At 43.2% G+C, this 134,628-nt stretch overlaps 4 protein-coding genes across 5 annotated transcripts in view; 3 read left to right on the forward strand and 1 right to left on the reverse strand.

Moving 5' to 3' along the window:
• The first annotated feature begins 8,814 nt into the window (after positions 1-8,814).
• On the forward strand, positions 8,815-54,064 carry scn1laa (sodium channel, voltage-gated, type I-like, alpha). Its single transcript, XM_063214067.1, has 27 exons — positions 8,815-9,072; positions 10,446-10,564; positions 10,716-10,808; positions 10,992-11,120; positions 13,014-13,105; positions 15,640-15,855; positions 16,266-16,329; positions 16,836-16,977; positions 23,112-23,323; positions 24,116-24,356; positions 25,481-25,804; positions 28,133-28,256; positions 29,734-29,969; positions 30,106-30,276; positions 30,800-30,973; positions 31,362-31,544; positions 31,983-32,486; positions 36,086-36,215; positions 38,181-38,335; positions 40,256-40,429; positions 42,189-42,308; positions 44,509-44,778; positions 45,793-45,846; positions 46,239-46,376; positions 48,755-48,859; positions 49,902-50,172; positions 50,772-54,064. Exons 1-27 carry the CDS (start codon positions 8,815-8,817, stop codon positions 52,031-52,033), a joined length of 5,961 nt encoding a protein of 1,986 aa, XP_063070137.1. The 3' UTR covers positions 52,034-54,064.
• Positions 54,065-61,392: 7,328 nt separating this feature from the next.
• ttc21b (tetratricopeptide repeat domain 21B) lies at positions 61,393-94,603 on the forward strand. Its single transcript, XM_063214068.1, has 29 exons — positions 61,393-61,554; positions 62,006-62,135; positions 62,248-62,358; positions 62,769-62,935; positions 63,326-63,448; positions 63,850-64,007; positions 68,364-68,448; positions 71,515-71,613; positions 72,415-72,607; positions 73,795-73,892; positions 75,259-75,459; positions 75,818-75,947; positions 77,146-77,303; positions 79,120-79,350; positions 79,949-80,187; positions 81,666-81,738; positions 82,024-82,134; positions 82,911-83,049; positions 85,700-85,806; positions 87,725-87,913; positions 88,516-88,626; positions 88,846-88,927; positions 89,116-89,266; positions 90,040-90,201; positions 90,973-91,168; positions 93,130-93,354; positions 93,783-93,903; positions 94,093-94,160; positions 94,271-94,603. The coding sequence occupies exons 1-29, from the start codon at positions 61,522-61,524 to the stop codon at positions 94,346-94,348; spliced, it is 3,969 nt and encodes a 1,322-aa protein (XP_063070138.1). The 5' UTR covers positions 61,393-61,521; the 3' UTR covers positions 94,349-94,603.
• Positions 94,604-95,227: 624 nt separating this feature from the next.
• galnt3 (UDP-N-acetyl-alpha-D-galactosamine:polypeptide N-acetylgalactosaminyltransferase 3 (GalNAc-T3)) lies at positions 95,228-121,604 on the forward strand. 2 transcript variants are annotated; one of them, XM_063214070.1, is made up of 11 exons: positions 95,228-95,615; positions 97,371-97,986; positions 99,351-99,523; positions 103,020-103,169; positions 110,665-110,899; positions 111,368-111,485; positions 113,455-113,655; positions 116,719-116,850; positions 117,569-117,670; positions 118,144-118,296; positions 120,547-121,604. In XM_063214070.1, the coding sequence occupies exons 2-11, from the start codon at positions 97,481-97,483 to the stop codon at positions 120,658-120,660; spliced, it is 1,884 nt and encodes a 627-aa protein (XP_063070140.1). In that variant the 5' UTR covers positions 95,228-95,615; positions 97,371-97,480; the 3' UTR covers positions 120,661-121,604. The 2 variants fall into 2 exon arrangements, with proteins under 2 accessions (XP_063070140.1, XP_063070139.1); XM_063214069.1 differs by lacking the exon at positions 95,228-95,615 and adding an exon at positions 96,533-96,659.
• Positions 121,605-124,818: 3,214 nt separating this feature from the next.
• Positions 124,819-134,628, reverse strand: part of csrnp3 (cysteine-serine-rich nuclear protein 3) — a 61,429-nt gene continuing 51,619 nt past the window's right edge. The window contains exons 4-6 of the mRNA XM_063214071.1: positions 133,592-133,851; positions 129,355-129,651; positions 124,819-126,729 (exon numbers count right to left, since the gene is read on the reverse strand). Coding sequence (XP_063070141.1) covers positions 125,263-126,729; positions 129,355-129,651; positions 133,592-133,851 — 2,024 coding nt within the window. The 3' untranslated portion in view covers positions 124,819-125,262. The remainder of the gene's footprint in view (positions 126,730-129,354; positions 129,652-133,591; positions 133,852-134,628) is intronic.

Below are 134,628 nucleotides of genomic sequence, written 5' to 3' on the forward strand. Positions count from 1 at the left end.
CACATACATTCGGGTTCCCTCCACAGCGGGAAACTCCACCCACTTAAACTTTGGCTCAGCCTGTTCTGCCCTCGACCAGTAGCAAACCAAGGGAGGTGGGTCAACCATGCCGGAATGTTAGTTGTTATGCTCTTGGTCAGACCAAGTCTCGAAGAGATGTGAATGTCATGATAATCAGCACAATATAATTTCCTACATACCATAAATTCAATTAGTATGACAGTATGCAACCAGGCTTGGCTTCCATATCCCCTGCAGAATTTAATGTCCTATGCCAGGGCTATTCAAATGGCGGCCCTGGGGCCAGATGCGGCCCTTGGACAGCAAGGTTTTGGCCCCCCACAAGCCCCTTGAAATACAGAATCGTTTTTCGGAATTTAGAGGTAAAAGTATGGGTTCCGTTATCGTGCTGAAACGGGACACAGGGCGTTATAAAGCAGGAAATTACATCTAAGAAATGGAAAACTTCCTGGGGGAGGACCCCCAGACCCCCCACTTCAATGAAGTCTCCCATATTTTTTTCATTAACAGTCGGCAACCATAATAATACATACGTATAGTTATAGTATAGCCCCTTTCCTGGGAGGAATTTGAAAAACTGGCCCTCATTGACATTTAAAGAAAAAATGTAAGATTTCTTTTTGTCTTTTTTGACTTTATCCAATAGGACAGTGTGAGAGGTGGACAGGAAGCGAATTGGGAAACGGGGAGGGGTCGGCAAATGACCCGGGCTGGGAATCAATCCCAGGTCAGCCACATGGCAGGCGAGTGCCCTACCGGTTGGCCACGGCAGGGCCAATGGGTGCATTCTAATATGCGGACTCGCTTGCTCCCTTGCTCCCTTGCATGCTTGTGGCCTCGTGATGACGTCACTGACAACAGACATGTATTTCAATATCTTGCAAAAGTGCAATTCTAATGTCATTTTCTCATTTGCAATCAGTATGGTGAATGAAGAATAGTCCCCCAAATGTTGTTGTGGATAAACTGACAGCGGGGAAACTTGATTGGAGGCGGGGCGCCAGAGAAAGTCGAGGCCAAAAGCACAGGACGAGGTCGGGAGTCTGCATATTGGAAGGAACTCACAGTAACATAGTAGAGTGAGATATGGACCACTCAGATGAAGTACCACTGGGATAACACAGCATCAAGCCTGTGGAAAAAGGCTTAGCAAGTACTGTAGGAGTAGCTACATCAGGGATCCCCAAACTAAGGCCCGGGGGCCGGATGCGGCCCGCCAGGCCCCTTTGACTGGCCCTCCATGTCTCTGCATATTATTATACCATTTGAACTGGCCCAAAGAAGCAATCCACACAGAAAAAAAGCTAAAATATATATTTTTTAATATTTTATTTTGTTTATCAATGGGCCTTCCTACAGTTTAATTTTCACTAACTTATTGTGAATCACCAGAAGTTTCTTGTCTTGATAGTTTCTCATCTCACTAATATAAACAGGCCTACCATTTCTGTATGTTCTATCGAAAAACATGTGAAGTACTCACTCACTTCTTTTGCAAATCACTTGTAATGATGAACTATTCTGTGCTAGAAATTATGAATGAAGGAAGCGAAGGACAGCACTCTTCAGATTTTTCTCTATTTATTCGCCTACGAACATTTCGGTCAGAGCCCTTCTTCAGCGTGTAATGGCGATTGCCGTGCTAGAAATTATGGCTATAACAGGCAGTGGCCTAGTACACAGCCCACATTATTGATCCCGGCCCCTGATCACAGTCAGGAACAATAATGTGGCCCCCAGAGAAAAAAGTTTGGGGACCCCTGAGCTACATCTATATGAAGTATTTCATGCTTTGTGCTGACCAACAGAGCCAATCAGAGACATCCACCCTGAATTATCACCAAATCAGGAATTTGGTACGATTAAATGAATCCCTCAGTGTTGCCTGTTGCATAGGAACTCACCGCATTATTGTTCTCACAGCCTGGTCCTGTGGGTTTTGGATTTCAGCTCTGACTCTGACTTTGAGAGCACTTCTCTTCCTTACATAGTGTTAAACCACTGTGACGTGTTACTGCTATAGTACACGTAAGTGATGCGGGAAGTGATGAGGGAGAGTATATTTGAGCTTGGGAACTCGTGAAGTGGTGAAGTCAGCATGGAGTGCCATAGTGTTTGGGAGGTGGGATGTTGGGGAGAGGTGTGCCCTCGGTGACCGGTAAGTCCTTCTCATTTGCCCAATATAGTTGCAGAGAGATCAACTCTTTTAACAGTCTTTGGCAGGTTCCTAGACTTCTTGGGATGTCACATGCAAGGCGAACAAGATCATTAAGCTTTGCTCTCTCAAGCTGAATAGTAGTCATTCCTCCTGAATAGGTGTAGCTGTTCACACAGATATTATAGATGAACTTGTCCAAACTCTTACTCCCAGCCCCCGCCTTTGTGTGTGCGTGTGCGTGTGTGTGTGTGTGTGTGTGTGTGTGTGTGTGTGTGTGTGTGTGTGAGAGAGAGAGAGAGAGAGAGAGAGAGAGAGAGAGAGAGAGAGAGAGAGAGAGAGAGAAAGAGAGAGAGAGAGAGAGAGAGAGAGAGAGAGAGAGTGTGTGTGTGTGTGTGTGCGTGTGTGTGTGTGTGTGTGTGTGTGTGTGTGTGTGTGTGTGTGTGTGTGTGTGTGTGTGTGTGTGTGTGTGTGTGTGTGTGTGTGCTAGGCAACTACCTTGTGACATCTGGATGATTTCAGGCTTTCCATGGAGATATATCCTCTCTGCCTCACTACATTTTGTCTCTCGGGCAGAGAGCTTGTTCTAAGCACTGTAAAATCTCCATAACAACATTTTAACATCAACATCAAGCCCAATAAGTACTATTGCAAAGACATATTTCCCCCATAATTTATCCATAATTTATGGCAGGTTTACTTCCTAACTACTTGCAGTCAGAAACACACTTCAGAGCATTCCATTTTCTTTTTCTTTTCACTTTTTTCTTTTTCTTATTTCTTTCTTCCTTTCTTTTTTTCTCTTTCTCCCTTTCCTTCACGCCAATGCCTCCTGCAACCACCAGGTGCCATAAGAGATCCCTGAAAGCAACAAGCAAGTTGACCTTACAGATCAAACTGTCCGGCGCAATGGGCGGGGCGGTCGCTCGGTCATCTTCTAGTTTGTAGGAGGAAGCCTACCTGTGTCATTTTTGAATGGTTGTTCACGGAGTTTTATGAGAAAGCCTTTGTGCCTTTTCTTTAACAACACCACACATCTTTTGAGGTATAATGTGGAAATTAATGAAATAACCCAAAATTGAGCCATTGGTCGAATTTAACAGGTTGCATTGAGGTGGATGCGTTTGACACTTGGACCATCAACAGGTGGACCCCGCCTGGACAACTCCTCAGATAGTGAGATGCTATCTTATTTTTTTGCTTGAGGCATTTTTGGTCAGTCATGTCCATACAAACACCAGGACCTCACGTCTCCCGTCCCTTGGGAATTTGGCGTCATCACAGCTACTCGCTGAAAAACCACCGGAAGCGCTAATAGCTGCGCGTGAAGTGCGTTCCAGCTTGGACCCTCGCGGATTCTGGCCTCTGAATTGTCATTCAGAATCACTGAATATACTTCACTATCAACTGAAACAACTTGAACTGAAGTTTTCTTAAAGAAAAAAATCGGTTTCGCCGGTTTAAAGTAACCTGCTGTGGATGAAGATGGTGAGTAAAAAAACAGCTGGGATGCTGACGTGATTCATCTCTAGAAAAGGCAACCTCATTAGTTAGCCTACCTTTCTTAACAGATACCAACTTGATTGTGAGATACGTTTTTGCGCATATTTAACAGTTTTAGTTAGTTTTACCAAGTTTACGCCATGGGCACATATCAGAAATATTGCGTAGGCTACTTAATGTGTAGTTTGTTATGTCGTTTTAAATTGTGTATTTGTGGTGGTTATTATATGGCTGTTCAATTGAATTGCTGAATTCCCACACACTATAAACGTTTGTCGTCTACAGTCATCTAATAGGCACGTGCTGTGTCTGTGTATTTCAGATACAAATATCTAATGCATTTGAAGCAATATAGCTAGTCTAAAACTTTTACGCACAGAGTATAGACTGGTCATTTATGGTAATAAATAGTTAGAATGTTAATTCATAAAGATATAAAGCCTTTTTAATTGCCTTAGCCGTGAGCCAAGGAGATTTGGTCAACGCCCTTTCCACTTGTGTACGCCTAGTCTGGTCAATCTCATTGTGAGAAAATTGACTGGTTGTCTTGTATAACATAATGTAGTCCAGTCAGTGGTCAGGGATGCAGTGCTATGTTGTTTTGCTCTGATCACATCATCATTTGATAGATATAAAGAGAGTACTGTACTGAAGAGTGAATAGAATGGTGAATAGTCCTACTGTAACTCCACTGGTGCATAGATATATCAAATAAAAAAATAAGTTCAGAGTAGTTACATAGCCCACTAAAAACAAACAAAACACAAAAGAAAATCTGTGCTCAGATCATCAAAATCTCAATTTTAAGTCTCAGTCATCTGGTTTAAATTTATTGTACTGTATAGGGGACACGTTGTAATTTCAGCTCTCATAGACATTGTATTGATATCTTCATATCCATTATGGCAGAAACCCAAAGATGAATGGCCCAACAGGTGAATCATCACAGTCATTTCTCAAATTTAGAATTGGCACGAGGATCAAATCAAAATGGCAGCTCTTCCTCTTGCATTGCATACAGTACAGTACAACCCAGCACTTTATCTACATGTACAGTATGTTTGATTGTCTATCCACTGTTTCACATTTGCGTGAGTAAGCAGTTGTCAACACCCATTTTAAATTGGTGTTTACAGAGGCTGCTTGTTGTCAGGACACACAAATGCTGGCTGGTGCCTCAACCCATTAGCACTACAACAGAGAGGAGGGGAGTGTGGCTGCGGAGGTCCTCTGGAAAGTGCTCTCTATTAAGGCTTCTCACTTTCACTTAAACGTCCTCCCCCAACAGGATGCTCTGCTACAGCGCAGTATTAGGACCTTCCCTCTTCCCAGTCCTTTTATAGATGCTGTTGAAACGTCAAAACACAATCGTAGTGTCTGACACTTCAGAACCATGGACAGCAACAGCAAGGAGGGCTCAGACAACTTTATAATCACATGATTAAAGAATCTACTGTATATCGGTCATCTGTATCTCGAATACAATGCTAGACTTTTTGTTTGAAATACAGTACATTAGTGTTGGCTTGGTATGGACACAGCTGTAGTACTAGGCAGATGGCATGTTAGTGCAGGCAGGCTCGCTGTATTGCCACAGTTGACAGCCCAAGGTTTTTGGCCATTGTCAAAACTAGAGGGGATGGCTGCGGTTCCGGATATGCTTTTTCTTGGCGTTATACATACATTTTATACAGACATTATGTAGACATTTTTAAATTCCAAGAGGCCATCTGTTTGTGGGTCAATGGTGTTTTAATAGTATTACCCGTCAGGGTGGTGCAACCATGGCTAATGTCACTATTATAGCGATTCAGTTATTTATTTATTTTTTATGTTTTAGTGGATTATCTAAGATGCAGTGCATTTATGACCAATTGCTAATTAACGTCTGAGCCTAAAAACAATATCATTGACCCTTCTACACACAGACATGCAAACAGCTACATAGGTTTGGTTGTGGCTGTAGAACACCATTGTAAATAAGGGGAAAATACATTTTAAACATATTTATCATCATAATTCAGCAAGTATGTATTACCAGAATACTCCAGTAGACTCACTGGAAAACAGGATTAGTGGCTTTTCTTTTGAAATGGACTTGAATGTGGCATTTAAGTGTTTTTTCAATTGTGTCATTTAGTTTAAGGAAGTAGGAAGTATTGTTTGTACTGTATTATTGCATTAAATGCGATAAAGAGAGATGGAACAGATTAGCTCACTGGCATTCTGTTGAGAGCAGAATGATGTGTGTTTTGGCCTGTTCCATTGGATTTTTTTGTCCCATTTACTCCCAGGAGAATCATTACAAACTACTGGAGGCATTTGACCCATAGAGAGCAGAGTCATCAGGGTGGGAAAGCATTGCATACGCTGTAGATTTTGCTCTCAACTCCACCCTAACAGGAATTTCAGTAACCAGTGTTCTGATTTTTTTTCCTTTTTTGGGGTGCAAAAGCTCTCAGGGAATTGGAGAATGTGGTTGGGTAGTTACTTTCTGTCGTGGCACTAGATTTGTCATTGTGCTAGTGTGTTGTGAGACTGTGTTATATGAGCTTTGTTTGTTTTTTGTTGCCACCATGAAAAGCAGAGAGGGGGGTGGGGTTATGTCCTGTTGCTGGTTGATGATGTAACAACAGCGGATGGAATCCTCATGACTTATGCCCCCACCACAGCTCAGCCCAGCCCAGCCCAACCCAGCCTTGCCCAGCCCAGTCCAGCCCAGCGCCCCCTCCACCCCCATTACCCTACATCCCTTCCAACGCCACCTACCCTCCTGCCCAACACCCTTCCCTATCCTCTCCCTCTCCATTAACCCTCATGCACATGCCGTGCTAGCCTCCAACCAGCTCTCTGCAACCACACATCCCCATGACATGATGACGCAAAACCACATGGCTTCCCAGCTAGCACGAAGCAGCACGGACTAGCAGGAAAAGTGTAAAATTACAGTGAGGCCCCCAGACTGGAACTGTAGGCGCCTAATTGCATAGTAGTGACCCATGTATGAAATATGAAAGTGCATTAGAGCCACGGGGTCGTTTGAGGTGGCCAATGATCATCCCTGCCTATTACAGATTAGGCATTATCACTAATTGCCGAACATAATGATGAGGATGAGGAGAGGAGTGCAATTGCAATGCCATGCCATAGAGGAAAGAAGTTCTTCTCTGGCCATACCGAGGTGCTGGTTACACATATGCGGATATTTTTAAATGCGGATATTTTTTTATCCGTTTACGCTTAGGCACAACATGTGAATGCACATTCTAAAACTCTGTTTGCGCGTAAACGAGAGGCCAAATGCATTTTCAAAAATATCCATAGACGTGTATTACACAGCTTCTGAGTATCAGAATGCTCATGGGGAACAAGGGGCTTATACGTGAATATAGAAAACAATGGGATCTGACTAGTTGTTGTGATGCACACACACTGCACCTTGAAGAACATACTGTGCTCTTTCACTGTAGGCTAGCATAAATCTGATTTAGACAGTGTTTGTCAGTTGTTGTCAGCTGTGTGGCACCGTTAATGTGTGTCAGCTGTGTCCCCCATTAATGCACACTGTATTTGGAACCAGAGATTTGAAAAAACTGTGTACTTTCAATAAGTGTAGGTCTGTCTATTTTTCATTTAACTTGTTGCATGTAAAACAATCCCTCAATGCAAATACAGTGCATTTTTTTCTCCCTCAAAACTCGCTTGAAGTTGAATCTCAAACTCGTTACTTGTTACTTGTGTGGTAGTAAGAATAGCTCCCTTATTCTGTGTGTGACATTAGTTGTGATGGAACAAGACAAATACATGTTTTGGGTGTAAACAACTCATACAACTTGTAAAAGTCATATGAAATGTACAAGTAAGAAGCCATTAAGGCTAGTTCACTTGTAGTACTCATGTTTTTGTACAGGTATAGCTGTTGTACTCCTCCTCCTCCTAACAGTGACAATAGTGTATGTTTGAGGTCAAATGTCACTTGTATGAAATCTGCTTTTCGGTCTATGATGGGGTGACTTTCAAGTTTTTGTTTCCTCTCAGTGATTTGTCTCCTCCAGTCTAATGTGTGTGGCTGCCTTTCAAATATGATCCCATTATGAATAGTTGGCAAGATCTTACTTCAAAGACAAAGTTCATAAGAGTACGAGTTACCTCCCCTACTTTCATACAGGTATCACAAGGATGATCCTGACTGAAACTATAGGGATTCAGCTCAACATCCCATGGACAGTCCATGGATTTTCCCATAGCTATTTGTAGACACTCATGCCAAATAGCCTATGTAACAGAAAACTCAGATGTTTTTTTTTTTCATATGAAAAACATATTTTCCCTCAATTTTCATAAAATAGCTCAGAACAGACAGCTCTGTACACTGTAGTAGAACATGTGGAAAGATGATTGGCTCAGCTGAACGTGGTTCTTGAGAATGCTGTCAGTGGAGAAATGAAATCCGTAGAGATTGTCCGTAAGTGTTTCGGTAAACCCATTTGTCGGGTGATGTGATTACAGCTGAACATCTCTGTCTCCCCTACTGCTGCAATGGCCTGGCCTGTGGTCAGAAATGATGGCTGAAATATCTCAGACTGTATAATACAGAATAATACTGCATGGACCTAAAACTGCTAGGACTCCATGCTGTCCTTTTGATCGGCCAATGCATTCCTTTTAAATGTGTAGGCAGTTGTGGACTACACTTTTTTTTTCTTTGCTTGAAAAATTTGAAGGCCCACATCATGCAGTTTGTTTTCTTTAGAAATCTTTGTCACTTGCGGTGTCATGTTCATTTTTCAGCGCCTATTGATATCGCCCCTACACACACCCACACATGCACACACCCAACCACCACCACCTCTTCAACACTCTACTCCATTTAACGTTTATTGCTCTCACTTCCCCTGTCTCTTTTTCCCCTCTCTTCCTCTCTCTTTCTCTCTCCTCACCTCCCCTGGGACCCTCTCTCTCTCTCTCTCTCTCTCTCTCTCTCTGTCTCTCTCTCTCTCTCTCTCTCTCTCTCTCTCTCTCTCTCTCTCTCTCTCTCTCTCTCTGTCTCTCATAATACAAACACTCAGTGCTCTCTGGTGCGGGAGGAGGTCTAGTAGCTGGACTTGCTGAACTTGGTGGTGCATGATGACAAGATGGCGCAGCTGCTTCTGCCACCGGGACCAGACAGTTTCCGTCGGTTCACCCGCGAATCCCTGCGCGCCATCGAGAAGCGCATCAGCGAAGAGGGCCCCAAGAAGCCCAAGGAGAAGCGCAAAGATGACGAGAACAGGCCCAGGCCCAACCGGGACCTGGAGGCGGGCAAGATCCTGCCCTTCATCTACGGGGATGTGCCCGCCGGCCTGGTGTCCACACCACTGGAGGACATGGACCCCTTTTACAACAAACAGAAAGTGAGTCTCGTGTCGTTTTGGGGGCCCAAAAGGATTGAGTTGTAAGCAACTGGACTTCCTCTTTGACCTGGAAGGTAGAGTACGTATGTAGGATTGTGGCCAGAGTAGGCATTGCAACTGTGCTGCCCATTCCCAAACTTGATCCTTTCATGAATACCAATGAAATAATAAACAAATATTTATTGGCCTGACCAAAGTGCAGTAAGTTTTGTAAGTAAAGAATGTCTGTTACTGGAAATTCAAAATGGTCAAAATGATCTTTTTATGTATAAAAGTGTAATTTTCCCAGTTCTAAGGAATACCGTACTTAAACATGGATGTTGCTGCTAAATACACATGAAAGAGACAACACTTGTGAATGGGCAGCATACATTCTGAATATGAACTACTAAAAAAATGACATACTCTACCTTTAAATGCTGTATGTCCTCATCCATGGAACTTCATGAGTTCTGATTGTTCTCCAGAACACATGACCAGGCCAGAACTGATGAAGTTCAATGGATGAAGAACAAAATGTCTTCAAGCTCCAAGAAGAAATCCTATTGCTGACAACTCTACCCCTTTTGGATAACATAATGAGAATTTTCACAGACGATGGTGGTGGCGGTGGTGTTGAGTTGTTTTTTGTGGTGTTCAAGTGCTGATATTGAATTTATTCATCTTTTTTCCTGATGGAAAATTGGTGACTGATGTGATGATTATGGTCTTGCCACAGACAGATTAATTGCCTCATTATTCAACCCAATTACTTGCTGTGTTTTTCGTGCTTTTCCTGCCTGTGTGTGTGCCCATTACTGTTGTAATTGTCATTTGATTCAGGATGTTGATTACTGGTACTTCCTGTCTGGCATAGAGACTCACAGGAAATGCTTGTCAGCAAGGTCTCTGCACACTTGGTCTCAAGAGACTTTTTTGATGCCCTAGGTTTCTCTCACCTGAATTTGATTTGTTGTGGCTGGTTTTATTGGTTAAGTCAGAGGATAGTGTCAGCAGTCTAACAGTATCAGTTGATGTTATCCATTTTATGTATCATTTTTGCGTTCAATATTTTTATGACAGCGTAGATTTTCAGGCAGGCATGTCAGCAGCCACCCTGACAACATTCAGTGCTAAGTTTAAACTGTATGTATGCAAACTTATAGGATCCTCAAATGTTCTTATACCAGCATTCAGTCTTGCCGTGATTCGCTGCTGTATTGCTGTACTGTCACCATATCGCTGTGCAATGTGTCTGTCTATTGGCTGTCCTCTCTGTGATTCTGTTGATTTACTGGATGTGACGTTGGCTGGCTCGGATGTGTGGGCCTGTGAAGGTGATGGGCCCAAATCGTCATATCTTCATTATGATACCTCTGTTCTTTCTTTTGTAGACCTTTATAGTATTGAACAAAGGAAAGGCAATCTTCCGCTTCAATGCCACCCGGGCCTTGTACATTTTAAGCCCCTTCAACCCCATCAGGAAATTAGCTATTAAAATTTTGGTGCATCGATATCCTTTTCCAAATACTGCTGACATGGAGCAGTGTGTTGATAAATTCACTGTTTCAATTTCATCCGATGCCATGAAACACTTCTGTGCCATTATGTGTTTGAAATTGTTCATCTTTTGTATGTTTTTCCCTTAACCGTGACTCATTTACGTGGTTTAGCATGTTGATCATGTGTACCATTATAACCAACTGTGGATTTATGACACAATCAAGTCCAACTCCAGATTGGGCAAAGAACGTAGAGTGAGTATCGACAAACAGACTGCATGTGCATAGTGTGTGATAATATCTTATCACTGATAATAATAATTGTTAGTCATCATCATTATTGATGATGATAAGCAAGTTAATAACATTTTTTGGCAATGAATAGATTTTGTATTTACTGAGCTGCAGTAGTCATCCGTGCTTTGTGCATTGTTACAGGTACACTTTCACAGGGATATACACGTTTGAGTCGCTAATTAAGATTCTAGCGCGTGGCTTCTGTGTGGGCAAGTTTACCTTCCTCAGAGACCCATGGAACTGGCTCGACTTCTGTGTCATTGTCATGGCGTAAGTACAGAATGTAGCATGCTCAAGCTCACTTGCACTTAGCAGTATGTCGGTTGATTGTACAGATGCAATGAACACTGAGAACAGGGTGTGTTCCTTATTTATTTTCACTACTAACATTCATGTTTGAGTTGAGCTAAAATTCACAAATGCTGAAGCTGATTTGCACTGACCAGTAGCCGTGTTTCCATAGGCACTTTTCATCTGATTAAACGAATAAACCGATTAAATATGCACCATGTAAATGGTCAAATCATCTCCTTAAATATTTCACGGTTTAAATATTTGAATGAATTACATTCAGTGGTTTAGAATGTCCTTATGAACCGATTAAATGAGGAAACTGCCTTGATTACATTTAATTGGTTAATTTGAAAAGTGCTGGGGCATTGTAAACACAGCATTCTGTCAGTTTATTATTATAAAGATGCTGCAAGCACTGAGCAAAAGGGACTGTTTTATGTTTACTTTTACGACTGATATTCATTCATGTTTGGGTTGAGCTAAAATTCACAAACATGATTTGACAGTCTGCATGTTGTCTGCCATGTGATTTTGTCATGTTTCTGTTCAAACTGCTCATCGAAGTCCTGTCCTCTTGGTCCAATATTGAAAACAAAATATCTTATTAGTGACACTTGGCTCACCATTCAAGGAATGCTTTTTTTTGAGTGACACTGCTCCATTTCTGGAAATAAGATCATTTTACAATAACAAATAACGAAAAAAAATGTACAACAACAAATAATTTGTTGGAGTTTTTCCTTTTATCTTTTCTACCAGTCGTTCTCTCAGTCTTTTGATGTTACCTCTAGTTCCAAGCTAGCAATTATTATTGAATCTTATGGGCCCAGCTATCTATTAGCTGGTGCCATACAATTCAATTATATAAGCTAGCTGGATGGAAGAATTTGTGTTGCGAGTCTCAGGGAACAAATGGGAGTACAGGAGAAAGGTGAAACTCAATTATTTAATTCAAGGGGAGGTGTGAAGTATAATGAGCTTCTTTTCAGAAATAGTGCGGTATCGCTTTAAAAGCTAAAAGAAAGTTTGTCTATTAGGGTTAGTTGTTAAGGCTTTAGTAGAATTAGTGTGACAGAGAAGGGCGTGACATTTCCAATGTCAGATTTATAAGCAGGTGAGGGACTTGAAATGTCTGAAAAGTGCTGTACAGCGATTGCCCTCTGTTGTTTGCACACAGGACATCCCATCTGCAGTCTGCACTCACTCTGAGTAGCACAGCACTGTACATGAAACATGACAGTCAAAGAAACACAGAGGACCATAATGAGGACCATAATTTCACAATTGAATGAGGCTGTTGTCCATGCATTTTTTCTGTTAATGCTTCAATATTTCATATTCATAAACTTGTCATTATGTACAACATAGTTATCATAGTTGAGCCATTTTTAAAAAGTTAGAAGCAAATATTTCTTTCCATCACGCGGCATACCAAAAGTACAGGCTGATGTGTTTAGTAGCTGCATGGAAGGTGATGTTGCCAAACCAATGGCTTGCTAAAAGCTTATTATCACTGGATGCTTGTCAAATATATGTATGCATGCATCATATTGGGATTTCAGTCTGCCATCATTTCATTTTTTTTGACAGAGGGAAGTAACAGTCCCTTTGTGTTTGGCAGTGCTCATTTCATCAAACTGGGTTTGCCACCAGCCCTGTATGAACCTAAAATCTGTACTGACAGCCAGCCCACAGACAGTCTTTAGAGGAATGGGCAATAGAAGAATAGTCTTAGTGCCACTGATTCAGTACCAACAAAAATGAAGAGGTCTCATCTAAAATAATGCTTTGGAATAGGAAGTGCATGTTCTTTCTAGAGTCTCTGACTGTTCTGTCAATGTTGTGTAACTGTGCAATTTGACCCTGCAGGTATGTAACAGAGTTTGTAAACCTAGGCAATGTTTCAGCTCTCCGCACGTTCAGAGTACTGAGGGCTTTGAAAACTATTTCAGTGATCCCAGGTAAGCAGTAGCCGCGGGGCACCAGGGTGTGTTGCTGCCAGCCTGCGGTGTGTGTAGTCTGCTCTCCTCTTGTCCTCCTGGTCTCTTCCTCTGACTGCTCCCTCTCCTTCACTCCACTGCATCTGTGCCTTCCTCACGAATCCCCTCCCCCTCCCTCCTCCCCCCTCCCACTCTCACAGATATGTGGAGCAACTTTCCCGCAAGTATGTGGGCAAACTGGCTGCACTAAGAACGTTCAGGGTGCTCCGAGCGCTCAAAACTATATCTGTCATTCCAGGTGAGAACCAGGTCCAAGGGTGAAGTTGACAGACTAGCCAGCTGGCTTTTATGTCCCCTCCCCTACCCCCCGGTAGCCACTCACCAAACATCCGTTCTGTAGCGGAGGCAAACAAAGCCACAAGATTGATTTTTTTTTTATTTTTTTTTTAAAGAGACGTTTTTTTTTTCCTTCAAATTAAGACACTTTTATCCACAATTTTCTTACATTTTTATTTCGCAACTAACACATTAGAAACCTTGGGAATTGCATTTGTTGTTTATTTGCATGAGGTACTTCAAAACCAGACAGGATAATTGCATGGGTAGCAGTCTGTCCTTTTCCTTTTGTTCTCTCACTTTGCTTGGTGGTTATGTGTCTTGTCATTTGTCCTGCTGGTTTCGAGCTACATTTCACCGCATGGTGCAGTTATTGAATTGTTACTACTGTTATAGTCTTGTGCACGGTGGTTGCACCTTGTAATGTACACTGAGGATTACTGCATAATGTACATACAGTGCCCTCCATAATTATTGGCACCCCTGGTTGAGATGTGTTAAAAGCCTTAAAATAAATTCAGTGTTTATTGCAGAAGAATACTGTCACACTGAAAATTGTAGGAAAATGTAGCCTTCAACTCAAATGAATTGTAAGAAAATAAAAAAATCCCTGACTAAAAAATAATTATTTTTCATTAAATCACCTGTTCCACAATTATTGGCACCCTTAACAATTCCCAGGAAATAAATATAATTGAAGCATTTCTGTCATTTCTACAGTAGTTTACAAAGTTTACCAGAGTATGTAGGAACATTTAATTAGTAATTCATCACTTCCTGTTTCCCTGGGGTATAAATATGACGTGACACCGAGGCCATTTCTCTTATCCACTCTTAAACATGGGAAAGACAAAGGAACACAGCATACAAGTGAGGCAGATGTGCGTCGACCTTCACAGGTCAGGCAGAGGCTACAAGAAGATTGCCACTCAACTGCAGCTGCCCATATCCACTGTGAGAGGAATAATTAAGAAGTTCAAAACAACTGGAACAGTGGTAAACAAGCCTGGACGAGGACCCAAGTTTATTTTGCCACCACGCACAGTGAGGAGGATGGTAAGAGAAATCAAAAGATCTCCAAAGCTCACTGTTACAGAATTACAACAAATGGTAGCATCCTGGGGTCACAAAGTCTCCAAATCAACCATCAGGCGCTGTCTACACGCCAACAAGCTGTTTGGGAGGCATGCACGGAGAAAACCTTTCCTCACTCACAATCATAAACGCAAGCGTCTGGAGTTCGCCAAGCGGTATTGGGGCTTCAACTGGGACCGTGTGCTTTGGTCAGATGAGACCAAGATTGAGCTTTTTTGGCAACAAACACTCTAAGTGGGTCTGGCGTACCACGAAAGATGCGCATGCTGAAAAGCACCTCATACCCACTGTGAAGTATGGGGGTGGGTCAGTGATGCTGTGGGGCTGTTTCGCTTCCAAAGGCCCTGGGAACCTTGTTAGGGTGCATGGCATCATGAATGCTTTGAAATACCAGGACATTTTAAATCAAAATCTGTTGCCCTCTGCCCGAAAGCTGAAGCTGGGTCGTCACTGGGTCTTTCAGCAAGACAATGACCCTAAACATATGGCCAAATCTACACAGAAATGGTTCACCAGACACAAAATCAAGCTCCTCCCATGGCCATCTCAGTCCCCTGACCTCAACCCCATTGAGAACCTGTGGGGTGAGCTGAAGAGGAGAGTACAGAGGAGAGGACCCAGGTCTCTGGATGATTTAGAGAGATTCTGCAAAGAGGAATGGCTGAAGATCCCTCTTTCTGTCTTTTCCCATCTTGTGAAACATTATAGGAGAAGATTAGGTGCTGTTTTGTTGGCAAAAGGGAGTTGTACAAAATATTAACACCAGGGGTGCTAATAATTGTGACACACATTATTTGATGTCAAATAATTATTTCTTTATGTGGGATTTTTTCCCCACTGAATAAATGCACTTGTATTGAAGGTTGGATTTTTCTCTTTTTTTCCATTAAGGTCCCATATTATTTAGAAAAAAAATAAAATAATTGGAAGCTAAAAAACACATCTCAACCAAGGGTGCCAATAATTATGGAGGGCACTGTATTTAAAACATTTCAGAGTATGATTTGTAAAAGTATGTTTTGAATTAATACCTACTTCCATGGTCCAGAATCCACAAGTCAACAGCTCTTCGAGTGAAATGTGGTTTTATCATTCGTCATTCCTTCTTTTCTTACGATGTACAGGTCTGAAGACCATTGTAGGTGCACTCATACAATCGGTGAAGAAGTTGGGAGATGTCATGATCCTCACTGTGTTTTGCTTAAGTGTCTTTGCTCTCATCGGCCTTCAGCTCTTCATGGGCAATCTAAAGCACAAATGTGTGAGAATGCCAAACCCTTTAAACAGAACAGAATCAAAAGACTTCATTAAAAGTAATATTACTTATCGTGACGACAAAGGTGAGTTAAGACAGCTGACCACTTTTGTTTCACATTTGTTTTTTCTCACGTTTCATGACCACTTAGCTAAATAAGACATGTTTCTAGGCATACAGAATTATTTGAACAAGAAAGAAACATACTGAACAAACATGTACTGTGCAGCACTGCACGTTCACTGTACATGAGATGTAGATTAGTCATGGGGAACTATGGATAAAGAATTTGCTTGTATGATAATAATTGTAAGCTTAAGGCTTGCTTAAAACAGAAATGCAATGCAAGAAAAAGCATGTACCGGTATTCACAGTCCTGATTGCTAAGAATGAACTCAAAAGTAGTATTCTGCATTCATTCTGTTTTACTGTGCAAAGTCTGACTGCTCGCTGAGATGCACATTTGATATTGCTTTCTGTGTATTTACTCTTTAGAAAACCACTACTTCCTGAAGGATCAGATTGATGCCTTGCTATGTGGCCTCAGTAGTGATGCCGGGTAAGCATACACACTTTCAGTTGCTGCTAAAGGTCATTCAAACAAACACTCTTTTTAACCGCCAGAGAGCATTGGTCAGTTCTCCAAAATCTAAGTGGTATAATTTAGTGGAGACAGTGCTGTCCATATTGACAAGCCATGTATATTTACATTTCTCCCAATTGATGTTCCATTGATGCTAAGCTGTGACTGTGAGCAAGATGTTGGTTTGTAATGATCCACTGTTAAGAACACAAACCCATCTTGGAATTTCAAAACTTAACTCACAATGGTAAAAATAGTTCTTTGCCATACTCTTCCCATGGGACATAATCCAATTTGAATGAATGACTGTGAAAAAAAGCATGTTCTTGTGAACACCCCCTTTGTTGAATCATTGTGCCCATTTCCTCTGTTCTACTATACCATGCACCTAATTACTTACTGGTTTACCTGTACAAACATTTGAACATTGAATATTGAACATTGAACAGAGGAAACAAATGGGAATGTAATGTGTTTTCCAGGCAGTGCCCGGAGGGATATCTATGCTATAAAGCAGGAGAGAATCCAGACTATGGGTACACCAGCTTCGACACGTTTGGCTGGGCCTTCCTGTCCCTGTTCAGGCTGATGACCCAGGACTACTGGGAACGTCTCTATCAGCAGGTGTGTGTCTCAGACAACATCATTTAGAAGCTTTCTTGCACACTTCCTATGGTCGAGTGCATTGGATATTCACAGGATCAGTCTTACAAAAGAAATAGGAAGAGGAAGAGGCACGCTCGATACCAAAACATTTTGGACAATTTCATGCTCCCAATATTGTGGCAACAGTTTGGAGCGCGCCCCTTCCTCTTCCAACATTACTGTTCGCCAGTGCACATAGCAAGGTCCTTAAAGATATGGATGACAGAGTATGGTATGGATGAACTTGAGTCCTAAGCTGAAACTGGATAGAGCACTTTTGGGATGAATTTGAGCAGAGACTGGCTTCTCAACCAACATCAGTGTGACCTCAACAATGCGCTTTTGGAAGAATGTTCAAAAACTCCTATCTAAGACTGTGTGGTCCACTTCTCGATTCTGATTGGCTGATAGTCGTGGTCAATTGAGCCTAAACCTACACCTTTCAACTGAAGATTCTATGTGCGTCTAAGTTACACCAAGCACATCTACGTCGGTAATGAGAATATGTTGCAGTTGGGGTAGGGAGTCTGCAAGAAGAGCACATCTTTGCACCATCTGTGGTTGGGGTATCAGTGTGATTGCAAAGACATTTAATTCCTGCGATGTTTATCGCCCCTTGCTGAGTTTTTGTAGCAAAGTGTGTGTCTGGCAGCGCGACGACGCACGCACGCTGAGTAACGTTGCCGGGGTAACGACAATTATTTCTTCAACTTGTTGCGGATCAAATTAATTGTTATTAAAGCGTTTTAAAAGAAATTTGGTCAGCGATTAAAGGGACACTCCACCCATTTGCATTAGGCTTGCCATTGCTAGACACCCAGTCATACTTTTGAATGGTCGTGCAACATTCTCTCTGAGAGAGGAGAAATCTGTATTCACCTCTTAACACTTCCTCCTACAATGATGTGAAAATCGTAATTTTGCGTCATTGTAGGAGGAAGTGTAAGAGAGGTGGATTTCTGTTGAGACTACAAGCCTTTTTCCCACCCTTTCAACCCGCCCATAGGGAGTTGGACCTAATGCGCTAACAGACCTATCACAGATCAGTGTGCCAGTGCTTTTAAAATCACTGGCATTGAGGCTCCAGTAAGTCACTGGCACAGCTGCCTGGGTGTGGCCTGTGGAACTTGAGCATTGCAATGCATTATGGAGATTGTTGTCACAAATCCACAAGCACTAAAAAAGTCGTTTTCTGCCTTTTCTCGGCCAAGAAGGCACCAAATTAGAAATTTATGCTACTATTCTACTAGATATATGACCCACTTTCAATACATATTCACCGGTGGAATGCCCCTTTAAGTGTAACAGTGTTAGATAAGCAGTAAGCCACTTGAGTCCGTGGGTTATGCTCTATTGATAACGGGCAAGGGGACGTTTGCGCGTCGTGCCCAACTCCCCTTGGCCGTTATCAATCGAGCATAACCCATGGCCTCTCATGGCTTATTGCTTAAATAAATACTCACCTCAACCTTGTGGATAGCCTTTCCAGATGAGTTGAAGCTGTAATAGCTGTAAAAGGTGAGCCGACATCATATTGAACCCTATGGGTTAGGAATGGGTTGGCAGTTACTGTAAGTTCATAAGTGAGTCAAGGCAGGTTAGTGAATACTTGGGTAATGGGCCAGTCATGGACAGTAATGGGTAAGCGGTCGTCAAACTTGGAGCCCAAAGGTTGCCGGTTCGACTCCCGACTCGCCAGTTTGGTGGGGGGAGTAATTAACCAGTGCTCTCCCCCATCCTCCTCCATGACTGGCCATGACTGAGGTACTCTGAGCATGGTACTGTCCCGGCGCACTGCTCCCTTCAGGTGCCATTGAGGGCTGCCCCCTTGCACGGGTGAGGCAGAAATGTAATTTCGTTGTGTGCTGTGTCACAATGACAATGGGAGTTGGAGTTTCCCAATGGGGCTTTTTCTTTAATATAGTGTAGTTTAATGGCAACATTTCTGCCAAAAGACCATCACCAGGCTACATCATTCTAGGCTCAGACCATCTGCCATCAGGCCATCCAATGTTGCATTTTGATGGACAACACAGTCCAAAACGCTGTGCTAATGCTGTAACATGTTTGGGAGTTATAATCAGTGTTGGGGACCTTGAAGATGCTCTCAAGAAAATGAAAAATCTGTCAAGCATCCATCTTTATTTACTTTAGTAATACGTGCTGTATGTGCCTGCTAAATCTGAGCTGGTATGTGGCTCAGATCAGACACATAGTTTGCTTTGTCTGCCTATTTGTCCAGATGCTTTTGATTAACTTAAAGGGCTGGGTGCGCATAATAATAACAAAAGCATCCATTTAGTCCTCTCTTATTCATACAAACATAATCATCAGTGCTTTGTAAAAAAAAACATTATTACAGCGAACAGGTGTGTTTAACTTTAAAGTGAACATTAAGTATTGTGTAATGAAAAGGATAGCAACAATGGATGTCCAAAGAATGCCAAGGGCTATTTATTTTTGAGTGCTCAGCTTTTTTGCGGTACATTGATGGTCAGGCCGATTGTCAAGGGCAGATGAAAGGCTTTTCATCAAGATCACACAACATCAGACAACACAATTCATCCCATAGGGCTTTTCATGCCCACAGGGGATTGTCATATCCCACTCATTAGCTGCCTACTGTACCAAACAAACACAGACACACAGGCACATGTCTTTGAAGTGGCCCATGCTATGTGTAGAGATTCTGGCTCTTTACCGTTCTTTGTGGAGAGAACAGATTAGGGAACCATGTTCCAACTACCAAATTGAGGTATTAAATATACTTTTAGAATCTTGAGCCTGACGACGCCATCCTACGTACTTTGGCCCAAAGATTTTGTACAAAGTCTGGCCCAACCCTCCTACCTCAGTTCGCTCACGGTTTTGCCAATCAGCAAACAGTTGAGAGTGTTGACGCAGAACTCACCCACAAAGTCCGTTACTGATTGGTTAAGGTAACACTATTCACACTTTCGTCTTGTTATTTGTATGCTCTGGCAACACTGTATCGTAACAGTCATGCTAATAAAGCACAATTTGAATTTGAATTCGGAACTAAAATAAATTTAAATTGCAGAGTAAGGTCAGACTTTCGCCCACCCTCCATGGAAACGGATTCCTTTTAGCTTGGTCCAGACTGTTTGTCAGCTTTCGCCCAGGCTATAGAACCTCTGTCATTACGGCTGAATGCTGTAGAATGCTCAGATTGACAGTGACCGAAATGCATCAGCAAGCTTTTTATTTTGTCATCACAAATAATCATTGCTCTGCTGTAATGTTCGTCTCCAGACCCTGAGGGCAGTAGGAAAGCTCTACATGCTGTTCTTTGTTTCGGATACCTTCCAAATTGATGTTGAATTGACAGCTGAATTATGCAGAACCCCCACAATGCCATTGGCTGAAATTAAACAGCAAGTGAATATGGTAGCATTATTTTATTCAATCACTACCTCATTTTTGTCATGATGAAAAAGTCAAATACGTAAGCATCACTCTAATATTGTGCTTGGTTTATCTAGGGAATTTCTACATTGTGGGCGGAATTCTCCCACCCGCTTAAGTCAAAAAAAGTGCGCAACAGCGCCTCCGAGCTTACTCAAGCCAGTGAGTAAGCGGGGTTTACGCGCGATTTCTTCAGTTGCGCACTTTGGGTGGGGCCAGGCCAAAATCAGGGAGTTTCCCATGTTAATCGATCCTAAGCGGATTCTCCCGTCCACTTACGCGGGTTTGCCTTTACGCGCACCAAAGGGCTGTAGTAAGGTCAAGCGCCACTATGAGGTAAAATGTAATATTGCATTTGATGCTCGCTTGGCTCGCATTTTGAACATGTTACACGGTAGGCTATGCTTTGTTGATGTTCCTTACCGTCAGCGTGAGTCCAAATCGAAATTCATTCACAGTTCCATATAAACATCCTACATTAATTGTGACAAAATATGACCAGCTGTCCAGAGCATGTTCTCATATCGGTGAACTTACAAACAAAAGCAGGCAATTAATTCATCAGTATGAGGATCATCATGTTGTCCCCACGGACGGTAAAACCAAAAACACCTCGTTGCACCATGCGCAAGTAAGTTGACAAGGCACGTCAGACTAAAGACCGCTGTTCCAGTCGTCCTAACAGCCAAAGTATGCCTATTCAAAGAAACAACCGTCACCATTTTACTATGTTGTAGCCACGACGTTAAGTAGGCTAAATGTTTTTTATTGCAACTCCTCCACTTTTGTGATTTATTGGCACTCGTGCATATGTGCACGTAGCCTATTAAACTTTCTGAACTGATGCCCGACATACAAAACCACCACCTACTGAGGTAGGCTACAGGTTGTCCTATCTGTTATTGTAAGGCAGAAAATATTTCCTGAATGTCATTACAGCTAAACGTAAAAGGGTAGGCCTACATATCAGAGCATGTCTTTGGCATTTCGCTTCTGGTCTCTATTACACCCCATCAGCTGCGCGTTTAAGTCCTGGCCTGGCATCGCATGCCCATGTCCAAATAATTCCCATGTCTGCGACAGAATATAAAGTCTCCGTTTTTTTCATGATGATTGATTTCCTTTTTCATTCTTCATGCATGTAGCCTAAGTATAATATGCTGACGGACAGCTGAGATCCACATATTTCCAATGATATTAAAGTCACGTTGCTGTACAGAGAAGCGGAGAAGCACTTTTAAAAGTCAGCAAATACAATGTGTTTGTTACTGTGGGAATTAGCTGTGGGAATGATCAGCATTTTAAATCAATCCGGAATTGTCCAGGCAACACGCCAAACTCCATTTTTAACAAAACGTTTCATCATGTTTATTATTTCAATCAACCTGTTGCGCACCATAACGCTCAGCGGAGTTCCCGCCAAAGGTACACATTGCGTTTCCATCTCGATATCTCACCTCCACTACTCGCCTTGTGTTCCTGAAAATGAGCTGAGGTTAGATTTTGAGATGCTTTTGCAAGAGGACATTTGGCACGTGGTTTTAAATTCAAAGTTAAAGTTCAGTGTTGGATCTCAATGGACTGCCGAGGTTTTCACATGGTTGATCTGAAAATCCATGCTCCATAGTTTCCTTGTAGCCACAACTGATGAACTTGGCGGAGACTCGTCCCCCCATTTAGCATATATCACGCCTATGTTGGGCTACGCGCTGTTTTTCTGAGTTAAGCGCGAGGGGTGTGGCGACGTTCCAGAGGGGAGAATACGCGCAAGATAAGACCGCGTAAAATATGCGTGCGTAAAACCGACTTAAGTGGAGACGGGAGAATTCCGCCCTGTGTTCTTAGTCCTCGTCATTCTCATCTGTTGTGTCAAGTTAAACAGACCTTGGCTTTCTTTGACAAACTTTCTTAACAAAACCAAGTTGTACCTTGTCAGTGGAATTGTGGAACAGGTAGATGGATGGAAGGCAGGCAGACAGGCCAGTTAGCAGGCCGTGTTAGCAAGCAGGGTTAGCAGGACGGGTTGGCAGACGAATAGAAATCCTCCAATCCAGTCAATACTCAAGTGAAATGGTTAAGAAAAAGATATATGCAAGTTGATAAAACTAAACCAAATATGTTCAAACAGAAATCCATTTTGTAACTTGCCCACCTACGTGATGTACTTTGTCATCCCTTATGAAAATTAGCCATGGTAAATCATGGTTTTCATAGTTTTTTGAGCGTGGTTCATGACTGTGGTTCAATCATGGTTTGACTGTGGTTTAACTATACCCTTACGATGGTATGGTATGGTATGGTTTTAGGTTTTACCATGGTTTATAGTTACCTCTGTCAAGGAGGTTATGGTTTTTTACCTCTCCCAAGGTTTCTAGGTTTTATTGGCCTTTTCACCGTCTCTGATCTTACCATACATTATGTTCCTCATCCTGTAATACAGTAATCCTGTAACCATCTCTCTGCTGTGATGTTTGTCCATATCCAGACTCTGAGAGCAGCAGGGAAACGCTGCTACACATGATGTTCTTCAGCTTAGTCATCTTGTAACCATTGCTGTAGTAGTAGTAGTAGTAGCAGCTTTATCTTCCCCCGGGAGGGAAATTTCTTCTAGCAAATGGATCGTAAGACATGAAAACAAACACAATACACGGTGTACACAATGTACTGTGATGTCTGTCCCTCTCCAGACTCTGAGGGCCGTAGGGAAGCCCTACATGGTCTTCTTTGTGCTGGTCATCTTCCTGGGCTCCTTCTACCTGGTGAACTTGATCCTGGCTGTGGTGGCCATGGCCTATGACGAGCAGAACCAGGCCACCATCCTGGAGGAAGAGGAGAAGGAGCTGGAGTTTCAGATCATGCTGGAGCAGCTCAAAATGCAACAGGAAGAGAGCATGGTACAGTATGGACTGGATTGTTATGATTAAAGTAGAAAGCAAGCAAAAATAAGTTATTATGATGAAGATTGAAAAGAGCAAAAGAAAAGTATCAGAGTTAAAATCTGAGCTAAAGATATGTTGGACTGTTGTCAATGAAAGTATCTTGAGTTCCAAATTATGATGGGGCAGTTACAAAGGCACCAGGAGGAGAGCATGGTACAGTGTGGACTGGATTGTTATGATTTAAATAGAAAGCAAGCAAAAATAAATTATGATGATGAAGATAGAAAAGAGCAAAAGAAAAGCATCTGAATTAAAATCTGAAAGAAATATTGGACTGTCAACTAAAATATCTGGAGTTTCAAGTTATGTCGGGGGCAGTTAAACAATGCAAGAGAAGGAGGGCAAAGTATGGACTGACTAATGATTAAAATAGAAAATAGAAAATAAAAGACATGTTTACTCCCATGGATGGTGGAATTATGTGGCTGTGAATTAACAATTGGTTTATTTATGAAACACTCTGAAAGTGACAACTGAAAGCTTTTGTTTTGTATTCATCTTGTGAGTATATCCTATCAGGTATTCACTATTCTAATGCATAATATGTACACATTATAGTCTAATGCTTGCTTGTGACGTGTGTATGTGTGTGTGTGTGTGTGTGTGTGCGTGTGTGTGTGTGTGTGTGTGTGTGCGTGTGTGTGCGTGTGTGTGTGCGTATGTGTGTGCGTATGTGTGTGCGCGTGTGCGCACAATTGCACACTTGTGACTGTTCACAATCTACTGTAACAGGCCATGACTAAAATTGTGAGTGACGCGGCGGACCCGACCGAGGGCCAATCAGAGGCCTCCTCGGATGGCTCCAGGCTCAGCTCCAAGAGCGCCAAGGAGAGACGTAACCACAGGAAGCGCATGCAGAGGCTGGATGGGGAGAGGGGCGGGAGCGAGCGCTCGCACAACTCTGAGTCGGAGGAGGGCAACAAAAGGCCCTCTCTCCGTTTCTTTGACGCCAATCGGCTCTCTTATAAAGACCGATATTCATCTCAACGCCAGGTTAGACCTGTCCTAACATTGTCTTAACATTGTTTTAAGGTGTCTGTGAGCATTCCCATTTGCCTCATTGGACTTGTTATCCAAAGACTTTAGCTGTAAGCAGTTCGTTGATAACTCTTCACCCCTCACATGTGACACCTTTGTCAAGTGGTGAAGGGAGTGGTCAAGAGACGTATGACCAACAGCATTTCTACATTAGGCGGTACAGCCCCTTAGGGGGTGTTGCAGTGCTCTAGGGGGGCGTTGAGAAGGATACAGCTGAGAGGGGGTGGTGCTTATTTGCCATTGGAGGGCATTAGTCCATTTAAAGTGGACATGAAACATTACATTTATAGCGTTTTATATAAGTTAAGTATAATTTTTAATACTAAGGGGGTGTTGTTAGTATTATGATGATGGCAAGGGGGTGTTAACAAGTTTGTGATGAGACCAAGGGGGGATTTATTTAAAAAAGGTTGAGAAACACTGCTCTACATCAACCAGAAGAGACAAAGCTTCTTGGGTGAGGAGGGAACAGTCTTGAGAACCAAAGTAGTCTATTTGCTTACAGCTAAACTCTTAGATACCTGTCCTAACTTGATGTAGTGTAACTATAGTGTATAGTTTTTTGATGTCATGATGTCCCTTAAGTTAAAAATGTCAAGGTACTCTTTGTCTCCTCTGTGACATGCTGTTTTGAAGACTACTCTTTACCACAGACATTGTTCTCTCTTTCATCATCATCAGCAGCCTTTGTCTTCTCTTTGTATATTCATCAAGACGGTTTTTCTGTTCCGTTACTGTTGTAAAACTACATATTTACATTTAAATTTTTTTTTGCAGCATACATTTTTGGTATGATTTTTTTGGTTGTTTATTTTCCTCTGTTTTTAATTTCATCCACACAGAAGGTCCATACAATGCTACCATCTTTTTATGAAAGTTTTACCATCACTGTGTAGCATGATATTTTAAATGATTATCAAGATTTTCATCGCTTTTGTTATCAACCTCATCACTATCATCATCACCATCATCATCATCATCATCATTGCTTTCACTCATCCTTATACTCTGTATTCACAAAGTGTGAGTTGTGTACCTGCACTGGTGAACTAAGAGGGTGGCTTGTCTTTGTCTCTCAGTCGATCCTGAGTATCCGAAGCATTCTCACACCTAGACGGAACAGCCGAACAAGTGTGTTCAGTTTCCGTGGTGGAGTGGGTGACGAAACCAATTTTGCAGACGATGAGTATAGCCCTTTCGACACGGGCAGCCGACGCGGCTCTGTGTTCCTGCCACAGAGGCCCCGTTTCGGCCATCGGCACGTGAGCCAGGGCAGCACCTCCTCCCACATCTTCCAGCCATCCAATGGAAAGATCCGTGGCTCCGTGGAGCACAACGTGATTGGCTCCCTCACGGACGGGGGCTCAGCCCCTTCTTCCCCTGCCCACCTTCGACTGCCAGTGGTGAGAGTAGATGCCCCATCTGGCGATGACGTAAGGATTCGTTTTACCATGGGCTCTCGGTGAACATGCAGTAATGCAGTGGTTCCCAAGCGTTTGTGCTGGGACCCCCTTTTTGAACTTAGTTTTAAAGCAACAGTCCACCTTATTTCAGGAAATTGCCCATATGTAGTTTAGCCCTCTTAAAATATGAGAATACATAGTGTTTTCTCTATGTGTTTCACATTATATGTACTTATAAACCACTTTTAAATGAATGTAAACTTCACTTGAGGGCAAAACAGCTATTTAATTCCGTCCAGTGATCACTTGTGGCTGGATGATAATGGTAGACTACCATTTACTACCATTATGCTAAGCTATTCTAATAATTCCAAAACTAATAGATCTAAGTACTGAACACACTGAAAAGAAATTTATACACACATTCATGTGTAATACTTGGAAATGCTGCAAATGTGTGAAAATCAAAAATGGGTGGACTGTTCCTTTACATTTTTGTTCTTTAATATTGCTTTTTTTTACGTGAAAATCATAAGAAAAGTAATATTTGTATGAATCATACATGTGAATACTGTTACTAACCCATTTCAATAATTAAGCTAACTGAACTTGTGGGTTTCCCATTTCCTCCCCATTCTCAAGTCCCTTCTGTCCACAAACCCCCTCCAGTACCTCGAGCCCCACTTTGGGAACCGCTGCACTAATGTATCGTTGAATTGCTATGAATTAAGGGTCATTTGACAAGTGTTGATGGGGTTCATGACTGATATCACCTTTGAATTGTTTGTATTGTTTGTGTTATTTTGTTCAATTGATGTTTTTTTTCAACGTTCATAAATGAAAATAACATCTGCATGGAAAATAATATTATTTATCAAAGCCATCGATGTGTAAATAGAAACATTTATCAGAATTCATTATGCACGATACAAGTGGACAATATGTATTCTATTTGACTGTTGAGGCTATAACTACACACGGCTGCACTAGGAGTGGTGTTTTACATCTCAAATTGGGTGAAACCTAATTATATTTCCTGCTATCATATATTCTTTGAGATGACAGCTTTGAGTTGTTATTATTATTATATACAACAGGAAGTGAGGAAAATGTGTTCCAGCACATGTGGTTGTGACAGGTTAAGTGGTTATGATAGAATTATATTGAGTAATGGGCTAAATCGGTGGGTTTAGCCCAGTGTTTCTCAAAGTGGGGCGTAAGCCCCCCTGTTGGGGCGCGGAGGCATCTCAGGGGGGGCGTGTGACATCTGATTTTGGGTTTTTCCCCCAAACAAATGATTTCCTGTCTTGCCAATAAGTCAATAAGTTTAAAGCCCTCACCAACATTATATTAATTGTCATGAATTTTTAATAGCATAGGAAATGAAGGCACATTGGCATTCGACTGCAGTCCCACTTTGTCTAATCTCACCAGTCACTTTTCCTTTGATTCTGCGCCGCGATCGCAAAATCAGTCTGCGCGCGTACTGTTGTTGCTTGGGGGGGGGCTCTGAAGCATTCAGACCCTCTGAAGGGGGGAATGATGGAAAAAGTTTTAGAACCACTGGTTTAGCCTTTGATCTAGAACTACTAGAATTAGCACTTATTTTAAAGAAAGACTACTGGAAGGGCCTTGAGATGATTGGCTAATTAAGTGCTACCACAATAGCTTAGCTGTCCTGTCAATGTTAAGTTATGTTTATTGTTCTAAATTTCTGTTTTGATTTATCTTTTTTGTAATTTTTTCCCCTCATTTTTGTTGCTTCATTTGGTTCTGTTGGTCATCTTTCAATCAAAAATGTGTTTTATATTTCTTTGTTTGATTTCTTTGTTTGTTTCTTTGTTTGGGTGTGGAAACCTGAAAACATTGTTAAACCCTGACTACTGTATAGGTTTGATGTTGACTTTCATTTGCCAATATGGCTAAGAACAAACATGACAGCTGTGATCTTTTAACCCTTGTCTAATACATATTTTATGCTGAAATACAGTATACACACACTGTAGATAGTATTGTGCATCCTGCTCTTTACCTCTCCATTTCCTCATCTATTGCAAGCTTATTGCATTAAATGTTATTTTTTAAATTGTCTTATTAAATTTTATGTTGTTGTATGATCTCAGGTTCACATATTGCCCTTACTATTTTTATGTAAGCATTGAAGCAAATACTCAGATTGTAGAAAACATCACAGTTTTTTTTCCCAGTTTGTTAAAAATGTGGTAACACATTCATCATGCTTTTAAATGTGCTGCAATGTGCCTGATTGAGTAACTGTAAAACTCTCCTAAAATGTTAACGGTGCCTTGAATTGTGCTCCAATTAAAGGGTTCTCCAGGCAGTGGTTCCTTCAGAAAAATGCGATTTGGCTCAAACTCTGCGGACTATCTGGATGACCTGGCACTGAGGCAAAGAGCCTTGAGTGTGACAAGCTTCATCTCCACAGTGGAAGGTGAGTTTTTCTCCTTTTATTTTTTATTTTATTTTTTAACACTTTAACACTATTTTTACCATTAGGTGTTTCTATTTTCTGTAGTATTATTGATTACAGAATTTTTAAATAGGTCCAGTTATCTTTGGAACCTACCTTCTAAAATTTGGATTTTTAGAGTTTAACATAGGGACGCGTGAGAGAGAGCTAGTCCTCATAAGAGATGTCAATCTCATCTTAGATACCAAAAATCCTGCCATGTGTTCCTTCTGCCTCTTTGGGTAAAATATGGGATTTCATTTCTGCTTTAGGGCATGGCCACTGCTACAAATTGGCTGTCAGCAGTAGGGCAATGACCCAGGTTTAAATGTAATTCTAAAGACTAAATTATAATGTTGAAGTAGTGAAGTATGTGACCTATGGTAGTAAAGTGTTAACAATTAATATAATGCATACAGCATGTGTATAGTAATGCTGATATCCTGAACTTGACTGCTGGATTTTTGGATCAGATATGTGGCAGTTAGGACTCAAGTGGGTCAGAATAGTAACATAATGACGAAATATCGCACATTTCTGTTTCATATCGGAATCACATTGATTGTCAATAATCTTGAGGTGGATGTCAGTGGGTATATCAGGAGCACTGAGTGCGTTTATATGCAGTTCAGTATCCCGAATATGAGGCATATCCCGGTTATGATCATGAGCACAGAACATTATATCCCGGACTACATTCTTGGCTGTTATAGAATTCTCTTCAAACGTGTGTAGCCTGGATACCAGCAACAGCGTTCTATGGGAAGCACCTGTATTTGGGATAAGGTGTGTACATTCGTCAGTATTCTTTCGGAATACTCCACCTAGCATATCCCGATTTTTCAGTATCCCGAATAAGGGAATACTGAAGTGTTTATATGCTCAAACGCAAATTCGGGATACTTAATATCCCAATCATATTCGGGATACTGAACTGCATGTATACACACTCATTGACTTATATGGAGGGCAAAAAAACGAATTTGTTCGTAGCCCCTTAATGCACGCCGTACCTCCTGAAGCACACTGTAATAGACATTGAAAGTTAACTGCTATAGTACTACATTACTATGACAGTGCATGGGGCCTTTAGAAATACATTACGACTTGGTCATTGCCATTCTGGTAACAGCTAATTTATAATGCCGTGTCTTAAGGGGTTAAGTATTGAAAATCTGAAGTCTCAGACACCTGCATCACCTTTGATATGGGGTAGATATTTACTTTTTTGACATTCTTAGCTTTTTTCATGTCGGGGATTGTATTTAGCTATCTGGTGGGTCGCATCTGGCCCCCAGGCTGTTTGACACCCCTGCTCTTGTTGAAATGTGCAATTCATGTGCAGAAATCAAAAGTGATGTTTGGTGAAACAGTATGCAAGGTGTTCTTAGTAGCCCATTGTGTAAACAGTGAATAGACGGATTTTTCTAATTCTGCACATTTCATCTCAACACATCAGAACTCGAAGAGGCAAGACGGAAGTGCCATCCATGTTGGTACGAGCTTGCCAGAACTCTGTTAATCTGGGACTGTCCTCAATGGGCAAAGATCAAAAAGTCAGTTGCCCTAATTGTGATGGATCCCTTTGCTGATCTGTCTATTACCATCTGTATTGTGCTCAATACAATATTTATGTCCATGGAGCAAAACCCCAGCCCTCCTCAGTTAACCAAAACCCTTCTTGTAGGAAATCAGGTAAGCATACATCATTTGATTCAATATTTTACACAACCAATGCACAGACTACCCATTCATTTTCTGAAATGCAGTCTCAAAACTTGAGGTGTACCTGTAGCTGTATAGTCTGTCATATGTATGTTTCTGTCGACAGGTCTTCACAGCTATCTTCACTGGGGAAATGGTTCTGAAGATTATAGCCATGGATCCATTCTATTATTTTCAAGAGAGGTGGAATATATTTGACAGTGTTATCGTCATTTTGAGCTTGATAGAACTTGGCATGACTACTTCATCCATGTCCATCCTCAGGTCCTTTAGATTGGTAAGATATGCCTAACTCTATTTTTTTCTGTGTTCGGACTGACATTTTGCCATGTTTATTGTACTGTGATTTGCATGTCTTCATGTTCAGAGTTGTAGTATGATTTTAAACCAATCAGGTTTTGCTTTTTTTTCAGAATGGGGTGATGGCTTTTCAGTATTTATGGCCGATCTTAACCATGAAAACTACACTTCCACACAAAATACAGTGTTAATTCAGCATGATTCTGAGAATATGTACATGTACTGCAGATTTTAGTGTTCAATTCAACTCTTCGAGTTGAGTTAACACTGTAAAGCCGTATCTAAAACCGTCAACCCTCCAATTGTTAATTCAGCATCCAAATAGTTGAATTAATACTAACTCAATTGGGAACTTCAAAATACTGTTCAATCAACACTACATTTGATACTGTGTGGTTTTGCATTTTTCAAATGGAAACTATGGGCTTTCTCTAAATTTGTGGTATTTATTTACTGTTTGTTCATAACCATTTACAACTACTGTATATTTCTAATTGCAGCTGCGGATCTTTAAGCTGGCCAAGTCGTGGCCCACCCTTAACATGCTGATAAAGATCATTGGCAACTCGGTGGGTGCCCTGGGCAACCTGACCCTGGTGCTCGCCATCATCGTCTTCATCTTTGCCGTGGTGGGCATGCAGCTGTTTGGCAAGAGCTACCACAACTTCTACTGCGGCAAGTAGGGCTTACCGCTATTACATTACCGTACATCACATTACATTTATCAGGCGCTTTTAGGCCTGCCCGATATGACGACATACATCGCTATCGTTATTGCAGCTAATGCACAATTTAATATAATTAGATAACATTTGGTGTGGTCACTATGCACGCTCTAGGTTCATTTAACTCTAAAAATAATAATAAAAAGTAATTTTAAAGAAACAGGGTTTTGCGGCATGACACGATAAGGAGAATGACTGAAAATATACGTAACTGTGGTATATTGTGATATATATGCATTATGGTGATATGAAGTAATCCATACTGTGATGAATGGGGTTTTCCCATATCAGCACTAGCAGCAAGAACCAGCAGCCGGAGGAGACCAAGAACCCTCAGCAGCCGGAGGACAAGTGTCGGCTGCCCCGCTGGCACATGTACGACTTTCCCCACTCGTTCCTGGTGGTCTTCCGAGTGCTGTGCGGCGAGTGGATCGAGACCATGTGGGACTGCATGCGGGTCAACGAGCCGTCCATGTGTCTCGTCGTCTTCATGATGGTTATGGTCATCGGAAACTTGGTGGTATGTCTTTTTTGTAGCACTTCAATTGATGCCGGTGTTATACGTATGATATAACAGTGTCCTAAGACTGTCACAATGCAGTCATGTGTGTGTCATAAAAATTATGTTAATGTCATGCACATTTTATGACTATTGTCACTAAGTGACATTCAGTTATGGTAAAGACAGCCCAAACAATGTCAACTTTTCATGACCATAAAATATTTATGACATTGACATTATGTTTATGACTCATCCATGACTGTGTTATGACATGTGTTTGACATTACAGTATTATGACACTGTCTGTGTAGCACATTATTCACACAACAAATCAATTCTATGCTTCACTTCTTAAAGGTGTAGAGACCAAGCCATGCTACACAGTACTGTAGTATTGCACTGTAATAAACCATACCATACCAAAAGACATTTATATCTATATCTGACACGATACAGGTTCTCAACCTCTTCCTTGCCCTGTTGCTGAGCTCATTCAGCGCTGATAACCTGTCAGCCGTCGAGGATGACGGCGAAGCCAACAACATCCAGATCGCCATGGTGCGGATACACAAGGGCATCGCCTGGGTCAAGCTGACCGTGCTGGGCTTCTTCCGGAACCTCTGCGTGAGGAAGAAGAAGCCCAAGAAGGTGGGCTCGGTCAACTCCGTCAAGTCTCGGAATGACATCCCCAAAGACAACGGCATCTACATCTCCAATTGCACCGTGGAGTTCATCAAAGACCTGGACTGCATCAAAGAGGGCCACGATGTGGCTGACGGCCTCAATGACACGGCGGAGAACTTCGTCCACTCCAATGACCTCTCCAACGAGGTCTACTCTTTCGTCAGCAATCCAGATATAACAGTGTCCGTGCCTCTGGCGGCGTGTGAATCGGACTTTGAGAACCTCAACACAGAGGACTTCAGTAGTCTCTCCTCTGACAAAGAATACATCAATGAGGTAGGTTAAATTGGTGTTTAGTGTTTTCCACAGACCTAGTAGCACACACTGTGTGGTGCTACAGGCAAAAAGACGGATCTGTGCAATAGTTTGGTGTATACCCCCATGTATGTTGGGCTTTTGATTAATTTGTGGTGCTCGCTTTTTCTTCTGTGGTACTGTGACGCATAGAATTGTCTATGCATGGGAAACGCTGGTGTTACACTTATAGCTGTATTAGGTCTTTTGTTTGCATATGGTTGGTGTTCTACTGCTTGAAATTTTTTTTTTTTTGTTCTGATATTAAAACAATTCCGAATTTTCCATTACATTGGCAAATACATGTATGCTGTTCAGTGCAGTGTCTTGTAGTACAGCGTCTTGTAACAGCATTGGTAGATGCAGCTTCAAAGCGTTTAAAAATGCAGACCATTTCTACAGAACATTAGCCAGTGATTTCCAAATCCATCTATCTATCTATCTATCTATCTATCTATCTATCTATCTATCTATCTATCTATCTATCTATCTATCTATCTATCTATCTATCTAGAGCTGGAGTTGCTGTATCTCCTCCGTAGTGCCTACGTATTGCCTTTTCCCCTTAGCATGCAATGACAGTGTTGGAAATATGTGAATCCTTCAAGTATGTTTTAATGGCAAGGGTTACAGGGAGCACTTGTTCGGCAGAGCCCCAATGCATAACAAAATCAATACTGGAAGAGCTGTTAGTCAGGGTAGGCCATCCAGCATGAGCTGCTGCTACTCTGAGGCAGGCAGCTCCACACTCATGTTGGATGATTATGATGCTATATTTCAGGTGTGTGTGTGCGTGCGTGCGTGCATGTGTGAACATAAATTACTCTTGCCTGTAGATAAGTTGCTACTGACGGTATATTTCATTGCTTAATTGACCCCTTTTGTTATTGCAGCCGTCTCTGTCACTTAAAGGAAATCTGTAAGCCCCTTTGTTGTCTATTGTACATCACCCACAAAGCATGTAGCGGTTGAAACATACACATTAGTTTCCAATGCAATTAGTGTTGTATTTGAGGTGAAACATATGGGGGAAATCATTCTAAAATACAGTATGTAGAAGCAACTTGGTCTAAAATGACTAAAACCACTTTCAGTTTTTCTTAGTGTTACAGTAATTGCTTATGTTTACCCTCATTTTACTGTAACAGTAATGCATGTTGTTTGCCCACCTGTCTTTTCACCTCTTCATCACTACAATTATTTATACCCTCCCCCAACAGAGGACAGGATATTTCCTGTTTGACCATCTCATTTTCAAACAACATTTTACATTCTTTTAAATTTAAATTCATTTAAATTTCAAAATTTGATAAAATTGGTGACTTTTTAGTAAAATGTTATCAATTGTTTTAGGTGATTTGTGTGTGAGTGCATTGTGTAGATACAACAGGGTAAAATTAGGCACAGCTATTTAGTTACATATTATGAAAATATCGGATTAATATCTGAAGAAGCGTGGAGTTTGTTTCGGGTTGCAAAACTTATCATAGCTTTGGTATTTTTGAATGCCCTTGTACTACCTTTTTCAGGGTTTTCCATCAAAAGTTTAAATTTTTGCAGGCGAGACCATGGCTGCTCCTCACTACTGACCTGCCATGCCCCTTTAATGTTTTTGTAGCACAGTATCCCTTTAAATGACATCAAGTGTGTCACTCAGCTTTTTATACCCACTCTATGGCCAAGGGCAGAACCACTTTTTTACTATTTAGATCTTAATTCTAGTATAAAGCCCTGTCATCTGTATCCATAAAATGTAGTACCAGATCATAACAGAAATATTAGAAACAAATATATTATTCCTTGAATTTTCTTTCCCTGTTGAAGTTGCCAAATCTAAGCACTGCAAATTATACCAAAGTAAAATGGGTGAGTCGATGATGGTGTTTGATACCAGAATTAAGAAATGATCAGAAAAGCAAATTTGCCCTTTAAGGTTTTTTTGGAAAGTTTTTCTGCTGAGTGGAGGTCTGAGTTGCGCATGATTCTTTTCATTCTCACAAACCATGATCATCTTAATGCATGTTTAAGTGTTGATGGATATATGATGATCTTGAGATCATCTCAATGACATGGTCCACAGATGAAGGCGGTGTCTGCCATTTCATTCTGCAGTATGGTCACGTGAATACTACAAATATCTGGTCTAGCACACTACCTTCTATTTATTACTGTAATTGCTGACGAGTAGGATTGTAAAATCCATGGCTTTTTCTATGCCTTTCTGGAATAGATGTGTGTTGTAGCAAAGAGCAAGAACAATTACCACAAACAAGCCTTGAAGCCAGCTCTCTGGGGTGCCATACTTCTACTCTGACCTAGATGGAATACCAGTCAGAGCGTAACATATGTACTACTACATCACATCATCATGTTCCATAGTAGCTGTCTCTCACAGACACCACACCATACCTCTGCCATGCAATAGTTCCCATATGAAGAAGCCTTTTGGATGTAAACCGAATTCTCTTCAGTCTACAAAAAGAAGTACACAACTCTTTTGACTGGCACAACCTACAGAAGACGAATGAGAATCCATATTCTTATGTAGCACAGTGGATGCAACTCTGATAATCTCATGGCAGGTCTTCCTTTTCCTGACATCAATTGTAATGAAGCGTAAAAGTAGCCAACCCACTTGTCTTCACTCCCCAAACTCCTTGATATCCCTGGACCTATGTCAACGCACGTCCCCTATGATCCAAAGGCAAAACAGCCAAAATTGTTGGAATGGCAATAAGAGCACCTCAACCACAGTCATGGCTGGTGGCCATTACATTTGTCTTTTCATGTCAGCCATTTTGAGATCTGTGAACATATCTTGAGCAACTCCTCTCTGTTATGAAAACGTGATGGCACATTCAATAACACCATGTCTTACTCAGCAATGCATTGAATGCAAAATTGTATATGCATTAGTGGTGTGGATCGGCACTGCCCTCACAATCCGATTCGATCACAATTCAGGAGGTAGCGATTCGATTCTATGCAATCCGATCCGATCCGATTCAATTCTACAATGCATTGCAATGCATTACATTTCTACTGAAAGCAAAGCAAATGTTTAATCAGTCATGATGAGGCAATACAAGTAGTCAGACACTGAGCAACAATTTTTCTGTATCAGTCTGTATCAGTCTTGCAATGTTTTGAAGTGCTTTTAATTAATTTAACATTCATTTGCTTGGGAAATATCCATGGAAGTAATTGAAACTTAAAAAAAATGCCGGATCGATTCTGGAACTTGCCGGATCGATTCTGGATCGTCCATGCCCCGCATTGGATTGCATCGCCGAATCGATCATTGTTGACACCACTAATATGCATGTAACATATAATGCAAGTCCTTGGCTGATGAGCTTTGCTGGATAACCGACTATCGCCCCCGAACTCTCCCAAGAAATTCACACATCAATCACCATTGGCCTAACATTTGAAACCTAGTCATGAAAATGACTTATTGTTATTATTACTTACCGTAATTCATTTCACATTAAAATATTAATCATGAGTTGAGTATCGTGAGACTAAACCTGCGTCTTTGCAATGTTTCTTTGCTTTGCTCCTGATGTCTGTCCCTGTAGAAAATAGAGGATGATGATGATCAGATCAGTTCTTCGGAGGGTAGCACGGTGGACATCAGAATTAATAACGGAGACTCAATGGACTTTGAGATGGATGAATCAATGGACCCTGAAGCTTGTTTCACAGCAGGTGAATGTGGATGGTCTCCCTTCATTACCTTTCTCCATTCACTTTTCCATTGCTTTTTTTGTTATTTTTCAAGTCTTTACACTGTGCATCTCCATGCATTTTTTTAAATTATTTTTTTTTATCTCTTATGTGTTTCTATAATGTTTTGTGGAAGTGTGGAAGTGTGTACTACAGCTGCACACTACTGAAGTGTATACTACTGCTGCAAAACAACTGCCCAAGCTGTGTCAAATAAAGCTACTTGACTACACGTGAATGAGGAGGATAATCTCCCTTCATTACAGAAACCAGAAAATCTGTTAGGACGTGATTTTACGTTAAATACTTTACCGCTACACATGGTGTAAGACACCATCCACATTCTTCCTGCAACCTTTTGATGCCAAAACCAACACATTGCTCCAGGGACTGTAAACAGTACCATTTACCCAGGGCCAAATTAACGCACAGGCTATACATGGGTGTAGCCTAGGGGCCCCCACCTGCCAGGGGGCCCCCGATTGCCCAAAAGTGTTAAACTGCAGAATTGTGACAAGATGCAATATTGAAAACTTATCCATTGTGTTGAGTACAGTTGGTAGACATCTTGTCCTGAATTTCTTACTCTTAATTCTGACACTGTCTATGTACATTTTTCGCAAAATTTGCCTTGAATGGGCCCCACAGCAACCTGTAGGCTAGGGGCCCCTGGCCATCTTACAGTTTTTCTCGATTGGTTTGGCTAATTTCTCAAAACTGAGATGACATTCTCAAAACAACACGGACAAATCTCCAAACCAACTTACAATTTCCCACAACAGAATGGCATTTTTCATTGCTTTCATCAAATTTCAAATGCTTTGTACATGACTAAAATGTTTAGTACATCTCGGCAGATGGCTATATACAAGTACACTACAGTTGACACATTGAGCATACATTTAGCACATTTTCCAAAGAAAATGACCTGTCTGATCTAAACGAATTAGACAATTCTCAGTCTAATGGTTGCCCTCTCGAAAACAAGACAGCATGATCTCATTGTGTGAGTCATCCTATGCAAAGTAGTCTACACAATTGTCAAAACAGTCAAGACAGACATAATATTTTAAGAATTTCTTTACTGTAAACAGTAAATTCATGACAGTGTTCAACAGGCCAGATGGTATTGTAACTTTACTAGTTTGTAGAAAATAATTTTACAACCGTGTATACTACAGTTTCCTCTGTTATTTGGCTAATTTCTTGACATTTTTTTCAAACGGCATTCTGTGGAAGGAATTTAGTTTCGACACACGGGTAAACTGTTTTTGGAGTGATATGAGCAAGTGATGAGGATCCATGGCGTTATGCTGAACCATCCAGTTTATTTTGACAGAAGGACTAAATGAATGTAAATGAGCCAAACCAATTGAGAGGGATATATGCCATTTTTATGGTACTGACTATTTATGTGGGAGAAGGTTTAGTGCTGATGCAAGAATGAGCTGTTTTGGGAGGAATATGACATATTTCTAGTTATCTGAACTGTTGTGCAGAAGTGTAAGAATGTTTAGCCAAATGACCCACAATTTATAGAAATGTTATCTGGGTTTCAAGAAATTAGCCAAACCAATCGAGAACAACTGTAATTCGGCCCGGCATACCTCAAATAACTGTAAATCGTGTCAAAAGTAAAAGTAAAAATTCATTAATGGTGTTAAGTACCACTCTCGCACATGATGTTACATATCTGTTACACCCTTTACTCCATTGTACCTATTGAGATAGATAGACTGTGTTGTTATTGAGAAGCTCCTAAACCTAACAAGGACCCACCACAAACTTGATCCAACCAGTGCAAAGTCAGCTGATCGTGAGACAAGTACACTGGTCTACTGGTTACTCAGATAAGTCACCTGTCTTGGAAAGAAAAGGTGTTTCTTTTTTACTTGTATGTTTATGTTGACACCTCTGGTATAATGTTGATTTGCTTGTGTGGATCAGGTTGTGTCCAGAGGTTTCGATGCTGTCGTGTGGACATCGAGAAAGGGTTCTGGAAGTCGTGGTGGATCTTGAGAAAGACCTGCTATAGAATTGTGGAACACAACTGGTTTGAAAGCTTCATCATCTTCATGATAATGCTAAGCAGCGGGGCTCTTGTAAGTATATACGGTGTGAAGAGCTTTGTTGCAAAATTACTTATATACATTTTGGAACATTTTGGGAAAATTGACAATCTAACACTGTGCGGTCTCGTTGATTCTGATTGACTGATAGCCGTCGTAAATCGTGCGTTAACACACACCTTCCAACTGAAGATTCAGTTAGAGACAGTGCGTAATGAAAATATGTTGCAGTTGGCGTAGGGAGTCTGCAAGAAGTGCACATCTTTGCACCATCTGTGGTTGGGGTATCAGTGTGATTGCAAAGACGTTTAATTCCTGTCGTGTTTATCGCCCCTCGCTGAGTCTGGCAGTGCGACGAATGCACATATGCCCATTAGTGGTTGCCGGGGTTACCAATCACTTCATCAACTTGTCAACTGAACGACACAGGGCAAATTCATTTTTATTAAAGCGTTTTTGAAGAAATTTGTTCAGTGATTAAGTGTAGCAGTGTTAGATGACCAATAAGCCACTTGAGGTCTTGGGTTGTGCTCAATATACAACGGGTAAGGGGACGTTTACGGCACTCCGCTTCGTGTCGTGCCCCACTCCCCTTACCTGTTGTAAATCGAGCACAACCCACGGCCTCTCGTGGCTTATTGCTTAATTTTTGTACCGGGTATTGCCTCGCAAAAGGTATTTGATACACGTTTAAAATGTATGTTCTCAAAATATTTTAATGCAAAGAATTAAGGACGCCTGAACAGCTATTTCCAAATAAGAAAATGCAAAAGTAAAAAAATGACGCTGAAGTCATTTTGCAACTAAGCTCTTCGTATAACCGTTATTACAGGCTCAAGCTACAAGCAATGAGCTTCAAAACTATTTGAAACTATGCAGTGTTGTTTCTCCACACAAACTTTGCCTTCAAAGACAATGACAATTGAATCTTGAGTCTTGAATCAAAGATTCTAACAGGGGAAAGAAATAAACCTCACATTGTGATTGATGGGCCTTGATTGCAGCCTGTTGTGATTTTACATGGAGCAGAACTAGACCAACTTGCCAGGCATTTGTGGCTACTTGGCGGCTTAATCTCAGTTGAATACGCCTCACAGGGCGAATACACCAGCCGCGACATGAGCGAGGCGAGCAACGGAAATAATTGACTTATTGAGTATTGTATTGAGACAAAAGCGTTTCTGGAGACTAGAGGCTATTCGCGAGACGAGAGCAACAGTTTGTAGTTGAACTGCTTGGAATGTTATGCAAATGAGCTATGACGCGGTTCGGCGACAAGCTGCCACAGCCAATAACTCTATAGAGGTCAGTAACCACAACCAATGGGAATAATGAAATGCTGGCGTTCTGCTCTTAACGGACATACTCTAGTCGCTTCAATCGCTCGTATCACTCTTCCTGCACAGAAGCGATTCCCTGTCACTTGAATCTCGTCACGGACGGTGTATTCGCCCGGTTATGGGTTAAATTGTGTATTGGTCATAAAAACATAATGGCAACACAATGTTGGGGTTGGAGAACTTGATGTATGTTACCACAAGGTGGTAATGCAACCACAACAACACAGAATGCCATGTCCATTAAGTCCATTATCCTGCTTATACAATGGTTGCCACCCTAGTGTCATGTTAATTTGTGGTTACAGTTTTCTACATCTTGTCTGCAGAAGGAGACTTGTTTTGAAGAAGCGCTTTTCCCGCTTTTGTAAACATGTATAGTGAGAGCAGATGGCAGATTAATTTTTAAAAGTTACCCTAACCCTAACCCTAACAAGAAGTACTAAAGGTCTACAACACTGACCAAATGCTCCAAAAAGTTCTGATTGGTCCAGCACCTCTATTACTGATATGTCTGCATTCTCTACTGAAAAGATGTTTTCCTGTCATAATTGCATTCATTTCCCTTTACCCACCCATAAATATGCTTTCTAATCAATCTGAACTCTCCCTTTAGGCATTTGAAGACATCCATATGGTCCAAAGAAAGACAATCAAGGAGATCCTGGAATACGCGGACATAGTATTCACTTATGTGTTCATCTTAGAGATGTTGCTAAAGTGGGTGGCCTATGGATTTGCCAAATACTTTACCAACTACTGGTGCTGGCTGGACTTCATTATTGTTGATGTAAGTTTCTTGCGATACAGAGTGGGCCACAAATACTGTTCCCACCCATCCAAATGATCTGACTATCACGCCAGTGTAAACGTGTACAGTATAATCGCACTACGTAGCCGTATCCATGTTGGTCATACAGTAGTACCATGGCTTGCATGGTTTGGAAGTGGTATCACAAGTGATATTTTCCTCGGGTAGTGAGGGGATATAATTGGGATATAACCATTTTTTAACAAACACCTATGTACATGTACAACTATTGAAATTCAGGATATTATCTGTGACGTTGAAGGGGATTTGCCCAACGTATTGGAATGTCTGTCTGGTTGTGTGTTTGTCCGATCAATTGATTTGTCAATAACTCCATCATTAATGGCTCGATTTTTTATTAAAACTAAATTTAGTCTGTAGACTGTCAAATAAACACATTCAATTGGAATCCGACCTAGCATCATGTGACGTAAACAAATAAACCCTCACAGTTAGCAGTATTGGAGCAATGTTGCGATCTCTGCTAGCGCTAGTTGTAATTACCACCGCAAAATAGTAACATCAGAGATAATGTGGCATAATAATAATAATAATAATAATAATAATGTGTTATGTAATGCGTGCATAGTGTTATTATAGGTCATGTTTCTCATCCAAGCCACAAAGTATTTAAAAAAGTTTCCTTCTATTTATGACCCACCCTGTATTTCTGTGGAATGCTCTCCAAAACTGACACTTCATCTGTGTCAGACTCAGACAACCCAGCCACAATGAAGCACAGACCAACTGTCTTATACATTTGTCTTGAAGAGGTCAGAAGGTGCTTGGTCACGATAGATAGTAGCAAAGATAGTGCATTTCCCCTTTGTGTATTCTCTCAGATAGTAACTTGGGCCTGCCCATACTTACTTACTTCTCAAGTCTTTGGCTCTTAGTTATAGTGCGCCGTTGAGTGCTGCCGCAAGTCTGTACAGCTCCATTTATGGAAGATGACAGACACCTTCATTTTCTTCAGGGTTACTCTACTCTACAATACTCTACTCTACTCTACTCTACTCTACTCTACTCTACTCTACTCTACTCTACTCTACTGTGCTCTACTCTACTCTACTCTACTCTACTCTACTCTACTCTACTCTACTCTACTCTACTCTACTCTACTCTATTGTGATGCTACACATATTTACCAGGCCATTTCAGCCTGGCCAGAGTATTTGAAATGGCTCAATTGAGTTTAGACTGAAAGTGGTCCTCATTACACCTTTATCTTGTGACAGAGCCTTGTAGTCCATACTTGTCACGTTTTGGAGATATTGCTGTGTCAAAATTACAGTAACTACAATATCCAACCTAATACGAAGAAGTTGAAAGCATTTTTCTCAGTTTCATTGGCTACTTGGCGTAGTTACTGCACTTAACCTTTGTAGGGCAGATAAGGTCTGCCATTGGTGCTGTCATTGGTGCTGCTGGTAGCCAAGCCAGAGGAAACAGTGGTCTAATCTTAACTTCAACTAGTCACATACTGTACACACACGTCTTATACACATTTCTTCAGGCCACCTTCTGAGAACTCAATTTGCAGGACAACTTTGCCGAACTGTGCTCACTAAAACTAATCCTGGCTCACAAAACTCATGCATATCAGGCGACTTTGTGATGTTGTATTACTGTTTGATCAAATCTAGATGATCAAAGAAGGTAAGATCTAATTCATGTAGCATCCTCTGAACTTTTTGAGGCTTTTTGTGTTTTTGTGTTTTTTTGTTGTTGTTTTCAGATCTCCATAATCAGCATGGTGGCCAAAGCCCTGAAGTATAACCAAGGGGCCATCAAGTCCCTCAGGACACTCAGGTGCCTGCGACCCCTCAGGGCCATGTCACGCTTCGAAGGCATGCGGGTAAGACACCTTCACATGTAACTACTGCATTGCCACACACACACACACACACACACACACACACACACACACACACACACACACACACACACACACACACACACACACACACACACACACACACACACACACACACACACACACACACACACACACACACACACACACACACACACACACACACACACACACACCAATTCATGCCAATTCAGAACTTCAGGCAGTTTTTGCATGTGTGCATGAAGGAATAATGAACACTTTTCCTCACCTTGCCATCCTTCTCTGGCCAAACGTCTTCCTTCTGTAGAATTTTAGAGGTTGTAAAGACACATAAATAGTTGAGAATACTAATTTCTGTGTGTTGTAGGAAGGGTGGGAAAATAGAGGAGGTGAAATGTGGAGTGTAAGGAGGGGGTGTAAAGTGTATGGTTTTTCGCTTTGACCTAATACTGCGTATACACTGCATTGATCTAGATGCCTGGAGCAACATAGAAGCTGCATTCAGGCTCTTGAGATTTGAGATCTTTATTACAAAACATGGGTTTGTTAGACCTGAATGAACACAATCTAATGCAAGATGAGGGTCCTAGCTTTTAAATGCAACTTATTTCATGTTTTATGTGCTTCGGAGGCTGAGATATTTAGTGTTTCTCATAGGCTGAGGGCACCTTTTTCCCAGCAAGGGCTTAGGCATTCAGCCAGCATTTTTTGTTCTTTTTTTTCAGGTGCCTTGGGCTTGAATGGGTTAAGTCGGCAGAACTGCTCAGTCCATGAAATAAGCAAGACCTTGATTATCATGTCTGCCCTATCTATGATATAAGCATGTACCCTTTCATGAACAACACTTGAATTAAGTTTTTGTTTTGTTTTCTCCATACCGTTATGCTGAGGCTTAACTGATTGTACATTTGTTGCATTGGTCAGGCATTTTGTAATCTATTAATAACATTTTTGTCCTGCTAGTTTTAGTCAGCGGTGTTCCTTTGAAGGGATGGTGAATGTTCTATGAATGGTACTGTGTAATCCTTTCAATCATCAACATGCACAAGTTAGTATTTTTCACAATTGCAGGAAGCGCTGTACAGTTAGTCTTGACTCAGTTTATTTAGTTGTGGATACTGGTCTTGCTATACTGGGTGCCTCTAATAGATCAGCGGTGGCTCTGGTGAGCATGCAAAAGCTTCAACTTATGTAATGCAAAGGGGAAGGGGGGGGGTGGCAAGGCAGGGCAGGAGGAGATCAATATGGTTCCCATCAATGATATGTTTGCATGTTTGTTTGGTTGGCTGAGTTTCCAGAGCTGCAGTTCTGACAGCAGCCAGCCTGTCCTCATGTGGTAGACCATTGTCTTCTCCTGTCTGCATGCATGTGCATCTGCCTCTCTTTCTTATTCTTTCTGTGCTTATGCCGATAACCTCTCTCTCTCTCTCTCTCTCTCTCTCTCTCTCTCTCTCTCTCTCTGTTTCTCTCAGTCTCTCTCTCTCTCTATGTTGTCGTTTTATCCTATCTGAAACTGTATTGTGCTCTGCTTAACAAGGGGTGAATTCAAAATCATTTTTTTCCATGTCATTTTCTCCATTTGCAGTACACAAAATGTTGTGACTTCACCGTACTTCCACAAGGTCCTTATTTCTGATTTGTTGTCTCACTTGAACTGAAAACACAGTAAACACACACAAGTAGTCACATAGGCATACAACTGTTCCTCATCTTTCCCACATCTTTTCCCAACCGCCTTCCTCTGTTGTTTTTGTTTTGTTTTTGTTTTTTTATTCAGTTGTTTGCTGGTGTGTGTTGGTGGGTGTGCACTTCAATCTTGTCTCGTGCAGATATCAATATGCACTCTACATGGGAATTATATCACTTCACTCGTGTCTTTTCCTATTTTCACCACAACCGAGTCAGAGTCTTTGAGTTAAAGCAACAATAAGCAGTTATTTTCAAGCTTCAAATAATGTGTCCAAATTAGTTTTTGCTTTGTTTATCAGCTTACAACAAGGTGAGCCTAGGGGCTGTAACAGTGCTGAGCCAAGTTCACAGGTGCGGTCCCGATCTCTGAACTTTGACAGACAATTCCAGAGTCTGGGGACGGAAAACTGCTTAGTGTTGCTTTAAATGATGTCTAAAGTGAATGAAGAAATGTATCACTGTCATGGCAGTCAATTTGACAAAACGGGCTTCAATTCCTTTTTGTCTGCAGGTGGTGGTGAATGCTCTGCTCGGAGCCATTCCGTCCATCTTCAATGTCCTGCTGGTCTGCCTTATATTCTGGCTCATTTTCAGTATCATGGGAGTCAATTTCTTTGCCGGAAAATACCATTTTTGTGCCAACCTCACCACGGGAGATAAGTTCAAAAGTTACGAAGTCGCCAACATCTCCATCTGCAATGTAACGGAAGGTGCTATTTGGAAGAACCAGAAAATTAACTTTGACAATGTGGCGGCTGGATACCTGGCCCTGTTGCAAGTGGTAAGGTTTCTTTTTTATGACTGTGACTTACTAGAAAACGCTGCTGTGCTCATTGAAAAGGTCAAGCAAGACCACCAAGCTGTAATATGATTAGGCATGGGGCCCTTCAGCCACGGCTTCCTCTGTTTATGTTCTGATCAATTAAATTATCGTTGTTGTGAGGAGACAGCTGGCCCAGAACCCATGCTCTATGCATCCATCAAAAATCCCATTGCTGTGGAAAGACCACACCATCCACATCCACGCTAGCCCAGAAATCTCCAACAAATTGTGTTGTGTTGACAGAGGCATACCAGGCACACATAACATTTATCCCTGCAGTACATTCAACATTGAAAAGCCAGAGTTTGAGATTTCCAACTGGATGGAATTTATGACATGTTAATTGTTAAGTGAATAGATTATGTAGTCCCTATTCCCACTCCAGACAGCAGGAAAAAGGTTCATAAGGACCCAGGACATTCAGGTCAATGGATCATATCCCTGCCTAGCATATACTCCCTGATCAGACCAGCAGTAGTAGTGGTATTCTCATGACTGAGTGATTTACATAGATCTGTTTTCAGGTCTTCATAATTGTGCTCGTATTGGGTGTAAATTCAGAAGCACCAATTCAACTTCTGCCTTTGTTAAGCAGCGTACACACACATTGCTAGCTTCTCGCTTGCTCGCCTACTCGCCACTCTTTCATGGAACGTTTGCTGAAAGTTCCCGCGGCTTTAACTGCCAATGAACAGGCGAGAAGTACCAAGCTCTGCATTCCAATTGGTTACTCGCTTACTCGCCTCGCTTGATTAAGAATATTTTCAACTAGGGATCCACCCACATCGCATCGCTTGTATTCGCACTCGCCTACTCACCTGCTCGTCTCGCTGGAACACATTGACATTCTTTTGAGTTAATTCGCTGAGCGAGTAACTAGCATCGACGTGTGTGTATGGCCCTTAAGGCATCCTGTATTATTCAACACACTCACTACTGTACTACTGTTTGTTTCTCTTTCTCTCCCCTAAGGCAACATATAAAGGGTGGATGACGATAATGTATTCTGCAGTAGACTCACGTAACGTAAGTGCAGATCGTTTTACAATAGAGAATTGAACATTATGAAACATACAGATTGCGCTTTGTCACTAATAATTGGACAATTTAATCAAACTTTTTAATCAATTTGTTTTAATAAATGTGATTACCAATTTGTATTGTATTCATTCAATAACTCACATGCACAAACTCCAAACCCCCCCCCCACACACACACACTCACTCTCTCTCGCTCTCTCTCTCGCTCTCTCTCTCTCTCTCTCTCTCTCTCTCTCTCTCTCTCTCTCTCTCTCTCTCTCTCTCTCTCTCTCTCTCTGTATTCTGTTATGTTGTCTGTTGCCAATGAGATTGGTTGTTGCTGTTAATGCATTTATTACTACTGCAGTTTTTTTGTACTTGGTCCTTGTTTGTCTGCAGGTGGGCGACCAGCCTGTATATGAAAGAAACATGATGGCTTACGTCTACTTCGTGGTGTTCATCATATTCGGATCGTTCTTCACCCTCAATCTCTTCATCGGTGTCATTATAGACAACTTCAACCAGCAGAAGAAAAAGATAAGTATTTAGAGGAGCATGCTTCACATTAAGTCTCCAAGGGTATTTTCAGTCCCCTTTTAAGTGAGCCAAACTCAGTCCTCTTGAAGTGGACCAGAGAGTGAACCGACAGCAAAAGGACTCAGTTCTGATTTTGTTCATATTGTAAATGTACTACGAAAAGAAGCAACTGCTCTTTCTAGTGCTAGACATTCATGGTGTGTCAGTCCTCTTTTTGATCACACCCGATCCTATAGAGGTATGCCCAAGTGATTACACCTAATCACAAGCGTAACTTGTCAGGACTCATAAGCGAACTGCACAGTTCACTTCCGAGGTATGGGTATACTTTGGAGCAAATATGAGCAGAAATTGCTGAGTCACAGGTCTGAGTTCACTTAAATGGCTGAAAGGTACCAGGTGTGAAAACACCCTAAGAGTCATGGTTTTTGCTTCATTCAGCCTTGGCAGTTCTGTGTAATGAAATAGGAAACAATTCAATGGTAAGTGTGCTACCAAAGAACCAGAGAAATGTATGAGGTCTTCCTAGGCAATGTTTGCAACAATATATGTGGGTAGTTGACAGATAAGCAGCAAAGAAACTAAACATTTTTTATGAGGCAAAAAGTGTATGTCTACGTAGTACAGCAATTCATCTTTCAAAAAATCTAAGTGGTCACAATGTTGGTGTATTAATTGATTATTTTTTTACGTTGATAAAGCAATTTGCCGTAAATATGACCTTTGGTGTGACATTTAGAAATATATATATATTAAATAATGTTGAAATGGCTTGAGGGAGTTTTATATACATTATTACACTATTTAGTGCAATATTTTAAACTATTAATTTCATGAGAAATAACCATTTAAGGATTTTTTGCCCGATGAGAGGCGAGCTTATTGGAAACCTTCAAGGAAATATAGGGATATCTTTCTTTTTAAATACTCAAAATTGTCCGAATTTATACTAACATTTCAGGAAGTATAATTTGCTGTTCCCTAATGCAATATTCAGTGTTAATCAAACATATTGTTAAGCTCAAACAAATATTTGTGCGTTTAAAAAATGTCACACCGTAGGACATTCATGTCAAGCTAAAGGACAAAAATGCAAAACTGACCCAGAAACAAATGTATTAACATGATTATTTTGTCTTTTGATCATAATGTTGAATATAATGTTGTAGTCAATATGGACCTACACTCTACGCTTATAAGTCTTTAAGTCATAAATTATCAGCCTATCCTAACACTTAACGACAGTCATGTAGTCATTAAATTTAACCTGCAGAGCTCATAAGACTCATACTGAAGTGTAACCTTGGCATGACCATTACACCTCACCCTCTTTGTACTGTAGGTATGCTCTGACTGTCGCACCATTGAACCTGTAGTCTGTAGCGCCCAGTGCCTGTTTGGTATCTCAAGCTGGACAGCACAATTATGCTATCTTGAGCTCTCCACAGCATACTTTATTCTTCTATACTTCTCTATACTCTCTCACTTATCTTTCCTTCACTGTTACCGTTCTATTTTATGGTTTCAAAGCACCATTAATGACATTTCATATCCTTTGACAGTCTCTAAAATCAGCAGCAAATATTCATCAACAATGCATCAAAGTATAAATTGAAATGGACAGTAAAGGAATAAGTTATTTTAATGCACAATATTTATCTTATCAAGAAAAAATGTATAACCAGTTGTTTTAAAAGCTATTTCTCAGATATCTAGTCCTTTGGTGTGACCTGTTTATCCTTTGGTGTGACACTCCGAAGTGTCACACCATAGGACTTTAACCATCACACCATAGGACTTTTGAGCTTTTGAGTTAATTTAAAGCCCTGTCGTTGCCAAATGAAATGCAATTTCACATTTAGTAAGATGCATTTGCATATATATACATAAGAAAAAAATATTAAAAATACGCTATTGTCAAAATGTATTTTATGGCTGTCACACCAAAGGACTACAAAACTAACGCATCTTGTGGTGGCAAAGGAAATTGAAGGACTCTGAGAGAAAAATCTAAAATCTACCCATGCCATTATCTTCTTAAGGGTCTCCATACACTCTCAGGAAAACAGGGGGGAAAAAAGCATTGTCACTTGCCAAAATAGACACCTTGAAAAACATGCCAGGGTTGTGTAGACAAATGACCAAGCTTTTATTATTTATTTATAAATGTTTTAATATAGAGAGCCAGGCTTGTGACAGTCATTAACAACATTAACAATTTTGAAAGCATGACTTAACTTCATTTTAAGAACCTGTGACAGCAAAATGACACGTCACGTCAACTACCCACCCACTGTATAGTGGTGGACTTGCAGTCCTTTTCGGTTTATTTTTTAACATGGCAATCATGTAACTGTTGTCGTTTTTTATCGCTTTACTTTGGAGGTCAGGATATCTTCATGACGGAGGAGCAGAAGAAGTATTATAACGCCATGAAGAAGCTTGGATCCAAGAAGCCCCAAAAGCCCATACCCAGACCTTCAGTAAGTTACTATGTAGCTACTGCTGGTCTGAATAAAACTTGGTCCACGCTTCATACTGATGTTATGACTGTTTTCCTGTATTTTCTTTGCTCGTCATGAGCACCGTCAAAACTGACAAGCAACAACAAAACACATACCATGCATTAATATTAAGCAAAAGACATACAAAAACAATGCGTGAAGAAAATACAATATAAATTCAAATCAATTACGATGTAAGCCTTGTACAAGCGGTAGAATTCTCTGGAGCGTTGCAAACGCAGTGCACGTTACATCAACTCATTTCTGAAGTCCTTTACCTAACCCTAATGCTTCCAGGTCATATAAGTTCAATTCAAGGTCACATGACATACACGGTTCCAAAAACACAACATAGTGAACAAAACACAGTAGAAAAAAATACTAATATCCACAGACACAAAACCAAAATAATCATACATACAACAGAAAAAGGAAACAACAAAGATGAGACAAAACTTTACATCATTCAAAGTGAAAATTATTTTTGAAAAAGGTGCTGCCCCCTGCTCTCATACAAGCGTATCAGGGTCAGCTACACACTAGTTAAAGGTTCTGTCTATAGCGGAGATATCTACACACTTGGTTTTGATGAATGTATGTACTCAGCACTATAAGGGAGTACCTTCGTCTGTCACATCTCCATCACATTTCGTCCTTTCTATACATGATAAGTCAAGAGTGATACACAGAGTTCAACCAAGGGTATGTTTCTCACAACATACAGTACCATGGGCGTACATGTAAGCTATTACAATAATCGGATTTCTTCAAGTCATGTTTACACATCATTCATCAAGGTTTTCAGTTATTCTGTCATTGAGGTTTTCTGTCATCACAAAATTAAAGGCTAATGCCACTCATGTAACTGACTGAACCAAATTTAACTTATATGCTGTCTTATAACACATTATTCCAGTTATATGATTATTGCTAGTTGACAGTCTATTGTGGCCATGTAAACGGGCCCATTGTCATGAAAAATTGTCATTGAAATCAGCTGTGTCTATTTTTTCTTTCTTAGAACAAGATACAGGGACTTGTTTTTGACCTTATCACCAGGCAGGCCTTTGATATCTTGATCATGGTTCTCATATGCCTTAACATGGTGACAATGATGGTGGAGACTGCAGACCAACCAAAAAGCAAGGAGAATATCCTTTACTGGATTAACTTGGTGTTCATCGTACTCTTCACCTCCGAATGTGTGTTGAAGATGTTTGCCCTTCGACATTACTTTTTTACCATCAGCTGGAACGTGTTTGACTTCATAGTTGTCATTCTCTCCATCGTGGGTAAGTGCTAGGGACTGTTTAAGGGACACTATGCAACTTTTGGTTTGAGGTGCTTTTAATTTGTGGATTGAATGCTGACTGCCAAATATCCAGTAGAGGGTTGTTAGGGCATTTTCACACCTAGTCCTCTTTAAGTGAACCAAACTCAGTCCTCTTTAAGTGGACCAAAAAGTGGACCAACAGAAAAAGGACTCAGTTCTGTTTTTGTTCATATTGTGAGTGTATTACCAAAAGAACTGACAGATCTTTCTGGTCCAGTTTGGCTTTTATGGTGTGTCAGTCCTGTTTTCGATCACACCCGGTCTTCTAGAGCCTTCCTTAAGTGACTACACCTTGTCACGAGTGTAACTTATCAGAGCTCATAAGCGAACCGTACTGAGACCACGTCAATGAAGGTCTCAGTACGGTTCACTTCCAAGGGGTCTGGGTACACTTTGAAGCGTTCACATATGCAGAGAAAATGCTGAGTCACAGGTCTGAGTTCACTTAAATGGCTGAAAGGGACCAGGTGTGAAAACCCTATATGTCTAGAGGCTGCTCTGTGATCACCAACAATGCAGGAAACTGTTCATCTAATTGCTTTATTTCTTGATTTCTAGGTATGTTTCTCGCAGAGGTCATCGAACAGTACTTCTTCTCACCGACCTTGTTCAGAGTCATCCGTCTTGCCAGGATCGGCCGCATCCTCCGGCTCATCAAGAGTGCCAAGGGCATCCGCACGCTCCTGTTCGCCCTGATGATGTCACTCCCTGCCCTCTTCAACATCGGCCTGCTGCTCTTCCTTGTGATGTTCATCTACGCCATCCTGGGCATGTCCTTCTTCGCCTACGTCAAGAAGGAGGACGGCATCGACGACATGTTCAACTTCGAGACCTTTGGCAACAGCATGATCTGCCTCTTCCAGATCACCACGTCGGCCGGCTGGGACGGCCTGCTGTCGCCCATGCTCAACAGGCCGCCCGACTGCAATGAAACCATCGAGTACCCCGGCAGCCAGCACAAGGGCGACTGTGGCAACCCGCCGCTGGGCATCGCCTACTTCGTCAGCTACGTCATCATCTGCTTCCTGATCGTGATCAACATGTACATCGCCGTCATCCTGGAGAACTTCAGCGTGGCCACGGAGGAGAGCGCCGAGCCGCTGGGCGAGGACGACTTTGAGATGTTCTACGAGGTGTGGGAGAAGTTCGACCCCAAGGCCTCGCAGTTCATCACCTACGAGAGGCTGTCGGACTTTGCCGACACGCTGGACCCGCCCTTGCGCATAGCCAAGCCCAACATGGTGGCGCTGATCAGCATGGACCTGCCCATGGTGAGCGGAGAGCGCATCCACTGCCTGGATATTCTGTTTGCCTTCACCAAGCGCGTGCTGGGCGAGGGCGGGGAGCTGGACATGCTGCGGGGCCAGATGGAAGAGCGCTTCATGGCCTCCAACCCGTCCAAGGTGTCCTACGAGCCCATCACCACCACGCTGCGACGCAAGCAGGAGTTTGTGGCGGTCGTGCTCATCCAGAGGACCTTCAGGCGCTACCTGATCCGCCGGACTGTCAAGAAGGGCTCCAGCATTTTTAATTTCCGTGACAGCGACGAAGAGGCGGAGGAGAAGGCTCCACCTGAGGAGAAAGGCTCCGAGGAGAAACTGGCGAATGAGCTCAAGCCGGTAGACAAGGGCTCGGGCAGGAGAGATTCTTCCACTGTGTCTCCAGAGTCCTGCAACAGCTCGGGAACGGGAACGGAAAAACACAAGTACCAGAAAGACAAGAGGGAGAAGGAAGTCAAATGTAAAGACAATAATCAGAAGGATGAAGAGAGGGACATTAAATCCAAGGACAATAATCAGAAGAGTGAGGAGAAGAAGTGACACCACATGCCTTTGATTTAGTGGATAATAGTTCACTGCCCTTGAATGTAGCCCATTGTCTAAGCTCCCTTCCAGCTCTTGGATGTCTGTGTCTTACCAACAGCACCTGTGGAGTACCACAGTTTAGGCTGACCGCTATTGGTATTCCTACACATTTCTGGCGGATGATCAATTGCCTGGCCAGACGATGTAACCGTGGGACATAATGAGGTGCCCAAAGTGCACGTGACGTCAGCAAACTGTCAAGTGCAGCCGCTCTCAGACATCTATGCTGCAACTGGTGTGTACCTTTGGAAATGCTGTAGCAAAAAAAAGAATATGTCATGAACGTTTTCTATCTGTTTTGACAGTGTTTCAATCAAGTATCCATTATGTGGACACCAACACAACTGTTCTTTAATAGAGGAAATGTGTTTTATTTTAAGTTAAAAATGAATTCAACTCCTGAAAGCACAACCTGTGCACCGGTTTTGAAAATGTGAGGGATGAAACATCTTGGAATTTGTGGGTTCATCATGAATGCCCAAAGCAAATCAAACAGAAGACGTGCAAGGGGAAAAACTTAAAACATTGCAGATGATCAACGGTACGCCATGTGAGGGAGAGTTGAACGGCTTGAGGCACTGCTATAAGCAATGGCAAAGGATTTCAGGCCTTCTGTGTGCACTGCAGTTGAAAATTGCCCTAAATTTAGGTAAACCCTACAAGAACATGTTCTGAACAATGGCCCACTTGATGCTAATCCATAGTCAACTCATAGGAAGAGTGATTATCTACTGTATGCACCCTGTCTATGCAGTCTGATTCTGAGGCAGTTTTGGTCTTTCCACAATCACTGCTACCATTTTGAGAGCACATAGTGGGCATTTCTGCTTTCTCACATTCAAAATGTGTGTCTGAGGTTTGAGGCTCTTCCTTGTATGGTCTTTTAACCCCCAAAAATTGTTTTCAAGTGCAAAACCAGTCATAGTTACTAAGTGTTGGGCAGTTTACAATTTGTACCAGAAGACTAGACAAATAGGATTTATAATTTTACCACATACACAGGAGACCTGGACAACTGTGTTTACTTCAAGGTCTCTGTCTCAGAAAAGCACTTATTGCACAAACACATAGCTGAAATGTAACAATGTGGTGGTGGGCTTTTGGTTTCATGGAAAGGCAACAAAATATGTAGCTTTATCGGTGAATTGCTGTCACGTATGAATTAGGGTACACTATTTCAATTAACTTTCTTGTCATACTGTACAACTTGTAAGATGTATTGTGTTAATAATGTAATTTTATTCCTTTAATGTTCATAATGTATGATATTGTCTTATGTGCACGTTTGAATTTGTTGGAACTGGTTTTGATGATTTTGTCTCTACTATAACATTGTAATATTCCCATTTTTGTCTTTTTTATTATTGACTTTTAAATATTTATATTTAAAAGTATATTTGCACAGTCAGCATCACAACCTAAACTGCCATTTCATCAAGCTACTTCCTCAAGTGATCCAGATAAGATATGTATAAATTAAATGCTATTATTATTATTATTATTATTATTATTATTATTATTATTATTATTATTCGGAATACTGCAAAATTTCTGAATTACAGATCAGATTTAGCGTGACTTTGGCAGTGAGCGGGGCAGTGCATGGAATGCATAGAATTGAACACATCTTTCACGGGCACGTTTGTTTACATTTTTATACGTGTAGGTTTTTTTTTCATCTTGTCCTTTTCCTCTTTTCTGTGATCCTTCTGCCGAGACCACACAACAGATATATACCAAAGGTCACACTGAGTCATTATGCATGTAACAAAACAAAGCATTTATACAGTATGTATATAATTTCAAGCCTGCAGTACATGACATGTATGTGCATGTGATATATTTACAAGTTATGAATGTTCGGGTTGCACAGACACACTCCCATCTTTTATATAATGTACGCATTGCTGTAGCATATAAAGGGACTGCATGCACCAGATACTGTGTTTTTTAAAAGCCAAAAGAATAAAGATGCCATGTACCTCAGGTATGGCCTTGCAATTACTGTTTATTCCTTCAGGCAGAGTTGATTTTATCACAGTTTAGACCTTATTTCAAATGTCGTACAAAGTTACAACACAACGTAATTTTGTCAAGGGCCTAAAGTAAAGATTGCAAAACATCTATGTATATTTTCATTACCGGTAATAACCTTGTAACTGAAGGCAGGCTATGACCTAGTCTGTCAGAAGAGAATAATCAGGCTGCAGCCTTTACAATGATAATATATATATATACTGTATATAGTGTATTTATTTAACTTTATAATGGTTGTTTAAAGTCATTGTGACATCTGCTATGCTTTTGAAATACTAAAATGTACTGATTAATGCTATGAACATTAAAAGTAGCGCAAGGTCACCCTCAATAATAATATTTCAGCTGTGTCTAAGACCATATGACAGGACGGGCACCTATCAGAGTGGGAAGGAGCGAGGGAGGGGTTGAGGGTTGGGGGCACTGGACCAATGTTTACTCTCTGTGGAACTGTTAACAGTGGCTTGTCATTCGCCAGCTGGGGTCATGTGGTCGCGTGTCGGGCCAAACTGGTACACGGCACAACAGGAAATGGTTTGGCAGATGAGCGTGCAAATGGAACATGATCTCTCGGTGCCATGAGCGACCCACCCGTGTTATAGGCTCAGCAAGCACTGCTTTGCATGGCCCTGTTGTCTCTCAAATACTGAGGCTAAGCCATGGCACACTCACATCACTCTTCTGACATGGAAGTCGACCACTGTTGCAATCAAACGGTGGGTTTGCTTTGCAAATATTTTGAAAGTAAAATGACCTGAGGGGTCAAACTCATGTTACATCCCATGACTAAGATATATAGCACTGCTTTAATTTAATTTGACATGAATAGAAATCTGACCGATTGTATTATACAGTTTGGTTAGATTGTGTGATACATTTGTTCTGAGTTAAGAATATCCATTTTGTTATCAACTAATTACTATTCTCATTGGCATCATGCAGTGTGTCCTCTTCGATGTGTTTGGTGATTTACATAAACCGTATGAGAAAGAAGTACTATTCAAAAGGATATTGGATTCAGTATTTTATTTTTTTATTCTAAATTTGAACCAAAACAACAGTTTTATTTGAACACAAAGAACTATTTCATTCTCAAAATAGTAATGGATATTCAAGACATGTATGATATTTGTTTTCCCCCTCACCCCCTGCACACAGTAATGACGCTTGGTAGGCCCTATATGAAAGATTATTGTGTCATTAATATGCAACACAGGAAAAAACAGACATTAACTTTATGGCTGACATTAGAAATGATATAGTGGCACTGGCACAATAGTGTTGACTATAGTATGTTTTCCTCTTCGTAAACAACACCATGTCTCTCTAGGAAAGAAGCAGGATAGCAGATCCTGTCTCAAGTGGCTAACCACACATAATTATAAAAGCATTAGGCCTCAAAGCCTTTTTTCCCCAGTACCCTGACTTTAATGAACGTTTCTCTGCTGGTTTCAGCTCGACCACAATCAGCATTAGTCCCACTTCACATCCGGAATGGCTCCCAATTCCTCACAGTGTCCATTTGTCAGGGCTTGTAATGAGCACTTAACAACAAATGCTTCATCATGCTATGATTTAATAAATGGACGTTTCTGGATACACTCTTCTGTCTTTCAGCTTATGGAGATAGGGTTGTATGAAGCAAAATACAGCTGCTCTGCAAGGGCTATGACCATCATATAGGCTATATATATATGTTACAAGAAAAGGTGAATGTTGCGATTAAAATCCTCAAATTCAATGGAGTCCTGGACGGGGGGCAGCAGGATTCACAAAGTTGCTATTTCAATTTCAGCTGTCAAAAAGCAGCGTGTAGACCATTAGGAAAATGATCGGACAATCTTCTGTTTAGTGAGGACATAATACCATTGCTGTTTTAGGGTCCCAGAAGCTGTGGCTGAAAGCTATAAACATTTTGCGTGTGTGAGGCTTTTGATGAATTATTAATTCGATAGGATTGCCTTTGTCTATAGCCTACACATCTTTCCATTTCTCCTCAGACAAGAGAGCATATGTCTTGTGATGCTTTTAAGTGGCTTGTCCCACTCCCACCATGCTTCTCCATCAGGAGTGTCATACAGGGGGGTAAAGCGTGACTGAGTCACCAGGGCCTCATGTTTATATCAGGGGGCCCACACACAGTCCAATTTATGTAGATTAATGGCTGTGGGGGTCCATTGGAGCTGATTGTACATAGGGCCCACAATTTGCTGCTACTTCCCCTGCTCTCCATTCCTGGATAGTGATAGCCTTCTTAGAACCTGCAGACAAACTGTTTGTGAAATATTTGACCAGGACGGGAGGATGTTTGCCATTTTTTGAAAGTCATTAGCAGACCTTGAGGAGGACAAACAAGGAATTGACCTGTTGTGTTTTGGAGTAGATGAGCTATAGATTGGACAAATATGGTCCCCTTCAAGCGAATACCCAGAACTCTGGACGAATGAACACCAGTGTAACATACTAGTGTGTAGCATTGGAGAGATAATGCTCTCGTTTAGTGACATCATTTCAAAGCAGTAATTTGATCGTTTCTCCAACATTTTCCGGCGTCAAATCCTGGTACCCTCACTCATCTCTCTCTCTCTCTCTCTCTCACGCGCGGCAATACCAAAGTGCCAGTCAGGGGAAAATCAATATGCTCTCAGCTAAAGCACAAACAAGTGGATAGGTCTGCGTCTGACTATCCCCAGAGCCCCTGGTGGCCACTACTCCTTATTGTTTTCACATGGACAGGAAGAAGAAAGTGAACTGAGCAGTAGGAGTATGGCTTTCTTATGACTGACTGGCTGATTGTTAATTCAACACTTTTACAGTTAAATTTAACATTCATACAACTCGTTGAATTAACATTTTTCATGTTTTAGTTTTCGTGTTGAATTAACATTGTACTTTGTGGACAGTCAGTGGCTCTTCTGATGTTGCAGGCATGGGCAGGGCCGCTGCTAAGGTTTTGGAGGCCATAAGCATAAGTGGTCAGGAGGCCCCGCTCACAATTAAATCTATTAACTAACAAATATATGTTTTAATTTATTAACTAATAAAAATATGTTTTGTAATGTAATTCAATATTTTTTTATGACGTTTTTAGTCAAGCTTAATTTAAAAGGCCCCAATTTTTAGGGGCATAGTGGTTGGTGCCCTTATCACTGGTTGGTGCCTTAAGCACTCTGCGTACTCTGCTTACAGTATGTCTGACTGCGGCCCTGGGCATGGGGCCTGACACTGGGACTGGAGGACCCATCTCATTCATACAGCCCTTGCGATGAAGTGTGTGCAGTGAGGTTGCAGATTCTTCTTCCCCTCCCCTGCGGTTGCTTGGCAACATGACATCACTGCTTTAGGCAGGACAGCTCTATTTTTCATTTCAAGATGAACTCGGAAGTTTGGCTCCTCTGCAGGCCCGCTGGTTAAAGATGCTGCCTTGAGCTAGTCAAAATGATTCTAAATCACCAAAACGTTGAAAGCTGTGATTTTTTTTAATCTGTTTCAGAGATCATTCTCCCAGAATTAATATCCCACGCCCTTTCTGCGAAATGACAAATGATTTGTGGTAGGATGTTATCTTAATGTGGGTTACATGCACACATAACCAGAAATGCAGATGAAATCATCAGAGTGATAAGCTTACACAGTTGCTGTGTTTCTGGGCTATTAATGAAGCTACATCAACAGTGGATAAAGTGAAATTAGTCAATACCAAATGCATTCTTGGGGTTGCGAATTTAATTGATAAAGAGCTGTGAAAAGAAGGCATGATCATATGACTTAGATAGGAAAGATGAGAAAGAGAAGCTCTTTATGAAGACCAATGCTCAGGCTAATATGATAATATGTGCAATCCTAAAAGGTTTTCAAAGGCTCCTCTCCAGATCTTACACTGCTGTCGCTGCGCGGCAGAGACCTCAAATCTCCACCTATAAAAAACGAATTCATTATTTATGGAAATATTGTATAAAACGTATACATATGATATATGTATAATTATAATAATAAAAAATATATAAATCAGAATTTAAAAAAATATAAATAATATATAGTATATATAATAATAATTAACAATATAAAACATATAAATCAGTACGATTGGTCAGTTTCCATGGGTACATGAGATTTATACATTATTTTAACCCCACTTTTCATGATGAAATGTCTATTTATTTAGAAAATAGTGGTTTTGAAAGAAATATATGATATAACAGAAAATGGAAATACAGAAAGGGGAAATACAAGGTTTCTGCCTGTCAGTGCGGGCTTGTAGCGATAGGTCTACAATAATGTATTCAGAGATGAGCCATAAACCTGACACAAACCTATCCGGCTGTTATGATGAATATATGTCCGTGAGAGAGGCTTTGTCCATGCTAAATGAGAAATATGGTGTGCATGCTCATGTGATGTGCTCTCTCTCTCTCTCTCTCTCTCTCTCTCTCTCTCTCTCTCTCTCTCTCTCTCTCTCTCTCTCTCTCTCTCTCTCTCTCTCTCTCTCTCTCTCTCTCTCTCATGGATGTGGAGGAGACTGTTCCAAGGCTTTGGTCAGGAAAGATACAGTAGTCCGCTGTATACTGATTGTGATATAGGCCTATCAGTGCAGTTGCTTGAGGCGCATGGGGGCCGATCCCTGGGGGGGTGTGAGAGCTGAATTATTAGCTAGGAGTTAATAGTAATTGTAAAACCTTTCCAATTCTATCAGACTTTGAATTCTTTACATTCTAACCCAAAAACTGCATGGGTGGATCAAATGTCTGGCAAATACACTCCTACTTCCATCTCCAGTGTCCTCCACCTCAATGCAACAAAAACATACAGCAAAGGACTTATTAACACAATTTCTATATGGTCTAGTGCTAATGCTGAGGTTACAAAATATTCCCGAAAGAGACACACCTGTGCCTGTATGATGTGCCCCCCTCCCTCCTCTTACAGCGTTTTCACACCTGGTCCCTTTCAGCCGCCCAAGCGAACTCAGAGTAGTGACTCAGCAGTAATCCGCACTGAGACCTTGGTTGACATGGTCTCAGTTCGGTTCGCTTATGAGTTGTGACAAGTTACACTTGTGACTAGGTGTAATCACTTAAAGGAGGGCTCTCGAGGGCCGGGTATGATAAAAAAAGAAGAGTGACACACCATAAAAGTCTAACAAGACCAGAAAGATCAGCCAGTTCTTTTTGTAATACACTGACAATATGAACAAAAACAGAACTGAGTCCTTTTGCTGTCAGTTTGCTTTTTGGTCCACTTAAAGAGGACAGAGTTTGGTTCACTTAAAGGGGACCAGGTGAGGAAACCCTATTAGTGTTCCCCGGTCAATACCTACTTTACTTGTGGATGGAGTACCAGCTTTTTAGTCACAAGGATACACACTCCCATGTAGCAACTGACCAGTTACCCCAGAATTCAAACATACCAGCGCCTGTGTCAGCAGGTTAATTTAGAAGTCTGGTTTTGTTTGTTTATGGCCCTAATTCATTTTTTAGGCAAGGCAAGGTAAGTTTATTTGTGTAGTGCATTTCATACACAGGTGCAACTCAATGTGCTTCACAAAAAACAATTTCAAAAAGAAAGGAAACAAGAAAGAAAGAAAGAAATTAGAGGCAAATAAAATTAAAACATTAAGATAAAACAAATGGTAAAATTTAAAGCTATCAATAGTGGGTGCATTTAAAAAAAGGGGTTACTTTTATATTTTAAAGATCACATTATTTTGACCTTTTTGAATTCACTGAGCACTTTCCTGACTTTTCAAACTCTGCTGCGGGCAGTCTGGCATCCAAACGCCGTCAACGACAACAATGTCTAAAATGACAACAGTGTCTCTCTTGGGGAAGGGCCAGCCATGCAGGGTATGTCGGATATCTGTGTCGTGCGTCAGTCAGTTGTGTGTTTGGGGAGCAGGCAGGCAGGCAGACAGGCAGGCCCAGGCAGCTGGAGCATACGCGCTGCGCTGCGCTGCGCTGCGCTGGTGGGTGGCCAATACACAGCACAGCAGGGGGTCAATACCAACCTGATTTACTCCCCCATTGATGACTGCTCTACAGGGTAATGATTATATGCCAGGGCCTGTGTGGAACTGTATCTGACAAGGCGTGTAAGGTCTCTCTTGGGACACCCATGCCTGTCCGCCCTGGCCTGTAGCGGGACAACATCATCATCAGCAGCAGCCATTCTCACTACACTCCGTGGTGCCAGCCCAGCTCAGATTACATCATTTGTGAAGCCTTTTTCACCAATTTGGGGCTTTGTAACACTTAGATGGGAGAGTTTGGGTGATATTGGCAGATTTTGTCGTGGTGATGATGTGAGGCTGAAGTCAGAACCTTTCAGGAAAACTGTAATTTGAAAGTTGATAGCCTGCCCGACATTTTCTGATTTACAGTTAAAAAAATATTTTGCAGACAGATAATTATTAGCAGTATGTTTGACAGGAAACACAATTTGAATTTGTTTATGAGGAAATTCTACATAATGTAGCCTACTGTGTCCAGTGTTAAGAGAGGAAAATGTGCGACTCCAGTCCTGACTAACCACCGTATGTATTATGTGTTATTCAATCTCAGAGATCAGATCTTGAAACCAGAGAGGATCATTTCCATGAATTCAAATGTATGAAACCCAGGTTTTACATGCTATGGAAATATTGAGCCTGTCTCCACAGAACCTGGTTTTATTCTTCCTACCCAGTTATTGTTTCAGCAGTTGACAAAACCTTTACCATTAAGTTATTGAATCAATAATAAAATGACAACTCAACACCAGTTCAACTTTGAACCAAAATGTTGTATTCTCTTACCATTCAAAAAAAAAAAAAAGATTAGGCCTAATCTTAATTTGATTGACAACATATATGTAGTCTAACATGCCGACTGCCTACCGGCTTAACAATCCCAACAGCATTTTTCAGTAAGAAAAGCTACATTCATATAATCATATGTGTTTTTGCATGTAGGCCTATCAATATCAACCTAACTTGGATTGTTGGCTATTTTTCTTAATAGTTAAGGGAAGAAATGGCAACAATTTAGTGTTCATTGGGTTCATTCCCATGTTGTCATTTTAAGTGAAGCCTACTTTGCATCATGGGCCTAATTGCACAATTGTAAAAAAAACAAAAAAAAACATCTGATTGGTGTTTCTCTCCACTTTGGTTTTCAGAATCACATCCCAGGAGGTAAATGAGGCAAATGCGCCATCTAGCGTTGAAGGTATGAAAGCTGAATGGCGCGCTCCTTTACACCCCCATTATTTCCCTTCCCTATGACCTTACAAAAATGGCGGCGATTGCTTGGTTGCTAAGACGCTGTTTCTTCCCAGCAAAGATGGCGTAAATAGATACGATGTAGCTGTTCTTGAACATTCAACAATCCTGCTACATTGTTTCGATTAAGTATTAGTGTAAATATTTGACCATGGCAGATATTCAGGATGAGGAAACGGCGCTGGTAAGTAGCCTAGTAGAGTGGCTATTACATGCATGTAGTAGTACCATCATAATCTGATGATGAAAATATCCTGAACTACGAAGATGAATCTCAAAGTTTAGGCATACAACTCGCAAAAGAAATGGAATAAAGCTCACTCTTCGTTCCATTACGCATTACGCATGACGCATAGTGATAAAATACGCTCAATCCATACGCTTTATAGAAGATGATCTCCCTGATTGATAGCCCTCTTCCTCATCTTCCTCCTCATCAGAAGTTAAACTCTTTTTGGCCTTATTCGTGTTCTACTACGGCCTTCACCAATGACAGCTGTATTGACAAAGCATTTGACGCATTTTGATAAAGCATCTGACTCCTCTACCACAGCCATAGACGCATTTATTGCCAAACGACGTTTAATCCATTCGACGCAATTAACGGATAGGCTAACATACTCCTTTCTTTTCAGGCATTACTGCTCTATTACTGCCAGGAAAAGTATTCCAATAATGTCATCGTAATTGCAACGGAAGCGCAGAGGAAATTCAGCAGCAATCCTATCTTTTTGTTTTTCCATGCCTATGGCATCCTCATGCAAGGTAAGCTCCGGTTTGCACAGAGAAACTTAGCTAATAACCTACATGACATTACAGAATACAGACAGTGACAACGGTGTCAAGTGACTGCACACATATTCTTCCTCTGTTGCAGAGCAAGTCAAAGATGCCATCCAAGAATTTGAGCAGCTTTGTGATAAACGCGATGTGTCTCTCTGCTGCTACATGGCCCTTGTGTATGCACACAAGAAGAAACCCAATCCAGGTACAGTAGGTCCACCATGAAGCCTACTTATTGAGACACTTGGCATATTGAGCAAAACTTTGTACATTACTTTAAGTACGTACAGTATATACTCAAGTCACCCCACTCATAGCCATCTACCTCCCCACAACACAAGTTGTCTTTTGTTGTTGTTGTTATTTCACCACAAGTTGTTTGTGTGCGTGCGGTGCGCACGCACACACACACACACACACACACACACACACACACACACACACACACACACACACACACACACACACACACACACACACACACACACACACTACGGACAGACCCACACATGCAGTATTTCTATGCATGTGACAAACAAGCATCCTCGTATCCCTCGTGTCCTTGTACATTTTCAGTCACAACATGTTTTTTAATCACTCATCTCATCATATCAGATCAAGATGTTATCCAGGAGTTTGATGTGAGGGTTAAGGAGGACCGCAAGAGTGCAAGCCCTAAGGGTCTGTACTACGCTGCCATGTTCCTTTGGCTGCTGGGCCGCAATGATAAAGCAAGGGAGTATGTGGACAGAATGGTTAAGATCTCCAATGGATCTAAAGAGGTTTGTCTTTCTATATTGCATGTAATTCATTAGTGTACTGCACAGTACTTACATAAGTGGCTTCACAAAACATTTTCAAAAGACATACAGTGTAGTTTTCTAATAACATAAAAATAGAAACGATATTTGGAAAATGGGGAAATAAGCCCGTTCAGCTATTTATATGTCTTTAAGATTGTTACCATATGGTGTGCGTGTGTGCGTGCGTGCGTGCGTGCGTGCGTGCCTGCATGTGTGTCTGTGCATATCAGTCCTATCTGCTGCAGTACTTAAGTCTAACAAAGTGGTTGCATCGTTCAAGGGAAATATTTGCTTTGTGATTTGAAACATTCAAACATATACATGTCATATTTTAATTCAAGGTATGTGTCTGTATTTTGTTTTGTTCAGGGCATTATCCTTAAAGGATGGATAGACCTGACATCCAATAAGGAGCCGTACGTGAAGAAGTCCGGGAAGTACTTTGACGAGGGGATGAAAGAGAACAGCAGTATTCTGGGTCTAATGGGGAAGGTAAGGTTTCACAAGTAGTTTTACTTTCCTTTCAAGTGACCTTAGGTTCATGCACTACCCTGAAACATGCAACAACAGCCCAGAAAAGAAGCATTTGCTACCATGGCACTGCCAACATATGCTTGTATTTTTTTAATCTTGTCTTTAGGACTTAGTGTCGATTTACACTTGCCTGACGTGAAAATCATAATGAAAATTAGATTTAAAATGATACCAAAATATTTGCCCATAAAAACAGTAGGCATTGAAATAAGGCAAATAGTTACTGAATATTAATTAATGATTATTTAAGTACCAGCATATTCAGTTGTGCTGCCACCCTTTCAAATGACTGCAATGATTATAATTAATAGTCATCATTGCGCTTCATTGCAGTTTTGTTTCTTAATTTTCTCCTGCAGGTTCAGTACTGCGAGTTTCGCCAGAACTATTCAGGGGCCCTAGAGCTGGTGAGCCAGATCATTGTCAGCTACCCGGGCTTCATCCCAGCCCTCATCAAGAAGATGCAGCTCTTTCTAACCTTGCAAAACTGGGAGCAGACCGTGGACGAAGCTCATAGGTACAGCACTGGACCCCATTTCTTGAAAGTGTCATTGCTAACCAGTTAGCAACTTGTATTAGTTATTTGCCTATGGGAAACGGCATTGCAACCAAGCAAGTTGGTAACTTTTTGAGTAAGCAATCCTACGTTCAAATCATCCTCCTCTTTGAGATCATGTCTCATTTGAGTGGTGCATATAATTGGAATCTGCATAATACCCCCTCCTCGCTGTGTGAATCAACATGGCATATACTACAATGAGAACGTTATTTTTCACTCAGTATATAGGGCCTACGTATTTTCAATGTTTAGCCATTGTATTTACTTACATAGTAAAGTATACAGCTAGCAGGATGGGTTGGTTGGTACTCAACATACTTTGAATGGTTCATTTAGCCTATAAAGTGGTTTAAAGCTTTCAGGAAAGTTTTCATGCACCACTGTTTTGTCTTGGTAGTGTAGAGGCAGAGATGAGGGACTTGAGATAAAGCATCACGTCATCACATACCCATTTCATGCAGTCACTCTATTTGAATGCAGAGACGGTGGTTATACTATACTCAAGAAGCATTGGCAGGAATTGCAGGGATTTATTTAATCTATAATCACCTCAGTATTGAAATACCATCATCACCTCCTGTAACTTTTCAGTAGCTACCCTGGACAGTAATGAAGGGGATTATATAGCTCATCTGAAATTTCTCATTTGCTTGCTTTTTCTATGTTTTATTATGTAGGCTTTTTAAAGCCATTTTTTAAACGAAAGCATGACCTCTATTTATTGCTGTTGGTTGTGATTGCGTGTGTGATTTTTCTTAATGAATGCGCGTGTGTGTGTGTGTGTGTTTGGGACGGATCATCACAAAAGAAAAGGCTACAGTCACAGAGAGCCTTGCGGGTGAGGCATCATTCAAGTGCAAATGAATATCAACTGCAGTGCCAGTGAGCCGGGGCGAGGCTGACTGAGCCAGCCATTGTTCCTCCGCGCTCCCTGGTCTGGAGCATAGCCAGCTCCAGGCAGCATAAAGGCCCTTTGAGACACCAGGCCAGGCCCAGGATGCAGCAGAGCTGTGGGGGTGATCTCTGAGATAGAGAGAGAGAGAGAGAGAGAGAGAGAGAGAGAGAGAGAGAGAGAGAGAGAGAGAGAGAGAGAGAGAGAGAGAGAGAGAGATGGGGGCGAGGGCTGTAGATAAAGAAAGGGGGAGGGAGGATCAGGTGTTTCTCCCTGTAATCAGCCTGCAATCATCTTCTTAGTGGCGGACCAAAGTATGAATGAATGAGTGCCTGAATGACTGAATGAATGAATGAATGAATGAATGAATGAATGAATGAATGAATGAATGAATGAATGAATGAATGAATGAATGAATGAATGAATGAATGAATGAATGAATGAATGAATGAGCAGGAAAGATGTGGGTAGGCGGGAAAGATGTGGGTAGTGGCATTTGACCTGGTAACACTGGGGTGTGCACACCGCCCTCTAATCTTCATTTATGTTGGTGGTTTCCATTTTTTTACATGAAACAATACCTTTGGGATTGTTGGTCAGCAATAAATGGGATATGTTTCAAGGGCGTAAGATGATGGCGAGTGAACCAAATACAAAAAGGGTGTACACTGTTGATGATGTGCATTTTTTTTGCATCCCTGCTGGCCACCTGCAGTACTGGAAGACCATTGAGGATGGTTCATTGAAAATATATCTTAGTGTGGCCTTTATGACTTTGTGATTGTGGCTTTTGTGATTGTGTACATGAATCTGTTTGGTTCACAATCACCGTCCACTGTCCATAGTCACCTCAAATATCACAAATTCTTCCCTTCAAGAAAGACAAATTGTCAAAGGCTTGATTTCCTTGTAGTCAGATGTTTCCTGTTAACTTTAAAAGACAGCGTGACGTAGACCTCCCTCTGCTCAGTGATTGGAAGTCAATAAATTTGCTCAAGACAAGCTGTAGCCTAAAGGCCAATCCATGGCGGCATAGCAAATCGTCTACCCTGAACCCCTTTTCTAGAGAGTCTGTGTTGACTTAACACACACCTCTGAAGTTTTGGCAAGCCATGTAGCAGTGGCCTGGTTATCACGACTGCAACTTTCTTCCAGAATTTGGTCTGGACACCTCACCTTATCAACCCATTTCTCCATAGGAGATGCAGAGGGCATTTCTGACTCTCATTCATACAGACCACCCTTTCCTTCCCTCACTTGTTAACAGAACTGATGCATCACTGTCTTAAACATGCCCCATTGACGCATTGGAAGTGCTCCAAATTCATTGGTGCCCTATCCTAAGTGAGTATTAAATGTTCTATACAGCATGCCTGGCCAGACTCATCTGGAAAGCTGGGAAACTTTGTGCACTGTCAATGGTTAGTGTGGGAGACCGTGGATAATGTAGCAGACGACAGCAAGGAAAAGGGACGCAGACTATGGTCCAGGTCTTATGCTGCCTTACACACGCAAAAAGGCAGAAACTGTGCATAGCTCCAAACTGAGTAAAGCTACTTATTATTCTGTTGTCCAGCCTTATAGACATGTGGCTCTTTTGTTACTCTACATACAGTTGAGGACGATATTATTAGCCCCCCTCCTGAAATTAGACATATCTCTTCATTGATCATTGAGAATGATCATTATTAATAAATGTGTGTTATTCTGGAAATAAATACACCATGGAGATAGTATCCAATAAGTTAAATTTGGACTTTTCCATTTTCACAATGAGTTTCAACAAAAAAGTCTAAAAATGGCAAGGACAAAATTATTAGCCCCCTTATCATTAATAGTCAATACAGTGCCATTTATGAACGAAAATTGACACCAGGCACTTTGATTAGTTGTTAACTATGTTGGCACATGTCCTACCAGGGATTTTGGGCCATTTATTTCATCGCAAATAGTTAAGCTGGTCCAAATTGCATGGATGTTGAGGATGGACATTCATTTTCAGCACTCTTCAAAAACTATCTAAAGGATTGAGGTCTGAACCACTCCATGACCATGGTTTTAGTATCCTTGAAGAACATTTGAACTATTTTGGATACAAGTTTTGGGTTATTATCTTATTGAAAGATCCAGTGAAGATCTTAGCTCCCTCTATGAGCATATTTTTGCAAGGTCACTTTCCACATTCTATCATAATTTTCAGTTTTTATGGTGCCGTACACCCAAACAAGGTTTCCTGTGGTTGAGGCTGCCACAGAATGATGCATCCACCACCATGTTTAATTGTGGAAACCATCTCATAACGATTCAAGGACTATTCCTTTCTTCACCTGACAGAAGCAGAATTCATGCATCCATGCAGGTGCAATTGAATATCATCAGATGAAAGCAGAGACATTCAAAACTCATTTTTGACTTTCAAATGTTCACAGGCAAAGCTCAATAACACTCTGATATGCACTGCCTTTAGTAAAGGGGTTCTTCTATGATGATGGCCCCAAAGCCCAATATGATGACAAGCCCTAACAACTGTCTTTCTTGGTGGGGGAAAAAACTCCAGGTGAGGTCAGGTCAATAACAATCATCTAGGCAGGTGTCCAATGCTTCTTTGGTCTAATGAGGCTAAGCAGTTTCCACAGTTACACATAGTGGTGGGGCATTAAGTTTAGTCTGTTATTCAGCCTCAGACACAGGGAGTCTGGGTCTGAATATGGATTGCTGGGTCTTCCAACAACATTGTAACCCAAAGCATACATTTAGATTAGTTCAGAGGTTCTTCAAGGACACTAAAACCATGATATTGGAATCCCTTGCTCATAGTCCAGTCCTCAATCCCACTGAGAGTCTGTGGTTAATGTCTATGCTCAGCATCCATGCGATTTGGACCAGCTAGAACACTTTGCAGTGAAGAAATGGGCCAAAATCCCTAGTGGGGCATGTGCCAACCTAGTTAGCAACTTATCAGAGCCTGTTGTCAGTTTTGGTTCATAAATGGCGCCATATTGACTTTTAATGATCAGGGGGCTAATAATTTTGTCCTTGTCATTTTTGCCCTTTTTTGTTTAAACTCATCGTAACAATAGAAAAATCCAAATTCAACTCATTGAACATTATCTCCATCAGTGTATTTGTTTCCAGAATAACAGAAACTATTAATAATGGTCATTCTTACTGAGAAATCAAGAGAAATGTCTAATTTCAGGAGGGGGGCTAATAATATCGTCCTCAACTGTATTTTACCACATTCTTTACAGATGAATGATTTTATGAATCTTAATATTTTGATATATGTGTCATTAAAAGGCAACATAACTTATTTCAAACAACAACGCAGTTACTGCCTTTTTGCTTTGTAGGGCCGTATGGGAGGACAGGTCTGGCTGCTTTATGACCCTCCTGTTTTTGTGTGTCTTGGCTGATTACAGGCTCTTGCAGAGGGACAATAATAACCTGGAGGCCCTGAGAATGCTGGCCCTGCATTCCCTCTGCAGAGAAGGGGACATCAGCGAGGTACACACTACACTACACCCACACCACACGGGGGGTGCTGTGGCTAATGCACCTGATCATGTACATGCTGTATGGGGTCATTGCCCATGGGGAGCCAGGTATGAATCTGGATTTCTCAAAACCAAAGTTGCTTACTACATTAGCTACTTTGTTGCTTTCAATGCATTTTTCCCATTGGCAACTAACGAAGTTGCTAACAGGCTAACAATTTCCCTTTTGAGAAATGCACCCCTGCCCAGTCTCCCTCTTCCATTGGTTTCCTGTTTGATCTTCACTAGCCTTTCCAATAAAGGCTCAAAAATGCACAGTGTTTTGTAGACATTACGCCCCTGGTCACCCAATAGAGCCAGGCCCGTTGCGTTAAGGTAAGCAATGTAGGCAGTTGCCAAGGGCCCCCGACTAGGAGGGCCCCCCAAGGACGACAGGTTATGTATTCAACAGCAATGACGCTTTTAAATACAGTAGTTATAATAAGACACTGTCATCTGTATGAACGTCTCTGCTGCGAGGGAAGCAACAGCGCCTCCCTAATACCCCCTGCTCGAGGGGGCCCCCCTTCCAATTGGTTTGCATCAGCGACAGCGTCAAGTCAAGTGCCGAAAGATAAGGCGCAACCACAGTTTAGTCAAAGTACCCCCAGCTTGAGGGCCCCCCCCTTCCAGTTGGTTGGCATCAGAGAAAGCGACAAATCAGGCGCAAATACAAACTGAAAATGTAGCGACATAATCTCTCTCCGTGAACGTTGCACAGACGCCAGTTTACATTACTTTTTTTTGTTGTTGCCCCAGACAGTTGCTTTTATAATAAGAGTTAGTCTCGAGGACCGCATTGCTCTCTGTACTGCAACCAAACTGTCCCAGGTCAGTTGACATCGCACAGTAGACGGCGAGATGCTTCATTTACAGTGTATTATCAGTATGTGAAGTGCTGTAACAAGCACTGGGCAAATGTCAAGAGATTGTTAACGCTCCGTTTCTCGACACGGAACTTTTTTGGATGTTGACAAATGCGAGAAGAAATGAATGAACAACGTGCAATGCATGACCAATATTTCGGATAACAACACAAGTCAACACAAGTGAGCTGAGTGGGATAGCTAAATTGTAGCACAATAGTCCTTTTCTTGCTAGTATGTGGAGTACAAGCTGGAACTTGGGACCATAATTATTGTGGAAACGTGTGGATACATTCTGCGGTCAAGACAACGCAAGGTAAGGGCACTGGTATATTTGTAGCCTGTAATTGAAACCATGGAGTAATGCAGGTGGTTGTTCTTGGTCGCTACAGTAGGCTATTCGTGGCCACGTTTGATTTCATTTCTATTACCTGGTCCAGAAGAACACACCCCTTCTGGAATGATGACTGCGGTGCGGTGATGTGCAGTTAACCTATTGTTTAATGCATTAAATGTGAATTGGTGTTGTGAGCGGAAGGCTGTTACAACACAACTGTTTGTGTTGTGTTTGGATTGTATTATTTTCAAGTGCGTGGTGGATGCAATACGAAACGCAGCGTGGTAGAAAAATGAATGAGTAGTAGCAGTGAGGTTTTCTGCTTAAAATCCACCATTTGAGACCGTTTTCATTTAAAAAAAAATATATCGTCTGGGGCAGACCCCCCTTGGCATGGTTACAGAATTCTTGCTTACCAATATCATATCCCCCAACCCCCCCAATGTGCCTGTTCATTAGTTTCTCAGCCTTATGTTTCTGGACTGTAGGGCCTACTGGTTTATGAGTCAATAGTTCTTTTTGCACAAATAGTGCACCCAAGATTTGACCTAATTATTTATTTGTGATTGGCTATGCAGATCATGATTTTGGTGGTAGGGTCAAAAAACCTGATTGGGCCATAGGCCTACTCTCATGTGAGATAGGCCAGGTTACAGTAAACAACAGGACATTCAATTAGCCTACATGAGAAAGTGTGAGCCAATTGAATGGGCTATATTTGCCCAAGTCTTTATTCATGAAGTTTCATAAAATGAACTGTAGGGTTAAGTTATCACAATAACTAGATTGCATTTCCTCACAGAAAATGCTGGTATACTGTATGCTTGCTCGTTATGCATTCGTTGCCCTTCATGCATGTGCCCTGCATAGCCTAAACCAGTGGTTCCCAACCTATGGGTCGGGACCCCCCTTATGGGTCGCCAAAGATCCACAGGGGGTCGCGGAGCCCTCTTGATTTTAAGGGGTTTCGTTTTAAATATATATAGCCCATGTTGAATAAAAGACAAAGCATTTAACTAATAAATGCATAGACGCAACAAATTGTAAGTGCTACATTAAACATTTATTCTATATTTGACCAAAGACGAATTGAGGAATAAAATAACTAAAATAAGTTTTCACAGGAAACGGAGGGCATCTTGTGACTCCGTCTCGTGCGAGCGCTCGCGTGGTTGGGTCACCAAAGCATACAATAGTAAAAACATGGGTCCCTTAAGAAAAAGGTTGGGAACCACTGGCCTAAACAACACTGTCTAGGTATGAGGTAACTTCCTGTTTGTTCCATTAGGCTTACATGGATTCTGTGACATTATGCTGTAAGGGTAGGCTATGTGACCATGACTGAAGTGCCATCCAAAAATGGTCTGGCCCATCCGAAACAGAAATTTTGGTGCCGTGGCTGCCCTGTCAGTCTACCCCGCCCAAAAAAATGCCATTGGGCCCCCGACAACCCCTTTGCCTAGGGCTCCCAAAATCCTAGAAACGGGCCTGAATAGAGCACCCAAGTTCTATTTTTCATAGTTAATTTTAAGATTCCGGGCATTTTCAGTGTGAAAGAATGTCATAAGAAACTAAATGTTTTAGACCATTAAGTTAACACAGTTAACACAACCTGTGTACTTATTAAGAGACTACACTAGAATGAAATGACGTTTCACCTGAGTTCCCTGAAATAAATATGATAACCTCCAGACAGTCAAATTCAAACAAGACACTGTGTCATACCCAGACAAGAGAGTAAGAATACAGAACCATCCAACAAAACTGAAATGTAAAATGTATTGTCGCACGCTCCTCTAACATATTTATACTTCCCCCTCTCTGCTGTCCACAGTCTATGAACTACCTTTCCAACCTGGTCACCAATCTGGAGCTCCAGGAGCCTGTCAACCCAGATCTGCACTACAGGGTGTCCCTGGCCTTCACTCGACTGGTGAGACTTGCCATCATCCCTTGTCACTCGATAGCCTGCTGGACACCGTTTCTCAAAAGCGCTGCTGCTAACCAGTTTGCAACTTACTAGGTTTCCAGTGGGAAATTGCATTGCAACCAAGTAAGTTGCTAACTTCGTTAGCAACGATGTTGTCCAGAAACGTGCCCCTGTCACGGTTAAGAGAAGTCCTCTTCACACTTGAAATCCTGCTATTGCATTTCCTTTAATCCATCGCAGAGTAAGGTTTCGGCCGTGGGTGGTCTCTTTTTAGATTCCCGGCAACTGTGGATTAAATGAAATCAATGCATCAAAAGGATTTCAAGTGTGCAGAGTTCTCTTAACTGGAGCCTCAGTTTGACTCAACATGCACATTGACAGAATGTGAATTAAAAAAGAAATTAAATACATTTCACCACCATGTTATGCATGAATGGAATTTTCACGGGAATGTACACCGCACTGTGTTTTACTATGTCAACATTTTTAGCACTAATTAACCCAATGACTGTTCGGTCACCTTTTGTTTTGTCTTTATTGTTTGGCTTTTATCTTGCCTTTGCTTGACCTTTTTTCTGTGTTGTTTGACCTTTTTTACTTATCTGATGAGATTCCATACGCTTTCACCAATCACTCCTCTGTCACCCTTCCATCCATTCTTTGTAGGCCTACCCTTTGTCATTATGATTCACCTGTAAATTTGGTTGTTCCACGTTGAGTATGTGTGTGTGGTATGCATTCTTGGACCATTTTCTTTATGTTACGTCGTCTGAGATTTCCGTTTTGTCTCCATCACCCCCGCAGTGTGGACGCGCTGAGCGGATCCTGCAGCAGACTCACTCCCTGGTGGAGCGGGCCTTCTCCCAGACGTCGGTGAGCTCGGAGCTGGCCACGGAGATGGGCTACCAGCTGGTGCTGCAGGGCCGTCTCAAAGAGGCCATGAAGTGGTACAAGACCGCCATGAGCCTGGACGAGTCCAGCGTCTCCGCTTTGATGGGTGAGGCCTTGGAGAACGCCACGACAGCTAGGGGGTCTCCTGTAATTTTTGAGATCACATGACCCGTAACAAGTTTTTTGCCGGCCTACACTTTGAAACAAGGGGCATTTTAGGATTGTTTCCTTGAAGGTCCCTTTAACTGAGCTGGCTCAGCCCTCAGGGCAAATTGGTTTTTTTTCCGTCCTCTGTGGCTCTTAAACTTTACTGCCCTGTTCATGTGTCCTGTTGAAATCCCTTAAGCCATGTGATGGCAACATGTTGTGACAGATATCCTATGCGGGACGCTGAGAAGTAATTAAAAGCAGTTGAGGTTTGAGCGTATGCCAGTGACGTCGTCAGACAGTGCAGTTGACTTGCAGTAATTGCATAATATAATTTTTCACTTACATCCAGTGGCCTGTTATTACCTCTAATTTTAGCCCAGGAAAGCTGTAACACTGTACTTCACTGAATAGCTGTGAATCTGTGAATTTCTTCACAGTGGCTTTGCAGCTTCATTTGAAACTGGGAGTTTAAATGCTGGGTGCACAAGCTCAGCTTGCCTTAAACAAAAGTTTAGAAATAACAATTGCTATGAGATGTATCCTTACCAAATTAGTACTTGTTTTGGTGTACTGTATCTCATTATCTTGGTGCTAGGTTTTTACACAAGTTACAAATTATTGCAAGAGGGCAAAAACAGAGTCTCTATAGAGAAAAGTAATTTTAAGGACATTTGTGGAGGGGGGTTTCAACTGGAGAGAAAAAAAAATGAAAATCTGCTACCTTAGACTAAAGATCTACAGGAAGAAGATGCCACCATGACAGCTTTCTCAGCCCTAGAAGAAGAAGGAAAAATCTGCACACTGTTGCTGCGCACCGATTTATTCGATATCCGTGAGCAGCAACAGCTTGCAGATTTTTCTTCTTCTTCTAGGCATCTCTGTTTGATCCAGTACCTGTGCACACATCCCATACACTACTTTTTAGCTTTCTCACCCCTACGAAAACAAAGCTAAATGTCAGCACACTTGCTCCCGTTTTGCTTTTTTTTTCCACCAAGTGAACATTTTTCGAGCTACACACTCTTCATCAGAGCTTTCTCACCCCTCTGATATCCACTCAACCCCACCCAACCCAGCTCAATGCTTCTGTGCTCTCTTGTCTTGTCTCCTCTTCTCCTCTGCTGTGTTCGCATGCTGCTCTAGGCATTATCAGGTGTCAGCTCCTGGAGGGCCATCTGGACGATGCTGAGCAGCAGCTGGAGTTCCTCACCGAGATCCAGCAGTCCATCGGCAAATCAGGGGTGAGCACGGAGAGAAGGAGAAAACGGAGGATGATGGGGAGGAGGGAGGGAGAGGGGGATGGAGGAGAGGAGGGAGGGAATCAGGGGTGAGCATAGAAAAGGCAGAGGGAGAGGGGAGGGGAGAGAGGGAGATGTAGAGAGAGAAGGAGGGCCTGGTGAGGTCGAAAGTCACCATTTTGTTTATTCAGCATGCCCACCAACAAAACCTTGTGAGCCAGAGTCAGAGATCAACGTTTGGAGTTGGCTGCTGGCACTGGTCAGACTCACACCTGTGGGAGTTCTCTCTCTCTCTCTCTCTCTCTCTCTCTCTCTCTCTCTCTCTCTCTCTCTCTCTCTCTCTCTCTCTCTCTCTCTCTCTCTCTCTCTCTCTCTCTCTCTAAGTGACCTTTGACAGTGTTTTTCATCTCTCTTTTGGAAAGTGGCACTGAGCAAATGTTATGCTATTCTGCCTTGCCTTGTTTATGGGATTTCTCATTGTTTATGTTGGATGTGTATTCAATTTGTTTAATGAGCTAAGCAAATCTTAACGAGTGACTCTTGTGTAGCTTTTCTTTACTTTTTTTACCCACAGTGGAACCATCTGAGTCAAGTAATTGCCACTATTTGCATAACCAAAGACTTATGACCATGACGACAGCTTGGGTTTAAGTCATGGAAAGCTGAGCCCACTGTCTTTAGGGGAGGCCAATGTCGTATGGCTCTTTTTTATTACTAATCTGTGCTTATTCCATTCTCGCTCGGTCAGTCTGTTTGTCTTGAAGTATGTTTTTGTCGTTTCCGCCCACCTATTGACACGCTGCCATACAGCTGTGAGGAGCCCCGTTGACCGACCACCTCCGTTAACATTTTTTTTTTCCCCATGAGGATGTGTCACTTGAGCAGGGCAGAAATATGCCTGTCTGTGTGGACGAGTGGAGGGGAGGTCATGGAAAATACTCTGCCTGTAGATGATCAGAATTTGCCTCATTTTGAATTAGCCTACAAGTACAGTAAAAACATCCTTAGTTTAACCAGAATGGCAATGACCAAGTCGTAGTTCATTACTAAAGGCCCTGTGTTATGTCATAGTAGTGTAGTACTATGGTAGTTAACTTTCTAAAGACTATGACAGCATTTCACTGGTGGAACTGTGTGCATTATAGGGCTACAAATGAAGAAAACCACCATTGCATTTCTTACTCTCATTTATTCATTCATTCCCTCACTCCCTCACTCCCTCACTCACTCACTCACTCACTCACTCACTCACTCACTCACTCACTCACTCACTCACTCACTCACTCACTCACTCACTCACTCACTCACTCACTCACTCACTCACTCACTCACTCATCCATCTGTCCATTGATTCATTCCGTCCCCTTAGGAGCTGCTGTATCTGCGCGCGGTGCTGGCGGTGAAGCGTAGGAAGGGTCAGGAGGAGGTGACCAACCTGCTGAACGACGCGGTGGACACCCACTTCTCCACCCTGCAGGGGCTGCCCCTCAGCGTCGAGTACTTCACCCGCCTCAACCCAGACCTGCTGCTGGAGATCGCCGCCGAGTACCTAGCCCTCTGCCCCGCCAAGGTCAGCAAACTCACAGCAATCTCCTCATTCTTCTCTCTGGCCCTCCTGTCTCCGTAGGCTTTTAATCTGAAGTGCTGCTCCAGCTAACTAACTCGCTAACTAACTAACGTAGTTTTATTGACCTTATTTTGCTTCCATCTTGTCTATAGAACATGTTTTTTTCAAATATTTGTTTCGCCTTTATTAGGATAGTGTAGTGAAGAGTGGGACAGGAAATGAGTGGGAGAGAGAGACAAGGAAGGTTCGGGAAATTACCTCGGGTCAGGAATCGAACCCAGGTCCCCGGTGTAACAATACAGTGCCCTACCGTTTGAGCCATGGCTAGGCCTATGTATAACACAGGTTTTCACTCTTCCAGCCTCCAGCCCAGGGGCAGCCTCCCGCTCCTCAGCTGCAGCACTGTGCCTCTGTCCTGGACACGGTGGTGAAGATCGTCCCTGGCCTCCTCCAGGCCACCTTCCTCATGGCCAGAGTCCGCTTCCTCTCCGGTGGGTCACGCTGCATGGGATGCAAAGCAGACCACCCTGCTCTGAAATTAAAATAATGTTTAGATGCAACTTTAAAGCAGTGGTTCCCAAACAGGTCAGGAACCCTAGGGGGGTTGCGGAGGAAGTACAGACAATATTGATCTGATCCCAGCTGAAAACGTTTTGGAACCACTGCTTGAAAGAATGGTGGAATGTGTATTTGGCCCAATGGTCAAAAAGAATTCTGTGAATGTCCCTTTGAGTTTTAAATGGTACAGTCCAAAGGTGTAGGTTTGGCTTGGAAAGTGGAAAGAGACATTACAATGGCAAATTGTCTGGGTATGCTATTTTTGCATTATATTTGTGGAAAAAAGTAGTGGGGACAAGCTAGGTTTATCTTCAAAGTGGTATGGACATGTCCCCACCATCCACACCTAAAATTACGCCCAAAAGTAAATATACATAATAGATGTTGAAAAAGTATAATGGTTGGTCATTCACTCATGGGAAAGGACTTAATCAACTACAACCAACACTTAAATGTTGCGGTATTCATTGTATAATTTTTAAAAGGTGATGCTGCTGGAAAAGTCCCTCATTGTGTTGGGCAAGGAGCCATACTGTGGTAGTGCAAGGGTGTCATTATTGTGGATGGGCTATTTCTATCACCAAGATAGCATATGTAATTGAATCGTATTTGTCCAGCTACCAGCTAGCTGGACCTAGAATTACTAGCTTTGAACAAGAAGTAACATCACCAGGCTATTAGGACGAGGAACGGGAGAAAGGTGAAACTCAGTTATTTTACTAAAGGGGAGGTGTAAAATTAGCTTATTTACAGATATGGTGCAGTATCGCTTTAAACCAGAGTTGTATAAAGTAGTGGTAGAAGTATGTAATTACAACACTAGTGGTAGGACATAACATGGTTTCAACTTTGTAATATCATACTATGAGTGTTGTAAGCACATCTGTTTTTGTCAGTTGTGCAATAGTCTTGTGATGTGATGTTTTATGTGTGTGATGTGTATGTCCTGTCTTAAACGAGTCTTGCTCAGGGATGCAAAATGAATTTCCGTGTAAACTGACAATAAAGTATAATCGTATCGTATTGTAATCGTATCGTACTTCTACTTCTACTTTATACAACTCTGGTTTAAACTAAACCAAACTTGTTTTCCCCCTGTGGCTGTGGCGATGTGTTGTGTTGGTGTTGCAGGTGATGTGGAGGCGGCCCAGGGCAGCCTGCAGCACTGCCTGGAGTTGAACCCGTCCCACGCGGAGGCCCATCTCCTCATGGCCCAGATCCACACCCTGCAGGGCAACTTCAAGCTCTCCGCACAGTCCCTGGAGCTCTGCCTCAGCCACAACTTTGAGGTGAGCATGTGGCGGTATTGGCCATAAGGCATGCAGTACAGGGCATTTGCCCGGTGGACTGGTGATGATGATATTTGCCCGGTGGACTGGTGACTGGTGATGATTTTGGTCTGGTCCTGCCCTCAATGTAGTGGTATCAGTCCTCATTGCCGCTTCAGTTGACCTCTCCGAGTCAGATTTACATGTTCGGTTTGGCTGTTGTGATCAAAATAACTCTTTATTATATATAATATTCATATTAGATGACTAAAAATGTTGTCAGGGGCTTCATTGTCTCTTTCAATGCCTGGTGGTCCGGTCTTGGCTGAAATTCCCCGGCCTGATTTTTATGACCCAGTCCAGCTCTGGGTGAGAACTAGCAGCAACGGGAGGAAGGAAGATGGAGGCTCGTTTTACCCTGATGATCCTTTTGTCTGTTTGTCTTAGCTGGCCACCTCGCTGCGCTGTCTGATTCCCAGACGGACGCAAGCTGGCCTGCTGTGAGGCCGAGCGGAGGTTTTGTGTTTAATTTTTTTGTTAAATGATCATTTGTGTGAGTTTCAAGTGTTGTGCGAATACGATAGCGTGTGCGTATTAGTATTTCTTTGTGTTCTCTGCCCACATCCTCTCCCTCTCATTACGGTCCCACTAACACGTCAACAATTTAGCAACTCAATACAACACCATGTTTCACTGAGGCATTCTTACACAGTGAAAGTGACAAACATACATTCGTTGTAGACCTATGGGCTTATTCCAAATACAAACAAGATTGTGTTTCTTTGTAGCTCACTGGTATCGTTTACCTCGCACTAAGCTTGATTTTTTTTTTGTTTCAGTGGGAGCTTGGGAAATTCACGTTTCCTTCATGTTCTCCAGTCATAGAGGCCCCTAAGCTTGAATTTGTCAGTCTCAAAGAAGCCTTCTCACATCTACATATTTGTAATATAACAGACACTTACGCTGGAACATCTCTCGTCATATTTTCCCAATAAACCATGCTAAGATTTATATTTGACAGTGCAGCTAAAATTAGTTTAAAAAGATTGGCTTTTGGAACACTCTATAAAAAAGAATGTGCTCTACAACAATGCAAGTTTGTTAAATTCTGAATATTTTATTGAGCTTTATGGAATTTTCATTATCCCCAACATCCCTGCTACACTGTTGTGACGCTGTGTGGCCAGATTGGGCGGTTTCCCACCGAATTGGGCTGTTAAGGATGGCGGTCTGTGGAGGGAAAAAAGGGCATGGGGAAGAATTTGCTGTAGATTTACGGCCATAGAAACCAATATAATTTAGTTCAAATTGGGTGAGATTTAGATTTAAAGGTTAACAGTTTCACCATTGTGTAGCTGTTGTGGCCAGGGCACTCAGTTAACTTATCTCATCATCAACCAAAATGGCTCGAAGTTGTTAATTTTATTAGCCAAACGCTAACAGGTCAAAGTGGCTAGTATGCCTTTTTTTCCCTTACCAGTCCAACTAAATTTTGACCAGTATTTGGCCGGTTGGCAGGTGTTAATTTAGAGGCCTAGTTGGGGCCCTTTGTGTCCTTTCAATGTAGGGAACAGATCACACCCAGTTCCTTCTTTTTATCCATTCATTGCAGGGTAAGACAAACGTTTCAGCTTCAAGAGCCTTAATCAGTGTACGTCTGTCTGTCCAACCTGTCCAGGAATAAAAAGTAAATAAAGAAGAAACCGTGTGCAATCTATTCCCTGTATTGTCTGACCACTTCAGAGACGCACCAACAACAAGGTGGCAACAACAACGCACCTCCAGAGCGAGGTGTGTGGAAGATAACCCTTTGTGTCCTCCTCGTGTGTGTCCCCAGATCCGAGAGAACCCCATGTACCACCTGATCAAGGCGCAGGCCCAGAAGGCTCTGGGGGAGCGGCAGGAGGCGGTCAAGACGCTGCAGATGGCCATGAGCCTGCCCGGGGTGCGGAGGGCCGGCTCCCAGAAGGGCTGCGGCAGTAAGAGGGGGGGCGTGGACCTGGGCACCGCAGACTGTGTCTCCATCTTCCTGGAGCTGGCCGAGGCTCTGTGGATGAACGGGGAGCAGGTCAGTGGCAGTAGCAGGTTGAAAGCACAAGTTAAGGGTCTTATGGGAATTGTGTCACAGTGTCACACAGTGTCACAGTTTGTGGTTTTGATCAAGTACAGTACAAAGTTTGAAGTGTTAAGTGTTATTGTGGATTTAAATGTGCCCTCAATTTGCTTTTCCTCCATTTTGTGGAGTCACAATGTATTTAGTAGTCTTAACTCATTGAGTGCCAGACATTTTCAAAACACAGCACCCATGAGTTTTGAATTAAAAATAATGGCTCTGACTATCAAAAATAACTCTTCTGCCACCTACAAGATGACTTCCTGTATGTGTAGAAACCTGTTTTTTTCACGCAAAGTTGTTGAGATGATCCACAAGGCCTTGCTATAAAATACATAATTCACGTCAATATCAGTGAGTGAGTTGATATACGTGTATGTACAATGTATTCATAGTTAAGCGGGCTCACATAGCAATTTGATGTTGCCCTCTGTAAGCGTATTGTGATATTATTGTTCTCCATAATGCAGTTCATTTCTCTTCTATGGGTGGTCGGTGGAATTTTTTCGGGTGTAGAACTTGAAAGTGTTTAAAAAAAAAATCTGCCCATCAGCACGAGGCTGCCAAAGTGATGCAGGACGCCATCAACGAGTTCACGGGCACCGTGGAGGAGCTGAGGGTGACCATCGCCAACGCCGACCTGGCACTGCTGCGCGGCGACACCGAGCTGGCTCTGAGCATGCTCAGAAACATTACCCCCGAGCAGCCTTACTACATCCAGGCCAAGGAGAAGATGGCCAACATCTACCTCAACCACCGCAAGGAGAAACGCCTCTACGTCAGCTGCTACAGGTCAGGAAGGAGAAATGACCATCTGTCAGTTTGTCAGATAGACTTAATATACGTGGGGGGCGCTGTGGCGCAGTGCGCTAAGCCCCCCACATTTGGGCTTACAGTACATGCCCACAGAGACACCGGTTCGAGTCCGGCCGGGGTCATTTCCCAACCCTACCCTATCTCTCTCTCACAATTGTTTCCTGTCTTCTCTCATACTGTCCTGTCATTATAAAGGCCAAAAAGTGAACACTTCTGTGACTCCAACACGGAATTTTGTGTCCAAAGGGTCTGTGTCCGTTTCATGGAATTCTATGAGATCAGCCTGTTTGATACATTGATCCTGATGAAAATGTTCTTTTTCTTTTTCTTTTTTTTAGAGTAGATATAGTAGAAGGGCTGTAAAAAGGACAAGGCTGCTTATTGCTCTGGAGTGAAAATGACTTGGCTGAATTATATGTCTTAAAATCTGTAATTGGTAATACATATATATAGGTACAAGTATAAACACATCGCTGCATAATCCCATGCGTTATACTCCCAGGCTTAAATTAGCTTAATGTCTACTGCAGCATCCCCAAGCTAGTGTTTAACGCTTCACGCCTACATCAAGTCAGAAAATATACGACCGTATTTACTACACATCTTCCCATCCTGTCTGTTAGCTGGGGTGTGGTGTGAGCTGTTCTGTACCTTTTTAAAACTCAGCCCCGGCCCACACACTGCATTGCGTGGCACTCGAGAGAGAAGCTCACAAGCCAACCAAACCCCCCAATTAAACACTCGACCCATCTGGGCCCACTTGTGCTAATTTCCGCACTACGTGGGACTTCCGGCTGCTCTGCTCTTTGCTGCCTTGTGCTCCACTGCGCTGCGCCATGCCGTGCCGTTTCACAAGAGCCCTGGTGGAATTTGCGACTTGCCCAGGCGGCTTGCCTTAGTGACTGCCTCTCTGCGAGGTGAGGCGCGGCGCGGCAAGGCGGCCTTATTTAGCTGTCATCGCGTAGCCCTGCAGCCTTCATCCGTCTCCGCTCCCCTCTGCAGCTTGTGTTGACAGGCCTGGGGAGTGTGGTGCGCAGGGCCGTATCAACGCACAGGCTAGATATGGCTGCAGCCTAGGGGCCCCCACTTGCCTGATTGGCCAAAGGTGAAAAATTGCAGAATATTGACAAGATGCAATATTGAAAAAAAATCTTCTCTCGTGTTGAGAGAGAGACAGTGTTATGACACTGTTTATGTGAATTTGTTGTGAAATTTGCCCTCCGGGGGCCCCCACAGCAGCCTGTAGCCTAGGGGCCCCGGACCATCTTAATCCGGCCCTGGTGGTGCAGTTGCGCCATGCGCTGCTGTGGACGAGGCCCCCTCAGACAAAAGGACCAACTTGAGCGCTGTTGCGTGCGCAAGCACACGCATGTCGGCTAACTATTTTTCACTGTCGCTTGATGTGGGCGTGCTAATGTCTGGTGTTTTTGGGTTGTTGTTTTTTTGTGAAACAGGGAACTGGTGGAGAAGGCCCCCAGCCCCCACACATATCTCTTGCTGGGAGATGCCTATATGGACATACAAGAGGTAACACTTCAAAGTCTCATCGGACTGTTATTGTGTGTACACGTTGAGCACATAGTAGATGTATGTGTGAAGCACATCTTTCTCATTCAGACATGTTTAAGTAAAACGTGTCATTCATCTCAGTCATAAGTAACACCTGTGCTTGTTACCGAGAGTTTACGTGGCGTGTTTGTTAAATATTTGTACCGTAATGTAAACAGGATGTGTTCAGTTTTCATTCTGCAACCCACCACTTGGCTGCTCTGTGAAGGATGTGAATTTGACTGTCTGTGTCCCTCTTTGCAGCCGGAGAAGGCCATTGAGGTGTACGAGCTGGCGCTGAAAAAGAACCCCAAAGATGGCGCCTTGGCCAGCAAGATCGGGAAAGCACTCGTTAAAACCCACAATTACGCAAAGGTTTGGTCCATTTGTCAAACTTCACATACTGTATAACTAGTTTACCCAACTAGTTTACCCAGTGATACTGTCCCATTTTTGGAAATAAGCTCATATTAAACCTCCCCTTGAGTTAAATTATTGAGTTTTACCTTTCTCTGTACTTCCTGCCGTTCTCTGAGTACGGCAGAGCAAATTTTACCTCCAAGCTAGAAGTTAACATTGAGTTCTATGAGACCAGCTAGCCGCCAAGCTGGTCTCATAGGACTCAATGTTAACTGCTAGCTTAGAGGTAAAATTTGCACTGCCATACTCAGAGAACGGTTGAAAGTACAGGAGAAAGGTACAAGCCAATCATTTAACTCAAGGAGAGGTGTAAAATAAACTTATTTCCAAAAATGGGACAGCATCACTTTGAGGAACCTTAAAAACGCCTGCTAAATGCCAGGTAATGATACACAGGGCAACTTTTTGAGCATTGTTGCCTGGCAACATCCTGATTGGTTGTTCATTTTCTGATGGAATGGTTGAAAAAATTTGTCTACGGCTAGTCCAAGTTGTCTTGATAGAAATGTTTTGTGGTTGAACGGTCTCAACATCGTGCTAAGAAGTCGTTGCCCGGGCATGTTACGTCAGTATTAGTACATTCGAAAAGTTACTTACGGAGATTTTTTGTGCGTTTGCAAGTTTTGTACACGAGGCCCCTGGTCATTAATAAGCATACTTGTGTCCTTGTGTCCTGCTTGTATCCTTGTGCACTAATGGGCGTGTGTGTGCTGTTATCTTGTGCTTTACAGGCCATAAGCTATTACGAGGCGGCGCTGCGGAGCGGGCAGCAGAACTTCCTGCGCTACGACCTGGCTGAGCTCCTGCTGAAGCTTAGGCAGTACGAGGACTGTGAGAAGGTCCTGCATGAGGCCCTCACCCATGACGCCGGTGGGTCTGCTCACTTTATAGTCCAAACACCTAATAACTGTCCTAGAAAGCATGTTTGCTGCAACTAAGGACATATGAAGGACGAGATGAAAACTTTGTACATTGTACATTCTTTTTATTGTGCTGAAATATCTTGATTACTTCCTTTCCACAATGATGGTGGGTCTGCTCTCTTTATAATCCAAAAACCTAATAGCTACTCTACAAAGCTAGTATACAGTTATGACATACTGCATTTTCTCAACCTCTGAGAACCCTCTCTCTGACCTGAGATAGGATATTAACAGCCTTCATTCTTTGTCTTGTAATGAATTGACTTGATTTTTCCTCCGCCCCGACACCAGTGGATCTGCTCTCTTCATGTCAAACACTTAATAGCTGTCCTACAAAGACATAATGCAGTAATGATATAGTTTTTCAAAATGGCATTTTCTTTAGACAGGATTTGTACATTCTTTGTCTTGCGGTGAAATATTTGTATGCAACATTACAGCATAATCACTTTGTTCCTTCTTTGTCTTCTGATGAAGTTGCTGGTTCTTTTCCTCTTGAACAACAGTGGTGGCTCAGCACTTAATGTCACACCTGATAACCTTTCTGGAAAGCAAGAATGGAGTGATGAGTTTCTCCACATTATTAACGTCTTTCATTCTTTGTGTTCTAAAGAATCACTTGTCTCTTCCTCTTGCTCAACAATTTTGTTGTGGGTCTGCTCTTATTGTCACACCTAACAACATTCTTTATAGTCCAACACCTACAGTAATAGCCAGAGTGCAGTCACGACATATTTCCTCAAAACTGACCCGAGACAGGATATTACATTACTGCTTTCATTCTTGTGATGAAATCGCTGTATTCCTCCTGATGCACAGTGCTGGCGGGTCAGCTCATGGCATGCACCTGATAACCACTCTACAGAACAAGAATGCCATATTACCTTACGGTAGGGACACATAGGAGGCGAAGCAAGCGAAGCGAAGAGAGGCGAAATCCAACCGCCATCAGGTCGTCGCGTTGAATCAAATGGAATGGAACAGTTATGTTGTTGATTTGATTGGGCCGCGGCAGGCGAATTCGCTCCTCATTTGCATAACTTTAAACTTTCTTTAATAATTTCGCTTCGCTTCGCTCCTGTTCGCTTGCTTTCGCTTGCTATCGCTTGCCTTCGCCTCTCTCATAGGAATGAATGGCAAAGTTTGCAAATTCGCGTGTATGTGTCCCTACCGTTACACTTAGCAGACGCTTTTATCCAAAGCGACTTACAGATATTACAGGGCATTGGTTACAGAACCTAGAGCAGTGTGGGTTTAGGTGCCTTGCTCAAGGGCACTTCAGTCATGGAGAGAGGAAGGGATTGGTTCGGGTGGGAACCTGCCACTCTGTGATCTACAGTCTAATGCCCTAACCATTACCATGGCTGCCCAAAAATGTAATGTGCCGTAACAACATATTTTTTCAAAACTTAGAAAGGATATTAACTTCTTTCGTTTATCCTGTGATGATATCGCTGGGTAGACCTGCTCTTAATGGCACACCTAATAACCACTCTACAACCAGACATAATACAGTATTGACTTTCTCAAAACTGACAAGATGTGAACACATTCTTTTTCTTTTGCCTTGTGTGGAAATGTATTCTCTGGCAGGTGGTAATGTCTACTCTATATGTCAATCACTTCATGACAAGTTGTACTGCAACTACCGTGTACTGTACAGCATATTTTGTTGTGTCAGAACAAACTGAGCACAGACAGGATATAACTTCTTAACACCTTCTTTCTCTTTTTGCCTTGTTTTTCATTTGTATGATTCTTTGTATTGAGAATGTATGAATCCATCACTATTATTAGTATTATTATATAGGACCTATTCTTTTATTATACTATAACATTATCTTGGCATTGTGAGGCCTTGTCTCATTTTTTAGGGAAGTACAGTGTAATTTATTTACGATAGCCTGTTTTTACACCATAATAATATAAAAATAATAAAAGCAATTTTTTATGAAGGTGGGATTATATTTTAACAAATAATGGTCCCTTGATGTATTGCTTCCAATGCAATACGTGCTCTTGCCAAATGTGCTATGACTAAGTAGCTCGCCTGACCCAAGGGTTGCTGGTCCAATGAACTGGCTGAAATGGAGAGAGAATGAGAATGTCTTTGTAAACATAGTGACTTCTGACAGGTCTGTTATTCACTGGGGCTCTGTGACGACGTGTTTATGATGACGAGATGGTTACATCTGGAATTTACAGCTAGATTAATATAATGTAATGATGGCGTCGAATGCACTTTTGGCCGTTTTTACAGGTAATGTCTTTTGTTCCTAATCTTCTATACATGGTATTAGCACATTTCTGATAAAGCTCTCACTGCAATGGAATGCGTGGGCCCTTAGAAGATATTTTTGTGCTCTGTTTGTCTTACACAAATGAGTACCATTATTGTTTTGGCAGGTTTAACTCCCTCATTACCTCCATTATTGGCTCTGTTCCCGCACATCCGACACATACCTCATTATAAAGCGTGTTGTTTCCTGTCTCGGGGATTATGAGCTTGTTTTTTTTAAACAGTATATATATATCCATGTCGTTTTTCATCATTATGGTGATTCGATTTCTCTGTTTTATGTGGTGTCTTAATGCAGCAAACGAGCTGTCGGTGCTCTCGGAGGATTGCCGGTACCTGGTGCTGCTGGCCAAGGTCCAGAGCAAGGTTGCCAAAAATAACGAAGCCATTCTGGCCCTCACCAGGGTGGGTACTGGACTCTCTCTCACTCACTCGCAGGTTTTGTTTTTCCAATCTGAGCCCTGTCTGTCAATTTGACTCCGATCCCCTGTCTCTGTGAGCAAACACTGAGGCACAGTGGCACAGAGGCGCACGCACGCACAAACACACACACACACACACACACACACACACACACACACACACACACACACACACACACACACACACACACACACACACACACACACACACACACACACACACACACACACACACACACACACGTACGCCAGGATGCACACATGCATGCATGCACGTGCACGCGTCACACACACACACGCGCATACACACACACACACACACACACACACACACACACACACACACACACACACACACACACACACACACCACTATATTTTTCTATCTTGCCTGCCTGGCATGGTCCATTGAGTCATTCCTTGCCAAGGTCATAACCAGAAAGATTCTTTTGGACCTCCTTTATTGTTTTCCTTGACTACCAGAGTCAGAGATTGGAGTAGTAGTAGTGTAGTGTTTTTAGTATGTCAGAGTGGTGCAATCCCAGCTAATGCTACTATTGTATGGATTAAGTGTTTTTTGTTGCTTTTACCGAATTATCTAAGGCATACAGTATATTTATTGTGTGTACATGCATTGGCAATTATTAATGAATGTATGGCCATTAGTGGTGTTTGCACCAAATGACGTCTGCTTTTAAAAAACGTTGATGATCCAGTAAGCACATCCCCTAGTGACCCCTTTGCGTTTGCCCTTGCTGTACGGCCCTTCGGTGAAGGTCAAAACCAGGGTTTCTTTTTGGGTTTCCTTCATTGCTTACATTGATAAATACTCAAGTAGAATAGTGTAGTAAGCGCAACACCCCCTGTGACCTGTGTTTGCCCTTGCTGTGTGCCATCCTTGCCAAGGCACAAGATGCCCAGGCATTTCTTTTATTGATTGTACTTCAGCACGATAGCCTGATTATCATCGACTTTCAAATCTCTTCAAGACTTGGTCTGACCAAGACTATATTAATAAACATTTCCCAAATGGCATGGTCGACCTGCCTCCCTTGGTTTGCTAATGGTTGCATACTTCCTGACAAAGTGGGAGGAGTTCCCGTTGTTTCGGGAAAACAGAATCGATATTGTGTTGCTCCTGGCCTGACTAGAGGCAACGCTGAAGGTGTTGCGTCACTAGGAGGGCACGGCCTGGCTAGCAGCACAACCCCTCGTGACCCTGTGTGTTTGCCCTTGCCCTCCGTGCCCAGCCATGGTCTGTTGAGGCATTCCTTGCCAAGGTCAAAACCAGGGGTTCTGTTGGGTATCCTTCAATGGTCAAGTCAAGTAGAGTAGAGTTTAGTGAGCACATCCCCTTGTGACCTTTATTTGCCATTGCCCTCCTGCGCGCCCTTGTGTGTGTGCTCGCCAGTGCCCAGGCGCCAGACGTCCAAGCCAAGACACTCACAGACACACACACACACACACACACAGACACACAGACACACAGACACACACACACACACACACACACACACACACACACACACACACACACACACACACACACACACAGACACACACAGACACACACAGGGCTATTCTTTTGCATTATGTCTCCCTATTGTTACTGTATGTTCTTTACTTGTACTATGCTGTTGCTGCTTTGGCAATACAAATATAAGGGAATTTGTCGTGCTAAATTAGCTTAATAAAGCACTTTGAATTTGAATTTGAATGTTTGTGCCCGTGCCCGCCGGTTGCCAGGCGCGGGACTTCCAGGCATTTCTTTTATTGTTTTAGCGTTCGGTTGGGTTTCCTTCATTGGCTTCATTGACTCGCAGAGTCAAGTAGAGTAGCGTAAGCACATGCCCTTGTGATCTGATTTGCCCTTGCCCTTGTGTGTGCCCGTCGGTGGGCAGGCGCGAGACGTCCAGGCGAAGGTGCTGAAGCGCGTGCAGTTGGAGCAGCCGGACGGCGTTGCCCAGCAGAAGCAGCTCGCCGCCGAGATCTGCGCCGAGATCGGCAAGCACTACGCCAGCCAGAGGGGCTACGAGCGCGCCGTCAAGTTCTACAAAGAGGCCCTTGTTTATTGTGAGAGCGATAGCAAGGTCAGTGAAGGCACCCCTCTCTGAATGAGAAAGCCCTCAGTGTGGCGCACTGCAGCTGTATCACACACAAAAACTTGTCCTCCCTCACTCCATCTCTCTCTCTTTCTCTCTCTCTCTCTCTTTTTGTGCCCCCTCTATTTCATTATTTCTCTCTCTCTTGCTTTTTCTCCACATTTCCCTCCCTCCATCTCCCTCCTTCTCAGCTGTCTGTCTCCTCTATCCCATTATCATTCTCTCTCTCTCTCTCTCTCTCTCTCTCTCTCTCTCTCTCTCTCTCTGTCTATCGCTGCTCATTCACACCGTCTGTCCATTCTGCCTCCTCCTCTCCTCTTACAGACGCTTGTGTTTATCCTCCATCACTCCTACACACCCCCTTCCAAAGGGGGTTTATCATCAGTGTGCCCCCCCCCCTAACTTTTGCTCCGCACAGATCTTTGGCAGATTTTAATTTAGATTACACAGGGCACTTCTCATGTGCCTTGTTGATTAAGAATAAAAACTGATCCTGATTCTCTCTCTCTCTCTCTCTCTCTCTCTCTCTCTCTCTCTCTCTCTCTCTCTCTCTCTCTCTCTCTCTTTCTCTCTCTCTCTCCAATGGAAAGGTGATGCTAGAGCTGGCTCGGCTGTACCTGACTCTGGACGACATCGACGCCTGCCAACAGCAGTGCTGCGCGCTCCTGAAGAGCGACCAAGCCAACGAATCAGCAACTCTGGTCAGTCAGTGGCGGTCTCTCTCTGTGGTGGTGGTGGTGTGGTCGTATTGTAATAAGCCTTCCATTTCTATAAACGTGCACTTGTCTGGTCTGGAGTCATATTGTGCTCACATCAGCTCCATATGGAAGGAAGGAAGGGGGCTATGCTATACGTTTTCTACTCCTCAAGAGATGTGGTTAAGATGTGGTTTCCCCTCGTTTTTCTTTTTTTTTCTGCAGATGATGGCGGACCTGATGTTCAGGAAGCAGGACTATGACCAGGCCATTTTCCACTTTCAGCAGCTCCTGGAGCAAAAGCCGGGTAGGATATAGTAGGTGCACTTTCATGAGCATGTTCGGTCCCCCCCACCACTCCTACTCCCGAAATCATGGAAATGCCGTAACCGGAGACTCTAACAGAAACATGCACTGTAAATATCGGTGGTCAGGCCATAATTTCTTTTGCATGTGCTCTCTCTCTCACTCTCTCTCTCTCTCTCTATCTTCAAGACAACTACCCGACGCTGTCACGTCTGATCGACCTGCTGAGGCGAGCAGGCAAGCTGGATGAGGTCCCCCGTTTTCTGGACATGGCTGAGAAGCACTCTCCCAGGGCCAAGTTTGACTCCGGCTTCAACTACTGCAAAGGTCTTTACCTGTGGTGAGTTTGATGGGAGTGTCGTTTTGAGGGGGTTTGTTTCAGTAATGGCTTCCAAGCAACAGGTCCTGGGGGTTAAGCACAGGTCCCTGGGCAGGGGCGGCTTCAGTTGGAAGTTGTCAGCTGACTGTATGTATAACCGTTTCCCCCTTCAGTGCAGTGAGGAATGCGAGTGGGACAGGAAAACATGGTGGTTTCACCTCAGAAGCTGGAGCGACATTGACAGCAGATGTGGTAACTTGGACCCGCGGAGGGATGATGTGTAATCATCTATGGCTTAGTTTCCTCAGCGATTAACTTTGATGTAACTTGAGTAATACTTAATGGCCTACAAATGGAAATTGGGGTAATTTTGTCTCCAACGATAATCCCTTGCATATGTTTTATTTTCTATAGTACTCTACGGTATGTCCTCCTTAGATTTACAAGGAATGGTCCCTCTTTCAACTGAAATGGCAAGAGTCAAAAAATAAGTTAGCCATGTATTAGAGCATCCATTCTGGGCAGTCGTGGGCCGAGGCCTTGTAGTTAGTCTTAGCTCAGGGCTTTGCTCAGAGTTGGTCTTCCAATCTGGGGGTTGTAGGTTCTAATCCCACCTGACCTCTCCTTACACCTCCATCCATGGCTGACGTGCCCTTGAGCAGGGCACCTAACCCCACATTGCTGCAGGGACTATAACCAATACCCTGAAAAAGAATAACTAAGTCGCTTTTGACAAAAGCATCAGTAATGTTATGTAATGTGATGCAATGTCATGCTCTTCTTCCTCCACTCAGGTACACAGGTGAGCCCAACGACGGGCTACGGCACTTCAACAAAGCCAGAAAGGACAACGACTGGGGCCAGAACGCCGTCTACAACATGATTGAGATCTGCCTGAACCCGGACAACGAGACCGTGGGTGGGGAGGTCTTCGAAAACCTGGATGGTGATATCGGGTGGGTTTTCCCCTATTAACACACCATTAATTCCCCATCCCACCACCATCACACTGTTTTTTAATACTTTTTTTTTCTTTTTACAAAATATATATATATTTTCAAAACGTAAGATGATTTAAGCTACCTTTTCCGTGCAGCTTTTTTCATCTGTGATTCTACATTCTCTGAGTTCACTGCCTGCCTGCCTGCTTGCCTGCACTTTCTGTTGCTTGGTGTTTGCTTTTTGACATCGGAGCCTAAAACTACAGTGTAGGGGCATGGGAAATGTCAGGGCTTTGAAGCACTCCGCGCCTTGTGTTTTCTTTCTCTTCCCTTTCTTCCGTCTTCATCTTCTTTCTGTTCCCTTTCTTCTGTCTTCATCTTCTTTCTTTCATTCTCTCGCTCTTTCTCTCTCTGTCCCTCCCTTCCTCGCCCCCTCTCCTTTTTCATTCTGTTTTTCTTCCTGTCTTTCTTCCTCTCTTTATTTCAGGAACACATTCTCCTCTTTCTCTCTCCCTCCCTTACTCTCTCCATCCATTTCTCCACTCTCCCTGGTTTTCCTCTCTGCATCCTTCCTTCCCTCCTATCTTTCTTCCTCTCTGTCGTCCTCTCTTACTGTCATGGACATTTTTTTCCCTTTTCTCTTCCCCTTCCTTCCTCTCTTCCTATCATCTTATCTGAAGGAAACGAAAAAGAAGTCAAAAGAAAGGATTCTTTGACTTCTTTTTCGTTCTCTTCCCCTTCCTTCATCCCTTCATCTTCCATTCTTCCGTTCGTTCTGTCGTTCAGGAACTCCACGGAGAAGCAGGAGTCGGAGCAGCTGGCGGTGCGCACGGCGGAGAAGCTTCTGAAGGAGCTGCGTCCCCAGACCAGCGAGGGCCAGGTGCAGCTGCGCATCCTGGAGCACCACTGCCTGCTGGCCACCAAGCAGACCGCCAACGTGGAGCGCGCCCTCGCCGTCTTCACCGACATCGCTAACAACGAGGTAAGGACACAACGAGATGCATAGACATGCACACGTACGCACGCATGCACGCACACATACACACACACAAACACACACTGATCTTCACTGATATCGCTAACAATGACGTGAGGAAACAACAAGACACATACACACACACCCATACATACACACACACACATGCGCGCACACACACACATGCGCGCACACACACACACACACAGATATAGCCAAGCAGATGGCCAACGTGGAGCAGGCACTCAGTGGCATCTTCACTGGCATCGCTAACAACGAGGTGAGTGTAACGGAGGCCAACTAGCACAGAGTTGGCGTGGAACATTGGTAAACCTCCCTCCGATAGCTTCATACAGTTTCGTGCCGTTGGGCCGAGAGACTAGTCTCTTGGCCCAGCGGTACCGTACTGCGTCTCCCATTGCCGGACCGTTGTAGTTGACGAGATCGCACGTTCGATCCCCGAAGGGGGTGAACAGGTGCAAGATGACCTCCGTCACATGAGGCAACAAGACACATAGACACATACACAGCTCTTGGCCAACGTGGAGAGGGCCCTCATCATCTTCATTGACACTGCAAACAAGGTGAGAGGGTAAAGCAGGAAACACATTGCAAACAATGCCATACCAGGATATAAGGAGGATGTGTTATTCGTCAAGAGCATAGAGATGAGGCATTCAGTGAACTGGCCAATACAATCGTTTTCTCAAGTGTTTGAAATACAATTTGGAGTTGGAGGATACAGTTTGAGATACTGGGGGGGGGGGGGGGTTGGAGGATGCAATAAGTGCATACGGTTCAAAGTGTTGAGGTTGGGAGGAGTATTGATGATTCACAGAAAGAAAACAGTGAGTGAAAGAGGTGGCGTGTGTGTGTGTGTGTGTGTGTGTGTGTGTGTGTGTGTGTGTGTGTGTGTGTGTGTGTGTGTGTGTGTGTGTGTGTGTGTGTGTGTGTGTGTGTGTGTGTGTGTGTGTGTGTGTGTGTGTGTGTGTGTGTGTGTGTTTAAAGGGCAAAGCAGGATACACACACACACGGCAGGTGGTGGGCAGGCAGCCTCTCCCAACACACACACACACACACACACACACACACACACACACACACACACACACACACACACACACACACACACACACACAGACACACAGACACACACACACACACACCTTCCATTGTCAGTTGGGAACCTGCCCAAAGGCAGCTCTTCTCTCATGTTAAAGTCTCTTGGGTTGACTTTGGCTTCAGTAAGTATTTACACATGTGTTTGATGCTCAAACAACTTGACACCTTAAGTAAATGTGGGGAGGTACATAGACACCTGCAACCTGGTGTGTGTGTGTGTGTGTGTGTGTGTGTGTGTGTGTGTGTGTGTGTGTGTGTGTGTGTGTGTGTGTGTGTGTGTGTGTGTGTGTGTGTGTGTGTGTGTGTGTGTGTGTGTGTGCATGACAGAAAGAAGGAGTTTGTGTACTGCAGTAAGGGAGAGCTTCCTCATTGGCGTGTCATTTCGCATGAGTTCGCCATGACGCACTGTGGAGATCTCTAAATTCAGATGACCTTATGATATTGAGTGTTTTATGTGACAATGTCCTCAGTACAGATCCATTAAACCACATGAGATGACACCTTTACGTAGTCTCAGTTTGAACATCGCTACCACGATTCATTTTCATAGTGAAAATGTTATCTGTAGATCTGTTATGAATAATTAATGTTTTGCTCCTGTTAGTCACTTTCTTGACTAGCGTGGCCGTGGTATAAAGGTTAGGAAGTGAGCCTTTGTGTGAAAAGGGTGTAAGTTTGTGTGCCGTACCATCCATGGCTGAAGTGGACTTGAGCAGGGCACCTAACGTCACACTGCATCTTGGTCTTTAACCAATACCCTGTACCTAAAGAACTGTAAGTGGCTTTGGACAAAAGTGTCAGCAAAGTGTTAATGTCATGTAATATGTGCGTCATCTGTTTTCCAGAAAGATCATGTCCCTGCATTGCTAGCCATGGCCACAGCCTACATGATCCTGAAGCAGACCCCGCGAGCTCGCAACCAGTTGAAGCGCATCGCCAAAATGAACTGGAATATCATCGACGCGGACGAGTTTGAGAAGAGTTGGCTCCTGCTGGCTGACATATACATCCAGTCAGGGAAATATGACATGGCAGGGGAACTGCTGAAACGCTGCTTACGCCACAACAAGGTCAGTGCTGGGGACGCCGTGGCTAAGTGGGCTAAGGTAGCGTAGCATTAAGTCGAGGACCAGGGTTCGATTCTGTCCCGAGGTCAATTACCGATTTTTACACTTTTCCCTCTTCTAGTACTTCTCTGTCACTCTCGCACACTGTTCAATCCAATAAAGGCCAACAAATATCTTTAAAAAAACAAGGTCAGTTCAACCAATCCAAAGGAGACGTGACACCATGTTGACACCATATGTGAACACACAACTTCTTTTTATGTTGGTGACAGAGGATTTATGTGATGTATAATGCCTCTTCGTGCGTACTTAGAAATAAATAACACATGGTCTAATTGCGTTTTTTATGCCTGTGCAATTTCGTCTGTTTGTCACTCATTCCATAATTTCCACTTGATGATAGTGTTATGGTTTCTGCTTTCTCGTTGCAGTCCTGTTGTAAAGCATATGAATACATGGGCTACATCATGGAGAAGGAGAAGGCCTTTCGAGACGCTGCGTTGAATTACGAAATGGCTTGGAAGTATGGAAATCACACCAACCCAACAATCGGTATGTTATTGGGAGGGAAGAAACATATTATGGAATGAAGAGAGGTCTTAGAGTTTTCTAGTTAAACCAAGTTGAAATATTTACATCGAGATACATTGTGGGTCTGCTCCTTTTGTAATTTAGTCTCTATCAGCTTGTTTGCTGTTTGCACATATTGTATGAATATCCTGTACCCCCATTGTTTTCCAGGGTATAAACTTGCGTTCAACTACCTCAAGGCCAAGAGATTCGTGGATGCAATAGATGTTTGTCACAAAGTAAGTTCTTATTCATATCTGACTCATCCGGAACGCTGGCTACAGTAAATGCATTTTAATACATATATTCAAACATAGTTTCACTGACAACATGAATGGTTCTCTCCAAGGTCTTGGATGCCCATCCAAATTACCCGAAGATAAGGAAGGAGATATTGGACAAGGCGCGAGCTTCTCTGAGATCATAGACACATCAATTCAGCTGTGTGTGTGTGTGTGTGTGTGTGTGTGTGTGTGTGTGTGTGTGTGTGTGTGTGTGTGTGTGTGTGTGTGTGTGTGTGTGTGTGTGTGTCAGAGAGATCAAGAATGTATATGATTGTTTGGTGTGGGAAAAAACCTGCCGACTTAAAACCAGTTTGTATTGCAGATTGTGCAGTTGTTGGCACAATCATGAACTGATCCATTGTAATGGATGCCGTGCATTTTTATCAATAAATATAATTAAGAATGTGCATCGTTGCATCACGCATTTATTTCTTGTGCAACTGCTGTTTTTTTCTTCTTTTTTTAAAGGCAGTGTTTGCAGCAAAGCTATAATTTCTTTCAAAAGAGTAAAGCCTATGGAGGGGGCACATTGGTTTAAATGAAACGGCCATATGTAAAAGACAGTGTAAACATCTTTAAAACAAAGTCTTTCATGTATAGTATGTCATGTCACGTTTATGACTTGAAAGTATTATCTGACTGATTGTGTGCCCTTTGAAGCTAAATCCAACTGCTGTATGAAGCAGGACGCAAGAGAGTAAATTAACTTAAATTACTGGCTTGGCTTTTGTATGCAATAAGGATAAAGTTAGTCAGATATTTTTAGGTTTTTTTTCTGCATGAAGGAGGATGACTCCCTTTTTAATTAAAGGAGGCTCTTGAACTGTGAGCACTCTGTAACCCCCCTCCACGGGAAAGCCGAGGTCTGTGAAGACTTGGCTGAGTGCTCTTATTGTCATTTTTGATGAGCTCGGTCAGCAGAGTGGCACATTCATTCATAGCAGTAGTAACTAACTATTAAGAAATATCAGAGTCTTGACGCGTAATGGACATTGATATGTTGGCATTGTGGTCATCTGCTTGCATATGGATTTTATTGTATGGGGAAAATGTTCTTTCACTACCGGTGATGGCAGGAGATCTGATAGCAGAGAGAGCGCAATAATGCCTGACAAACTGACATTTCCTCGGTTGAAGTGAAGTCATATCAGCGAACTCTCCTCTCTCACCCCCAACACCACCGGGCGTCTTTAGAGGTGCCAACAGAGAGCAGGACGGAGAGAGAGAGGGAAGTCACGGTGCTTTGTCATTTACGTCCCTTTATTGGACTGAGATATTTGCCAACTTCGCACTCGGCCAACTGACCACATGGGCTCCTGCTCCGCGAGCGCGGAGAAGTTGGAGAACAACTGGATGTCTGTGACAGCAGACGTGAATATGGATTACATACTCACTTGTTCAACGTGTTTGGTAAGAACAGGATTTTACTTTTTTGTTGACTGTCTATAAGGTGCTCGCCTATGAAGAACTAATAGCAATGGCTGGTATTTAGACGAAGTCTTCTGTTAAGCGTCAAATTTACACAGGGTACCGCGCAATCGGCAAATTCAGAGTTCCTTTCATTCCGGTGAGCGTACGTATGGCCGTGGTAAAGGCGACTTTCTTCAACGAGTGTCCATTTGCCCCTTCACTAAGTGTATTCTAAAGACTAGAGTAGTTACTTTAAACGGAAGCAATACAACTTCTGAAGCAGACAGTGATTATTCCTTGGGTCGATACCGCGAAGTAGCCTACCCCTATTCGATGCTGTTTGTAGCCTATGCGTCTTGGGCATGCCTTCAACTAATTGTATCCCAGCAACAGTTTCATTGAACGCATGGTTGAACAAATCCTGTTACTAAAAAGAAAACGACCAATCCCAGTATTATTAGGTCGGATATCCTGGTGGCTCCGGTATTTTTGGGTATTATCCAGGACCTTGCAAGTCAGTCTTCTAAAATGATTAACCTAACCCCTGCTGCAATTTATAGGCTGCCCTTGAAAAAAGTAGGGGAGAGTGGTACCGAGACTTTTCCCATGAGATTTATTTCATTCCTGTGTGAGAATTAGGTGTGATTCAGTCTTCCAAATGCATTTAAATCCACCTACGCAAAATGGCCACAGAGCATAATCGTTGGAGGATTTTCCTCCTCAGAAGAGGCGTTAAACTTTAAGGTATTCTTTTACTGGAAGAGCCTCTACCAGAAGCCTGTTATTATCCCCTCTAAATGGAGAAAAAGAAGGTAACAGTCTACGCACGCGTGCCAAACAGGTCTCCACCCTCTCTAGCTCTACCTGGGATAAGCACACCTGGATCCACCGAGACGGAAGTGCAATGCAGACACTTCTAAATTTGACCAAGAGGCTGGGATTCTGTTCAGGAATGTCACTTATTTCTCCATGGAGCTTATACTTACGCGTCGAGGTCGATTAGATTTCGATGAAGATCACGACAATGTCGAGGTTTAAAAAAAGGTGTATAACTTTTTGCTTCTATGCTGAAAACGTGTTATTAGGATTTGAGAGAGATAATGGGAGCTTGTGTTGAACACAAGCGGTGATTTAAAAGGCTAGCGGTACACACTGATGTTGCGAGCTCAGCCGCTTGTTTAGCAGTGTATGTGATTTGCCTCTGAATGAAGTTTGGTATGCAGTAGGATACCCCGCATGTTTTAGTGGGAAAGGCCAGGGTAAATGGCCTCAATTGAATAGCCTATCATGTTCCTGGAATTTTACCGTGCCATTAGTGCTTAATTCAAGAACACCATTAGAAAGTCAGGGGTGGTCGTTTCTTCTCACAAAAACTAAAAATATGTCTGTTCTGTGCAAATGTTATAGTAATGACTCATTTAAGGATTTTATACCATCCGGGCAGTCTTGAATATCAGATTCAGTGCAAATGTTAGTCTTGGATTAGGATCGAGTAAGGGTGGTTGAACGTCTCAATAATGTTCCTAAACTCTGGGATTGAATTTAAATGAGTCCATTCAAAACAAAGAGGGTAACTGAGATGCACTCTGAGAAGAGTTTTTAACTTTATTCCTGTGTGTGTGTGTGTGTGTGTGTGTGTGTGTGTGTGTGTGTGTGTGTGTGTGTGTGTGCCCGCGTGCGCGTGCGTGTGTGTGTGTGTGTGTGTGTGTGTGTGTGTGTGTGTGTGTGTGTGTGTGTGTGTGTGTGATTCAAAAGGTCTACCCATCAGTGATGTCTGTGACCAGGATTATCTCCGACAGAAGTGAGTCTTAACCATTCTAAGGGGGGACCCATCTGTGATTCCCTGGACATTCTTGAGCTGAGAAATGAACGGCTTCCGCAGGCTCCTGCGACGCAGATTACACCCTTGGAAAGTGGTGATTGTGGCCCTGGTCTTTGTCACCTTCCTGTTCCTCATCCAACGGGAGGTGATCAGCCAGGGTCCCCAGGAGGAGCCATGGCTGAGGGACATAGTGGGCAAGAGGGACGCTGTGCTGGGCATGGTCATGGGAGCGGTCAACAACTTCAGGGAGTCCATGCCAAAGATGCAGATCCGGGCCCCCGTCAGGCAACCTGAGGTGGCTGCTCCTGGGCAGTCGTCATCATGTCTGCCTGGCTTCTACACCGCCGCAGAGCTCAGGCCCGCGCTGGAGCGGCCCACCCAGGACCCCAGCGCCCCGGGGGCCTCGGGGAAGCCCTACCACACGGAGCACCTGGGGCCCGCGGAGCAGAAGGAGAAGGAGAAGGGGGAGGCCAAACACTGTTTCAACCTGTACGCCAGCGATCGCATCTCCCTCAGCCGAGACCTGGGAGCAGACACCAGGCCGCCAGAGTAAGTTTGATCGCTCACTCACTGTCAGGTGTTAAGACACCTTGCAAATTTGGTTCAGAATCATTTGTTTTACAAACATGATTTATTCAAATTCTCTTGAGCATTTTTACATTTTATATCATTTTTACAAGTTATCTAAATGATGATCATTGAAATGAAGGGCGCATTTTATGCTGATATTGTGTAAATAAAGCAAAACAAAAACACTAAAAATGTCATGCAGAAACACAAGGCAAATGTAATTCATTTAACTATATATTCACATATAACAAAACAGAGAAATGCTTGGTTATGCTTTGGTTCCAATGAGATGTTGAGTTCAATGAAGCTTACGGTCTTGGTTAATGTCTTGGTTACCGTCAGAGTGGCCAAAGAGGCACAACAGCAGACGTTTCAAAACATCCTGAAGCAACCCCTAACTGAAAGCACAGCACCATCTTGTGGCCGAAAACATAATGGCATGCCGGAGTAATAATATTCATAATTTGCACTGAGGATGTTTGTGGGCAGGCTTTTGGACTAGAGTAGCAACAACACAACCGAAGACCAAACGAGACGATCAAAGAACTATATAAAATCACCCCATATGTCTGTCTCCGGCAGAAATGACTGCACAGCCCTCGACATGCCTCTGATATTCGTCTGCCGTTACACGAGAAACTCTTTCAGCAACCACAGGCATACAGGCCTTCCCTGAAACATTTCTCCCCGCATGCCAGACCACTTAATAGATTGCTTAGGACGGAGACCCTGTTTATCTTGGCTAATTAAACACGTCTGTTCTTGTTCCTCATATTTTTAGAATGGGGTGGTCATTCACACCGCAGTTTATTATGCAGAATGAATTTTAAAAGGGTGCACACAGTAGGAGCAGCGCAGTGAAAAGTAAACCATGCATCCCAGGTATTTAAGACTTTGAATGGGAAGACGACCACAATGCCACATGCTTTACTAACTCCAACCCCCCTCTTTCAGTGTTTCCAGCAGAGCATTTGATATTCAACATGGCTGTTTGGTTAGCTTGTATCGGACAAACTGTCATTATCGGAAAGGCTATGTTCTTCAGTTCCATATGAGATATGGTATGGAAACAACATACTAATTGTTTGTACCTTTTTTGTAAAGCAACTTTAGAAATCACAGTAGATTTGTAATACAGAATCTTCATCTTTTCAGGGAAGCTACTGAAGGTGGGAGGTGGCCGCATTAGCTGTAAAGAGTAGAGGGAAACTTGTCTACTTGTGTACGGACACTCTTTTTAGCTGATTATAATAACAACGAATTAAAGCAAAGCCTATAATTCTATCTACAACACTGTTCTTTGCTTTTCTTTATTCTATTCTATTCTCCTCTCTCTTACTCAGGTGTATCGAGCAGAAGTTTAAGCGCTGCCCTCCTCTGCCGACCACCAGTGTGATCATTGTGTTCCACAACGAGGCCTGGAGCACGCTGCTGAGGACGGTGTACAGTGTGCTGCACACCTCGCCAGCCATCCTCCTCAAGGAGATCATACTGGTGGACGACGCTAGCGAAGACGGTGAGAGGAGAGGAGAGGAGATGGGTGAAGAGGGTGGAGAGGATGGGAGAGGAGAGAGGAGACGGAGGAGAGGAAATGGTGGAGAAGCTGGAGAAGACAGGAGATGGAGATTATTTACCACCACACATGCTTAGCACCATCTAAAGTAAATTTGTTTATCTTGGTCTCTTCAGACCACACAACATGGTTCCAGTGATCAATATCCTTGGTCTGTTCATCTCTCTTGAGACCAAGATAAACACATTTGATTTAGATGGTGTCAAGCATGTGTGGTGGTAAACGAGTGAGTTTTTTTTTTTTTTTAAGTTTATGCTCTCAGTAGCTAAGCATGGTAATGGGACTGACATGGTTTGGGGATGCATGAATGCTGTCAACATTGGCAATCTGAATTACACCTAAAAGAAACATGCATGTCAACATGCACTGTGACTACTGAAGCAGATCATGATATTCTCCATAGGATTGCATTCAAATCTCACACCAATCTATTTAAGCCAGGTGCACACTCAAAATGTAAAAGTTCAGTGGAAAGAAAGGTTGAAACGCACACAGATGACCTCTCTTTTAATCCCTTTTCATTTCAAGACAATTCGACCAAACACGGCCCCTTCTCTACCGGATTTTAATCTGGGGTGTACTCACTTTTGTGGGTACATGTTCAAACATTAATGGCTGTATTTTTGTTTTTTCTGAGTGAACAAGACATTTAAGCGGTTATATATGTTGTTAAAAGGTCACTAATCATTGTGTCAAAGTGAAATTTCTTTAATGTTATCCTATGAAAAGATATACTCACAAATCTGCAAAAACTGTGAGGGGTGTACTCACTTACGTGATATACTGTATGATGCCATGTTGGAGAGAAGCATCCTGCGAGACAAAGCCAGCCAGTACTGGTAGGGGAGAGGGGGGTTGGATAGATGGATAGACTGGTCTCGGCTAGAGTGGTTACATTACATTACATTGCATTACATTACACTTAGCTGACACTTTTATCCAAAGCCATTTACGGATATTACAGGGTATTGGTTACAGTCCTCGGAGCAGTGTGTGGAGATAGGTCCCTCCCTCAAGGGCACTTCAGCCATGGAGGGAGGAAGCGATTGGGAAAGGGCAGGGATTGAACCTGCAACCCTGTGATCTACAGTCCAATGCCCTAGCCATTACACCATGGCTGCTCTAAAAAGGGGTTAGTGTAGGAGGTAAGTCGAGCAGTGGAGAAATGGAGGGGAGCATCCTGGTGTGGACGAATGCAGCTAGCACTGGTAGGGGAGAGGGGATAAATGGACAGAATGGTCTTGGCTGGAGTGGTTAGGAACGTTAGGAGGGAGGGCAGGCAGGCGGGCAGGCAGGCAGCGTGGAAAGGGGTCTGTGGAGAGAGAGAGAGAGGGAAAGGACCACCCTGCCTTCAGGGGGCTCCGCTTACGTCTAGCCAGCCCGCCGGGCAGCCCGCATACCCCTGGCCTGGTCATGGAGTCTACAGACACCTGTGTGTGTGTGTGGATATGTGTCTGAGGCACTGGTTGCTATGTAGTGTGTGTGTCTGTCTCTGTGTGTCTGCCTGAGGCCCTGGCTACCATGGTATGCGTGTGTGTGCATGTGTGTGCGCGCACGTGCGTGCGTGCGTGCGCATGCGTGTGTGCGCAATCTGCGCATGCATGTGTGTGATTTTAGGTTCCTGGCTACTTGCAAAAAGACTGCTGGTGGTTGGAGCTGGAGAGTGCTTTTACTGAAAGCAGACATTTAGTGTGTGTCTGTCTGTCTGTCTGTCTGTCTGTGTGTGTGAGTGCATGTGTATATAATGGAGTGGAGAGAGATTGAGGGTGTTGAGGGGGAAAAAGACAATGCGGTCAGAGAGCGAGAGAGAGAGAGAGAGAGAGAGAGAGAGAGAGAGAGAGAGAGTGTGTGTGTGTGTGTGTGTGTGTGTGTGTGTGTGTGTGTGTGTGTGTGTGTGTGTGTGTGTGTGTGTGTGTGTGTGTGTGTGTGTGAGAGAGAGAGAGAGAAAGAGAGCATTTTTATGAGTCAGACGCTCACGGCTGTAAACAGGCTCCCGGGTCCAGGAACTAAAATGAGTCTCCAGATTGTGTGGAATGGGCCCTGGCCCACAGTCATTTGGAGGGAATAACCCCAGCCATTAGCACTGAGTAATGCAGCTATTGTACAGTCCTGCTCCTCTTGCAGGAGGAGATGGACTGGTCAGACACATAGCTTGGCAGCAAGCCATCTTGGCGAGGACAGCCAAGAACTGTGTGTCTGTGTAAGTGGGGTTGAGTGTCTATCGTTCAATCTCCTTCTCTCTTGGTCCTGCTCTCTCACCATCCTCTTCTTATTTTCTCTCTCTCTCTCTGTCGCTGCCTCGTTTTCTCTGTCTTATTCTTTCACCATCCTCTCTACTTCTCTCTCTCTCTCTCTCTCTCTCTCTCTCTCTCTCTCTCTCTCTCTCTCTCTCTCTCTCTCTCTCTCTCTCTCTCTCTCTCTCTCTCTCTCTCTCTCTCTCTCTCTCTCTCTCGTTTCCTTTTACCATCTTCTCTATTTTCCCGTGTCTCTTTCTTCTCTCTCTCCCCCTTCTCCGTTGTATATTCTGCTCCATTCTCCTGCCTGTCTCTCCCCATCCCTGTGTCTGAAAGAATGCAGTCAGACTCACAGTATCATGAGGCTCATTCCACAATGGAACGACTGCAATCCAAAGTTGAGCCAAAAAAAAAAAATAGAAAAAGGAAGAAGAAAGAAGGGAAAAAAAACGGCTGACTAATACATTTTTCGAGCGTCTTGCTCACTGCTGCTGGCATGTTATAGTGATGCAATTTATGAGAGCATGAGAAAGCTGTCATCCCCCCTGTGCAATAACGTCAGTGGGACAATGGGGAGCATAGTAGTGTGTCACTGAGGAGATTTCCCCTTGAATGAGGCCAAGCCAGAGATGATTGTACTTTCGAGAAAAGATATCTCAAGTCCCGTCACGCCCTCACAGTCAGTCAGCCTCTGTGTCAACTGTGGCCAGTCAGTCACTCACTGATACTGCTGTGTTTGTTTTGTTACATTTTTATGGCGTTTTATTGCCTTTAGTGGTTAGGACTGTGAAGAAGTGACAGGAGGCAAGTGGGAGAGAGAGATGGGTTGGGTTGGGAAATTATCTAAGCCGGATTTGGAACCTAGCTCACCACGGATGTGTGCATTAGCACCCCCTGTTGTGTTTTTTTTTAATTATTGTTGTGGTTGTTACCAGGGGAATATTCCAAAAGCCTGGCACAGTGGTAAACCAGATTAAATTAACCTTGTCTCTAGTGTTGGCCAGGGGACTAGGTTGCCATCATGTGATTGCTCTTGTGGTATTGTGGTCCCTGCAGAGGGAATGACAGTCAATGCCTGAATCCGAGTCATTGAAAATAAAAACAATGAATGCAGAAGATATTTTCTGTTGATTGCTTGGATGGTGTCGTTTTCGATACGAAATGCATTGAAAACCCTGTTTTTGTTTGTGTGTTATTGTGTGCAGAGCGTCTGCGAGGAGAGCTGGATGCGTACGTGAGGAGGCTGCACATCGTGCGTGTGGTGAGGCAGGCGGAGAGGAAGGGTCTGATCACAGCTCGCCTGCTGGGGGCCTTTGTGGCCACCGGGGACACTCTCACCTTCCTGGACGCACACTGTGAGTCACACCGCCACACTGTCCTGTTAGGGTGGGGTGGGGTGGCGGGGGGGGGGGGGGGGGGGAAGGGGTTTACACTCAGTGCTCTTTCCATTATCCTAACTCCCCTCCTCAACCTGTGCTTGTGGCCTCACACGTTTCCCTGCTGTCAGCCTAGCCACAACAACCTTTCAGGGACTTTTCCCCATTCAACATCTGGATTGCACATGAGGAAAATTACCTTTGAATTGCGCTTTGCAACATATTGAATTAAGCTTCTTGCGACGTCATCACGTCGTAGGAGGATAGGGCATAGTGATACATTGTAATATCATCATGTTTGGGGGGCAGGGGGGGGGGGGTGACGGACACAGTCATCTGTCAGGGTGTAAGGGCCCATAAGACATCTATCGTTTGTGTATAATGCACATGTCTGTAGACATTTGTTCTGTCTCAAAGGGCGCACTTGTTTCAGTGCACTGACCTTTAATGCATAGTGTATACAGTTCACTGAGGTTGTTAGTGTGTAGTGTCGATGCTGAAACGTAGTGCCCGAAGCAGTGTTAATTTTGTCAGCTTTTTTTGATTTAGTCTTAGTCTTAGTCACAATGACGAAAATCAATTTTAGTCATAGTCATATTTTAGTCATTGCCTTCCCAATTTAGTCTTAGTCTTAGTCAAAATGACGAAAATCAATTTTAGTCATAGTCAAATTTTAGTCATTTTAGTCAACATTTCAAATTTTAGTCAACATTTCAATTTTTAGTCATTTTAGTCAATATTGTGTAAAATAAACAACCTACAATGGCTATTGTTATTTCACAAAGTATTACTAATATTGCCTATTGCAGCAAATATTCACCTTGTTACTTGGTCATTTTCCACCACAACCCAAATCAGTAATTTCAACATCATAGAGCAAAAGAGCATCACACACACACACACACACACACACACACACACACATCCAGGTGCAGGCTGCGCTCTCTCTCTCTCTCTCTCTCTCTCTCTCTCTCTCTCTCTCTCTCTCTCTCGTGCGTTAGAAGCTGCTGCATGTTATATTTAGGGCCCGAGCACCGAAGTGCAAGGGCCACGCGGTGGCCCTTCGCCCTCTCGGTGCGAAGCCCTATTGTTTTCCGAATGATTATTATTATTATTATTATTATTATTATTATTATTATTTTTCTCCTTAGTCTTTGGCGCTGTTGGGCCATTTTTCGGGCACTTCCGGTGCTCGTACACTTACGCCACTTGGTACACACATTGGAGATTCCCACCGCTACTCAGACGCCGAATATTAACCCCCGATGGAACACGGGTACGAGGCCACGCCCCCGAAAGCGTTTAGGGGCGGGGCCGACATATACTTTGAGCTAGAGACTCGGGACTTTTTTTAGGGTGTGTATCTCACTAAGGCGCATCATAAAGTCCGATACAACGATATGGCCACGCCCAACAGGAAGTGAGATATTTTGACTTTTTTGCCATTTTTTAGCATTTTTTACGTACTTTTACGTACTTGTCCTACACCGTACATCGTATCGACTTCATATTCTGTGGACATGAGGTCAAGGCATTGAAGATGATATATTGCGAAGGAATTTTTCATATCTCGTAATTTGCCAAGATGGCGGCTCCTTGAAATTAGGTATCTAATTCTAAAACAGGAAGTTGGCTACCATTTCAGTTTGGAGTGTTTTGTAACAGTGCAAACGCACACATGTATGCATATAATGAAAACTAACTTTTCTATATGCCTGAAATGGAGGCCACGCCCCCAAACAGGTTTAGGGGCGGGGCCAACATCTACTTTGAGCTAGAGTCTCGGGACTGTTTTTAAGTTGTGTATCTCACTAAGGCGCACAATAAAGTCCATATAACGATATGGCCACGCCCAACAGGAAGTGACATATTTTGACTATTTTGTCATTTTAAAACAGGAAGTTGGCCACCATTTCAGTTTGGAGTGTTTTAAAACCCTGCAAACGCACACATGCATGCATATAATGAATACTTACTTTTGTATATGCCTGAAATGGAGGCCACGCCCCCAAACACATTTAGGGGCGGGGCCAACATCTACTTTGAGCTACAGCCTCGGGACTTTTTTTAAGTTGTGTATCTCACTAAGGCGCACAATAAAGTCCATACAACAATATGGCCACGCCCAACAGGAAGTGAGATTTTTTCACTTTTTTGGCATTTTAAAACAGGAAGTTGGCCACCATTTCACTTAAGACTGTTTTAAAACAGTGCAAATGCACACATGTATGCACATATTGAATACTAACTCTTCTATAAGCCTGAAATATAGATAAGGTATAGCGCCACCATGTGGTAGGCAAAGGAACTGCAGGAAAAGTGTAATTCTTCAATATCTTGGGAACTGAACGTCGTACAGACTCCTTTTTTGTTTTAGGGGGTCATAGCGACATGCTAATCATGACAATGCTAATGCTAATTTTGAATGCTAATTCATGCTAATTACTTTTTCGTCAATATCTCGTGAACCGAACGTCGTACAGACTCCATTTTTCCTGGGGGGGGCATAGCAACATTCTAGGTGGCATGCCCCGTCCCTGCAATGCATGTGTGCGAGGGCCCGTCATCGCCGCTTGCGGCTTTAATTCATTTTGAGTTTGATCACGGAGGAAGCTACATGCTCTTCTTCACCTGACCGCGGGACTTAAAGCCTGCAGATTGCCGGCAGTGGGAAGACCAGACATCCCAAGTCTGCATGAAGTTCAAGAAGTCTCCCTGATAGTGGCTTCCCGATGACCACGAGTCAGATAAAATACTGCTGATGTTAGACTATGCAAGTTAGCGGTTTTTGTTTTCAATTGACAATGCGAGCAGAGAACGATAATGACTCGTGCGGCATGTGTGGAATAGGCTTAAATAGATTGCGCGAGCACACTTCGTATGCCCTGCAAAAGTCCCAGGAAAAATAGTTAGGCAGGGGTATGCAGACTGGACGATAGAAAGGACACGCACATACAAATATTTAAACACTAATACTGTTTTGTTTGTCGGGGGTGTCGAGGCTCGATAAGCATGACCTGAAAAGAGTTTTTGGAACTTAGGAAGACGCTGAAGACGCACGGACATGCTGTCGACTTCCTTGGGTCTTTTAGCGTTGCTCTCGACGAGAACAAGTTTCAAATCTCAACAGTTTAAAACTCCTTAGCGATCGCCCATCCATTGATTCTTTTCAGAACTAGGCTACAGTAGCCGTGCCTCTGTTACTTTAGACAGGCCAACTTTCCCCCTGCTGGCGCGCACTCCCGCGGTGACTGATTTAAATAAATTCACAAATCCGACCTTCATGATTTGCTTGCTGCCTACTCATATGGTTAAACAACAAATATAGCAAACATTACAAAAAAAGAACAGACAACGAACGCCGGGTTAAGACAGCCTAAGTGAAAAGGAGAATAGTGGAAGCTCGAGGAGGTTTAGAATGACAGTATCAGAGGAGGATTGGCGCGACTGTCATTACCTACTGCAGAAACACATGTCCTCGTCATGGATAAGAGGGTTGTTGAACATGTTTCAAAATGAACACTTCCATCAACGTCGGCTATTTTTTTTTAGCTTTCTCTGGGAATGTTTTAGGACCTAAACTCAACTTAAATGGACTCACTGAAGTACTAGGCTACAGAACTACTGACTGAGCCGCGCCATGCATTGGCTGCCAGCAGATACAAGCGAGGCAACACAGCGTGAGCGCGCAATCACCTATGAAGTTCAAGACACTTGTAGGCCTATATTACAATTACAAATTACAAATTAATTATAAATAATTATATATTTTTAATGTCCATTCGTCCATGGCTTGTAAATTTCGTCTCGTCTTAGTCTCCTTGACGAAAATATTTTTTTATTTTCGTCATATTTTGATTTGCTTGAGGCAATTTTTAGTGCGTCATCGTCTCGTCATCGTCAAGGGAAAAAGGGGCGTTGACGAAATATTTTCGTCATCGTCGTGGTTGACGAAATTAACACTGGCCCGAAGTGCACAAGTGTGCCAATTGAGATACAGCAATTGTATGCATGTCTATGGTAGTGATTTGCACTGTCATGTCTAGGTGGTAGGGAAAAAGAGCTTGTTTGAACATGACTGTGGAGATTCTCAGTCATCCAGGAGTTCATCTTATTCATGTGAGTTTGCCTCTTCACTTATTCTGATGTGGCAATCAGAGCTCTGTAGAGACCTGTAGATCGATCTGTAGGTCTTGTTTAAAATAGTTAACTGACTGTCTGAGTGGCAAGTTTGACACTAAATGCTTTTTGGATTTGAACTGCAGACACTTTGGGCAGCCTCATCTGATCACAATACCTTACTAGTCCCACCCACGTGGATTGCTGACATTCACACAAAATTGAGACATTTTTTGGCAGTCTTGTTCGATCATCATCTTGTACCTCCCTATACCCTGCCCTGCCTGTCAGTGGTTGGTCAAAACGGCTTGTCTGAAACGGATGACCAAGTGGCCATACATAATACATTTTGGACATATACACACATAAAATACATTTGGAAATATGTGGTGGTTTGGGGCAACCTTGCCTGATCACCATTGTACATCGCTACGTCCACCAGTGACATTCTGACTGACAGGGGGGTGAGGCCAAAGGCTGGTTTGAAATGAATGGCTAACATAAGGCATGCTGTACTTGAAATATAAATGATTCTGGGCTCTCTTGAAATACTGGTGGAAACTATGGAAAGTCTTGGTTTTGGAAATACTGTCTCTGTAGCACATGGATGGGAAAAGTGCCTTACAACAATGCTCAGAGCCTCAGACATGTTTGGCATCATTGTGCATTCATGTGCTATGGGAATTCCATAAAGTGGAAAGTATCATTTTTCCCAGGGCATGTGAATGAACCATCACTATTTCAAGTGGAGGGGGCATTGCTTTAAGGTGCTTGCTCTGCAAGCCAGTCATTTTAACCAAATCCACTAACACCAAACCTCTTATGCAATGCACAATATTTTACCTCTGCCGTAATACAATACATTGTGCTCAATACAAACACAGCAGCCAATGCTACCTTCAGACAAAAAAAACATATTTGCGCTGCAGTACTTGATCCACTTATTCTTTGATCCATCCTAACCTAATGAGCATACAGTTAATGGGGAAAGAACACATCAGCTAATTAGAGAATCACCTTTAAGTGCACAGGAAGCTGTATCATATGGCAAGGTTATTTACTTGATTCAATTGAGTATGCTTATAAGTGCAAAGCATTGCCAGTCGTATGGAGACCAATTCTGCCTAATTGGCAACAGCATAATGAACTGATAAGTTGTACTGAGGAGATAATTATAAAGTTATAGAAAAAGGAAAGCACAAAAGTGTTTCCTTGTATTCATATAGGTGATGTGGGAGGGATTCCAAGAAGATGGTTAAGTCTGATAAGCCTGACTAAGTTAACCTACAAGTTGTGGTAAACCCTAATCACAGGGTAGTCATTTAGCTAAGAAAATGCTCTTCTGTTAAATGATTTATTACAACCCCAAGGTCAATTTAACCTGGATACTCCTGGGGCCTCATTTATCATCAGTTCGTAGAATGTTTTCTAAATTGTGTCTTAGGAGTGAAATTTAGAATGTTCGCAAGTACAGAAAAATCGTGATTTATCAAACGTGCGTTGGCTGCTCCTACGCACAAGTCTGCATGATAAATCCTACACCAAAGAAACTCAAGAGAAAGAACAATCTCTTGGCGGGGAATGCATTGGCCACGGTGTAGTACGGGGGCGTTGCCTGAGGACACGAGTGGATGGAAAATTAACTCCCTTGCGCATGGTCATTGGTCAGTGGGTGCGATGGATGCCATTTTCGTACTCCCTTGCACATGGTCAGTGGGGGCGACACCATGATGGATAATTTGTGGCCAAGTAACGGCAGCTGTTGGTCAGCAGTAATTGCTGGGGGTAATTAAGGACAGCTGACAGACATTCACGCTGTCCTATGACCTGTTCCACAGTGAATAACATTTCCGTACTCCCCTCGCCATCATTTCCTACTACGCTGTTATGACGTGAGTAAGCCCTCTTGTCTCAAGCCTCTTTGCCTACACCTTCCAAATCACTGTGCACGCGCGCATTCGGGGTAATTAGCATCCCGAAACGCCTCCAAGTAACCATATGTAAGGGTTAACGTTCGGCGAGAAGGTCGCTACCGTGGAATAGCAGCACGACAGAGAGAATCTTTAGACCCCGACGCGGAGCGGAGGGGTCTTGTTCTCTCTGAAGTGCTGCTATTCCACAAAGCGACCGACTCGCCGAAAGTTAACCCGCTTATTATATGGATATACTTAAATGATTCACACATGGCGGGGACATTTCTTTAGGCCTATTTAATGTGAGGTCTAGGCTATTATAGTTTCTAATGTCAAAAGATTGTTGCTGGGCAAAACAAAACGGTGCCGTTGTGGAACACCGCTAACAGCTAGGTAGCCAGGACAACAGGTGTTGTCGATCACAGCAGCTGATTAGAGTCTTGTTGAAAAGTCGCTTTAGCAGTGAAAAGTCTTGTTGCCATTGACAGCGGTCTGTTATAGACCAACCCGTCCGTTATCGAAAAATAACAGACGTGCGAACGTTGGGGAGCCCCGTTGAAATGAATGGAGCATTCGACCGATGACGTCACAACCATATAATAAATGGTATTAAAATATATTCAAATGCCATGTTAATTCGAAGGCGCCACCCTGTTCGGATACACATAAACACACGCGGACACACGCGCCAGTCGAAGCGCTGGCGGGAAGTGCGGAGATGGAACCATTTCTGTTGCAGAAGTGGAGGTGCTCTCGACAGGAGGAGGACCGTGTTTCAAAATATGTAAAAGAAGGAGACACACATGAACGAAAACACTGTAAAATAGCACACTGTCATACTCCATTGTCATTCAAAGCAAACTGTAGCTTGCACGGTCAATATTATTCACAATTTCGTGTTTCTTCCACTCACACGCATGGTCTGAGGTGTGCGTAGATTTAGGCACATTTCTACGTTCAAGTACATGTTCATAAATCCCACACTTTGCTCAGGAATGATCGCACGCACGCTTTACGCACAGATCTGTGCCTAAGAACGCTTGATAAATGAGGCCCCTGAACCATCGTCTTGGACTGCTCCCCTGGCCTACACTATAGACACGTGGTACAGCAGCTAATAGGTAGCCTGCAGTCCTCATTTATTTGAGCAATGTAGACGTTTTAGTAGTAGCACATGTCAGGGTGGTGCAACAACAGCTAATACCACTATTGTATGGATTCAATCAGTTTTTTTGTTTTGATGGAATGTCAAAGAAGGATATTCATTGCAGTAAATTAATCACCAATTTGTAATTCATTTATCCACATTAGTAGTGGTTGTACCACCTGATATCTGAGCCCAAAAAAACGTCATTGACCCACTGATGCCACTGAAGCACATCTTGGAATACATCCGTGATGAGTGATATATTTGCTAATGATGTCTGTGTGTACTGGGACAGGTGAATGCTTCCAAGGCTGGCTAGAGCCGTTGTTGGCCAGGATAGCGGAGAACTACACTGCAGTAGTGAGCCCAGACATCACCACCATCCACCTGGACACGTTTGAGTTCATGAAGCCCTCGCCGTACGGCCAGAACCACAACCGAGGCAACTTCGACTGGGGCCTGTCTTTCGGCTGGGAGACCTTACCGGACCACGAGAAGCAGAGGAGAAAAGATGAGACCTATCCTATCAGGTGAATAAGTCAGGTTTCATGTTTGAATGAATGAATGATGAATGATTCACCACTAAATTAGATAATTAACTTAACTACACCATGAGGAAATCATTTAACTTGGAGTCATGTATATGATATGCACATTCAGTAATGCAATGGTGTTAAATTAAATGAATAAGTCAATGAATCAGAATCAGACTTTAAATAGAGCTGACAGTGAAAACATCAACCACCAAAGAATTGCATGAATGGATGTAAATGGATAAGCTGTAAGTGCTGCGTGTGTGTGTGCGTGCGTGTGTATGTGTGCGTGCGGGCGTGTGTTATGCCCTTGGGTGGGATTTATGAGACATCTCAGATCGGTAATAGACTAAGACATATTATTGGCCCAGAGACTCATTTTAAAAAATGCAAAAATAGCGTCACCGACAGTTACCTGGAATGGCTCCTTGACATCCCGTCATCCATTTCTTTAAATTTGTGCAGAACGCCGACGTTTGCCGGAGGGCTGTTTTCCATCTCCAAAGACTACTTCTACCACATCGGGAGCTACGACGAGGAAATGGAGATCTGGGGAGGGGAAAATATCGAGATGTCCTTCAGGGTACACTTTGTGTAATCTTTGACTGCCTGCCTTTTCATTTGTGTGACAGATCTTCATATGCGAGCAACTCTTGAGGCACACAGACGCAGAAATGACACCGAAGCTGTGTGCGTGTGCGCGTGCGAGTGTGTCAGGACTGGACTGGTGATCTGGCATACAGGGCATTTTCCCGGTGGGCCGACAGTCCTCAGGGGTCGATGTTTTTTGTTTGTTTGTCTAACTTTTTCCCTCAGAGACTGGCCCACATTTTAGATTGGGTGGCCCATTGGTACATTCAGTGGACTTCTTAATTACACATAGTATACTGGGGGTGGGGGATGGTGGCGCTGTGTGGGGCTGGTCTATACCCAAAATGCCCAGGCTGTTTTTTGGTTCCCACGCCAGACCTGGTGTATAGATATTTCTGCGCGCCTCCTTAGAAAGCGAATCGGCGTGCGTGATTGATGATTGTTATGACACTAGACGTAAGTGGAGAAGGGTGGCGGAGACACTGAGTCTGTCCACCTGTCACATATTTGGTTTCAGGATGTAGTGGCCATGCAGGACTTGAGACTGTTACGCTTTAACAAGACGGTCGGTCACGTGTCTAGACTGGTCTAATGGAGGCACTAAATAGGCCCACTTATCAGAGAAATTAGTTTTGAGGTGTAATAACGTCTTATTGCTGTGATCATTCTGTCTGCATTTAGGGGAATGTGCTGATCATTATGTGAAGGGGTGGGAAAAAGGCCAGCTTGGCCATATTATCCTCTCCGTTGTCATTAAGCGTCTATGGCTCTGGTCTGTTTATGGTGATGTGCCCTTTGGGACGCATTTCATCACCATTCACACACGCATTCATGCATTCATCTAGCCATGGGCGTGCACAGATAGGGATGAGGTAGTGCTAAAGCACCTGCCCTTTTACCTTACTGGACAAAAAGTGCCCTTTTGAAAGGTTTATTTTCACAATGTACTTTGGTCAATATAATGTAATATAATATAATGTAATACTATGTAATATAGCCTCTATAACTCAGTAAGGAAGTTTCATATGCCTCCCGCCCCCCCCACTTGAGCACATGACCCCCCAAAATGTCTATGCATGCCACTGCAGCTCGCGTAGCCGCACTAGAACCGCATCAAGTTTGGAGGGTCTAGAATCTCATGATGGGTAAGGGGTCGGGCAGAAAGGTTGTCTTTGCAAATCCTTTTGCATGCAATAGTGCTACACACCCGAATCAGCGCAGCTGCACTTCATGGTCTTGGGAGCATCAATTGAGAAACCGTACGGCAGTGGTTCCCAACCTTTTTTGGCCTGGGACCCCATTTTGACATCCCAAATATCTAGGTGAAAGCGAAAGCCCATTGGGAAACTCCAACTCCCATTGTCATTGTCATTGTGACACAGCACTCCACAGCACACAAGTGAACACTGCACACTGCACACAACGAAATTGCATTTATGCCTCACCCGTGCAAGGGGGCAGCCCTCAGTGGCGCCCCATGGGGAGCAGTGCGGTGGGACGGTACCATGCTCAGGGTACCTCAGTCACGGAGGAGGATGGGGGAGAGCACTGGTTGATTACTCCCCCCACCAACCTGGCGGGACGGGAGTCGAACCGGCAACCTCTGGGATGCAAGTCTGACGCCCTAACCGCTCACCCATGACTGACATGATCTAGGAACCCCATACACATGTTTTTACGCACCTGAAAAAAACTATGCTAAGTTGTAGGCTGTTAAGCCTGTAAATATTTCTGAAAGGATATGAGAATGTATGTGACGTTTCAATCAGAATAGGTAGGTCTATTCTTTTTACATACCTACACATTTCAGGTGACCCCAATGTTGAAAAGCACTACCGTACGGATTGCTCCAGTGAATTACAGCACATTTACTGTATGTGACTTTCCATCGTCATCTTGTGTTCTGCTGCTGATACTGATGCTGTGTGATTCCCGCCCCCCTCTCCCCTCTCCTCTCCCAGGTGTGGCAGTGCGGGGGCATGCTGGAGATCATCCCCTGCTCCATCGTGGGCCACGTCTTCCGCACCAAGAGCCCCCACACCTTCCCCAAGGGCACGCAGGTCATCGCCCGCAACCAGGTGCGGCTGGCCGAGGTCTGGATGGACGGCTACAAGGAGATCTTCTACCGACGCAACCAGCAGGCCGCGCAGATGGCCAAAGATGTATGTATGTTGTTGTTGTTGTTGTTGTTGTTGTTGTTGTTGTTGTGTGGTATCACGTGTGATATCTTTAACACATGGTTCTTTAATGATGGTTTATTCTAGACAGTTATTGTAAGCCATTGGTAACACATTTGATCATTTATAAATCATAAATCATTAATCATTTGTACAAAGTAGATGCCAATTATGAGTTGTTGTGGAAGTTTCACTTTACGCTTCCCTTTTTCAATATTTGGGAATTGAATGACTGGAATAACTGTCCTACGTCAACTGTGGCTGAAGCTAACATTTTTGCTTGCTGATAATGCAACCTGTGCCCAATGTAGAGAAGGAGTGAGCATTTTGGAAATGGCGTAGTGTTCAAACCTCCAACCATTCACTTAATCAACAAGAGGGATTATTTATGCAAGTTATACACGTGGTGCTAACAGAACCAAGTTTTAATCTATTTTATTTATTTTTAGTTAACCTCTCTTTAACCAGGATGTGGTCCCATAGAGTTACAATGACTCTTCTGACAGGGAGTCCTGGCCAAGAAGGCGGCTTAAAAAGTTACATATTAAAAGTTACAATAAAAACGCAAAAGACAAGACAACACAGCTACATCTAACAGAAATAAACACATTAAGACGGAGTATACACAGACAGCCCAAAAAGCGGAAAGCAAGCAAGGAATTAAATTAAAAACAATTGCAAGTGATTCCACTAATTAATTCATCAAGGGAATGTCTGGAACAAACGATGTGAGATTGTGAATGTGGAATCCGGGTTACTCAGCAAAGCATGAAGGGCTAACTTCAAACCAAAACTCCCAAACAGCCAAACTGTCTTGTTATTTTCTCTACGGAATGTGAGTAGAGATAAAATGTTGCATTGGGCCTGATCAGTAGCTTTTTATTCTACAATCAGCTCACTAGACTAGATCAGTGTTCTCATTTCTCTTCACTGCATTGTGCTACTACCACAGATCACAGTTTGTGCAGCCACACACTGAGGCGGCCATTGATGTTTTGTCTGCCCAGAAGCAAAGCTTTACAGAAACACGCTGTTCTGCTCAGATTCTTTAGCATAAAGTCTGATCTCCCACCCACCACCCCAAACCATAGCTCTGTCAATGTTTTCCCCCAAATCCCCCCCTCAGCTGGAGCCACTGCAGCTGTGAGACAGGGGTCTAGGGTAACACGCAGGGAGCTGAGACGGGGAGGTCGAAGGGGTCAGTTGTCCCGGGCCTGGCGAGAAAGGGGCCAATGGCGGAACATATGCACAGGGCCCCAGGGCAAAACACTGATAGGGATCCTCATACAGCCTGCCAAGGTACTTCCCCCACCACCAATACAGAAGGGCCCTGAGCACAGGGGCAAATGCCCTGCTTGCCCTGCCTATAGCTCCGCCCCTGAACGGGGGCCCAAAACTGTGTCCTCATGACATTGTATGTGTTGGGCGGATGACTTGGTCCCAGGCACAGACAACGCAGTCAACGACCCTGAGTTGAGAGGCAGGGGTTTAACATGTGATAGAAAGTTGGTCTAAATAACCCCATGCTATTGTTCATGAGGCAGTGGGTACCCTGTGGAGAGATTGGCAGCTCAAGGCGACTTACTGGTGGAACAGGAGCCAGAGATGTGACACTAATGACAGCTGTGACTGGGGGAAAGCGGCGGCAAGCTCTCTCTCTCTCTCTCTCTCTCTCTCTCTCTCTCTCTCTCTCTCTCTCTCTCTCTCTCTCTCTCTCTCTCTCTCTCTCTCTCTCTCTCTCTCTCTCTCTCTCTCTCTCCCCACCTTCCCCTCTGTGGGTTTCGGTGTCCACAGTGAGTGGCCAGCAACGCAGTAGAATGGAATGCTGTGTGCGGCTGGACTATGGCCAGAGAATGCCCGTGTGCACACATGCCACTCAAGTTCACTCAGCCCACCTCCACCACCCTCACCCCTGCCTTAATCCAGTTGCATATTGCGGAGAGGGTGTAGGGTGTTCCGACACCCCCCACCACCATCACCCTTTAACCCTTTATCGCTGATCCCTGCATAGTTCCCAAGAAAGGTCTCGAGGCGAAAGGTCCGAGCCGCAAACATTTTTGTGTGCTTGTGTGTGTGCTTCTTGTCTTGGTTGACGAGTTACATTCAACAGTTTTTTTTCACTCAAAAATACTTGGAATTTGCATGTTTAGAGGTGTGTTTGCTTGCCTGCATATGTGTGTTTCTCTCTTTGTGTGTATGTATTTGTGTGTGTACATGTGTGTGTGTGTGTGTGTGTGTGTGTGTGTGTGTGTGTGTGTGTGTGTGTGTGTGTGTGTGTGTGTGTGTGTGTGTGTGTGTGTGTGTGTGTGTGTGTGTGTGTGGACATCACATCTCAACACTAGTATAGAACACCGGCGTGGCGTGTTTTTTGTATAATTACCTCCTTTTGATTAAGATCGGCAGTGCTCCGCTGGGCAGTGTGCGGTCCTGAGCGAGTGAGCAGCGGTATGTTTTCTATACATCTCCATAAATGCTGCCTCGCCGTGCCTCGCTTGCTCTCGGCCGTGCCATTGCTGAGGTATAAATATGCTTGTCCAGCTCTGCCTGGAGGACGTTATTGAATGAAATGCAGCCCAGAGATGAAAGGAGGGAGAGCGCAAGGGAGACGAAGAGAAGAGAGAGAGAGAAAGAAAGAGAAGAAGGGAGATAGACGGATGAGGGGAGAGAGAGAGGTTGCTTTCCTTGGCCTGGTCTGCTGTAGACCACATTAAACTAGACTGCCTACGGGGGGAAAGAGTGTAGTGTAGTGGAGAGGAAAGGGGGGCGAGGAGGAGAGGATGGAGGCAGTGGAATGGAGTGGTGATGGAAGCTTTCCCCACAGAGAGAGAGAGAGAGAGAGAGAGAGAGAGAGAGAGAGAGAGAGAGAGAGAGAGAGAGAGAGAGAGAGAGAGAGAGAGAGAGAGATGGATGGAGGTAGAATTGAGTATGGAAGGCCAGTGTGACCCCCGTGTGTGTGTGTGGTGAAGGTCCTCTGTTGCTCAGTCTCTCTCTCTCTCGTTGGCCTGCTCCACTCCACTCTGCTCAGACTGTCTGTGATTGTTTCCACAGGGGGCGTTTGGCGACGTCTCGCGGCGCGTGGACCTCCGACAGCGGCTGCAGTGCCAGAGCTTCTCCTGGTATTTGAAGCACGTCTACCCCGAGGTCTTCATGCCAGATCTCAATCCCCTCCACTTTGGCGCTGTAAGTCCACCAAGTCCCCCCACCTCCCTACCTCCTCCCCTCACTCCTGCTCCTTGTATTGCTTTGTCTGCATCGTTCAGTCTCTTTCTCTTTCTCTCTTGCTCTCTCTCTTGCTCTTGCTCTCTCTCTCTCTCTCTCTCTCTCTCTCTCTCTCTCTCTCTCTCTCTCTCTCTCTCTCTCTCTCTCTCCCTCTCTCTTCCTCTGTCTTCCTCTCTGCATCTTTCTTCTTCCGCTTCATTTCTTTCTGTATTCCCTCTATCCATCTTGGTTGCCTGGTCTCTCCAGCTCTCTCTCTCTCTCTCTCTCTCTCTCTCTCTCTCTCTCTCTCTCTCTCTCTCTCTCTCTCTCTCTCTCTCTCTCTCTCTCTCTCTCTCTCTTCATGTCTTTCCCTCCTCTCTGTTCTATCGCCATCTCCCCCTCTCTGTCTAGCCCAGCCACAGCCATCTCCATCTGCCCATTGTGGTTTAGTGCTGGGCATCTCCAGAGAGGGGTGTATGAGCTTGGCTCAGTGTGGAGAGGGAGAGGGAGAGGGAGAGGGAGAGGGAGAGCCAGTAAGACTCTCTCCAGGAGACGCGCCACTGTTTGAACAGCTTGCCTGTTACTGGAACAGCCCCTTTCCATTGACTCTTACCCCACTTTCCTCTCCTCTCTCCTCCTCTCCTCTCCACCACCACCTCCTCCTCCTCCTCCTCTATTCACTCGCTCCCGTCTCCTCTAGGTGAAGAATGTGGGCAAAGACTCGTGTCTGGATGCCGGCGAGAACAACGAGGGGGGGAAGCAGCTGATTATGTACCCCTGCCACGGCATGGGGGGCAACCAGGTCAGTTGGGCTTCACGCAGTATTGCTCTTTCACAGCCCCACTCACATGCGTGTTATCTTTTTTGGAAACACTTTCTTTTAAGGGACTATGGGGAAAATATCAGGAAGTGTTTAGGATTGAAAGAAAAAAAATCTTGAAGGTGCTTTTTGTGTGGTATGGAGTGAAGAAAAATCATTAGTGGAACAGTCGTATCTAAAACAAACGTGTAAAAACCCTTTATTTGTAACATGGCTATGTTAAAAAAGAAAAACGTGGACTTAGTTGGTACCAACCCACACAGTAGTATACATGTATATGTCTACATATTACCAGCATAGATAGCTATCTTCAGGGGATGTGAACACTTGAGATGTGTTTATCTTGGTCATGGAGTGGAGAGAGGAGAGAAGAGAGGATGGACTCTGTGTGTCTGGTGCCGGGAGAATGTTTTAACAAAAGCCCCCCTCCTCTCTTTTGTTTGCCCGCTTGTCAGTACTTTGAATACTCGACGCGTCAGGAGGTGAGGCACAACGTGCAGAAGGAACTGTGTCTGCACGGCACGGAGCGCACGCTCAAGCTGGAGGAGTGCCAGTATAAAGGCCACAGCAGCTTCGTGGGGGGAGAGCAGAAGTGGGAGCTCAAGGAGGTAAATGACTGATGTGTAATTCATGCTCATTGTGTCTTAAGTGTTAGATCAAGTCTTGAGTTTTTTGTTTTGTTTTAGACATGTTGACCCTCGACTGAAGATGGAAGTTACACAGTCCAAATGTGTAGAGTGAAGGATAAAACTTGTACATATCTGAAACAAAAGACATTTTGATGGTGTAACTTCCATCTTATCAGAGGGTCAACTTGTTTGAAACGATAGAAAAACTCAAGACTTGAGGTAAATGGCTCTCGTGTGTATGCATACAGGAGAGGAGATGGGTTACCTACCCAGATACTTGCACATACACAAAAGGAATATGGTACACACACACACACACACACACACACACACACACACACACACACACACACACACACACACACACACACACACACACACACACACACACACACACACACACACACACACACACGGGGAGATCAGTTACTCACATCCATATACTGATATGTACACACCAGGGCTTGACATTAACTTTTTTCGCTTGCCGGCCACTGTGGCTAGTGGTTTTCCCGAGTCACTAGCCATCCAGCCATCCACTAGCCTCATTTTCTTTTATCATGACACTGTACATGTAACCTCAGAAGATGAGGTGCTTAAAGCAAGAAGATGAGTGCATGGGTTTATACACGGAAATAAAACAAACAAATAGAAATTGAGTAACTGTGCTTTTTCTTGAACTTAGATGCAAGCAATTGATACACAAGGGGCAAAATGCAGAATATAAGCTATTCTGATTGGTCGCCATGGAATAAGCTACCTGCCAAATTGGCTAGTGACACTGAAATTGTTACCAGCCACAGCCAACTTTTACCAGCATTTGGCCGGTTGGCAGGTGCCAGTGTCAAGCCCTGGTACACATACTCACACATACATCCTCTCCTTACTATCCATGTGGGGCCCTTTGCTTGACTCCCATCCATATTAATCCTAACTGATGAACACTAAATTGTGGCCTGTCCAAACCCACCCCAACCCTAACCTTTCAGCTAGGGAATGTTTCTGCACTTTTCGTTTTACTTGTAACCGTTAAACATTTAAGAAGAACTCTCTTATATTAGTGGGATCCACCATGTGTACCCCACAAAAGAGGCCTTTTCGATTGTTATATCTGAGTGGGGATATTTGGGTATCCACAAGGAATAGCAGGCAAGGACACATGCACACACAAGAAGGTGACACGCACGCTCACACACATGTACACAAGCACACACACGTACGCTCAGGGGAGATTTGCACAATCCACACACAAGTGAACACTCTGACACACACACACACACACGCACGCACGCACACACACACACACACACACACACACACACACACACACACACACACACACACACACACACACGCACGCACGCACACACACGCACGCACTCACTACACGGGGGAGCTGATTTCCCCGGTTCCTGCCCTAAGTGCATGGCCGTGTTAGCAGATGAGTGTTACACTGCCGTTGCTCAGTGTCTCCAGGACGGCCTCGGTGGCCAGTTGTGTGCTATTGCCGCACTCTGTCACCCGATTGAGTCACACCAGCCCAGACGTGCGGAACAAATGCTACAAACACCTCCAGTCTCTCTCTCTCTCTCTCTCGTCACCACATTTCACTGCCTATTTGTAAAATTATTTCTTCCTCATTTGTTTTCCTTTTCTAACAGGCAAAGGGGAAACAAGGGAAACATATTTTCAGCTGTCTAAGAAATAGCTTTTCCTCAAATCTCAAGTCAAACACTGTGTTGTTCTGACAAGTGTGTGTGTAGGCTGCTTATTCTTTGTTAAAAGAACAGCCTACATTTATTGCACCTTGATACAGATTAGTGATATTACATTTGATTTGTTTTCTTTTTGGATAAAGGAGTAGATTTTTTATATGCAGTTCAGATGGACACACACACACACACACACACACACACACACACACACACACACACACACACACACACACACACACACACACACACACACACACACACACACACACACACACACACACACACACACACACACACACACACACTTGTATTCTACGTATTTCTAAATGTATGTTTTTTTCTGTTTCTTTTCATGCACTCGGTGGTAAGCCTTCCACTTACAGTATATCATTACATGTTTTGCTTGGGAATACATGAAGTGGAAAGGGCACTGGTGGTGAGTCACATGGCTCGCACTATAATGTATAATTTCCTCTCATCCTCTTTCTCATCTCTGCTTTCATGCGCTGCCCAGAACCAGTTGTTCTTCAACCCGGCTTGGAACCTGTGTCTGAGTGCCAGGTACGAGCACCCATCCCTGGCGCCCTGCAACCCAGCAGATCGCTACCAGCTCTGGCTCTTCACCTGAGCTCTCCGCCCTCCCTTTGGCACCCTCATGGAAGACTTGGAGGACCTCTGGAGGGGGGGCAGTGCCCTAGACACTGTGGATAAACATTTTTGAACTCACATGCAGATTTTTTTCTAATTTATTTTTTTAATATTATGATGTTGATTTGACTGCTGCTGGAGAGTTTGGACATCGAGTAACATGAACACACACACACACACACAAATGAAGTGCCTTCTGAGAGAAGACGCCCCCAGGCTGCAAGATGGAGCTGAACAGAACTGAACTGAACTGAAGTGAGGTGGATTGAGGACCTGACTGACTGAATGACTCACCCCATGTGCCTCATCCTCTTGCTGTCTTTTCTTTTTTTTCGTCTACCATTTTGGACCTTCTGAAAGCACATTGATTGTAGCGAAGTTCACAGAGATTTATGAACCAGGGAGTTCAGAGCAATGCAAATTCCCCTCATCATATTTTCAGTGTCCTACTTTTTGTGTGTGTATTTTTAAGACGTGCCTGCCAAGAGCCATTTATGGTAAAATCCCTCTTTTAATGTGTTTAAGACTGAATGAGTACATCCTTTTGTAGAAGAGAAAAAAACATTATAAGGATAGGATTACAAAGCGTGGGACGTTTAAGGACGAGACATTTCAGATTTGAACCACTTGTTAAAAGCTATGTGTCTAAAGCGCCAAAGATCACTTAAGTATTGATAAGAGTATTTGATGTTGCCATTGTTGATGTATATGTGCGATCGGGTAGATGGGTATTCAAATCATTTCCTCGCTGGTCCAGTAAATTTCAGAGGTGAAGATAACGTGGAAGATTGGAGCTTAATCAACCCCTTCAAATTGTCCCCAGTTTTGTTCCCCTTGTTATTATTTGATGGGGGGTGTATTTGGGAAATACATTTTGTTACCGATTTTGATCCAGAGTAAACTAGTAAACTATTTTAACATGAATTCTTTTTCTGAATTACTTTCGGAGTTCACAAAGTTCCGGTAGTGTTCATCTTAAGCGGAGGAGACAGAAATCTGTTCTGGACCCTCTGCTATGAGCCCTTGTCATGTCACCCACATTCTGGTTTATTTTCATTGGATGGTGGAGCGTATTGACATATTTATTTATCTTAAACTGATTATCCACCACATTGGTGCACTCAGCAGTGTTCAGTCAATCACTGACATACAATAATGAGAGTGCTGTGAGAGGGCGAAATGTGACATCTGGCATGCATGCCTTTTGCCGTTTTACTTTGTGGATTACATTCAGCAAACGTGCACGAGGTCCTCTGATTGAACCTGACGCCTGTCACCACCGACACCCTGCTGACCCCGGTAGCACATGGTGACTGACAGATGTGATGCAATCATAACACGACTTGGGAGCGAAAAATAACACCAAATGGCATGAACAACTCAACATCTGCTTCTGAAGGCCTACTGGTGAGGATACTGCAGTCATGCAGACAATAAACATAACGGAGAGATGATGAATAATCACTATCATCTGTGTCCTGCAAATGGTGGGAGAAAATGACAGTGATTTTCTTAGTCAAATCTTCCATTTATTTAGGCACGAGGTGAAGTTTTCCGACTGGAATGATAAACGGAGCGAGTGAGCTGACTCCTCAGGCCATTGTCATATGATCTACTCCGTTTGTAAGTGTTTCTTGCAATCGATACAGCCTCCAGTTACTGCCACTCTGGCAGACAGTGCTGTAATAGTGTGTCAATACCTCTGACAGCTGACAGTGCAGCCCTTTCATGTGCTCCTCTGCAGTTTCTATATTTGGTCAGCAGAGGGGGCTGTGGCCAATGTCTTCATTCATCCACAGTGACTGTTCTGGAAACCCATGGAACAGCCATCAGCCTTGATCACTAGGTGGACCATGATTCATGAATAATTCAAATATGGGATTGAGGTTGTCTTCTTCTAGCAAATACATTGTTTTATGTAATATAATGTAAATTAGTTTGGTGACAATGGTGATCTGTTGTCATAACTTGAATTATTTAGTACATGTTTAATCGATGTGTTCAATACCGGTATGCTATAATTTAATAACCAATGCTGCATCAGATGTCTACTTAAAGATGACAGTGAAAAACAAAATATGGGTGTGTCAACATAATCATTGTGTAGAAATATCCAAATCCAAAGCATTCATTCGCATCATCACAGACAAGTGACCCCATTTTTAAGAAAGAACTTATTTTTTTAATTCAATTACATACAGTTTCGGTAAACCACAATAAATACACATTTCATTGGATCATTCATAATAAATACCAAAAAACAAACAAACAAACGAACAAACAAACACAGCAGAGAGTTTTACTAAAACTTAGATTACAATGTCAAATGAGTGGAGCCTGTGCTAGTAGGCTTTGGCACTAGAAGCAAACCCCAGGCACTGTGCGCCCGATAGATAGCTATACAATATCATACACTCAAACACTGCTGCTGCTGCTGCAGAGGCAATGGGACAGCCTGGAGTAACACATAGAAGATCCAGTCAAGTGGCAAAACGAACAACAGCAAAGACTCAGAAGAAAGCGACAGAAAAGAATGGAAATTTTTAAAAAGAAGGAAAGCAAGGCATTGTTTCTTTGTGTGCTACTGTACCGCGCGGCCAAGGCAATTGTCTATTAGATAATACCAAAGAAAAAAAGACAGATAGTAAAGGAACATATCCATATTTCCCTTTTTTGAATGCAGAAGAACAACACCTTACTATGATATGGTGAGAGATGTAAACTTAGTTGTAAATACTTTCTTTTTTTTCTTTGAAAAGAAAGTAAGCCACTATTTCCAGATTGATAGATCCTGTATAGGTACACTGTTTTAGAAGGAGAGGCCCTTGTGTGTCTGTGTGTGTAGGTTGTTTTTTGCAATGGAGTGATGGGCCAGGGGGAGTGCATGATTGTCCAGTCTTGAGAACCTATCAAGAGACTATTTTGTGTGTACACTGAGTGCTGCTGTGACTGCTGCTGCTGCTGCTGCTAGCGGGGAGAGGAGAAGGGAGGATGGGAGAGGAGAGGAGAGGAGAAGAGAGGATGGGAGAGGAGAGGAGAGGAGAGGATGGGAGAGGAGAGGATGGGATGGGATAGGATAGGATGGGGGAGATTAAAGGAGATGAGATGCATAGTGAACACATTCACTTTCCACAGCGCACAGATGCTGTGAGGAGACTGCACCAGTGACCTCAAATGCCTTTTTGTTGCACGGCCATATGCTCTATCCCCCCAAACGCCCCACCCACCCCCAAACCCCCTGACCATGCATGCTATTGCACTTCATGTTCTAATTAGCCTTCATATAAACCTTTTCTCTGTCTTTAACAAGACCTGTCAGTCAACTGTGAAATATACTGTACTTTTAAATACTGGATATGATATCAATATTTTTTTATGTCAAAATTAGTTTCAATATAATTTCACTTACTGTAGTGTGCATTTCTTATTTGTAGCCTAGTCTAGCTTTTCTTTCTAATCTAAACCACCCACCTTCCTTCCTTCATGTTCTGCGAGTTCTTTGTTCATTCAAATATAATAATTTGCTTCACAGTCTCTCTGCTATTACAATACTGTTACATTGTTTGAACTGACACACAAGGTTAAGCTAGACGTGTTTCAAAGTGCCTTGGAAAGCAAAGGATATCCCTGTATACACCATCAAGTATTTCAGCGTTGTTGCTCTCATCTGTTCAACCTCACTGTTCTGTAAGTATAGTGCTTTTTTTTTTAGTTCGCAACAGCATAAAAACAAGCAACACAAATCGATGGCACAAAGAAAAATGGAATAAAACGAAGTCACACTTTGATCAAACCCTCCGATATGTTCTGTAATGGCATCCACGTGATGTCCCCAATCCCAACCCCATCGAAAGTGCAATCTATGGTTCATGAATGTACTCTTTTGTTTGTTTGTTGGTTAGTGTTTGGTATGTTCAGTACCACAAGGCGGCCATGTTACATCTGTTTTTAGAGCTTAGATTCATGCTCCTCAATTAAGACTAAGAAGGTTTTAAAGCATGATTTACATATGTAGCGGAATGATGTTTTAAAACAGTACATTGATGCAGTTTCTTACAAAAAACCCCATCATTTTGCAACAAAATGAAAGCTAAAAAAAAGTACATGCTTTATCAAAACAATTATAATTATACACATATTTCAGACTTTTTTTTAAAACTGCGACAATCTTTTTTTCTTCTTTTTTTTGCACGGTTGACACAGACATAGAAAAGTTCTACCCACAATATTAGCCGAAAACTAGAACTTTTACTTCTGAAATTACAAGTTACATTGCACAGGCCTAAAGCTTACATTTTTTTTCCTTCACCACTTTCATGTCATATGTCATGTCTTAGTGGGTCATTGAAAAAAAGTCCATCCATTTCCATATTTAAAGACCCACTCCCTCACCCATCACATAACACGGGCAAGAAAAAGTGTTTCAACCCCAAAATACCAATGTGCAAGTTATTTGCTCGTTACTTGTTGAACAAGTGGAAACGAACGTTCATCATCAATGTCTTGACATCCCTATGAAGTGAAAAGTCCATCAGGGCAGTTCCAGCATGGAGCTCCAGGGCTGATCCACAGCTCCATCCCCCTAGACAGGAGTGACCTCCTGCAGGCTCTCCAGGAGCGGAGGCCCCTTGGTGGGGTCTGGAACCAGCACCGGTACCTCGGGCATACTGTGTACCCCCTCAGCACCCAACGCCTCTGGCCCAAAGCAGTTGCCATTGGTGGCATAGTGCTCATGTCCATTATTATTGTTCAGGTAGTTCTGGAACTCAATCTGCATGAGACTGTTCTGTCCTGGCTGCTCTGCAAACCCCAGTTTGGCAGGCAGGGCGGCTTTGTCCTGCTCTGAGGTGAGGCAGGAAATGACAGGAGAAGAAGAAGAAGGAGAAGGAGACGAAGGCGTACCATTGGTCAGCATGGTGTAGTGGCAGGTGTTGTTATTTGTGGAGGAGAACTGGTCGTCTGTTGACTGCTGCATGTAGTCTGTGTACTGCTGCACAGGAGCCAGGCCAAATGGACCCACCTGTGGAACCACCACCCCGTTGCCATTGGTGATCATGGCTCCATTCCTATCGTGGAACACTTGTGAAGTTTCTTGGAATGTCTCCTGATTGGCTGGAGCTGTGGTTGTCGTGGTAGCGTTCTTCAGCTGGTAGTACTCTGGAGGGGGACCCATGAAGACGCCGTTGCCATTGGTGTGACAGTCCTGTGCTCCTCCTACGCCATTGGTGTAGCACAGAGACTCTGGGTTCGTCCCAGGAGCAGAGGGGTTGCAGTTAGTGTCAACACTAGCGTCATAACTATCATTACCATTGCTGATGTTGGAATTGAGGGTGGTAGTAGTAGTGGCGGTGGTGTTATTGGTGGTGGCAGAGCTGGAGATGGTAGCGGAGGTGGTGGTGGTGGGAGGATTGGTCGTGTTGCCATTGATCAGCCTGCGTGGGAAGTTCTCCTGATTCTCCTCCTCCACCTCCTCTTCCTCCTCCTCTTCCTCCTCCTCATCTTCATCATCGTCCTCTTCGTCCTCCGAGTCACTGGCAGCCAGGCTCTGAGTGCTGGAGTCCGACAGCCCGCTGCACAAACTGCTGTTCTCCTCCGACTCTTCGTCATCCTCCTCATCTTCCTCGTTCTCTTCCTCCTCATCGTCTTCCTCGTCCTCCTCGTCTTCCTCGTCCTCCTCCTCTTCTTCGTCATCCTCCTCCAGCCCTTCGTCCATCTCCTCGGCCGTCTGCAGGTGCATGATGGCCGTCTGCTGGACCGAGTCGGGCAGGGAGAACTCCAGGCCGTGAGGAGACGCCTGTGGGGTCTGGGCTAGCGGCCCGCCACCACAGTGTCCATTGGTGCCGTCTCCGTGGAAACCGTTGCCTGTGGCGACCTGCTGCTGTTGCTGGGCGACTGCCTGTTGTTGTTGTTCGCGGCTCTTCTCCAGCTCCAGCTTCATGATGGTGTGCAGGAAGTGGGTGCGCACACGGATGGGGTTGAACTCGATGCGGCCGGTGGAGTTGCTGCAGCCCTCCTTGGAGCAGCCGCACGGGAAGGACATGCGGTCCACCTGCACAGAACACAAACACAATTAAAACCCCTTAAGACACGACCCCTGTTACAAATAAACTGTTACCAGTTCATAATGCAATACAACTTTTATTTTCAAGGGACCTAGTGACGGTGAGGTCTGTTGTAAAGGTGGCCGCCATCAATATAGGCCTAAAGTGCAGGAGGAAATCCTGGTTCGTGTTCATAGTGAAGTGGTCCCTCAAATGAAAAATATTTCCCACCCCAACTCTACGTACTTAAAGTGAAAACTTGCAGACAGCAGTTTTAAGTGAGCATGGGTGAAAACCTACAGTACATCCAATGGAAACATAATAACCATTGTATTGTACCCTAGGGCACACAAGAACACAAGGTAAGGTAAACCTTGAGATAGGAACACAGAACATCTATTTGCAATTATAGCTTTGTGAATCCCGATGTGATTCTTGCCTTTATTGCCATGGAGGAACACATACCTACAGTATAGTACAAATAGCGCCACACAAGATAAGGTACACCTTGAGATAAGGTACAAGGAACATCTATTTGTTGCTGTGGCTTTGTGAGTCCAGCTGCAGTTCTAGACTGGGGCTCCCTGCACTTTTATTTAAAAACTAAATTGCCACTGCACAGCAAACTCTCTGGCAACACACAACCGCAGCACTTTAAAAGGAGAACTTCAGTGTGAATCGATCAATAGCCCTGCTGTTTGAGGTCACTGAGTGCTGATGCTGGTGGGGAAAAAGAACAGGAGACCATAATACTGTGTAGCATTGTAAAACGGTAGGAAACATTGAATAGACTGGTGGAGAGATAATGAACTGGTGCATAACAAAGCTGAACAGGCCAGAGAAAATAACCATGCGCTAGCCTACTACAGTATGCTACAGTAGCTGATACTGCTGCCTAACACTTTGGTTCACTCAGTTATATGAGGCAAGATGTGCCGATATTAGGAAGGCCCCAAAATTCTTGAAAGATCCACCACCAGTATCCACAGCAGTTTCTCCGAAGGGCTTTTTTTCTCTACCTTTACGCTCAGACTTTTTCTCTCTCTTTCTGTCTTTCCCACACACACGCACACACATTTTCTTAATGCCTCGGGACAATAGCTAACAACATCTTTCCCTTGAACTCAAAATAATTGTCATTTTGAGTGCTATTATAATTTCTTTATCTTTTGAGGAGAAAAACACAAAGTATTTTGCTTGGTTATTCTCCTATAATGAGAGTAATAAAATAAATAATGAATCATGAATGATTATTTGTCCATTGTTAGACCACTCTTCTTCTCTACTTACAACATACTGAGCTCAAACAAAAGAGATTTATTCACACCGAACCTTTCCTTCAACATAGAAAAACATGGAAAAGAGCATCAAACACTATGCTAATGTAAGCAAGGTCACACCTCAAGATAACCACCGACAAACTGATATAAAACTGAAATAATAAGACTAGAGATGTGAGAAAATAACATCCATTCATACACTGGGAGACACAACAAAGTAAGAAGCAAATACCACATGGCTTAGTGCAGTAAACTTACAATACAGTCTACTTCAAAGTTACCCTACATTCAGAAGTTCTCTTCACTGATTAAGTTTTACACTCATGAATACTGTAGGCGTAACCACCTGTTTCTACCCATCCACAAGTGCCCAAGGTACTCTGGAAATGTGCATGCACAGGCAAAATTTGCATTAATTATATGCCTTTTCTGGTGGTGGTGGTGGTGGTGGTGGTGTGTGTGTGTGTGTGTGTGTGTGTGAGAGAGAGAGAGAGAGAGAGAGAGAGAGAGAGAGAGAGAGAGAGAGAGAGAGAGAGAGAGAGAGAGAGAGAGAGAGAGAGAGAGAGAGAGAGAGAGAGAGAGAGAGAGAGAGAGAGAGAGAGAGAGAAAGAGAGAGTGTCTATGTGTTCAAGCGTTTGTGGATATGTGTACTTAGTGCATAAGAAGTCAGAGAAATATGTGTGCCCACTTGCAGCAAGTGTGTACCTGGCACGATTATCACCATGAAACACAATTGCAGTCATCAAAGTAATGCACATGGTGAAAAGACATAATGGGTTCTCTTTGACATTGACATTGATAAATGGTAAAAAGGACTGTATTACAGCCCATACAGTAGGTGGCATACTGTAGGCCTATCCAGCTATGCTGTCCATGTCATGCTGGTCACAGTGAAAGTGAAGCACACTTTGACAACAAAGCAACACTCAATAACTTTGAGATTGAGACTCTGTTTAGATGTATATGGATATTTTTTAAACACATTGGTTTTGGCCTCATTGGCCACCCCTGCTCAAAAACTTTGAGATTGTACTCTGCTGTTAGGGTGTCAGACTTGTAGCCCAAAGGTTGCCAGTTTGACTCCCGACCCGCCCGGTTGGTGGGGGGAGTAATCAACCAGTGCTCTCCCCCATACTCCTCCATGACTGAGGTACCCTAAGCATAGTACCCTCCCACCGCACTGCTCCCTAGGGGTGCCATTGAGGGCTGCCCCCTTGCACGGGTGAGGCATAAATGCAATTTCGCTGTGTGCAGTGTGCAGTGTTCACTTGTGTGCTGTGGATTGCTGTGTCACAATCACAATGGGAGTTGGAATTTCCCAATGGACTTTCACTTCACTTTGCTATGTTTTACCTGGCACTTGATGCCCGCCATGCTGCAGGCGCAGGTCTCCGGGTCGCAGAAGACCCTGCAGTCACAGCCGCAGTCCTCGCGAGAGATGCGGATGGCGCGCAGCTCGTGCTTCTCCTCCACGTCCAGCTTGCGCACGCCCGAGGAGCGCAGCAGCGCGCGGCGCTTCCTGGTGGTCAGCGGCTGCAGGAAGAAGTACTCGTCCACCTCTGTGTTGTCCAGGTCCAGCTCGTCCTCCGAGATGTCGTCCAGGGTCAGCGTGTCGGCCTCCTCTGACTCTATGGCGCCGTTCTTGGTCAGCTGGGCAAGACAAAAGTAACAAATAACAGTTTTCAGAATTCAAGTAGCTGTTTCCCAAAAACACAGTTGTTAGCCAGCTAACATCGTGGGTAGTTGTCAATGGGATATTGCATCGAAGAAGACGACGTTGCAAACGTCGTTAGCAACTATAGTTCAGAGAAATGGACCCCAGCATTTTTGTAGCTGTATGTCTGAGTTAAGATAAAAATCTGACGATATGTCATCAAGGATCAGCATGTTTGCCTTCTCAGATTCAATAGCTCTGTTCTTAGTCAGCTGAACAAGAGAAAAATAAATAACAGTTGAGTATTTTAGTGGCAATATGTTTGAGAAGATTTTCACTCATCCATTTTCATTCAAAGAGTTTAGCTAACTGACAAATATCGTCCAGGGTCTCGGTGTTGGCCTCCTCAAATTTGAAAGTGCTGTTCTTAGTAATCTGGACAAATGATAAAACAAAACATACCATTCTCAAAAAAAAATGACAGTGTCCAAAACTATAAACTGCATGAAACTGTAGTGTTTTGCAGTTTTTGGATGCATTCTTTGCACTAATTGCTACTTAGACTCCACTGTGCTGTTCTTAGTCAGCTGGACAAAGAAAAATAAAACAGTTCAGAAATGTATCTGCATGTCTGTGAAGACTCACATTAATCAATTTTATTCAAAGAGTTGAGCATAAGAGTTTAACTGACAAAGTCTCTTGGATGAAAAGTGAAATGTCTTCAAACTCAGAGAGGAAGGTTCAGTTGTGTTCAGGGTGACACTGTGTCCTACCAAAACAACATCAGAATGAGATGAATCATCACATATGCTCTACATACGCTACATACGTCTTTAACGAAACATGAATCATTAGCAAGTGGATAGAATCAGACTAGGGATGCAAACGATCTTTAATCGATCAATCAATGCATTAATCGATTAAAAAGCCTTAATCACAATTAATTGACGATTCAACTGACAAGAGATCCAGGTGAAATGGGCATGTGAAGAGTGTGTGTGAAGAGGGGTGTGAATAGTGGGAATATTAAAATCACCATTGTATTAAAGAATTGAAATAGAATTCATTTAAATGTGGTATTTTATCTAAATTTTTAATTAAAATGTTTAGATTTAGTACACTGAGATTTCGGGGGGAAAACGCCGCTTATCAATTAATAGTAAGTCGATCGATAAGGCTATCAACTAATGATTAATGAATTAATCGATAATTTGCATCTCTAAATCAGACCAAATCATTCAACCGACAATCTTCAACACAGCCCACCCCTCCCATCGGAAAGCTGTGCTCAATTAGGCAGGTCCAGACCCTGTGTAGGAAATTAGTGTACAGGGGGTTGGTAAGTCGACAGTGGGGGACAAAGGGGTAGGTTGTCCTGGGCGTAGGGATAGAGGTGGGGGCCAGAATTGGGTCCTCATTACATTGCATGTATTGAATGGAGGGGCTTCGTCCCGGGCCCGGCTAAAGCTATCAGTGACCCCCGTACAAGGGCATGGTAAGACTAGGCTGGATGGGAGGAGGAAGGATGAAGGAGGAGGAAGAAGGGAGGGAGGGGGAAAAATGACACAGGAACTTAAGAGGATCAAACGCAGTCAGGTGGGTGAACTTAAGCCCCTGCTCTGGAAAGAGAGCATGTCTGACAAGTTCTTCCTCTTCAAAAAAAAGGAAGTCCAATGATGTTTAAAAATATGTCACTTTGACTTTGGACTTGGGAGAACTTCTGCCAACAACCCCTGACTGAGCTTGTGCCATTCCAACCGCACCTTTTTAACAGGAAAATCCCGGCGTTGGCCTTGTACCCACAAATCGCACTACAAAGAAGCAGGAAGAAGGAAAGCGCTTCCCCTCATCAAACCCTACGGGGAAAGCCATCACCTACTCTGCATAATTGAAGTTGCCGTGTGAATTATTTAATGGCAATGAGTTAAACATCAAAAGCGTTATGGAATATCCATGCGGCAAGCACCCACCTCGGCTTCCCTGATGAGTCACGCTTCTGACTTCTAATGGAAAGCCAGCGAGGACATAACTCAGAGGGCTAATGCTGATATACACTTGAGCTCTCTTGAAACAATTGCCACTGAGAATCGAGGGCCGTTTTCAACATGCTTTTCCTTGGGTGTTGAGGGATTGGAAATGAATCACTCCGTAGATTGGCAAGGCAAGACCAACTATGAACGATATAATTAAAGAGGAGGAAGAAGGTGCTGTAGCCTTCAAAAAAAAAAATATGCGGAAAAATAACATGATGGTTTGACGTCAGCTCCTGAATGCGGTAAAGAAATCACCATAAGTCACTCTGCACAATACAGCATGGCTGTGTTTTTGGGTGAATTTTGTGAATGTAAGAAACTGACGAAGCAGATGTTTGGCAAAATGTGTCCGTAAACGAGTCATCTCTGAAGACGGATTTACTCCCGAAACGTAACAAAAAATGTAAATAAGAGGGAGCAGAAACATCCTGGTTGAGGCTGACTTTTTATCTGGTTATTTGGCTGTCCTGCTCCCAGGTTAGACATTTGGATGTGCAGGCTTTAACGGGACACTGTGTGAGATTTTTAGTTGTTTATTTCCAGAATTCATGCTGCCCATTCACTAATGTTACCTTTTTCATGAATACTTAACACCACCATCAAATGCTAAGTATTCATTATGACTGGAAAAATTACACTTTTCATACATGAAAAGGGGGATCTTCTCCATGGTCCGACATTTTGAATTTCCAAAAATAGCCATTTTTAGCTGCAAAAATGACTCTACTTGGACCATACTAGAAAATATATGTTTATTACTTAGTAAACTTTCATGTAAATATCAAATTTGACGATAGCCAACCCAGTTTCAATGAGCAGCATAGTTGCAGTACCTTTTTTGACCATTTCCTGCACAGTGTCCCTTTAACTTACTCCGTCAACAAGTATAAAAGAGCAAGTATAAAACAATGAAAGTGTAAATAATGTAAACAAATGAGGATTTCTGATCCATGAAGACAGATTTTACATTTTCTTTCCATTTGCTTTCCAGGTGACATCAAGTAAAATTCCATTTCAATTGACATTTTATTCATGCCCTCTTCATCAGAACAAACCACTGATTTATATTAGATAGGAAGCAGAATTTATGTATGGGAGATATTCTTTATTTGTTAAAATGTAAATGAAAAGGTAATTGCATGTGATCTTCTCAATTACGCCAGGGCCCCATGTGTAATCTCCTCAATTACACACACACAAACACGCACGCACTAACGCACGCACGCATGGACGCACACATCCAGACACACACACACACACCACCAGACTCTCTCTCTTGTGGGAATTGAGCTTCTGTTTCATAAGGTACCTCCCAACATTGACACCTCCCACCGTGCACACACAGACACACCGACACACACCGACACACCGACACACACACACACACACAGACAGACAGACAGATAGACAGACAGACACACACACACACACACACACACACACACAGCTTGAGGGAATTTAGTGTTTTTTCCTTCAGATGGATCCACCATCATACATGCATGTTCACAAAAAGACCCCCCCCCCCCTCACACACACACACATACAAACACATTCTTTTCACTTGCAGCTCTTCTCATCCCTCTCTTTCTCTCTCACTCTCTCTCTCTCTCTCTCCCTCCACCTGACTAACTCTCATGATACATGAGACCCCCCACCCTCCCCACCTCACACACACCCACCCACCCCTCCCACCCAGTGAGAAAAGTCTACTTTTTTGAAGTGGGTATACTGTATATTTGAGCATTTTTTAAGTGGGTATACTGTATATATTTGTGCTATTCAAAACAATGGATCAATCAATTTTAAGTGGGTATACTGAAATCCCTGAAATTTAGAAGTGGGTATACTCCGTATACCCGCGTTCTACGTAGACTACACCACCCCTCCCACCCCTATAACTCACCCTCATCTTGAGTGAGTTGAGCTTCTCCTCCTTGAGGTGGTCGCGCAGCATGTCTCGGTGGATGCGCTCCTGCTCGCGGGCGAACTCGCCCAGCGTGTACTGCCGCACGCAGCTGTGCCTGCTGGACATGCCCAGCGTACTGCCCCCCTGGCTGGGCACGCTGGTGAAGCCCTGGCGCCGGCTGAAGTAGTACACCGTCACCGTCTCGAAGTGCACCCGCCGCACGCGCATGCGCTTCTCCCGCTTCAGGATGGAGGAGGCTGTGGGGAGGATGGATAGATAGATAGATAGATAGATAGATAGATAGATAGATAGATAGATAGATAGATAGATAGATAGATAGATAGATAGATAGATAGATAGATAGATAGATAGATAGATAGATAGATAGATAGATAGATGGGATATTTGTTATCCTTACGGAAAATTGCTATGTGCCATTTACAGTGCGTTTGATTCAGTTACAAAAAACTAAAAGGCAAAATAGACAAACCACCCCCCCAGGACAGAAAAGTGGATAGAATAGGATAAGAGGTGAGGAGGGACATAGAGAATGTGTCTGTGTGTGTGTCTGTGTGTGTGTGGGTATGGGGTAGAGAGTGTATGTGGGTAGGTGGGTGAGTTAGGATGGTGTGGGGTATGTATTTTGCATGTGAAGGAGTGTGTGTATGCGTGCTTATGTGCAAGTGTGTATTTACATGTGTATTTGTGCATGCGTGTGTGTGTGTGTTTATGTGTGTATACACATTTGTGGAAATTGCATGTGTGGGTGGAAGAAGAGAGGGGGAGAAAGGGAGCGAGAGAGAGAGAAAGAGAGAGAGAGAGAGAGAGAGAGAGAGAGAGAGAGAGAGAGAGAGAGAGAGAGAGAGAGAGAGATAAAGAGCGAGAGAGGAGGAAAGATTGGAGGACAGAGTGTAGGAAAAAGGAAAGAAAAATGAGAAGCAGCACACAGTTTCATTATTATTCATTCAGGTAATCATTTTTTTTCCCGCTCCCTCTCTCTCCCTCTCTCTCTCTCTTTCTCCAGCTCGTCTTCT

The sequence above is a fragment of the Engraulis encrasicolus genome, chromosome 13 (assembly GCF_034702125.1).
Source record: "Engraulis encrasicolus isolate BLACKSEA-1 chromosome 13, IST_EnEncr_1.0, whole genome shotgun sequence".
NCBI lineage: Eukaryota > Metazoa > Chordata > Actinopteri > Clupeiformes > Engraulidae > Engraulis > Engraulis encrasicolus.

Coding starts and splice junctions, on each gene's coding strand:
- scn1laa (XM_063214067.1), top strand. CDS start 8,815: ATGGCGCAGCTGCTTCTGCCACCGGGACCAGACAGTTTCCGTCGGTTC. Junction 13,106..15,639: donor AACTATTTCAGTGATCCCAG/GTAAGCAGTAGC, acceptor TACGATGTACAG/GTCTGAAGACCATTGTAGGT. Junction 31,545..31,982: donor TGGTCATCGGAAACTTGGTG/GTATGTCTTTTT, acceptor GACACGATACAG/GTTCTCAACCTCTTCCTTGC.
- ttc21b (XM_063214068.1), top strand. CDS start 61,522: ATGGCAGATATTCAGGATGAGGAAACGGCGCTG. Junction 80,188..81,665: donor CTCTACGTCAGCTGCTACAG/GTCAGGAAGGAG, acceptor TTTGTGAAACAG/GGAACTGGTGGAGAAGGCCC. Junction 88,928..89,115: donor GCTCCTGGAGCAAAAGCCGG/GTAGGATATAGT, acceptor TCTATCTTCAAG/ACAACTACCCGACGCTGTCA.
- galnt3 (XM_063214070.1), top strand. CDS start 97,481: ATGAACGGCTTCCGCAGGCTCCTGCGACGCAGATTACACCCTTGGAAA. Junction 111,486..113,454: donor ATATCGAGATGTCCTTCAGG/GTACACTTTGTG, acceptor CTCCTCTCCCAG/GTGTGGCAGTGCGGGGGCAT. Junction 118,297..120,546: donor AGAAGTGGGAGCTCAAGGAG/GTAAATGACTGA, acceptor TGCGCTGCCCAG/AACCAGTTGTTCTTCAACCC.